Source organism: Silurus meridionalis, chromosome 14 (genome assembly GCF_014805685.1).
Source record: "Silurus meridionalis isolate SWU-2019-XX chromosome 14, ASM1480568v1, whole genome shotgun sequence".
NCBI classification, from domain to species: domain Eukaryota; kingdom Metazoa; phylum Chordata; class Actinopteri; order Siluriformes; family Siluridae; genus Silurus; species Silurus meridionalis.
Genome location: NC_060897.1, coordinates 15,582,788 through 15,726,966, shown reverse-complemented (window position 1 = coordinate 15,726,966; position 144,179 = coordinate 15,582,788). Strand labels below are relative to the sequence as shown.

Here is a 144,179-nt window from a genome sequence, read left to right as displayed (position 1 = left end):
CCAACCCAAGTTCAGTCTAAACAGTGATACATTTTAATAGTAAAATAAAATTTAACTCTATAAACTGTACATATTTGAAGTACTAACAGGCATTTTTAGTTTTGTATTCACATACACAAATGCAGCACATTTTTGCACAAGACAGAAAAGCATACAAATCAGCTGATTTGTGATTCTGTCACTGTTACCCGTATGACACAACTATATGTTTTTAGCTTTCCAGGCATTTTTTTCTGTTTTAGTTGCTGATAAGAAACGTTGTGATAGAAGAGTGTCTGCAAGAGTGAAAGGGAAAGTTTATAGGACTGTGATGAGACCTGTGATGTTGTATGGTTTAGAGACAGTGGCATTGAGTAAAAGACAGGAGGTGGAGCTGGAGGTAGCAGAGCTGAAGATGGTAAGGTTTTCGTTGGGGACAGCGCATGTAGGACGTTTTGGTGACAAGGTGAGGGAGGCGAGATTGAGATGGTTTGGACATGTGCAGAGGAGGGACATGGGGTATATCGATAGGAGACTGCTGAGGATGGAGCCACCAGAAAGAAGGAAAAGAGGAAGGCCAAGGAGGAGGTTTATGGATGTGGTGAGGGAAGACATGCAGGTAGTTGAATTGAAAGAGGCAGATGTAGAGGACAGGGGGGGTATGGAAACAGATGATCCACTGTGGGGACCCCTAATGGAAGAAGCTGAAAAAAGAAGGAGTTGCTGATAAGAAAGGTGAGTGGAACATGTCCCCCTTGTGGCTGAAACTGGAATTTATAAATAACAAGAAGCTTTACATATCAAGAACAAACCAGCATTCAATGATACAATACCACTTGGATTGTTTCTATATTTTTTGTTATTTATAAATTTGGAGTTTTCTGCAAATGAATCCTTTCTCCTGCCTTGATGATCCAGTGACACTCCAGAAGATTCAAATAGATCTAGATGAAGAAAAGATGGTAGATGGTATTCAGCTATTTAAAATTACAGCCATTTTTTTATATTTTAATAACCTTAAAAAGGGCATGCTTAACAGCAAACAGTTATTTCTTATTATCATATTTGTTGTGATATTATTTTCATCCTAGAACTGTTAAAGCACACAGCACATTTATTCATATAACTCAGGATTATTTTACTGGTTTAAATATTTGAAAAATTAATACTTGTAATATTTAATTTAATAATTGTCGATGTTTAAGAAATTTGTGTAGCATGCTTAATCTTTTTTTTTCTTTTAGGTACAAACAAAAACTGAAGCTACAATTAATACATTTTGTTGTCTGCCTTGCCAGACAATGCACATATATAAAAATATATATATTTATTTAACTTGCATTCAACCATGCACTAAAATCATTTTAAAACAATTTAGTGGTAATTATCAGTGGCGGGTCTTTTCACACCTAAGCCTTCATTGGTGTCCTACCTGAATCAATCTACCTCTTAATACCACCATTATGACACCATGGCTAAATAACCATAGATTGTATACAAAAATGCAGTATAACAGAGCTCTGCATCATAGACTAGTATATCATGCAGTAAGAATAAATGCTATTACTAAAGCAAGAAACCCAATTAACACAATTCATCAAGTCTCTTTTCACTGCAGCCACAGCTGCAGCACCTGCATACATCATCTCTAGCAGAAGCATCAATATTAACCTGATAAAAAGACCCTGTGCATTGTTGTGCATTACACTTTACCTGGGGATTTAAAATGAAGGCAAACTGTGTGTTTTTGTGCACATTATACAGAAAATATCTGATAGGTCACTGATAAGTCACAGCTTTAACAGCAACATGTACTTAATGCTACAAGCACCCACATTGCTGATTGTGAAGGCCTCAAGGAAGATTTTAACCCTGGCAGCACATGATGTGACGGCTGAAATATAGTTGGATAGAAACTCTAATGTAAACAAACTCTACAGGAAGCATCACAAGCAAGAAAAATGGTATTAAAGGAAGATAATAGACTACTGGGAATAACTTCATACATACTCATGGACAAAAATATATTAAAACATGAACCAGTGATTCTGATCATTGATTGTAGGATTCTGATTTTAAGTCAGAAAATAATCATATGACTGGTCATTTATTTAGTTTAATTGCAATTTATAAAATGTCTTAAAATAATTCAGTCATTTAAAAAAGATAAGAATTAGAACTATATTTGATCTCAGTTTGAAATAGTAAACAATTTCCCTGTTCTCAAAGTCAGTTTTAATGCTAATGTTTACTGATTTATAATATAACTAATACAGATTTCTTCTTCCCACCTCTAATACTTTCACCAGCCACTGCATCTTTATTTTTGTATCCTGCAACTAAAATCCACATAAGTTTAGAACATGAAAAATATGTGACACATGAAAAATATGTGACGTAGATCAAAGGCGTTACTAAAATTAGAGATAATGTATATATATATATATATATATATATATATATATATATATATATATATATATATATATATATATATATATATATTATATGTTTTAACCAATTACTGCTTATTATTTGTGCAACTACTGAAATGTTTTGTTACTTACCTAAAACTGTTAAAGAAAAACTGAAAATAAAGTTTTAAAAAAGTTGCACCTCTGCTGATTTGGCTGACACATTATTCATTCTCTGCTGGTTTGGTTGTTATGTGCATAATGAGTTCATGGATCAAGCCAAAGTAAAATATTATTTAAATAACCTATATTATTGTACTAACTTTACAGTTACTTGTGATACTGTAAGGCCAGGAGTTTTTATCTCTCCTTTATCTTAAGCTTGACCCGGCAGTCTAGTGTAGTTTTTTATCCATATTAACACAGACATAGATATACACTACAAGACCCACAGTTCTTCTAGCACTATACTACACTAAATATTTTTCACTTGATGATCCTGTCAGTTATCATCCTGTCTAATGTTGACCTTTTCCCTGATCCATAATTTGTATTTTCATAAGTGGATGACTTGTGACTGTCTGTCCTGCTCTTAAGTGTTACGGCAGATGTAAGAAATATAGGCAGTGATTTAAGTTAAGGCAAGGCAGGTATTTAGGCCACTGCAAAAGCCATTAAAAATGTAGCTTTTCTTGCTGCATTATATTATTCACTAAAATCAAGGCTTCTTATCATGGTGTACCAAAACAGAGGATATATGTGTGAATATTTGGATATATAGAAATAATATATGTAATAATTTACAGCTCACATGTTGACATATTAAAAATGTTTAATCAGCATTAACAAAAAGGACATGAAATGCCAGGCTATTCTGGGGTTTCTGTTTGTTAGTTAGTTTGTTTTGTGGCTTTAATTACCAACAGTAATATCAAATCAAATCAAATCAAATTTTATGTCACATACACCTACATACAAAGTAGGACATGCAGTGAAATGCTTTGTATGACTGTCCAGCATTAAAGCAGAAAAAGGAATAGAATTAAGGATAAAAATAAAACAGAAAAAAGGTAGAAAAATAAAAGGTAGAAACTATATAAAATTTATGAAAATATATGTATATACATGAATAAGTAATTTGTACTTCCAATATCTGTAATGTAATGTATTATCAAAAAATGTATTCCCAGTATTATGAAAATGTTCATTTTGGTCCAAAGGTCCAGTAAGTCCAGTCTGAGCATCTTTATTTTAAATCCAATTTTTTTACAGATGTTAAAAAAAAGTCTCCTTCAAGCCTATATATGACTTTCCTTATGTGAAAAAGCTTGGAGTTTATGATTCTTAATGCTAAGATACAGGAAGCAAATGGCCAGCAATGAAATGAGCCATGGCATGTAATTTTCTGCTATTGGAAAGAATTTAAAAGCAAATAAATTATAAATTGACCCCTTCAATAGAAATAATTAAGAGTCTACTCAGTTGATGGTTGATGGTTTCTTGTAGTCCCTTGATTGCTTCATTTGTTTCTAAACCTTTAAGGATTCATATTTATTATATTCTCTGTATATTATGCACAGAATAAGTTTCTGAACTGTGCCTTTTTTTTCACTTTTTTTGGATCTGAGTATTATGATCACTTGGATCATTTGGAATGTCAGGTTTAATCTAAAGAAATTTGTAGTACACTGAGCGAACCATGCAGGAATCAGGGCCTTTTTGTACATAAACCTCTCATTTTAAATAATTGGCCAATTGCCTTCATGAATGAACAGTGAAAGAGCACATAACTGGTCCAGAAACCCAAGAGCAGCCAATTACTTTTAGTTTACCAAAATGACAGTACTATACTTGAATTCTTTTAGTTTTTTACATAAAATTATAACATAGTGCATGGTTTACATTTTTGACATAAAAATGACATAAAAGTGTTCAGTACTTGTACATGTAAATATTTGTAATCAGGTCAAGAGCGATATAAATAGATGTTACAAAAATCAATGAATGAATCAGAAAAAGAAGTTTCTATGTCCCTGCTGGTGTGGTGTAATCTTGTGTTGTGTTAAATTGTGAATTTCTCTTCTCTGAGGCAATTACTTGATAGTTTCCTAGAATAGAAGTACAAATCAAGAAGCCCATTTGTAGGTAAATTATTAGACTGTCATGGCATATCCATTGCATTCTGGGACCACAGGTAAATTGGAAAAGCGGCTCATATCTCATATTTATGCACATTACCTGAGTGCTCCCATGTTGCCTGATCTCATGAAGTGTGCCCTACAAATGCAGAGTGTGATGACTCCTGCAGCTGCGAGGCCTGTAATTCCCATCATATGGTCACAGAGGACGGTATGATGGACAGGTAGGGGTGTGTATATGTATGTGTGTGTGTGTGTGTGTGTGTGTGTGTGTGTGTGTGTGTGTGGGGTGAAAAAGGATAAGGGTGTATGTAGCCTCAGTAGACCATGCAGTCTGAGACACGTCTGAGAAAATGCAGCCCATTAGAAGGATAAATAATTGAGTTCATTGCATGGTGATCAGTATTATGCAAATACTCCCAAATTGAACCTGGCAAGACCATTGTTATATTTCAGATCTAACAAAGTAAAATGAACAAAGCCAAAACAACAAAACTGTCATGAATGTTCAAAATATGTATGAATTGCATGTATGAATGTATCAGTTACAATCCCAAATGTGTGCCTGAAGTTAAAGTATATTATTTACAATGCTTGAAGGCAAATCTTTTGCGATCCATGACTGCCTCAACAAGGGCATCACCAAGTATTGAGTTTCCTTAGTTAAGATGCTTTCTTTTTTCCAGCCACCTTCAGTTGCAGGATTCTGGGTCTTTTCTGCCTTTAGTTTATTTTAATTTGTTTCCCTTTTTAAACTCTTGGGCTGCATTTATGGAATGTTTTGGGTCATTATTTTTATGTACTGTAAAGCACCATCCTATTAGTGTTACAACATTTGTCTATATCATTTGACTATATGCAAGCAGAAAGAACTCATCCCGATACTTTTAACAGTAGTCACATCATCATGAACACCAGAGAGTCTATTGAAACGGATGAATGCATACATTGATTCCATTGCAGATCATGTGCTTTGGATCATTTCTTATTGCTTTGGACTTATTTCTTTCCTTTTCCATACTGTATATCATGTCTGATTGACAGGACCACACAAATTTGTGTATCTATTAATATGTATATTTGCATGTCTTTAGACAACCATATACAATATACCATATAAAATATACCATAAAGCATATACTAAGAAAATGTGGCAATCATCAAAGAATCAACTTTCACTAAGAATAAAAACAACAACATTTGTGAACAGTATCACAAGAATAATGTTTAGCAACTAAAAGCCTGTTTCCTTTAATCCTAATTTGCAAGTATGTTACGCTTAATGCTTGTTAGTTTTATTATTCTTATCTCTTGTACAAACTGTTTGGCCAGATGATGGGTTAATAGGATAAAAAGACCAACAAATTCAAATTCTGTGGTGAAACTGTCTGTCTGACAGGTGTGCTTTAACAGACAAGTTGAGTGGTAATGATATTGAGGCATTAATTCATCTGTCTTCATCACAATTAATCATTCTTTCAACAGAGAATATAGCTTCTACAGTTCCTTGGGCTCAGCTACATTACTCAAGTTTATGTGTTCTCAACCAGATGCCATGGGGCACCTTCTGGCAAGTACTCTCTCTCTGGAAACTTAGTAAACTAGATAACTCTCTTTCAAAACAACACTGTCTTTCTGAAATCAGGAAAATATTAATTACACTTGAAAACAATATTTATTTATGGCTTTGTTACAATCAAGCTATCAGAATGTACTTTGAGGCTAAGACAGACTGCACGCTTCACTGCATGTGGTCTGCATAGGTAAATTGGAGCAGCAGCTCTATAAATTAAAGCATATTTCTTTTAGAATGGCATCTAGACATTTGGTTGCATCCCTAACATGTAAGGAAATATGAATGTACTTTATTTTTTTATTCTATTTTGTATTTAATAGGTAAGCCAGAGATGAGAGTGGCAAAGAACAATTTTTCTTCCAACATTAGGAAGAACCCTTTACAGGAACTTAACCTAACAGGAAAACTATCCTCCTCTGGATGATGCCAAATAGTGCATTACAATGTTTATGACTACAGCAGTTGCTTATGGAGTGCAAGTCATGGTATAAAGGGTTACTGACCATATAACAGTGACCCCTTAATGTTATAAATTGTAGAAATAATGGGAATTAAAACAAAGTAATGAAAAAAAAACTGTATATGCTGTATAAAGTGAGTTGACATAATGTTTATATAGGCTTGTGACATTTGTATGACATTGTTGTGTCATATTGTTTAAATTGTACTCGTAAATGTCTTTGTCTTTCAATTAAAAGGGCTAAAGACATTCTGAGAAGTAAAGAAAGCAGGGTAAATGTAAGTAAGGTAATCTTAGGTCCACCACTGACCTCTTTGTTTAGTCCTGAACATGAACTGGATGAATATATTTTAATAGGTTATAGAAAACCATAAATATGCTATAATAAAACAGTATATATTTGTGTTTATTTGTGTATTTGATAGGAGAAGAGAGATAAAGTTGGTGGCAACAATTACGAAGGTTTGTGCCTTGCTCTTCAGCCAAAGCCTGAAAGGCTAGATAAGGTATGCAGTGGTCAAAAGGCTGCCACTGTTTTTACCATTTACACAAAAAAAACCCAAAAAACAAAAACAAATTGCTTTTCATTTTCTGAAGCCAAAAGGCACATTTTGTTCAAGTCTGTCTTCGTTTTCAAAAGTAAAAGCCTCCAAAAATGCTGGCCCGGCTCACTTCAGCTCTTAGAGTCACTTTCGTGTTGTATCTATTACATCCTCAAATGCTTTCTTTGGCCCTCAAGAGAGCACCAATAACTAGAGTTTTGACTACTGTTAATTCTCCATAGTAAACATACAAAATGAAACCTTTTTTTATTTCCTAACTGTTACATGAACACTTCTGAAATACAGAATGCTGTGCATTTTGTCACACACTTCAATATGCAGTGTTTATGATTTGAGCTGCAAATGGCTGGGGACGAAGTCACACAACACAAAGATTTACTGCGTTTTCTAAATATTCCTTTTGGCTCGCTCTTGGTGCAAGACTTCACTTCTATGAGTTTTCCAGACTCCTGGTAAACTACATTGGAAGTCATGACTCCTTGCTTCATTAATTTAATCTCAGCTAAGTATCAAAAAGATATACAGCCGCTGTATCTGAAGATGTTCCTTCTCAGCTTTTAACATGACAGTGGACATCTCGCAACTGCAAGGTGAGAATTAGTAGTGTGGCAAGAATTTGAGGTTTAATTATACATATTTTGGCTTACATTTATTTTACAATTATTTGTTTCTTTTCTACACTAGTATTACCAACATTATCATTTATAGTACATATAAAGTAATCAAACAGTCATTCTTGGGGTGAATTTTCTCAAAATGTCTATTTTTTGTGTATTTAATTTAAGGAAGGTTATCCCACTAGCATGCTTTGTAAGGGTACCAAAGGATTATTTATCACTCCCGGTAGTCTTGGCAAATAAATGAACCCTATTACATGTAATTAGATGAGTCATTAGTGCAATTATCATCAGTTTAGATGTACACCCATGTCACTTTTCATGTCTTATCCATTAAAATATTGTGTTGTGGCACATTATGAACTTGTCATAACTTTCAAGCTGTAAATCATAATTAGAAGTGGCACATAAACTTGGTTAACACAGTGTTCCATGGCAGGAGCCTGGCCTTCAGATAGTTACTAAAGAAATAATATTATTCGTTTTTCCATCCATACAGTACGGCATTGGAATTCGACTCCATCTAGTGGAACATAGTTAGATGTATAATAAGTAGTAATGCAAGCACCATAATCACACAACCAGCTATTTTCTACAATCATATATATATATTTATATATATATATATATATATATATATATATATATATATATATATATATATATATATATATATATATATATATATATATATATGATACACACACACACACACACACACACACACACACACACACACAACACACACACACCATATTCTATCATTTAAAAAGCAAAGCCTCAACTTGTTGAGACATTATCATATCTGAGTTTTAAGATTATATTTAACACCTAGTCTGTCCTGTTAAGTCGTGTTGCAATGGGACATGAATTGTCATCTGCACTACCAGCAGGTAAAAATAAAAATAATATTCAGAGGAAAAAGTAGTCTCATGTTACAATAGTACATGCAGCAGCTGGTGTCAGACAGTAATTTTCAGTCAGCTAATTACAGTGGGATGATGAATAAAACAAGACTGAGCATTAACTCCAACAGTTACAGTGTGTGTGTGTGTGTGTGTGTGTGTGTGTGTGTGCATGTGCGTGTGCATGTGTGCTTGGGGTACATGTATGGATAGTGGGGATATGAGTAGGCATATTTGAATGAAGCCTACAAGTGCCTCTGTGTGTGTGTGTGTGTGTGTGTGTGTGTGTGTGTGTGTGTGTGTGTGTGTGTGTGTGTGTGAGGTGAAAAGGTGTAATTGGGAGAGTGTGGGTCTGGGTATATGAGTGGATGTATGCTTGTATAGGCTCCATGTTATAGTGTGTGTGTGTGTGTGTGTGCGTGTGCGTGTGCATGTGTGCTTGTGTGTGTGTGTGTGTGTGTGTGTGTTGGTTTTGTGGTTTATGTGGACATTTGACCTGATTACGCATCGACATTATGGGGACATTTGGGATTATGGGGACAGGACAGGTGTCCTCATAATTCCCGCACTGTGGCTATATATATCTATACTAGAGGAGCTGAAATTCAAAATTTCAGTCCATGTCCATTTATACCACAAACACCCGAAACTGACTTAACACAGTGTAACTTTGGAATTTCGTAGTGCGCCCTGTAGCCCGGAGCCGGTACTGCAATCCGTTCACACATGTGTGAAAATTTGAGCCTTCTGATTGGCTAGCGCTGATTGCCATTTTTTCGTTCTGTGATTGGCTGAGACCTACGTCAATTATCCTACGTGTTCCTTTTAAGGCGGAGTTTCATTAGACTCGGTTTGCCAACACATTGAACAGCCATTATCCAGCCCTTTAAAAGCCAGGTATGATTATAAAGTTCATAAACTTAATGAGTAGACTATTGATATATTCCAAGAGCTCGGTTCCTTGTTGTAAATTAATGTTGTAAGAAATATTTCATTGGAATCTGAGATTGGGGTGAATTTAGCCTTAAGAATGCATAAATTAAAGCTGGCTAGTTAGCAACATTATCAATGGTTAGTTTTAAAACCTGAGTTGAATAACTAATTACTGATAAATCTTGTACCGAATGCGCACTGTATAAATTTGGGTTTAGTGCGTTTGGCCGAATTAAAATGAAGGGGAAATGTCTGTATGTTAGCATGGATGCTAGCTAATAATAGTCAGTGCTGATAGCCGCTAGCTGATAGCCGCTAGCTGATAGCCGCGCGCATCCTCGCGGCTCTTTAAACGCGTTCGCTCCGGCCACAGAGCGCGTGCAGTGTTGTAAGGTGAGCTGCTGGGCATACAGCACCCGGACTGCTTATAAACTACTGAGAACTGCTTTTAATTATTTTATTTATTATAAGGCTGTATGCTATTTAATGTCGCTAGAACATCACTTCCGGTTAGCGCGTGCAGTGTTGTAAGGTGAGCTGTTGTACACACAGCACCCGGACTGCTTACAAACTACTCAGAACTGCTTTTAATTGTTATTATTTTGTTTATTATAAGGCTGTATGCTATTTAATGTCACTAGAACATCACTTCCGGTTAGCGCGTGCGACCGGAAACAGCTGAGTGCGTGCGGCGCGGGAGTTACATGGCTGAGTTTGGAGCGGTGGTGAGGGTCTGAGTGTGAGATAGAGATGATGGTACAGTGTGTAAACACTGCTGTATCACTGTGAGGGTGTAAATAACCCCTGATACTCTTCACTCATAACTCAGTAATACTGTAGTCAGAAGTAAAGCAGAATGAACACATCAGAAGTCTGATATCTTTGAGTGTCAGTGTGATGGAGAGTTTAAATCCCAGCTCTCCTCAGCATTGTCCCATGCTCTATCACTGGACATGTTTTACATAAACACCACTTATATTAACAATTTAAGGTTTTAGTTTAAATAAACACTCATTTCTGTGGGGAAGAACGGCATCATTTTAACATGGCTGAGATGAAGCGCAGAAGAAGAAAAGAACATCCAAAGCAGGAGACGGAGTATTACACATCTGCTGGGAAAGACAAACCTGGAAATATATAAATTCAGATAAAGGTAAGGGTCCATTCACACATGCCATCCTATGTTCCTTTTGACCTAGACTGCTTTCATTAACAGACAGGGCATTAGGATAAAACTGGTGTGAAGTTCACGACTGGATTAATATTTCATTTTTTCTTATTCAGGGTGTGGAGTATTCAGTTCAGTCCCTTTTGATGAGGGAGACCTCTTTAACCTCGCAACAGCAGACACTCTGGCAATCATCGAACACAGTAAACAGGTAATATATATTTTTTTACAGTTGTGAAATTATATTGAGCTCTTATTATATCTTATAAATCTGTATGTACTGTGTATGCCTGAGACCTGTTTCATTGTATATCAGGGCTTTAGTGATTTACATGTGTTTTGTGTTTATTGGCGTGTGTATGTAACAGACATGGTTTAGCAGTACACTGGGTATATGGGGACGTTGTTGTAATGTGATAGTCAATGTACATAAGCAGCTGTGTGTATAGTGTCTGACAGAAACCTGGTCTCGAGGGACTTCACTTTATAAAGTTATTGTATGAGCACCATTAACTTTATTAAATTAATTTCTCTTAAATTTGCATCTTATAGATGTAGACTTACTGACTATTGTACTTCCTTATCCCTCAGAGGTAAGGGTTTGTTACAGAAGCACCAAATAGCAGATGTGACCTGGGTGATTGTATATCATGAGAACAAAAGTGACCCAAATATTATAGTATAGTTAAGGCAGCAATGTTCTTGCTGGGTGTAAATAATATACCATATATACAGTGTGCTTTGCTAATGTACTGTATATACAGTGCACTTAAAATCACCCCAAAAGCCTGACATAGACCTTATAGAGTATCTGTAAAATGCAATAGTAAAGGAAGTGGCAGATTGTTGTTGCTCTAATAAAAATAAAAAGGAATATTTGTTGATTCAATCTTGGTGGAAACTACTGGAATTTTCACAGAAACAGTTTTATGCATAGTCATTTGTAGAACTAGCAGTTCTGCAAAACCTAGTATGTCGGACTAAATACTAAGACCTTGTTTGCGATTGTTAATAATACAATTGCTGGTGATCCAAATGCTTTTTTTAAATATTTCTAAACATACCAATCTGTTTTAAATTAAATGTTTTGTGTAAAACTTAGTTTTATGTATCTTTTGAAATTAATGTCTTGGTTTGATATGGTTGCTAATGCAGTAAAATTAATTGCATTAAAATGTGACTTAAGTATCAAATACATTCTAGGGCTACTTAATGTTTATAACAAATGTGAGAAAGATTTCTTGTTTCTGTTTTTAGAATGTAGCTGAAAACATTAGAGGTTACTGCAGTAGATGAGTTGGAGGCTGCTGATCCAGGAGAAGAGTGAGAAAAGGTAATTTATAAAAATCATATTCTGATTATTTATTCCCAAAATGTTGCAGGTACTTTGCATTGTTTTAGTATGTTTTTATCAGTACGTATTGTCTCTCTTAGTCACTGGGAGAGATTGACTGGATGGGTGAACACTATCTGTGAACCATGTCTTGAGATCAAAATGACTGAGATTTTGTGTGCAGTTTTAGGTGCTGGGGTTAGGATTGAGTTAGTCTGTGTGTATGTAGTGTGTATGGCTGAGACCTGTTTTATGAGAACACTGTGTCTAATAAGGACATGCATAGACCATCATGTAAGAGTCCTCTACCAAAGGAGTATTAGTGTGTCCGTGTGTTTGACAAATACATGGTATATCAGGGCTTTAGTGATGTACATGTTTAGTGTTTATCTGAGTGTATATGGAACAGACATGGTTTAGCAGTACACTGGGTATATGGGGACGTTGTCAATGTACATAAGCAGCTGTGTGTATAGTGTCTGACAGAAACCTGGTCTCGAGGGACTTCACTTTATAAAGTTATTTTATGAGCACCATTAACTTTATTAAATTAATTTCTCTTAAATTTGCATCTTATAGATGTAGACTTACTGACTATTGTACTTCCTTATCCCTCAGAGGTAAGGGTTTGTTACAGAAGCGCCACATAGCAGATTTGTTGTACCTTGTAGTAATGTGATAGTCAATGTACATCATCAGCTGTGTGTATAGTGTCTGACAGAAACCTGGTCTCGAGGGACTTCACTTTATAAAGTTATTGTATGAGCACCATAAACTTTATTAAATTAATTTCTTTCAAATTTGCATCTTATAGATGTAGACTTACTGACTATTGTACTTCCTTATCCCTCAGAGGTAAGGGTTTGTTACAGAAGCACCACATAGCAGATGTGACCTGGGTGATTGTATATCATGAGAACAAAAGTGACCCAAATAGATTATAGTTAATGCATCATGCGTATTATTATATTGCTGGGTGTCAATTATATGGGTGCAAATTAATAGAGAGCCAAAAGATTATGAAAAGTAAAAAAATATTTATATATTGTTAATTATGTCCAAATGATAGTCCAAATGTGTTAACCTGGTTAAGAAGATGCTACAGCCAGGCTTACATTGTCTGATTTTTGGAATAACTCCAATATTTTACTGCTGTCTGTACATCAGATAGTCAGTGGAATGCGAGCGTAAATTTGAAACGTTAGTGAAGCTAAATGTATGTTTAAAATCAAAAATGCTTTGAGAATCTAATTGGTTTGTGTCCAGCCTAAAGGGAGGTAATAGCCATTAAAATATCCCTGGACAGGTCCATATAAAAGCATTTAGTTTTGTCTATTTTAGATTACCATTGTAAAGGGCCAATCTAAGCCTAAGAAACAGGATTCAAAAGAACTTTGTGAAAAGACAAAAAAGTAAGGTTGCCTGATAGACATTATTTTTGTCATAAGAAATTCTGTTAAATAATTATAAACTGAGTATTTGTTTTGGTTATGTTTTTAAATATGTACTGAACAGTATCTTACAATAACAAAAACAGTTCTTGAACAAAAAGAAAATATGACAAAGGTTTATATTGATAATTTGTATATCATATTACTGTTCAGTAGAATATACAAAAACCTTGTTATTTTATCACCTCAGCTTTGAAATTAAAGGTATGCATTTAAATTGTAAAATTGAGTCCTTGATATGTCCTGTGTAGAATTAGGCTAGTATTAAGGCATCAAGATAAATTGGTGAAAATCTTTAATGTTATGATTATTCAAATCGATGAGCTTTTAGTTACAAACGAAACATACAGTAGTATTAATTTTTGCATCTGCTTTTAAGATAAACTCAACATTGATGCTAGTGATGGAAGTGACTCTGAGAGTGGGGCTGATGCTGCAATTTGGATGCTTCCTGAAGACACCAGCACAGATCAGTAGGTTTTCTAACCTGTTCTAACCATGTTTAATATGCGCCATAATATGTCAGTCCACACTGCTAATGTACTCAATGATGATTTCTTTTTTACAGGGATGTGAAGCAATCGGACACCAGAAGAGGAAAATGGTTTGCGTTGCATTTTTTTAGGTTATGATTTTTCAGGATTTTTCAGGACACTTTTTTCAATATATTAATTAGCAATAAGAATTTATATTACAAAAGGTAACATTATTCACATTTATTTGCTATTTATAGTCCTAAACAAACCTCTGCCATCATACCTCTTTCACTTACTGTCTGTGGTTATGTTTGCATACACTCATTGATACAATTGAGTTCTTCGATGTCCCATCTACATTTATGGCAATAGCAAACTCCCATTCCCAGAGCGACGTAGAAAAAGCTTTGGAGTTCCCATCAAGAAATGTACACACCAGGCATAACGTTATGATCTTATAACGTTATGACTAGTGATTGAATAACACTAGCTCTTTATTATGGCAGCTGATCGTGGGTGGGATTTATTAGGATTGTAATTAGCTTTACAATTTTCCTCATTTTAAATTGGTTTAAGTGTCTTTATGTAATTCATTTGTATATCTAGCTCTCTGCAAGCTTTATATAACACTGAGCATTTTGGAGATTTCACTATGCACTAAACATTCAAATATCTAAACATCTTGGTTATCAAATTTCATTTATAATGGGTTTTTGGTTAGTTTGTTTATGAATATTTTGCAGAGACTAAAAACTCTAAAAGAAGTCCCGAAAACTACAAGGAAAGGACTTGTTCTTTTAAGTCACTGATGTCTTGATAGTGCACCATGCTGTCAAGTCTGTGTTTGTGTGTGTCAGAGGGCCAATAAAACATGCCTGTCCCTTCAATACTGTGTGATGTCTTGTTTGTGTATTGTTAAAACCAATGTCCTGATAAAGCCCGTATGTCCTTACAAACACTATTTTTGTCAGAAGGCGGGACATTCCGAGCAGGTCCTCATATACAACCATAATGTCAGGTCTTTATATAAATTGTTTAAATTTGTGTAAAGTAATTCTGAAGTGAAATTTGTTTTCCTCAGAGCTGATTAGATTTTTTGACATTTGTAGCATCACTGTAGCACAAGGGGAAGGGTGGGTACCTTTAAACCATGGTACAACTTGTTTACCAGGCAAAGTCCACCTAATACATAAAACCAGTATGTGTGTGTGTGTGTGTGTGTGTGTGTGTGTGTGTGAGAGACTAATGAAAACAGTACCGTCTGAGGTCCATTAGTACTTTCCGGTTTAATTGTTGCACCTGGGGAATAATTAATTAATCAATCATGCAATAGCCCAGCAACTCTTGATACATGTCAGCCTGCTCAGGTCAGGAGGGAAGGTTGTGTCAGCCATATGTAAATTGGAATTAATTTGGTGGTCTTCAGCTCAGCATGCTGCTATTTTGAATGAAAACAATCCCCAGAGCTTTGCCTCAGTAAGAAGAGGCCCCATGGTCACATCCCACCGTCGCACATAATCATTTCAGCTCATTACCCCCCTCAACACAGTAAACCACAATATAAATAGAGCTCATTGCGCACAGTGTAGCCTTTAATGACACACTCTCTCAAAACACCTACAATTAACCCCCTATGACTGCGCTCTATGTTCCACTAAGATATTGCTTGCATTTGTCACCCTTTCTCCTCCACTTCATCTCTCTTTCCACTTCACATTTATTTGGAAGCACCATTTCATGTGTTTTGACTCTGGATTTATTTGGTGCCCTATACACTTTTAGTATGTGTGCCGTGTGCGACAGTCACGTCACCATACCACATGCTCATAGGCTTTTTTTGTCCCACTGCAAAAAAGAAACAAACAAAATCTCAGAGTTTTGTTTGGGCAGTCTGGAATACCACAATGTGTATGAAAAATAAATAAAAAAAAACTTTAAAACGATAAAAACTGATTTACAAAGTTTCCTGAACCATCTGCAGTAGACCCCATATGTGGCAAGTGTCCAGCTCATGCACTGCAGATCAGTACAAATCTTTTGGTTTGACTTTTTTTTTTTACATTTCTCTTCATCTCCCTCCACTCCCCTTATCACTAATTTACTCTTTACTCCTTCAGAGGTTTTTATAATGTGTGACTGCTACATATTAGACAAGCAGTCCTATATACACAATGGGTTTTTTAGAGAAGTTATCATGGACACCTTCCTATTAGTGTATTGTAATGTATGTAGTGTATGAGTAATGTATAAAATTTTAATAATTCTTCATCCGTATTTGCATGCATGCCAAGTTATTAAAACAATAATAAATACTTTCATTGTGCTGGACTTATACTTAATATTTACACTGCTGAATAACGTAATCCTAGACGTGAGTCAAAAGTACTTTAAGTTCTGCCTCAGAGAATTTCTTCTTTTTTGGCTAATTAGTAGTCGTTTTGATTTTTGCTCTGTGAACTTGCCCTTTTTATGACATTTTGTGGGTGTCATCAAATGCAAAAAAGCTTTGCATATGAAACTACTGTGAAAGGTTTTACTCCAGAATCATTTAGTTGGAATAAAACCGTAATTAATATAAACAGTTTGCAGCAATGGCTTTGGAGTACTTGCTATGAACAGCTTTTCACTGCGCCCATCAGTGAACAGTTGTTAACTTTAACAATTATTAAACTACAACAAATAGACATTATGTGCCACCTAGGGAGTTTTTCCTTGTCACTGTCGCCAATGGCTCACTTATTATGGATATGCATACAGGTACTGATTTATGACTATTTTAATTCTAATCTATTTATGCATTTATGACAATGCACTATACAAATTAACTAGATTTGAACATATTGAGCAGCATTGAAGGTTAATCTCAAATACTAGAAATACTTGCTTACTAGTACACATTTTGACTATGTATCTGTGATATAACCTATCACATGATTTTAGCATGTATTATTGCTTGCATTTTAAAAAAAATGCCTTACTGTGTGTTGTTTGTTTATCTGGGAAGCTTGAGCTTATATTAGCTCATATCTAAAGTAAATTATTTTTCATTGTACAGCAATCCATCCAGTAGCACAAGTACAGTACAAGCAAACTTTTTTGACTAATAGTCCATGGTTTTACCATCTATTCAATTCAATTCATTTTAATTTGTATAGCGCTTTTAACAATGAACATTGTCTCAAAGCAGCTTTACACAGATAATGTGGTGATAAAAAAAATGAATATGTTCTTTATAAGTAAGTTTGTCCCTGTTGAGCAAGCCGGTGGTGACTGTGGCAAGGAAAAACTACAGTCCAAATCCATCCTAAAAACTCCTCTTCTTTCGCCGGAATTTCATGGAATCACCCAAGGCGTTGATAAGAAACCGTCCCAAGCTGCACAGAGAACACTATCCAGAGGCAGGCCCACGGAGGGAAGAGGGGCAGGATCATTAAACTGGATCCTTTAGGATCCTGCTCATCTCGACAGAGAGAGAGAGAGAGAGAAAAGAGGGTGACAGGAAGAGAAAAATATGGATTATTATGTGTCTTTATTGTTGTATGAAAGTTAATGTCACTGTGCAGTTTGGACTCTGGCAAGACTCGCTATGGCACCGACATGAGGGATCTCTGGGATAAGAGACGACCCACCACACCACCGTCAGAAAACCTGAGTGAACGTGTGAGAGTGAGGGGACGACAACATACAAATATCCCAGTTTACCAAACACTCTATATCCATGATTCCACCAGATCTGCTCCTTTACCTAAGAAAAATCTACTGATAAAAGACTTATAATAATTAAATTAAATAAATTTGTTTTCAACCTCGACTTGAACACTAAGACTGTGTCTGTGTCTCGAACACTGATCGAAAGGTTGTTCCATAACTGTGGGGCTTTATAAGAGAAAGATTTGCCCTCTGCTGTAGTCTTCATTATTTGAGGTACCAACAAATATCCTGCACCTTTTTATCTAAGTAGGCGTGGAGGATCATACTGGTACAGAAGTTCAGTCAAATACTGCAGTGCAAGAATTTTGCCTTTGCTAATTGACACACCTCTATAATATTACTCTTAGTAACCTCTGACTGTCGAAGGGGTATATCATTAGCCTCTGTGTGGAAAACTATCTTAGAGAACCTGTGCTTTCCTAAAAACCTAAGCTGACCTGCTATGTCCGGTGCCCTGGTTCCTGGTATACACATGACCTGTGCTGCTGGTGCCTCTCAAGGTGTAGCTAATTTCACATGCCTCAGAATAGAGTCTCCCATAATCAGAGCTCTTTCAGGTTTCTCAGCGGGTGCTTCACTGAGGAGAGCAAACCTGTTGGACACGTAAAGCGGAGCGGATTTGTGCTCCTGTGGGCAAGCCTTAGCGTTAGCTTTGGCTTTGCGAGTATGCTGCCAAGTCGTCACTCACTCGCCCCGCTGCAAGGGCTCTAACGCTGGAGTCAGGGGAATGCTAACTCCACCTAGGGCATCCAGACTTTCCCCTGAAGGACTTGGACTGCTCTCACACTCACTACTTCTCTCTAGACCCTGGATACGCTTCTCTAATGCCAAGATCTTCTCCATCAAAGAGCAAATTAACTTACACTACTCACAGATAAAAATTATCGCTAACAACAGAGAAAGACTGACTAAACATGTCACACTTCACACACTGAATAAGCTGGATGCTCACCATGGCAGAGAAATTACGTACCTTAATGGGGTGACTGTAGTGTGTTTGTAGTTCTGATAGGAAAGGTCTCCACTCACTGTTTTAAACCCTCGAACAGGGAATAAAGTGCTCATAGTCTCCTTTAGAATTAGCTCTGTTTCTTTAACCAATCAGATTTCATATTCACATCTCTGTTTCATTTTATTAAAAAAGTGTTATTAAGGCCCTCATTTTGTAAGTGACCACAATAGTCTGATAATGGCAGTATCACAATGAGTCTGATTGTGCTTTGATTTTGCTGATTTTGTTTTTATCTTGGTCTTCGTTAGTTTTTGTCAACCTGATTTCACCGTGGCAGGCTTGACCACAATATCTCACAGACAGAGGTGGAAAGTACATTTGAACAAATTACATTTACTGTTATTGAGTATTTTTTTTTTTTGTACTCCTACTTTTTAAAGTAGTTTTTAAAATCTAAATTAAGTCAAATTACATTTCTTAAGTATGTTTAGATTTTTAATTGGGTCTAAGTCAGCTATGTTGGAGGAGACATATCCTAAAGAACTTCCTCTTTTACCTTTTGTGCACCTACTACAGTTTGAGGAAGAACCACATATGGCTGGAAAAGTCAGGTGTTCTCATACTTTTGTCTATATAGTGTATATTAATATGACAACTTTCATTTGTTGCCATTTTAAATACTAAAGACATCAGCAGAGGTGATGCACTCTTTGTTTAACATTTTTTGTAGACAATTTACAGGAAAGAAAATGCAAAAGTCGTTCATGAAAAGCGGTAACAACTGTTTTTGCCGAGTTTCTCCTTAAAAATACATCTTAAAAACGTACTTCTAATTATATCTGCAACAAAAAATTGTTTTTCTCCTTTGTCAGCCATCGTGGAATAAAAAAAAACTGCTACTAAATCCACACAAAAATGTATGTGAGCTTGTGCAGTTTGCGAAAAATGCGGTTTGCAAGCTCTGTCTAGTGGGCACTATTTACCATCAAAACAAAGAAAATGACAATGACGAAGTTACTGGATGCCTGTTAGATGGCCCTCTTGTGGGTAACTCAAAATCTGATTTGCTAAAGCAACAGCCTTCAAGCAACATGTGCTTTATGCTACAGGTGCTGGCACTGCTAAATCTAAAGGCATCACACAGATTACTTTGATTTAAAAACACATCATCTGATGACTCAAATCTGATTGGATAGAAACTCAAACAGAAACATACACTACTTGAAGCAGTGTAAGCGAAAGAAAAGCTATGAAATGAAGAGAATAGACTACTAGCAATAATTTATCTTCATGGAAAAACTTAAGTCACTGATTCGGATAGTGTTCTGATAGGCGAGCAGAGAAGGCCTCGTTGGCCCTAATGGCCCACCACTGATATATTCAGATAATGGCTTTATGGAATTTATAAAAGTTTTTATTAATGTTATTGAACTGTTTCTTTGGTCACTTGCTGCTCATAGAACCTGCCTGTGTTCACCTAGAAAATCTTCATTTAGAAGAGAAAAAAAGCACCCCATGTGCTCCCTTTTTGCAGATCCATCAACCCTGTTACAGTCAGTAAACCTCCAGCAAACCCAGTGAACATGTATATCACTCTTTGTTTATTTTTCAAGAATAATTTAACACCCCTTATGATCCCAGCTTGTCAGTGTACAAAGCAAAACACTATTAAGTAGTAAATGTGTTAAAACCTCCAATTATAGGCTGTCCATTGGAAACTGTCTGAACTAGGCCAAAGGACTAAGTGCATCTCTAGGCTTGTTTCCTAGTAATAATGAGTTCCCTGTGTCAGTAAAGCAGTGTGAAAACAAATTCAGCCAGCTGATTAATGAAAGGGAATAACAGTCTGTGGACTGTCTGCATAGATGGAACTGTGGCTTGCCCTCTTAGATTCCATTAACCTGAGTAAACACTTCCTCTCCTAGGACTCCCTTTATTCTTCTACAACACTCTTCTATGTGAGCATGTGTACACACTGGTAATTTACCCAGGTCAACACATTAAAAGGTATGATTAAAGTAATGAAGGGGGTATTACAACTTTATCATTTGTATGAAATCAATAGATCTCTCTTGTGCTCAGTAGAATCACAGTGCATGAGATTAAGCTTCTGTAGCAGTGTAGTTTTCTCTAATTGAATTCAACAATTTGTATAACATTTAACAAATACTTAAGGCCATTTTTTCTCTTTTGGCTCATTTGTCAAGAATATATTATGTATGTATTAAAACAAAAACAATGTGCTCAATAGTAGCCATAAGAAATTACATATGACAAAATCACAACCAAATGAATGTGCTAATTAAATATACATTCCATTATATCCAACCATGTAGGAAACAGTGTCCTTCTGTGTCTCAATATTCTTGTATAAATTTGGGTTTATTTAGGACAGAATACTAGCTAGTCAGTGTGAAACTTATTGGCAGTTTGGTGCTGACAGTTTTATAAGAGATGACAGACAAGGCATGTTAGCGATCCCTGTCCTGTTCCCTCTGAGAATTCGTTCACTGGTCTGTTTAATCAAGCTGTGTCCAAATCTTCCCAAGGTGAGAGATCAACAGTTTCTGAACAATTTGATAGAAATAAGTATAGGTATGCATTTGCTAAAAAAATTTTTAATGAATATAAATAATGCATTTCCTATGACAAACAGGGTTAGAAACAGTGTGAATTATTTTTTATTAAAATCTTTTTTAAAAGTAAAAATTTTAAAGTAAATTGTACTATGATATTTTACTTTCGGATTTATCAAATACAATCTTGTACAGGTATACCTTGTAATATATAATACCCTATTTAATTTTAAGCAACTGATATTGATCATGTTAACTGTTTTATATAATAGGTCAAATTTTCCTCATGTCTAATCTCTTCTACTGAAACAGCCATTTAAACGACACTGATGGATTTAAACTTAAATAAGCCAAAATATTTTGCACAAACTTTTGGAGTCTATTGACAAGGTGAGTGCATATTGTCCTCACTCAAATTGCTGTCACTAATATAAATTTGTAGTAAAGATTGTTGTAGTAGCTTACAAAAAAAAAAGAAATCTATGTTCACTAGTGGTCTCAGACATTTGAAACCCATTGGATGAATGTCAGTGCTTGGTAATGACTCCAATTAGTCACAGTCATTAAATAGTGAAAAAATTTGCTTTTCTTGGCTATTTAGTGAGCTGGTGTAAAAAAATCCCCAGCCTGCATCCTGGCTTACTTGAAAACCATACTGAGATGTACATAGTAACTGACCTTAAGCTATTTTTTAAAGGCACTGTTGCTCTGCTAAGCACCCAAGATTTAAAGGTGAGGAAAGTATGAAGTCAATAGCTTTAGGCTATATGTTGGCTAAACTTTGCCTACAATTCTGAATGAACTACAGTGTAGACATCTGTCATCACACTATAATTTGCAGCTATACACTCTCAAGTTAGTTTGGCTGATCTAGCTGTAGTCAGTCATCATTCTGTTCAGGTTCTCTATAATAAATGTGTGCATATAGGGACTTTTGCAATTTGTATTTAGAAACATGAAAGGGTCAGATTAGGTCTTTATATAAACTATATGGATAAAGGATTGTGGACAGCTAAACATAATATTTGTTTTTTGAAAATCCCATTCCATATTTAGTTCCCTTTTGCAGCTATTATAACCTGCACTCTTCTGAGAAGATGTTACACTAGATTTTCCATTCTACCAGGCATAATATTATGACATTATAACATTATGACTGGTGAGTAAATTTCTCTTCATCATGGCTTCTTTTATTGGGTGGGATATATGGAACATCAAGTAAACATTTTGTTCTCAAAGTTGACGTGTTAGAAGCATGAAAAATGGGAAAGCATAAAGTGATGAGGGCCAAATTGTGAAGGCTAGACGAGTGGGTCAGAGCATCTCCAAAAGTGCAGCTCTTGTGTGGAGTTTTCTGGTCTGCAGTGGTCAGTATCTATCAAAAGCGGTCTAAGGAAGGAACCGGTGACAGGGTCATGGGTGGCCAAGGTTTACTACACATAGGGAGTGAAGGCTGGCCCGTGTGATCCGATCCAACAGAAGAGCTCCTGTAGATTCAATTGCTAAAGGAGTCAACGCTGTTAATGTTTGATGGGTCAAGACTGTTTTGGAAGCAAAAGGGGGACCAACATAATATTAGGCAGTGTAATAATAATAATCAGTGGCCTTAAAGTTATAAATGGTCGGCGTATATAGAATATGTCAGATGCCAAACAGGTTAAGGCTAAAACAAATTTTCTCTAAAACACCTGAAGCGAGCAAATCACATTGTTTTAAATTGCTGCAAATTCTAGGCAGTGAAATACACTCAGAGGAAAATGCTATCAGCACAGCTTTTGCACAGATATTAAACTGAACAAATGAGGCATCAGGCTAAACAGTAGAGGTTTTGGTAGAAGCCACATGCCAGGTTGGCATCAAATATGGCTGTAGTCACCACAGCGCAAGCCTTTTGGAGGTAGGAGAGGCCTTAGCACAGGCCTTGATCAAGGACGGAACCCCCTAGCACAGGCCTCAGGCTTGACAAGACTCTTTTGCTGTTCTCAAGCAGGACAGTCTGCATTCTCTGTTTGTGTTCTGTCATCTTATTATTTCAGCTACTATGGTTCTATATGCTACATAGATAGCATTTACCTTCCTATAATCCATACAATTAGGCTATCCAATAAGCCTTGGGGACTAATTAACAAGACAGTGGAACTCGAAACAGCAAAAGCATTACTGCTCTACTTTTGTTTTTGAGCTTGGTTAAATTCTACCAGCTGGAGATGCTTGTAGACACTGTTGATATGGAGCATTGTCTAACATAGCTAAATAAATATATAAATCACTTAGAGCTTCAAGAAGAGGAAAGAGTTTTCCATGAACTATGTTGTTTCTTAAGGTAGCAGAGGCTTGATGGCATCTTCCACAAATGATTTCAGATTGCACATCAGCAAAATGCAATAGCACAGTACTTTACTGCAACTCAGTACCTTAAAATTGAAGAGAAATGAAGGAAATGAAAGGTGAAGCCGCCTCAATATAAAAAAAAAACATTGAGATATACAGTTTTGTAATCATACACATGCACAACAAACAAGTCTCTCTCTTATTTTCTCTATCTTTATCTCATTCCATGCTACAAACAGCACTCTTCCTGTCTGATGAGATGTTAATGCTGGATACACTTGCTGCATCTGAGGATTGCCTCACAAAGACAGCTTGCCTTTTGATAGATTAATGCAGTGCAAGAAACTTTGCTTTGGTCTCATTTAAGAAATGTCCGAGTATTGGTTTATATTGCAACTATTTGGTATCACTCAGAAGAGGGTCCTCTCAAGATTTATTTGACATGGTTCATGCCTCGGAAAGTTTTTTTACTTGCTTAATTCTTGTTTACATGCTGCATAATTAAAATTAATTTGATGCAAATTCAGACCTGCAATAATAAAGCAATTTCAGACAAGACTTACCAAACACTGAAGCATAATACAAAATACATAAGTATGAGGCTAGATTTTTACTGCAAATGCTGCCAATAAAGTTTACTAGATTTTATTTCAGCATGCTTTCCACTTAAATTCAGCCATGCCTTTATGTGCAGCACCAGGTTCTGTGCTTACACTGATGAGAACAGCACTGATACCCTGAATGTTTTTGCAACCATGAGATATTCTAAAGGTTTCTAGCAACTGGACCCCAAATGGCACCGACATAGAAATGTCATCAAATTACAGTTTCACTGCTAATTCAGTCCCAAATGCTTAGGAGCTGGGTCCCACTAAATAGAAATAATTCCTAGAAACACTTTCCAATATAGCCATTGCAGTGCAACAAAGCATCATGTGTTACATTTTCCTTTTTTTTATCACTGCTGAATTCATTTTTGGTGTTTCTTGGACAACACTTATCACAACCACCTTCTCCTGAGCCAAGAAATGATGGACATCTGTGGAAACAAGCATCCCTCTTGCCAAATCACACCTCATGGCCACATTGAGTTTAGTTTAGTTTTTCTTGAACATGTCCTGGCAGCACGTGTTATAACAACACCTCATAATAGGGAATGTAGAAAGGGATGTTAGGTACTACAAAGTCAACAAATAAATATACTATAGTAATTGATCATTTGGATTTTTACACAAAGAAGGCTTAGAACTGAGCATAAAAGTGCAACTTTCTTGCCTCCATTAAAAATAATTAACTGAGTTAATATAGTGGAAATATATATTAACCTAGTTAAGTATATAAGTAACATAATAAGTATGGGAAATAATAAGAGTGGTCTCCTAAATTATATCATTTTATATATACCAATTTGCCTAGAACCACTCAGCAACTGAACATGGTTTTTATTTCTTAGATCTAACAAGCAAAAGTCATCATTTCAGAGTCATCTGACCAATCTGCCCTGGAATCGAGACATTTGGGGAAGAGTTCCACTTTATGCTAATGTTTATTTAATCCATCATGTGTGTAACACTCCCGCAGATAATGTAACAAAGTATTTTGATCCCTGAAGCACAGTTAGACCACAGAAATTACTGTTGGAACTTTATCAGTTATAACTCCAGGCAACAAGGCAGACAAGGTGTGTCTACATTTTAAATGCCTATTGCCATTTTTCCCAAATATTTGATATTTATGTTTGATTTTTAATTTATATTTTAATTTATTTAATTTCTTGAACACTTGTATTTCTACTAATAGTGTTTTATATGTAAAAATGTTCCCATTCAACATTTAGTCCCCATTTGCTTTTATAATGACCTCCAAACTTTTGGGTAGATGATCTACATTTACACTTTGTGTGACATGCAGAGAATGTCTGGTCTCTATGAAGATGCAAGCAACAATCATGTTTTTACCTACAAAATCATTATATATTCGTTATAAATGTTGGAAAGATCTGAAATCTCACCAAGCTCCATAATCCTCTCATGAACTTTATAAACTTTATTTGATGTAATTAGTTTAAAGACAAGAACCATAAGCATTTATAAATGACTACATAATGCAAGTAAGATATACGTTTAGTTATGCAAAATTAAAATAAAAAAGTAAATTTTGTACTGACAGGACATTCCAAAATCATAGAGCATGTATACTCCTTATAAAAAAAATACCTGATGAAATCTACCATTACTGACACAGTTATCATTAACATTAACACAGACATTATCATTAACATTAATTAATTAACATTAGCCTGCAATTTTCACAAATTTTGCGTTCTACTTTTTTGTATTTTTGTCACTTTCTCTTTCAAGACTAGAACTTTTGTTTAAGAAAATCGATTAAAACATAAGATCCTAAATGAATGAATGTTTAATGCAGTATGTAGGTGGCATAAATCGAAAGGCCCTGAGATATTTTTCAAAGGTTATGCACCTTTATAAGTAGGATTTTGCTTTGAATGTATTTTTCCATCACTGAAAACGTCATGTTCACTTTATTTTATAACCTGCATTCTCGGTTTTCCATTGGTGTCTTATAGCTTACATTAAGATTTTGTTTTCTTTTCTGACCATAGTATTTTATTTATTTTAACATTTTATTTTTCACTGTGCATTTTAATATCCTTTAGAGACTGGCTAGTTTTTTGGCAGCCAAAAGCAATTTAAGCGAGAAGTTTCATGTGCAGCTGATTTACTTGCGTAAGTTTTATTTTCTATGTTTCATGCATTTCCCCTCTATTGAGTGTTTACAGCGATTATCTGTAAATCATAACAAAGGGAGGTATTCTTTCAGATATTGTTGCATTTCATTTATTAGCAGATGAACATAAACTTTGGGGGGAAAAATTATATTAGATATATTATATATATGAAATGTTATAATATATTTAAATATATTATATATATTATATAATATATTTAAATATAATATATATCTAATATAATTTTTCCCCAAAGTTTATGTTCATGCCCTTTTAATTGGTAAATTGCAGCACATATATATATATATATATATATATATATATATATATATATATATATATATATATATATATATATATATATATATATATATATATATATATATATATATATATATATATATATATATATGAAATGTTAACCCAGCCATTATGGATGCATAATGTGCACTCTTAGTGCCGGTCCCAAGCCCGGGTAAATGGGGAGGGTTGCGTTAGGAAGGGCATCCAGTGTAAAACGTGCCAAATCAAATATGCGGATCACAAATGAGAATTTCATACCGGATCAGTCGAGGCCTGGTTAACAACGACCGCCACAGGTATCGTTAGCTGACAGGGTACCGTGGAAATTGGGCTACTGTTGGCGAAGGAGGAGAAGGAGAGGAGGAAGACGCTACAGAGACGGCAGGAAAGGAGCAGTGTAGGAGAGTGGAGGTTCGGGTTGGTACTTTAAATGTTGGTACTATGACGGTAAAGGGAGAGAGGTAGCTGATATGATGGAGAGGAGAAAGGTAGTTATGCTGTGTGTTCAGGAGACCAAGTGGAAAGGGAGTCAGGCCAGGAACATTGGAGGTGGATTTAAACTGTTTTATCATGGTGTGGATGGAAAGAGAAATGGTGTAGGGGTGATTCTGAAGGAAGAGTACAGTAAGAGTGTAGTGGAGGTGAAGAGAGTTTCTGATAGGGTGATGATCGTGAAGGTGGAAGTTGAAGGATGATGATAAATGTCATCAGTGCCTATGCTCCACAAGTTGGCTGTGAGATGGAGGAGAAGGAAAGATTCTGGAGTGAATTAGATGAAGTGGTGGATGGTGTACCTAGGAAAGAACGATTGGTGATTGGGGCAGACTTTAATGGGCATGTAGGTGAAGGGAACAGAGGTGATGAGGAGGTGATGGGTAGGTATGGTTTTAAGGAGAGGAATGTGGAAGGGCAGATGGTGGTAGATTTTGCTAAAAGGATGGAAATGGCAGTGGTGAACACTTATTTTAAGAAGAAGGAGGATCATAGGGTGACGATAAGAGTGGAGGAAGGTGCACACAGGTGGACTATGTGCTATGCAGGAGATGCAACCTGAAGGAGATTGGAGACTGTAAGGTGTTGGCAGGGGACAGTGTAGCTAGACAGCATCGGATGGTGGTCTGTAGGATGGTTTTGGAGGCGAAGAAGAGGAGGAGAGTGAGGACTGAAAGAAGAATAAGATGGTGGAAACTGAAGGAGGAAGAGTTTAGTGTGAGGTTCAGGGAAGAGGTCAGACAGGGGCTTGGTGGTGGTGAAGAGGTGCCGGATGATTGGGCAACTACTGCAGGAGTGATGAGGGAGGCAGCTAGAAAAGTACTTGGTGTGACATCTGGAAATAGAAAGCAAGACAAGGAGACGTGGTGGTGGAATGAGGAAGTGCAAGAGAGCATAAGGAGAAAGAGGTTGGCAAAACAGAAGTGGGATAGACAGAGTGATGAGAAAAGTAGGCAGGAGTACAAGGAGATGCGGCAGCAGGTAAAGAGGGATGTGGCGAAAGCCAAGAAAAAGGCATATGAGGAGCTGTATGAGAGGTTGGACACTAAGGAAGGAGAAAAGGATTTATACCGATTGGCCAGGCAGAGGGACCGAGCTGGGAAGGATGTACTGCAAGTTAGAGCAGTAAAGGATGGAGAGGGAAATGTGTTGACTAGTGAGGAGAGTGTGTTGAGAAGGTGGAGGGAGTATTTTGAGCAGCTGATGAATGAGGAAAATCAGAGAGAGAGAAGGTTGGATGATGTGGAGTTGGTGAAGCAGGATGTAGATAGGATTAGTAAGGAGGAAGTGAGAGCAGCAATTAAGAGGATGAAGAGTGGAAAGTCGGTTGGACCAGATGACATACCGTAGAAGCGTGAGATGTTTAGGAGAGATGGCAGTGGAGTTTTTGACCAGATTGTTTAACAGGATTTTGGAAGGTGAGAAGATGCCTGAGGAATGAAGAAAAAGTGTGCTGGTACCTATCTTTAAGCATAAAGGAGATGTGCAGTCTTGCAGTAACTACAGGGGAATTAAGTTGATCAGTCACACCATGAAGTTATGGGAAAGAGTAGTGGAAGCCAGGCTGAGAGAAGAGGTGACCATCTGTGAGCAACAGTATGGTTTCATGCCGAGGAAGAGCACCACAGATGCCTTATTTGCTTTGAGAATGTTGATGGAGAAGTATAGAGAAGGACAGAAGGAATTGCATTGTGTATTTGTGGATTTAGAGAAGGCGTCGACAGGGTGCCAAGAGAGGAGTTGTGGTATTGTATGAGGAAGTCAGGTGTGTCAGAGAAGTATGTGAGGGTGGTGCAGGACATGTATGAGGACAGTGTGACGGCAGTGAAGTGTGCAGTAGGTACGACAGACTGGTTCAGGGTGAAGGTTGGACTGCATCAAGGATCGGCCCTGAGCCCTTTCCTGTTTGCAGTGGTGATGGACAGGTTGACGGACGAGGTCAGACAGGAGTCTCCTGGACTATGATGTTTGCAGATGATATTGTGATTTGTGGTGAGAGTAGGGAGCAGGTTGAGAAGAGCCTGAGAGGTGGAGATATGCGCTGGAGAGAAGGGGAATGAAACTCAGTAGGAGTAAGACAGAGTACATGTGTGTGAATGAGAGGGAGGGCAGTGGGTGATGCGGTTGCAGGAGAACAGCTGGAGAAGGTGGAGGAGTTCAGGTACCTGGGGTCAAAAGTGCAAAGTAATGGAGAGTGTGTTAGAGAAGTAAAGAAAAGAGTACAGGCAGGGTGGAGTGGGTGGAGAAGAGTGTCAGGAGTGATTTGTGATAGTAGGGTATCTGCAAGAATGAAAGGGAAAGTTTATAGGACTGTGGTGAGACCTGCGATGTTGTATGGATTAGAGACAGTGGCATTGAGTAAAAGACAGGAGGCGGAGCTCAAGGTAGCAGAGCTGAAGATGTTAAGGTTTTCGTTGGGAGTGACGAGGATGGACAAGATTAGAAATGAGTTTATTAGAAGGAAAGCGCATGTAGGATGTTTTGGTGACAATGTGAGGTAGGCGAGATTGAGATGGTTTGGACATGTGCAGAGGAGGGACATGAATTATATTGGTAGAAGAATGCTGAGGATGGAGCCACCAGGTAGGAGGAAAAGAGGAAGGCCAAGGAGGAGGTTCATGGATGTGGTGAGGGAAGACATGCAGGTAGTTGGTGTGAAAGAGGCAGATGTAGAGGACAGGGTGGTATGGAGACGGATGATCCGCTGTGGCGACCCCTAATGGGAGCAGCCGAAAGAAGAAGAAGAAGAAGAAGAAGATATATATGAAATGTTAAACTACTGTTTATTTATGCATTTATTCGCTTATTTGTTTTAATGTTTTCAAAATGGTAATATGTGCAAATACTGTCTGGCATGTACTATTCTAAAGAAAATGGAAAGTTATATGTTTTACTTAAATTGACAACTGCTAGATCTTATGCATACAGTATTTTTTAGGTTAATTTTTATTTATTGGTTGATGATTTAATCCAAAGTGCCATCAAAGAAATCAAAAAGGGGAAAACATTTTCCTCAAATAACTTACACTTTTTCAGAAACAACTGAAAAATGGTTGTACAAATATTAGTCATAAATAAATGTAAAAGGTTCTCCTGCTTTATTGAATGGCTTCTGGTTTAATTTGGTCTTATTTTCAATCTCAATTCTTACTAATGGTAGTATGCAAGCATTTAAAGTACCAATACCTTTTGAGAGTGACACTGGCCATCTACCAGACCTTGTCTCCTCTGTGCTTGTACAGGTTTTTATTACGCTGTGGTGAAATAAGGCTCCTGTTGGTAATGGAAGTCACTAGGATGAGATGCAGGCAGTGGGTAACTAATGCTTTGTGTACATGTGTGTGGTAAATATGTATGTGGTGGCCACTGAATCACCCAATCACACAGCTCTCTGGCTTTGTGCTTTGTCTTTTATGTTGCATCATGGTCTTGGAGGCATGATATTCCATCCCCCTGTATATGTATACGGATTGAATGCCAATTACATTGACTTAACACAGATGCATTAAGGAAAATTAAGGGAAAAGGGAATACTTGTGAGAACATGTAGAAAGGTATTGGTAAGTTCAAAACAGTCATACAGTAAAGCTTTGACATGGCAGGCTATTATCCTTGTTTTTATCCCCCACCTTACATTAATTGTTGTAGTCATATGTCTGTTCAATGGTTACATTTGGCTTGTTAAGGAACATTGTATTAGAAATACAAAAATAAAAAATACAAATAAAAAAGCTAGAATAAAATACACTGAATATTATTTAGATATTTATACTTGCTCATATATAATTTCTTGCTGTGTCAGAATATCCAACAGGATAAACTAATGAAAGATTTCCCCGCAAATGCCAGACCAATTTGTCTTTTATTTCATCAGTATTATCATCTCCAACAAACTGAATTTTTTAATCTTTATTTACTGTCAGCATTTTTACCAACAGTCTGGTTAGGATTTTCCCACCAAAGTTTCCCGAAATCCTCGCTTCTAGCCTCTATGTCAGCCACAGTAGCTCTCTATTCCATGTTACCATGATCTGTGTGCTGTTTTTATTAAGAAACTGAGCTCTGATCTGTTATAGATATCTTTTGCATGCACCCCTCTCCCTGGAGGGTGGCATAATAGACCTCACCTTTGTTTACTCACGCAGCATGATAGTGGCACCACACACTCCAGTGCTACCGGAGGTCAGCTTTTCAGCACCTCACTTTCACCATAGAAAGAAACTCTTTATTTAAGGGAACTTGCTTGTGTTAGCTTCAGGGCTGCCAAATAATCACAGATCCACTGGCCACAGAAGATTTGGTATTTATTTAAGGGTAGGAAAAAAGACAAGCGTTCATGAACAACCTCTGACATAAGAGCACACTTTATAGCTCACATAAGTCATGCAGGGATGCTTTTAACAAGCCTGACTGATGGACTGATTTGCACCAGAAGCTTGTGCTGCTTGAGCACGTACGTGAGTCATTATTTGATTTTCTAAGCACATATACATTATTATAACAATAACTATTTTATATTTTTTATGATGTATTTTATACAGTTAATGACATTCTTTTTAAAGCAGCAGCCATGGTCAACCAGCATTTGACATTTAGTGTAGTATTCATGAAATAATGCTTTCAGTTTAATATTGTATGACTAAAATAAATGAAAAATAAATGTGTGCACAGTGTAAGGGTAGCACATTAGAACTGGTCTCCAATCCACATTGTCTACATACAGCAGTCTCTGGTGTAAATTGCTAATAAGGTAAAATACTTACAATGTAGTGTTTTTTGCAAAATTGGTGACAAATGGCATTTGATCAAAGTCGATTAAAAAAAAAATTATAGCTTAAACAACCACTTTTAAGGTTTTGGGATTGACAACCACACAAGCTTATTGGATTGGCCTTAAGCAAAACAAGGCATTTTAGTTCAGTTTGTTGAGCCACAGATTTCGCAAGATTCCAGAAAGTTTCATATCATGGCAGGTCAAGCATACAGTTTGCCTTTCAGACAGAGCCACCATGTAGCCAGCAGACAGTCAAGAATTTCATATTTTATTGCACCGGGTCAAAAGGTGTTTTATTGCACCAGTAACACAATCCTGTCCAAACATAGCGAAAGGTAAACTTGGATTTCCAAAACCCTGGAGGAGGAAAGGGAGAGTATATGGAACATGTAGATGTTACCCATTATGGGTTTTTTCAGGATGAAGGAAAGCATGAGACATTTTAAAATAAGCTGCGCCACCAGCCAGCTTATTTTTCTTAGAAGCCAGGACACATATTCTTATCTCTGCCTACCTTCCACTGACATTTTCCATACATAAAGTTTTGTATCAAGTTGTGGCAGTTGGCAGCATGATGGTACAGTAGGTAATGTTGCTGCCTCACACCTCCAGGTTAAATCCTGAGCTCAAGTTACTGTTTCTGTGCAGTTATGCATATTCTCTCCATGTCTGTCTAGGTTTGCCTGGGGTTCTCCAGTTTCTTCTTACCTTCCAAATGCATGCCTGTATGTGGTTTGGCTAGTCTAAATTGTGAATGAGTATGACCTACTGTTGCTGGGATAGCCTCCAGGTTCATGACAAAATGAACCATGATAAAGTGACGGATGAATGAATAAATGAAATCTGGCAGATGCTGTAAATTAATGTGTATACAGTATGCCCTAGTATATGGACAAAAGTATTGAGACACCTGCCTTTTCTACTCATATGTGGTTCTTCCCCAAACTTTTACCACAAATTTAGAGACGCACGATTGTATAAAAGGTCTTTGGATGTGCAAATCATTCGTTTTTCCTTTTTCTTGAGCTGGGAGAGCTAGCATGACAATGCTCCTGTGCAAAAAGCAAACTCCATTAAGATATGGTTTATATTAGTTGGAGTGGAATATCTTGAGTGGCCTGTTATAAAGCTTTGACCTCAACCCTAAGTGAACACCTTTGGAATGAATTGGAACAAAATTGGAATTGACTGCACCCTAGGCTTCCTCACTTAGTACCTGACTCTACTAACTTTTGAGTGGCTGAGAGAGCACAAATCTTCAAACCAGCACATTCCAAAATTTAGTGGAACATCCTTCAAGAAGTTAAATTTTTTTTTTTTTAAAGCACATATGAATCTTATAATATTTATTGTATTCTATTTATTTTCTAAGTTTGTAACTATATAAATTGTCTTTTTTAATATTTGCATGGATTTCTTGTTTTGGAGTCCTATTTAAAATAAGCTATGATATCAGTGAATAACATAAGGAGCCTTGTGTGTGAACTAGAAAACCAAGATATGTTCCAAGAATGAAAATGTTTTGAAATTTAAATTAATAATTTTTTTTATCTGGCTAAAGAGTTATAAAGTTCACATTGGGGCTCTGTGAACATCTATGGATGCCTGTGGGTGTATCTAAAATGAGAGCAATCTTCCAAAGGTTGATGCAGACAACCATAAATTGATTAATTACTCTTCCAAATAAAGTAATTTGATACTTTGAATTGAAGATTGACCGGTGCTAATTTTTTAAATAATCTTAAAAAAGACTGGGTAGCTGTAAATCAGAAAGTTATAATTTAGCCATACATGAGAATATGCTGAAAAGAAAACAGTTCATGTTTGACCTTGCACCATGATACAGTTTACTCTATTGGTATTAATGTGTTTTAGACAGTATATACTGTATCTGATTTTAATGGGTGCAAAATATCCAGGATGCTTTGCAGTCTATACCCTACTGTAAAATGATTGAACGGAGTCTATGTAAGGCCATATGTTTATACCCTGGATTCTGTTCCATGGAGGAGAAAGGTAAAGTAATATATGAGTCTAACAAGGTACATAAAACAGACTCTGTATGTCTGGGAAATAAAACAGTTTTGGTAGAGGTTCCAGTAAGAAATTGGTGTCAATATTGCCCGCTTAAAGAGATAAATACCTGCCGTATAGGCCACAGCATAAATCAGAAACAAAATTTCAGCCTGACTGAGTGGCAATGCCTACTGCTCCATTGTGAGTAAGGAGATATAATGCAGGGCAGCTCTCAACTTGTATCATGGTCCCAGAGTCCAGATGTGTGTTTATAAAAAGCCATATGGGCACAGTTTCTTCAGGGAAGCACCAATGTCAAGGAATTCCACGCCATCATCAATGACATTGATGCCTAAGCAGAAAAGAAATCAGCCAGGTGGTAATACTTTAAAACATTTCATCATGATCAGAGGTGCCAACAGTACACACATCCTTCACTAAAGTAGAAGTACAGACACTCATGTTTTAAAAGACTCTTGTAAAAGTTAAATTACTGACTACACTTTTTTACTCAAGATAAAGTAAAGAAGTTTGGGCTCTGACAGTAAAAAGGAGCCATTACTACTACCTGTTTTAGTGTCATGCTGGTAACTGGCCCTCTGGTCATATTAATATTAGGGCTGTCAATTGATTAAAATTTTTATTCATGCAAATTTCATGAGTTAACTTACAATTAATCGCAACTTAATTGTACATTTGTATCTGTTCTAAATGTACCTGTAATTAATCCTTTTTTTTTTTTTTTTAGTTTTTTAATACTATAATAAACATGGGCATGGACAAATATTGATGCTTTATTGAAATGTATGTTTGTCATTAGTGTAACCATACTCAACATAGAGCATGAAGACAAAATATTCTTGTAAATGTTTTAAAGTAATTATGGTGTTTTAAATACAATCATCAGGACACCAAACATAACTGTTGCTATGATTCCACACAGACGGTGAATGAGGTGATACTGAAGAAACTGTACCTCCTCTAACTTTCATATGGATTACATAATCAGAGACTATTTGTTTTTGATGTGAACTGATTTATTAAAAAATGTCGAGCTTTCTATTCATGTATTTGTTATGTCTGTGAGGAAAGTTTTCATTTATTTATGTGTCTGTAAAGAGAGATGACAGACAGACAGAGCGCAGTCTGTCAGTTTTCTTTGTTTTAAAAAAAACACAGCATTTTGTTATTATTATGAGTGTAACAAATGAAACTAAACCCTTCACAGATTCGAACGATGTATTGCTCTTATCCGTACGATGAAAAAAGACAGAGTAATTTAAGTTTGTTTTGGCATTATGAGGAAAAAATGCCACAAAAACACACCGCCCCATTGTCGACCCCAGAGGTTTAATTGCCGAATGTGTGCTTCATGCTGGAGTTTGATGCTGATTTGAAACATGGCACATCAGTAAAACAAATCTTTACTGATTAAAAAAAAATTCAGTGGAGTTAAAAAATTTTTTTTATATATATAATCAAAGAAGAAGGTTTTAATTTCGCCTCTTTTATATTGATTTATTTATATTTTTTTATAAAAATGGTCAAACAGAAATGTGCACTGCACTAATTAATATATTAATACAAAACTAATTTCCAATTTTGTTACCCAATGAATGTATGCAGGCTAAACAACCAACATATAGAACACAAGCAGAGAAAAGATGATGATGATCAGGTAAACAGAAACGTCTCTTTTCTCAGTCATGTTTCATATCGCTGACTCCCTCTGTCTCATCCACGTAAACCCCATACTTCCGTTTGCCTTCTGCCTTCTCATTGTTAGCTTCATAATCTAGCCTACGTCTGTAGTGTGTGAGAGCCAGGAAATGATACACCAGTGGTAGATTGAAATAGAAATGCCGGGCTGGGCTGAAAACGGCATGGAATAATAAGAAAAAATATTGATCATGTTACCAAATAGATTAGTATTTGTACTTTGTTACTTCCCATCTCTGATAATGATATACATTCTCTTTTGTAACTATTTGTATGTATTGTGGCACTGGAGAATCTTTCTTTTTAAAGCTGTACAAAAAAATATATACCAGGATATATACAGCTGTTTACAGCTATAGTGGAAGGTGAAAAGCCCAGTGATATAAGAGTTAAAGTAATTTTTGTAATATTTACTAATCGTTATCTAAAATCTGATGGGAAAGTAGTATTGTTATTTGTTCTTTTGCTCTATATCTTCTCTTGTGCTTCATGTGTTTCTTGTCATTTTTTCCAGGTTGATTTATCATTTCATTTTCTTCATGACTTGATAGTGACAAAATAAATTATAAGGAAGTTTACTTTGACTTAAACGAAATCTTTAAAATGGTTTTGGCCCCAACAAATGTAATTTTGCTGAAAATAAAATGTGCTACAAATTTTTGTAGAAGATCAATTTGAAAACAACTGCACCAGTTTTGTAATAATCTGCCTACTCAAGTAATGTACATTGTAGCTTGTGTTACATGCTGTCTGGACAATCAGATGACATCAGACAGATGTCAACCAGGTTGTGGGTTTTTTTTTTTGGCACAACTGGCTTCTCATGTAATGAATATATGTACTGTCAATTGAAAAGGATTATAAAATGTTCGCATATTTTAAGTAGGCAAAATTGAAATTCTGGGCTGCCCAAAGACTGGGTTAGGTCTGCCACAACAGGAAATATTTTGGTTGTTTCTCTTAGACCTTTCCATTAGTGAAACTGAGTTTTGTTTTCCTATTAGCGGTTACTGGCTATGTAAAAGTAAAAGGGTATAAGTGCAACTAAAGGAGGCTTTAGAGGTCTGTTTGTAGCAGGGCATCATATTCGGCTGTAAATTTCAGGAATGCCTTATAGGCCTTCATCCTTTACGCTTTTCCCACAAACCTCTCAGTATTTCTACCTGTCATATGGCACCACACCTCACTTTTTCCAGTCGGTCCTAATTAATGGGATCATAACGTAAAATACGCATGGGATATTTACAGAGGTTCTTTTGAACTTAATCGAGATCCTTTTAAAGCATACTTAATCCCTCTTAATTCTTTTTGGTTGTTTTTCTTTTAAACAAGATTTTATTTCTAAATATTTTGAGTTTGACTTTAAAGAAATGCCACTAAATTGGCACTAAAACGTTTAAAATTTGCAATTCAAAAACAATAAGGATTTTTTGTAAACAGAGTTGTTTAGTGTGCCTTCTGGCCTGAGATAGTTGCCTTACAGAGTTAGTACTGAAACAGAGATTTCACCTAAACCCAAGAGTCTCCACTGAACTTCTTGCAAAGTCTGCATACTCAGCCAAGAGGCCCTGAATTAGAAGGTGGGGTCTTGGACATCCTGGAGTCTGAGAGTCTGGCCTAACTACAGCAGTTGTGTGCCAACATCAGTTCAACACCGCGGTTTTAATGGTATGTCTCAGCTAATTAGTGTAAATCCCCAAGACACTGGGTGATTACGTGTCATGCCTTCGTCAGTTAGTTGTATGTTTTAGCTATTATTTTCTCCACATTTAAATCTATTTTAATTATATTAGTTTTATCTGTTTGCCTTATTATTCATGTAATAAGGGAATTCGGGTAGTTGGTTTGAAAGAGGCAGATGTAGAGGACAGAGTAATATGGAGACGGATGATCCGCTGTGGCGACCCCTAATAGGAGCAGCCGAAACAAGAAGAAGAAGAGTTTTATCTGTTTGCCTACATTTTTTCAGCTGAATTTTACATATGAAATATAGAAATAAAAGATTACATCAAATATCCCCAGCATTCAAAGCTGATTTCATTAACTGATGAAGAATATCATTTAACACTTAAGGAAGTTGAGCTTAAAGTTATTCTGTAAATATGCACAGTAAGTAAGCTTAAAGCACTGATGAATGATTTAGTACATATGAAAATGGCAGCAATGAACAGCTCTGGTGTTTTAACCAGCTCACATAGTATAGTTCATACAAAGAGCAGACTAATCCCATCACGCTCTGGCTCTGAGGGTGGTAATGCTGGTAACACAGCAGAGGCAGGTCTGCTTCTCATCCACATGTGGGACTATGACAATTTAAAACACATTGCTAATCTTCAATATTTCTGCATCCATATGGCAAGATACTTGAGATAAAGTGTTTTTCTGAACTGCTCATGATTGGTTCTTATAAGAAGGGTAATTGGACAGGCCTGGAACCCCATAGATTCTTTGTTTTAGAGACCTGGCAAGGCAAACCATTTGGGATGAAAACATTGACAAGGTCTCCCTGCTTAACCACCACTGCCTCTGCTGAAAATACAAATGACATAAACCTTATTAACTGTATCTATTTTTTGTTTTGTACTCTTTTGATTTCTCATGTAATTTGGTTAACTTACTTCAGACCAAAAACAAAACTTAAGTATAACTTAACACTTTAGTAACATCCAAAAAAAAACATATTCTTTGGGAATCCAATGCATGCAACATTTACAAAAACCTTAAAGCATAGAAACAAACATGCCTAGCTATAATATCATGTTTATAAAACAATACCTGTACAGACTTTATTTTTTTTCTTCATAATACAATTTTTTAAATCTTAGTTGTTTTTTCTCTGTAAATATCATGTCATTTATTTGTTTTGTTTTCAACATTTAAAGACTTTTCCAGAATGAGTTTCAACAATCTTATTTATAGAACTGAGCACTGGGTTTAAAAACCTTGGTCAAGGGCAAGGCACTGGCAGCTTGGTGGTGCTGGGATTTGATCTGATGACATTCATAAGTCCAACACCTTAGCCATTTTTAGGCAAACGGCAGCAGCATAAGAAGCATAAAATACACAATAACATGACAACCACATGTGCAACATGTGCAGAATGACAACAATACCCTTAAAATACACGAGTGGATCAGAGTATTTGTTATATAAATATATGTTAAAAAAAAGAGACTTTTTGATTAATGTATGAGCAATGTAATCAATCAATCAAACAATCAATCAATCAATCAATCATGGGTATTATGGTGGTCTTATTATATACTTGGATCCAGATCATAAATATTTTTATGAAATATATAATCAGGTTTTAATGCATCTGTTATTTTAACCAAACACACACACGCATGCACACACACACACACACACACACACACACACACACACACGTTAGTTTTTTTCCGCTCTCAAGCACTCCACTAAACCATTAGCATGCTGACTACTGGTGTTCAGCCCAGGCCTGGCTAATGAACTTCGAGCAGGACCCTGAGACCCTGGAGATTAATTATGGCTGAGATATTCCAGCAGGAGAAGCTAAATGGTAGGCAGTACACAATTTACAGAGGTCACCTAACTTTGGAACAGAAACTACCCATTCTCTCATTGGCCCTTATGATCAGTAATGCTGTCAACACACAAGGAAGTGAAGGACCCTGCAGGTCAGACAAGGACCAACACCAGGGCCAATGCCTCTTTTCCTGCTGCCATAAACTACAGCTTGAGTTTGTGCTTAATTCTTAAATTAAGTTTACTCTTTCCATTTGTCATTTACATTGCCTTAGCCAAAATGCTATTTATGTCAATTTATGTTAAAAAATAATCTAGTAATTACATGTATACTGATATTATTCTTCTGGGTCTCAAATTAAGACAGGATATTCTATTTGTCCATCCAATTCAGACCAAACATACAAACTATTAAGCCAATGTTGTTGTTTTTGTTGTTTTGTTGTTGATGTTTTTTAATGACTCTTATGAAAGAAGCAGCCTAATATTAAATACTGTATAAAACATGCATTAAACCTTGCAATCCACACAATATGTTGCTTAAAATTTGATCATGGGACTGGATAAAATGTGAAAGGGTATGTTGCTGTTTAGCTTGGCCCTAAAAAAACATCACAGCAATGCAGACTACTAGCTATGGGCAGGAGGCCTTGGCAAGGTCACACTAGCCTTTCATAATTCTCTGCACTGGTGCTGGCTCTCTTCCTAGAAACTGTTTGGAGCTGCACCAGGGAGGTGCATGTCCAGTGCATTCAGGCTCACTACATTGTTTGGCAGAGAGTAAGTTTCTCCAGCTTGAAACATACACACAGCTGAGGTCAAAGGATAGCTCCAAACTGGTGGTTCATTGGAGCAGCACAGGGTATTGTCACAACGCTATGTGCTAATATTTTAAACTTCAACAGCTGGAGTCAGGTGTGCATGGATCTTTCTTGGTTCTTTCAGCTCTTTTATGGAGCTATAGGAGCTGCATTGTCTTCTTGCTCACTTCTGTTAGCATGGTTTTATCACCACTGTTGTGAGTGAACTATTTAAGATTTAGATCCCTAATTTGTCTGTGGTAAATAATCAACAAAAAAAACACAATTGTAATTTTAAATATACAAACTGCAGCCATTGATGACCATTCACAAAAATTAATTAGGCTGCTGGCAGACACCACAAATACAAGGTGTTTATAGGCCCTCTGCGCTTGAAGAGGCGATCGTGCAGAGCCTGCTGATAAAAAAGCACTGCACAACAGTGAAGGTAGGATTGGCTGGCTCTAAAGAGATTTACACCCGCTAATTTTCAGGGCCACCTGCTTTGACAGCTTTATAACTGCATGACAATGTGTCCAGAAACTAGGGTCAAACGGAAAAGGCCTGTGACTGTATAGGAAACATTCAGTGGAAGGGTGAATGAATAAAAACCATGTGCTAAATTAAGCTTGGTGTGCAATATAACATTTTAATTTTTATATGATTTTAATGCACTGCAAGAAGGCAAAGAACCACTGAGAGACAGGGAGGCAGATTATGTGTGTGAATGGTATGCATCTGTGCCACATTTGTTCTAATAATAATGCTGAAGCTGGGGGTGTTATTTCCTCTTGCTGTTTTTTATTACATTTATCATTTTAATGCTCTCCTCTCCTGTTTGTAAAATGTATCTTAATTAAAATGGACATATTCACCATGAAAGTTAAATGGCACACATTATTTTATTTATTTAGCTCAGAAAGAAAAATAAAAATTTCAGTACATTTTTTTGATTGTTATTTCACTGTATTGTATTGGATGCAACTGCAAATGTATGTCACTATGGTTACAACTGTATATGAGCCAACACTCTATATTTTTGCATTCAGAAGAGCATTCAGATAAACCATGGTTTGAAACCCAATAAGTTTTCTTAATCTTTGTTTTGAGGTCTTACACCATCATTCTATGTTTCTCTAACGATTTCAAAGCATGACCGATGTAATTGAGCTCTTGCTTTTAAGAAGAAATATCAGCACATCTTCTCTCCTTCATGACTAGAGTTGAAACGGAAAAAACTTCACACTGACAGTAACAGCAGAATGAGCAGTAGCAGAGCATTTGGACCAACACCTTACCCCCCAACCCCAATGACCAAGAAGCACAGTGCACAAAGGCACACTTCATGCGGTGTTCACTTGGCCCCTGAGACCATTTCTGGTTTTGTGTGTTTGGAAATTAGCGTTTAAGGTGGCAACAAGACGCCACCTCCAACCTCACTCTCCCCAACCCATTTAGAACTCCTCGGCTCTCCCATTCCCTCCCCACCTTCAAACTGGCCAGAATCGTGTTATTTACACCCTTGACATTTACAGAAATTTCCCTGTCTGTCCCTCTATTTCCTACTTTCCTCTTCTCACAGTGAAACCTCTCTTAACCCTAACATCATAATCCAAGCAGGAGTCTCTCCTCTACTTAACTGACATATATTTTAAAAATGAGTTGATCCAGTAAAAAAAAAAAAGATTTGGGTTCAATCAGTACACCTCATTTACTGCGCACGCTGTTATTTTTTCTTATAAAACGTTTGCTAATTCTTTCCATCATGGGACCACCACTGAAGTTGATGGAAAATTATGCTCTGCCCCAAGTTGAAAAACTCACTGTCTACTTCATATGGAGATCAAATCGAAGATGTCTACCAAGGCTAGAGCGGCAAATTGTCCCGTCATGTTGGCAACATGGGGCGGTCAGGGAACTGATTGCATCCCGCTCATCTTTGTTTTCTCAATGAGCAAATGTCTCTATCCTCCTGCAGCCACTTCACTCTCCATTTGGCTTGTAATGGAGCGTTCTACACCTCAGTTATGCTCCACTAAGAACTTGTCCCTTCAATTCACCAAGGCTAATTTGAGTCCCAGCCATGAGCTGACAGTATTCATTATGAGCTAATATGGACAAAATCAAATTAAAGCTTTTTTTTTTTTCTTTTTCTTATTTTTTATGTGATTTAAACATAACCTAATTGATGTTGTACAAGGCGTTAAGCTGCAAAGGTGCTGTGAATTAAGACCAGTTAACTAGCACAGTTTATATTTAAACACACACATTTTTTTAGAATAGGTTGTCTTCTACAGTCTAATAATTTATCAATTGTTTTGTGTCAGCATGTAGCTGTGCAGATCAGAATGGCAGACCCACAGTTATACACTGACACAGACATGCATAGTTTCCCTAAACTTACCAAAATAGCTTTTGATGTTTACAAAGGCACAAGGCAGCACTGAAGGACAAGCATGTTTTCCCATTTTCTTTCTGATGCATCTTTCTCTGAAGATGATAAAGACCCGCAGGCCGGAAACGCTCGGTCTGACTTTAACTAAGCCAAACCCAATGCCGTTGAAAGCTTTGCTGACGTTTGCCAGAGGTCTTCCTCTACCAACATCCCACAGTGGACTGGCATTGAGTCATCAACTCTTTGAAACCCTTGACTGTTCAGCCAGCTCCAGACAAACTTAAGCACTCACAGAGTAATAGTATTGGCCTGATAAAGAAAGAAAAACAGACCTTTCTGATTCTTCATCCTATTAGAAGCCTAAAAGGTGTGTGGGCAGCTCATTGACTGGACAAACTGGCGCTACTTGTTATCTAGCTATTATCTTATGTGCCTCTCATCTCCTTGAATGGGGGATATCATCTAAGCTGAATGGATGTCGTCCCTTGGTACTTATCTCTGTGCACTATGTGCAGGCTGTCTAATGAATGAACAGAGCTGCTTATCTTTGTTTTGGTTTAATTTAGAAACTTCAGAAACACAGCAGAAGCATAATGTTACAGCATAATGTCTAGTTATTACTATGTCCTTTGTGTGAAAAACAACGACTAAATAAATAACTGCCAACTATTATTTGATATAATTAGAATAATTAAAATTCATAATGCCTCAAAATAGCCAAAGAGTGTTTTATTATATATTTATTATATATTTGTTCATATAAAATGTTATTTTATTGTACGCTAATATTCTGATGTCCTGTACTACTCATTATAAAAATAAAATAAAATAAAAAACCTCTGTGGAGATTCCATATATTATATTGCCAAGCTGTACTGCTTGAATTTATATGACATAGGGAGTTAGACATTTTTGTCCTCTGAGAATAGACAGAAAGGAAGTGTATAACCTCAAAACACTAAATTTGGAATGGCATCAAAGACCAAACATTGAATGCAAGATGTTTCCAAAGTGATACTACTAAGACAATGTGGCATGATTACCATAACGTTGTGAAATATTTTTTTATGTAGTATATGCTTCACATTGAAGGGAGCTTTATATGTGGATTTTTAAAAAAGCGTTGAGCAGATGTTTACCCAGAATTTTGTTTTGGTCCGGCTAGGTAAATATCCCAAAATTGGTGGAGGTATAAGAATTTTACACAGACAAAGAAATCAATCTAAACAAGCTGTCTGCATTTTTGTGACAGACATAAACCCACAATGCAGAGGAAACCGGCTGAAGAAACAGCCTAGCAGCCTAGCAGTATAATATAAAGAGAGGGTCAGCTGGAGTGAAATTGCCTTTAAAGAGCACCTTGGGTATGATTCCGTTTCATTCATGGTCAGGGAAAATACTGCAATCCCTAGTAATCAGCCATGCTATGTGGTTAACCTTATTTTATAGGAGCCCATGATGACAGGCTGCAGCTATACTGACAAGACCTTCATATGACAAGCTCACTCTTGAGAATGAGAATGAACAGTCCAAATACTAGAAAGAAAAACTATTTTTTTTGTTTTAGATCAGCAGGATTATGATAGTTCTGGTGCCAGGAGTTAAATATATCTAATGATGTTTTAACAAGAGCAAAAAAATTATGTAATAGTTACTAACTCCATGTCTGTAATGCATTGGAATTCAGTCATATTTCAGTCATATACTCAAAATATTGCACAGGGTTCATGAAAAAAATATATAAGTATTGAAACCCCTGTAAATATACTATTAAAAGATTCTTCAAAACATTTTATGTCACATAGACTTGTGGGTTAGTGGGCCAATTGCATAACATCACAGATAACAGATACTAACGATGGAGTTCAGAAAATCTACGAGACACACAACCCCATTAGACATGAGAGTGATCTGTACCGGGACCACTCCCTGGTGACCTGCCTCCCAGGCTTAGTTGAAGGGTCAATTCCATAAATAGGACCCCCACTGCACAATCTTAACCTTAAAGGAAACACTGAGGAAGCGACAAGCTGGCATGACTCTTTCTATGGTTGGATCGCCCACAAATTCTTATGTGTTTAGTGGTGGGTTTGACTGTCTGATGAAATTATCCTTGTGCTATATATATATATATATATATATATATATATATATATATATATATATATATATATATATATATATATCTATATCACTTGGACAAACAATCCTTTTGGTGAAAGCATGAGAAGCTTGATGTTGCAAAACACATCTGGACACCAATCAGCTGGGTACCACATGGATTTGGGCCCAAATGTGGGTGGACATGAGAAATGTGGGCCTTAAGGAACCTGACATGACATCCTCCTCAGGAAAAGAGCTTGAGACCCACGCACAAGATAACACGGTGCTGGAGCCGACTAGACTCAGCTTGTTTTATTAAGGTGCATGTTTAATTCATGGGCACATAACCATAGGAGAACATATATGTCAAAATATGCCCATCATCATCACCCTGTTCCAGAGATCCACTTGAGGCCACCACTTAAGAAGACAGAGGAAATTCACAGCGACACTAATGAGCCAGCAGGAACATGGGGCTGGTTTGTGTGGAAATCCCTCACCACACATAATACCATGATTTTTAAAATATCTAAATTCAGAGAATATGTATCTAAAAATGTCAATTCAAGACAGACCCAAGTTCAGGCACTGTCAAAAAACCCTTAGGGGTGTATGTGATCTCTGACTCTTTGGTCCTAAGGAACAGATTTTTTTGTTGTTTGTTTAGCTCCATTCCAGATTTGCAACATCCTGCTTCTTACAAGCTCCTTGTGTAAACCTGGTCACACCCTCAAGTTTAACTTATCAACTTCATTGCACAAGTTTATTGACAGTACTTATATCATGTGTACTTATTATGGCTTAAAAAAAAACTTTTTGAGCTTGCTGTTTGTATATCGGGGATGCATTTATCCTAGCCTAGAGAGGTAAAGGATTTCAGCTTTGCCCCCATGGGACTTGCCACCACAGCAGGGTGTCACCTCTGACCTCCTGAGGCTAGCAGGAAGTAAAGGAAGTTTGGGAAAAGTTTTGGGCCTTAGGGGCCTCACTCCTAGACAAGGGACCTGCCATGCAGGACCTGTGTGTGGTTTTGATATCCGTTGTGTTGCTCTACAGGAAGCAGAGGTGCACAGAAAGGGGAATCATCTGCTGATCATCTGCAATGCTAAAAAAAAACGCTGAAATGGGCCTCCATCTAAATGTCAGGAATGCATATAGGATGATATTCATTAGACAAAATCCCAGATAAATTATGTCACAGTTAGATAAGAAAATTATCCCTTTTAATTTTTTTTTAATTAATAGGATTCTAGAACCATATAATGTAAATTGGGATGTACATTTATTAGGTTGCCAATTTTGACACTCAGGTGAGTCTAATCTCTACCAATAGAGGTAGATTTTTCATTCTTTCAAAGACAAAAATGTTTTTCCTTTGTGAATATTCAAGGTACATACAAGACACTTGTAAGATGTCAGCAATTACATGACAAATTTTTATATCTATGGGTACAACCGTAGACTTAAATGAGAGTATTGCTTGCTGATCTGCACAATGACTATATGACTTTCCAAAGGTCATATGGGGACCATCTCTCACAGGAACCTTCAGATGGCTTCTTTTACATGTTTTACAAAATATGAAACAGATTTCACAATAAAAATGTTTTTGTCATACTGTAATGTGCATGCAGTAATACAATGGTCCATCACAGAAGATTATGGAAATGTTTGTGACAGCACAGCTAATTCAATCAAGACGTAGCACCTACATCCAAACAGTCACTAAGGATCTTGTTGTCTGGAGTGTTTGGGGAAGACTGTTGAACAAGTGTACAACAGGAAGGAAAGAGCAAGAGGCTATAGACTACATGGTGATCCTATGCTTGAACAGAACTAGACCATTTAGGTTCTTCCACCTAAAACCTAGCAAGCACAGACAATTCGTTCATGTTGTTCAGCAGACGCCCTACAGTGCCTGGCCTCCACACATCTTGTAAAAACACTTTTTTTTGCCCGCTCAGCTATTGACTAAGTCATGGTGCTGCAACAAGCTCTGACATTGACAAATGACCCTGTTCACAGAATATGAATTTAACGTCTACAAAAAAATAAAATATCTTTATTTTGTGAATCATTTTTAGGAAATAGCAATTTGTACACTTTTAAGTGGACAGTTTTCAAAGACAACATATATAAAAATGTTATAAGTATAAGCTAAAAGGGAGAATATTTTATTATATAATCCATGCAATCAAATTTTTTAAACGCAACAGACATATCAGTGTTCACATTACTTTATTAACTTGTGCTCCAAAACCCAGTGCTAGAGATGTTGAAAAGACTACTATCTTAATCCTATTTATGCAGTTTATTTTTTAGTTTCTCATCCCTTACCAGGCATGAGGACTTTGTTTGTTAGAGCAACACAAACTATTTCCACTAGTCTGGCAAGAAGGTAATGTAGCTCCTGCTCATATTTGTATGTGTTTTTAACATATAGGATCTGTATCTGAATAATGTGTTCATATTTAAAGACACAACACAAGAGGTTTGTTAAATGAAGTGCGATGCACAGTAAAACTTTGCCAACAGAGTTAAATCAGTATAGTGATATACTGTAAGCACCATCATCACTTCCAGGCACGGTCATTTCCAAACAGTCTACTGGACATGAACAGCCTATTGAACTGAATCTTGCAAACAGTACCCCCCGATACCTGTAAATGGTTTGTACAGAAAAAGTGCTAAAAACCTGAAGGTATCCATGAAATCCTCACCCGAAGGAAGCTAATGGACACCAATTTCCTGACTTTCCAGCATGGCACTGATATGTTCCATATCACCACCACCATGCCACGTCAGATTCCTCCTCATACTGCTTTCACCCTTTGGTTCCCTGCCAAAGTTAACATTGGATCATAGGCAACCTGCATGCCTGTTTCCATGGCAACTATTTGAGGGGGCACGGTACTAGAGCAGCAAGCAAGGAACAAAGGGTATGATTCAGAGCAAGCCCATGAGCTTTGGATGCAGGTAGAACTTTCTGCTGAACTTGATATCCTAAGTAAAAATGTTGCTGCAGGACATATCGCAGTCCATTAAGGGCCAGAATATTAACATGTTCTGTCACTCAAGGGAAGGCTGCAGAAACAAAGATACAGTTTATGATGGTTGGATGAGTTATTAATACAGACAAAATTCACTGGGTATGCTGTACATGTAAGTGCTAAATGTCATTTATATATATTGTGTATATATATATATATATATATATATATATATATATATATACACACACACACACACACACACACATTCTTTAGCTTTTTATGTTGTTTAATGCCAAAATAAATCCCAGCAAATATAGATAATAAAACCGTGGGAAGAAAAAAAGTGTATTTTATTGGATGTGTACTTCTTTGAATCCAGATTATAAAGTTGCCTAGTCAGGTATTTTTTTCAACTGAAAAATAAGCACATTTGAAAATCATTTAACCACTGAACCGTGACTGGATATAGCCTTTTCCTCCAGTTAAGACCCAGGCTGTGGGTACTAACTGGAAAAGGGCTGGAAAAGTGGGAGCTACCTGATCTATAACTTATCGTATTTGTGCCAAATAAAACCTGAATAAATCAAACCAATATTTCAGTCTGGCCTCCGCTGCAAATAAATCACCAGATTTGCAAAATGAAAACAAAGCCAAGAAACCTTGCCCTGGGACCGGAGGCTGCGTGCTACATCTGATTAAAAAGGATTAAACTGTAGGTTTTGTAGGGGCAAGAGCAAAGTTTCATTCCTTTCCGTTCATTTGTTTACTGTTCCATCTCCTTCCAAGAAATTCCCCTTCTAACGATCCCCACTATGCCCCATTAAATAATTTGATGCAAAATAAAATTTAAATGTTATTATATTTTATGTTACAATTTTGGTCATTCTTCTTAAAGCAATGCTCCATAATAAGCAGTCTACACTAAGAAGGCATTCAAAGTTATTTCCAGTATAAAATGATAGAAAATAAATGCTGGAATATCCTTGCATTTTTCTAAATAAATTAGCATTAAAATATTGCACTTGTAGCCAGCATCCCTATAAAAGAGCATTTATCATTGTCTCTTTTTCTTTCCATATTAAAGCCAGAAAGACGTTTTAATCATGTTTACGGTGAGTAAAATCCTTTCTTCTTTCTTTTTTAATTTCTTTTTTTATTCAGTCTGTTTCCTTGTCACATAAACAACACTGTCTGCAGAACAAAATATGTTTAAAAAAAATAATTCAAGGAAAACACTATGATATGAGGAATGCCACATTGCTTGAGAACATTTTTATTTGGAGCAACTTCGCCTGTGGTAACACAGAGACATGCTAAGCTTTTTTAGACGTTTAAAACTGTGTATCTAGAAGACCGCAGGATTGTCAGGTGAGACGAGATGGAATCATAGGAAGAGTCATGCACACTGGTCTATGGGTTTTATAGGTCTACTGGGGGTGGTCCAGGGCTTGGCAGTGATGGAACTGAGGGCGCTTTGCATACCAGTGGGAGCACACATGGCTATACATATTCATCAGGTGGGTGCAGACCCACACGAGTGTAATGTTGACTTAGTTACACTATTAATAAACTGCTTCATTGTGGTCAGTGTGGACACACACATAGACATGCATGCTCCCATGAGATGGCTGGACCTACCTCGGTGGAATCCTAAATATATGACAAAGATCATTAGCATAATAATTTTGCATTCATTTTCCAGTCATTGGATACATACATTTTTTTTTTACATAAATTTGTTTTAATAACAACACTAAAGCACAAATTTACATCATTTTATTTATGTCTGTACTTTGCAAGTCACTAAAAGCTGAAACCAAATTCCTTGTGTGTGTCAACACACTTGGCCAAAAAACCTGATTCTGATTCTGATACTGCATCTCACAAAAGTGAGTATACCTTTCAATGTGAATGTCAATCTGCAGCTTGTATAGCAGTACAGTTTTACTTTCCTAACTCAATATACAGCCATAATTGTTTATATAAATGCCATTAAAAGTACATCCTAAGTAAAAACAGCTTGTGTATCTTGTTTTAGCAGTTAGAATGTGGTGCTTTAAGTACAATTCTCTCATACTGACCACTGGATGTTTAACATGGCACCTCATGGCAATGAACTCTCTGTGGATTTGAGAATAAGAATTGTTGCTCTCCACAAACATGGCCTGGTCTATAAGAAGATTGGTAACACCCAGAAAATGAGTTATAGTACAGTGGCCAGGTACATACAGAGGATTTCCAAGCCGGGTTCCACTCAGAACAGACCTTGCAAGGGTCGATCAAAGAAGTTGAGTGCTCGTGCTGCATGTCAGGTGCAGAAGCTGCTTCAAATACAGTCGCATGAGTGCTGCCAGCATTGCTTTAGAGGTTGCAAAAGCTGAAGGTCCGCTTGTCAGTCAGACCATGCGCACACTGCAACAAGTTGGTTTTCATGCCCGTCATCCCAAAAGGAGGCCTATTCTGAAGCAGTCTCACAAGAAACCCCACAAATAGTTTGCTGAAGACAACCTTAGAGCATGAATCACTGTGACCATGTCCTGTGGTCAGATGAGACTGAGATAAACTTGTTTGGTTTAGATGGTGTCCAGCAGGTGTGATGACGCCTTGGTGAGAAGTGCAATGAAAGTTGTGTCTTGCCTACAGTCAACCATGGTGGTGGTAGCATTATGGTCTGGGGCTGTATGAGTGTTGCCGGTACTGCTGAGCTGCGGTTCTTTGAGGGAAACAAGGATTCCAAAATGTACTGTGACATTCTGAAGCAGAACATAAAGCCTTCCCTTCAGAAACTGGGTCAAACAGCGATTTTCAACATAATAAGGACCCCAAACACACCACCAAGATGACATCTTGCCTTGCTGAGGAAGCTGAAGGTAAAGGTGATGGACTGGCTAAGTATGTCTCCAGTCTTGAACAAAATTAAGCACCTGTGGGGCATCTTCAAGTGGAACGTGGAGAGGCGGCATCTGTCTAACATCCAGCAGCTTCGTGGTGTCATTATTAAGGAGTGGAAGAGGATTTCAGCAACAGTGTTTTACTGTATATGTGTTTGCTGAACTGAATTACTGCACATGGTACAGAATATATATATCCCAGACTGGGTCACCACAAAGATTTTACTGGGTGAGATGGAAACCTGACAGATGTGGATGTCGTTACTCTAAGACGCCAATGAGCAGATATTTAATACATGTCTTATATTGTTAAACATAGTGTCACACCATAGTGTTTCAACAGACTGGATTAAAATGTGAATCTAAATCCACATTCAAGTGGATTAAATCCACATGTTCTAAATCAGAGTAAAGTTCATAGTTAGCAAGTGACAATTTACCTGTAAACAAAAGCATTGCAAAGCATTATATCATAATGAAAAATAATTAACAGTACAGAATAACAAAATAAAACCTACTACAAAATATTTGTACAGGAATGTGCAATCAGAGACTCAATGTCACTGATTGGATGTTCATAATTATCGCAATTTTTCTCAACATCAGACAATAAATCTAGCTGTCCCTCTATACTATTCCAATGTAACTTTTTTTTATTAGGAAAAGAATGCCACATTAACTTTCTAACAATTTTGTATATATATATATTTTATATAATTCCATATATTTATTCTCTATCTACATGAGTAATATGAGTAATCATTTTCCTAAAAATAAATGACTACTTGTTGCACTCATTAAATATATTTTGCAAAGCTTGTTATCTCTAAACATTTGACAGGCATTGTAAAGTGGCAGATATTTCAGTCTTTAATGCCGAGCTTATTCTGCAGCCAGGCATGAGCTTTGTAAAGAATCCGAGCATGAGTTACAATCTGTTGTAATTGGTCACTGGCCTTGGTTGTGATACCATAATTGCACTCATTTTGGTAATAGCAGGGAATAGCTGAATAGCTGTGGCACAGTTTGCAAAAGCACAGGAAATGTTTAACCCTGGTGCAGTTGTCACTTTTTGTTTTTGCCTGTTTGCAGAAAACCACTTCTGTTTTTTAAAGAGATGTCTGACACCGAGCTGTCTGTCATATCAGACATTGTTAACTATGGTGTTTAATGATGTGTATGTGTTAATAGTTTTAAATGCATGAGGCAAAAATTGTTTTTCGCATTAATGAACAGCTTTTATAATAGGTCGCTACAGTGATGCAATAGGCACTTTTGACACCTTATAGCCCCAGGGTCCCCAGTTTAATTCTAAACTTGTATGTTTGGTCTTTGGCCATGTAGGTTATCTTCTGTTTCTTTCGGTTCACTTTCCGTCTACCTCCCAGAAACATGCTTGGAGGTGGATTGGTCAGTTTAAATTGCCTGTACATGTGACTAATTGTGACTAATTGTTCACACGTGTGCATAGTACTCTTCTCTGTGATGGACTGGCATCCCATCTATGGTGCATTCCTTTCACGTGGCCAGTGTTCCCCACCATGACACGCCCCTAACTCTGACCAGGACAAAACAATTACTGAATGAATGAATGAGTGAATGAATTAATTTATTTATTCATAGGAAATGATATATATATATATATATATATATATATATATATATATATATATATATAATTTATTTATTTTTTTTTTTTTTTTTAACCTCATAAAATGACCCCAGGTTTTCTGTGCATTTTGTGCATTTATTCTGTGCATTGCAGTTTCCCTGTGAATCGAAATGAACAGACACTCGGGAAAGCAGTGCAAGGAAGAAAAACATCATGAAATAAAGAGAATAGACTATTGGGAATATTTTAATACATATTCATGGAAAAATAAATCTATTAAAAAGGAAGTCAGTGATTCTGACGTCTTTAAGCCAACAGAAAAGGCCACCCACTGGTACATACATATACAGTACATGTAAAATTATTAAACAAGCACCACATGCTAGGTTAACCAGCCTGATAACTGTGCTCACAGATTGTATTTGTAATTATGCGCTTAAATGTGTTTCTGATGTGTTTTCAGTGTAAGTTTTCAGCTGTAGGTAGAAGTAAATGTAAATAAAGAGCAAGCCTAAACTGGAATTATGTGGGAGCTTGTTTAAGCATGTTGTGGGACTACTATTACTTCTTTATAGCCAGGTTAAAACCTTGCAAAATAATTGTTATCCATATACATCAAAAACTTTATCAAGAACACTTGTACTCTTACTCATTCAAGCAAGCCTATAATCAGTCAGTCATTAGGTAGCGGCGCAATGCATACATTCATGCAGATACAGGCCTTAAGCTTCAGATCCTGTTGACATTAACTCTCAGAAGATGGAAAAATGTGTGAGCGATTTTGACTGTGACATAATTATTGGTGCCAGAGAGGCTCATTTGAGTATTTCTACAACTGTTGATCATTTGGAATTTTCATCCAGAATAGAGCAATACAGAAAAAACACCCTGTTAGCAGAAGTTTGTAAGTGAGGTCAACAAAAAGCCAGGCTAGTCCAAGCTAATAGAAATCTTAGAGTAATTTAGATACGTTGTACTAATGTGATTAACAGAAAAACATTTCAGAATGCATGTGTCAGACCTTAAGGCAGATGGGCTAGAATAGCAGAACATCATGTCAGGTTCCACTTCTGTCAGCAAAGAACAGAATGATTAGGCTGCATTGGGCACAGCTTCATAAAAACTGAACAGCTGAAGACTGGAAAAACATAACTTAGTCTGATGACTCTTGATTTTTGCTGAGGAACACAGATGGGAGAACAGACAAGCATTAATCCACTTGCCTTGTATTAAGCCTACAGGCTGGTGGAAGTAGTGTAATGGTGTCGGAAATTCTTTATTGGCATAATTTGTGTTCAGTATTTCTTGAATGCCAATTTGAGAATTGTTGCTCAACACAGTCTCATGGCAGTTCGTGATATAGTCACAAACTTTAATCTATTGATTCGTGTTCATGGACACAAAGGTCTCTATATCAACATAGAATATAAAGTAATACAAATAAAATCTCCTGCTTAAATGTTGAGTTATAGTGCTTGAATATTAAAAAAATCAATAACAAATGAAAAAAAACAATACCACTTTTGTGGAATCCAGCAGCAAAAAAGAAAACATTGGCAGAGGCGATTGGTACGAATCAATAGATTACATGTCGTAACTATTTCACGAAATGCCGTGAGACTGGGTTGTGTTGCTAAATGACTGCATTGCTTCATGCTGACAATTTACCATCTTCTAGTAACACCTCCAGCATTTTATTGCACCATGTCACAAAGTAAGAATCTTACTGCGAATGTAAGGTTATCTGTTTGTTAAGTTCTGCAGCATCTTTTTGTCAGCCATGAGATATTATTTTACAGCAAAATTGTAGCTGTAAAAGTGGCCACCGGCAGCAACCTGCTCCTTTCTCACCTGCACCATTGCCTGTTCTGTTCCTTGTCAGTCACCTCATAAAATTGACAGTGCTATATTATGGCCTGCTAATTGCTCTGTTCTGTACTGACTAATTGACCATAACTGTCGGAGTTGCCTTTACTATTCTGAATAATGCTTTATAAACACAGTAGCACCGAGACAGATGTTAGCCTTGTGTTGTGTATGATTCATTCTGGTCAAACAATAAGATCAGTAGTTTTATTTAATATGTTCTGGGTTTTAAATGATGTAAGGGGTGATTTTTGTAACCATCTTTGCCCTGGGCTATGTAAATAAATTATAAAAAAAAATAATAATAAAACAATCAAATATTATTAACATTGCATTGTGAACTTGGCTCTAACATAAAGTCTAACGGTTCACTCTGCATGTAAAATAATGGAAATTCATACATGACAGTCAGGTTTAAAAAAGAGATACTAGCCAGAGGATGAAGAATCAAGACTCAAAACTATAGGAGCTGCATCACATGCTATTGAATACTGTGTAGTATAGTGTAGTATAGTATATTATAATATAGTATCAGACAATATGATTGTGCTTAAACCACAAACTAGAGGAGAACTCTAACTCTATGACCTTCTATCACTTTAAAGCAATTTTAGGATGTTACAATAGCTATAACAGGACAAACCTTAAATACATAATACAAGCAGGGCAATGAATCTTAAATTCGGTATATTGTAGTATACAAATACATAGGCATAGGCGTTCTTATGGAATATGAAAAAGTGGCAGAGAAGGAACACCTTTGTGTTTACTAGTATTTCTCAACTCTAAATACTAACTGTGCTATCTCCTCCAAGTTATTCTGGATTCAGTTGAAACCTAAGAAATAATATCCCGTTGCCTTTGCACTGTGCTTCCCCAGAGACTTGGCTCTCCATGGAGGAAACAAAACAGAAATACATCCCCTCGGCCTGGATTCTGCATTTTGTACAGTCATAAAGAATCTCTCTATGACTGTCATCTTTTATAGCATGTGTGGCTTTAATAGACTTTTTTTTTCATGTTACAGGTATAAATCATCGTTCCAGTATTCGAGATGCACCTAGCAACAGAAATCAAACATACTCAGAATCTTTAAACTTATAAAACTAGTGTAAAGTGTGTTAAAGACAGTTACGGCCTTCCCAGGTCACTGGATCTGCTTATTCAGTACAGAGAAGTTGCATAAAACTGCTGCTCTTGCAATATGTGTGGCCGTGGGCAGTAAATAATAGTACTGACCAGTTAGAGGGCAAAAGGCCTGTTGGAAGCAACATTAATTAATTTGTCAAGAATAATAAAAAAATGGAGTATGTGGTAAAACTCATGCAGAAGCAATTTTTTATAAATTTTACAGAGTCTGTAATTAATCACTGTAACACACAGAAAACTGTTGTGTGAAACCAGCTTGAAATCCTCAACATTTGTGTCACAAACAGTTCAACAGGACTGGAAATATTGCTTTCCGCAGATGCATTCCATGCTCCATGAAGAAGCCCACTACCATGAGACATTCAAAGAGTCTTTTCATCCGTGACAGAATGAATCAAACGTGTGCAGAAAAATGTTAAAAAAGCTGCTGACATAAAATCAGCTAGAAAAATATTTAGACATGCACACTTGGCCCAAGCACATTGAGTATTGTAAATACAAGTTCTTATCCTTGCATGTCTGTAACAGAAGGGGGGCAATATGGCAGATCAGCCGCCACCCCGCACAAACCTGCTGGATAGTGATAGCTAAGTGGTTAAAATATTGGTCTTCTGATCAGAAGGTCATAAGTTCAAATCCCAGAACCACCAAACTGCCACTGTTGGGCCCTTGAGCAAGGCCCTTAACCCTCAACTGCTCAGTTGTATGAAAGAGAATTGCAAGTTGCTCTGGATAAGGGCGTCTGCCAAATCCGGTAAATGTAATTCGAAAAATTTTAACTAGTGGAGAACTTACTCCTCATCTTAGAGTTTGCAACAGGACAAATCTCATTTTGTACCTTGAGAATAAATAGGTTATTTGCTAAAAAAAAAAAAAAGTAGTGAGCAGCACCTGGTGCCATTAGTAAGAGCCACATGAGCTTTTGGAGTAAGAATTAGCCTTGTTTCCATGAGTGTAGTCCACTCAGGCATGGTTCCATTCAGTTACTTTCTTCACCTTTATTTAAGTTGATTGGTTGATGAAACACATTCCCCTGTGGTTTTTACAGTGCCCCAGAATTGTTGTTAAAAAGAGAAATAGCATGTGTCTCACTCAATTCTAATCCTTTGGGCCTTAAAAATAGAATGGCACTGTGGACAAGATGAAACCGTTTGTCACACAAACACTACTGGTATACGTTCTGCATGTGGTTCAACAGAGAGTGGCTCATTTCCTGCTAGACTATATAAAACGCCGAGGTATGCCACAGTGTAATTCTAAGCCATGAGCTTGTGCTATGTGACTTACATTAAAAACAAAATTCCCAATACTGTGAGACACTATTACCTAAGCACTCCAGTCCTGCCTCAAAAGAGACAGACTTATGGAACTTCACATTTATTCAAGAAAATATATGACATGTCTCAAAGTAAATAATATAAAGGTTTATGAAACACTAAGCAGAGAGAAAAAAGCAAATGACACTAAATTGAAAACAGCACTTTTAGGCTAAGTTATTAAAATGTTTTTCCACCAAAATTGTACAGTAGGTGTAGTACGTTTGGTTTTCCAGACTTATTAACTTTGATATTAGTTATTTTGGGCTCAACCTTAGCCATATGTAGAAAGTGCTATAATTGCACACTGTTGTTGTTATTGTTATAGAGATTTTTCGCAGCAGCCGGGATTTCTACTGATTGTATGTATGTAGTTTTATAATTTATAGATTTATATTATGTCAATGATGCAAAATGACAATGCAGCATGACAATGCCTCTATGCACAAAGTGAGCTCCATGAAGATATAGTTTACATGGGTTGGAGTGGAAAGATCTTCATTGGTCTGCTATAGAGCTCCTTACTCTATATCGGTACTTGATTTTTCGAATGCCCTTGTAACTAAACGAGCACAAATCTCCACTGCTAAATCTTCCAAGGAAAGTATAAGTTATTATAACAGCAACTGGGAGCAAACTGTGGAATGGAACGTTCAAAAGACACATATGAATCTTATAGTCAGGTGTCCAAAAACCTTTGTCCATGTAGTTTAGTTTCTAATGGTCCGTAAATATAAATCAGAATGTCTTTGGTGGGGCCAATTATAAGGTATGCCTGCACTTTTGGCAAGGCTAAAGGTCTCATAGGATTCATTGCACTCCATACCAGACAACACAACTGCCTCTGGGTCTCAGCCAAGCTTAAAATATGGTATGAGAATGTTCCTAACTAAACAAAAATTAAAGGAAAGCCCACTCTAATGTATAATAGACAGTCTCAACCTATATAACATCTAGGTATTCTAATTCCACATTCTGACATTTGTCATGTAAAATAGCAATGGTATCTTAAATGCACATACGTACACTGACAGTGCCTAGTTTTGTCACACAACATAAACCCATTTAGCCATTTCAGGAGAGGGTCATTTTGGAGAGACTAACACTCAAGGTGAAACACACACACAGGATGCTTTGGCATAGACTTAATATAGTCTGTTCATTTAATTTAAACTGTTTCCTAAAACTTTATATTCTGGTTTCGCGCCACTTACTTCTGGTTTTGCAGTGCATACTTCCGGTTCACGTCACGATTTTCCGGTTTTGCTGTGCACACTTCCTGCTATTCTGACGCTCCTGCTATCTTGACGCTCTATACTGGGTTCCCCGCCACCCAGTATTTAAGGACACCAAAGACATTAACTTACTGTCAGATTATTTCACCAGCTCTACCCAACACCTGTTCTTGATCCCTGTTCTTCTGCTGGGATACCCTTGATTCTGGTTTAAACTCTGCACTGTCTTTTGTTTTTGTTTTTTAACAGCCCTATATTGCTTTGTTTACTGTGCCTGATTTTTTAACTGTTTCAGACCCTGGACTGTTTATCAGACTGTGTTTTTGCCTTTACCCCCATAGCTCTCTCTGTTGGTTTTAAACCTAAAAACTGTTTTTAAACTTTGTTTTCTCTGCTTGCTTCCTCCATTAAATAACTATATTTTACTCTAGTCTGCATCCTGCATTTGGGTCCTTCCAGTCACCATTACTGACAAGTATAATCTGGCCAAAGTATGGACCCTGCAGATATACCAAAGTGTTGGGCTTGCCCCACCTCGATCTGGCAAGTCATGGACACACCCAAGGTTATTGAATTCTGGAAGCTCAGACCCCAGCAGAGAACGGAGTACTTTAGAGCATGTCATGCCCAATATATTGCGTGCCAATCGGTTATGGGCAACCTACTGTGGGTGTCGCCCAGCTCCAGGGGGGTCGCCCAGCATGGCATTCTCGCTAAGAGTGTCACCCAGCCTTCCTGCCTGGCTGGGGATATTGCTCATCTCTCCTGACCTACCAAGATCATCTCTCTGTCTGTATGCCCTGCCGAGCACACTGCATTACAGTGAATGTCTCTCAGCTTGCTCCCGAGCCCCTCCAACATCCAGCCTGTGGGTTTTGCCAACGTTGTGGCCTCTGCAGAGGGCGTTGCACTGCCTTAGGCCTCAGCAGAGAGCTTTGCTCTGCTGCAGACCTTCGCAGAGGGTGTCGCTTCACCTAAGACCTTACGGCAGCCAGAAAGCCTAGGTGCCTTTTAGTGACTGTTCTCTGAGGGCACTCCTGAGGAGGCTCGCTCTATGCTTTGTCTGGGCTTTCCCGACCTCCAAGGTGTTCCTCATACCTCGGCTCAAGAATGTGAATGCCTGTTCAGTAGTTCCCTCCGCCAGACCCCCTTCACCTGTCCATGGCAGGTCGCGAGGGCTTGCCTTTTCTGTCTGCCATTTTTTACTCCCCAGACAGCAGGCAAAATGGCACCGTCTGGGTCTGTCAGGATCTTCTGGTTTTGTGGCACGCACTTCTGTGTCGGCGACCATTTTTCCAGTGCCACCCAGTATTTAAGCACACCAAAGACATTAACCCATGCCAGATTATTTTACTGGCTCTTCATGTCCCTGAGAGTATTCTTGCCACCCTGCCTGCTCTGGTTCCTGTTCCCAACCCCTGTTCTTGATCCCTGTTCTGTCTGGCTACCCTGAATACTGGTTTGGATTCTGGACTGTTTTTTGTTTTTTGTTTTTGCTCTGTTTGCTGTGCCTGATTTTTGGACTGTTGTGGATTCAGTTTTGTCTTAGCCTGCAATGCTTAGTTTGCCTGTGTTCAGTCCCTGGACTGTTTATTTGACTGTGTTTTTGAAATTGCCTCCATTGCGCTGTCTGTTGACTATAAACCTTAAACAGTTTTTGAAGTTTTTCTCTGCTTGCTCCCTTCATTAAATAATTTTATTATACTCTAATCTGCATCTGTAATTTGTTTCCTACTTTCAGTCTCATTTCCACTGACACAAGGAGCTTTTCTTTTGTGTAGCCATGATGCAAAGATTGTTTGGTCATACTCTCAAAAGATCAGAACTTTGTAACCACAGCAAATTAGTAAATAGTGAATGAAAAAGAGTGACATCTCAAACTTTTAACGTCAACAGCCATCAGAATCGCAGTATAAAATTTGATTTGATTGATTTGATTTGAGTTACAGGTATACTCATTGCATCACAAGGGCATTAGTAAAATCAGGTACTAATGGGGAGGATTAGGGTGCAGTCTTCGATCCAATATATCCCAAAGATGTTCAGTAGGGTAGAGATCAGAGCTCTATAGCAGGCCACTCAAGATCTTCCAATCCAACCTATGTAAACCATATCTTCATGGAGATCATTTTTGGATAGGGGCATTGTAATACTGGAACAGGTTAACATTTGGGATCATCAACATTTGAAGAGTTTACATTTTTAAAACAATTTTTAATAAAATGTCTGCTTGGTTAAATAATATATAAAATAAAATAGAATTAAATTAAATTAATGCGAAACACTTTATATTGATTAAATTGTGTGATCAAATAAATTTCCACGAATTAAATTGATTAAATAAAATTAAATAAATGGATAAATCTAATTAAATTGTTTACATTTCTTAGACCCCATTTGAGTAATGCTATCCCCTACACCCTGCGATCCACTACACATTTCTTTTTTGAACCATCCCTAACTCACATAGACCTGTCTGTCTATGCATAATCTTTGCACAGTATATCGTATATTGTATATTACTATATATACCAACCATTATTACCTAATGCACCTTCTGTACATTAATCGCCCTCATCCCTGTATATATGGACCTCATACCCTATTTATCTTACTGTTATTCATTGTAAATAGGCCACTTATGCACTTCTGGTTAGATGCCAACTGCATTCAATTGGCTCTGTACATGTACCTTGCACAATGACAAAAAAAGTTAAATTTAATCTAATCTAATACAGGTGTGTGTGTGTGTGTGTGTGTGTGTGTGTGTGTGTGTGTGTGTGTGTGTGTGTGTGTGTGCTTGAGTGTGTGTGTGTATTTTACATTAATATTTTATTAAAATTATGATCTACTTAACTGTTCTATGTATTTCAGCATACTTCAACAAATGTCCTCATTTCTTTCATCCTTCATTTATTCACTCCCTCTATACTATATATATATAATGGCAATAACTAGCATTCAGGAGTTAATGCTAGTGCTATGGATTTTTTTGTGTTTTCATGCATGCGCAAAACAAATCTTATTTCCCATACAAAGTGAGTAGCATATTGATAAAATATGCTAGAAATATGATGCCATTACAGGATTCAGAAAAGCTAGTTCATGTTTGTGTTACATTTAGATTAGACTACTTTTAACGCTTTACTGTCTGTGTGTAAGAGTAAGTGCATAAATAAGCTTCAGTTAGTTCAGAATGCAGCAGCAAGAGTCCTCACTAAATCTAAAAAAATATGACCACATCACCCCTGGCTCCCTACACTGGCTCCCAAATAAATCTTGCATTAACTATAAAATACTACTACTGACGTACAAAGCACTTTACGGCCTCGCACTGCAGTATCTGAGTGAACTACTTTACAAATATGATCCTCCACGCCTACTCAGATCAAAAGGTGCAGGCTATTTGTTGGTACCTCAAATAATGGAGACTACAGCAGAGGGGCAGATCTTTCTCTTATAAAGCCCCACAGTTATGGAACAGCCTTCCAATCAGTGTTTGGGACTCAGACACAGTCTGAGGATGAAAACATATTTATTTAGTCAAGACTTTAATCAGTAGATTTTTCTTAGGTAAAGGAGCAGATCTGAAAGGTTCATGCATATAGGGTGTTCGGGAACTGGAATATTTGTATGCTGTCGTCCCCTCACTCTCACACGTTCACTCAGGTTTGTTGGTTGGGTGGGTCATCTCTTATCCCAGAGATCTTTCTTGTCTGTTTTCTGGATCTCCCTTTTATTTATGCTGCCATAGCGAGACTTGCCGGAGTCCCCAACTACACAGTGTCCTTAACTTTTATACAACAATATATGTTTATACACATAATAACCCATATTATTCTCTTTGTGTCACCCCTCTCTCTCTCTCTCTCTCTCTCTCTCTCTCTCTCTCTCTCTCTCTCTCGCTCTCTCTCTCTCTCTCTCTCTCTCTCATGGTGGTTCCATAAAATTCCAGAGTAAGAAAAGGAGCTTTGAGGATGTATTTGGACTATAGTTAATGTCAACAGTCTGCTACATTGACTCAGGACTACAGTTTGCTTCTGATCACCATCACTGTACCCTGCAACATCGTATATCTGCAATAAATGGACATTCGGTGCAACCCAGATGAGGATGGGTTCCCTCTTGAGTCTGGTTTCTCTCAAGGTTTCTTCCTTATGCCATTTTGGGAAGTTTTTCCTTGCCACGGTCGCCACCGGCTCGCTCATCAGGGACAAACTTACACTTATAAAGAACATCTTATTCATTTTTACCACCACATTATCCGTGTGAAACTGCTTTGAGACAATGTTAATTGTTACAAATAAAAATTAATTGAATTTAATTGCCACAGTGTCACTGCGCTAACTCTAGTTTATTTTTTTAATACCCCTGGCATGTTTTGTATGGTCTCAAGTTTAAAGTGCGAGGTGGAGACTAAACAAACTTTCGGTTTGCCACATCATATGTTTCTGAAGGAACTCAGATTTCCGCATGTAAAAAGTATTCGAAAAATGTATACAAATATGTGTAGGATTACATCTCTAATATATACACATACAGTATACATAAACACAAATTATATAGTATATACAACCCCAATTCCAATAAAGATTGTTTTGGATTTGATGACTTCAACACATCTTCGCAGGGCCATGTTTACCAGTGTATACAACTGAAAACTGGTCACAAGCTGGAGGGTCCCTTTCCTGTTGAGCCTAGAGCACCTATGGATTTCAAAAAGATATTTCAAATTTAATTCTTCTGACCACAAAACCGTTTTCCACTTTGCCTCAGTGCATATTGAAATACAGTAACTTTGGCCCAAAGAAGATGGCAGCGTTTCTGGACCATGTCTATTTAACCTGCATTTTTGGAGGCATGGCAAAATGTGTTCACAGACAATGATTTCTGGTGGTGTTTCTGAGCCCATGCAGTATTTTTCATTACAAAATCATACCTGTTTTAAATGCAGTGCTGCCTGAGCACAGAGCGATGTGAGTCTCTGAATCTTCTAATGATATTATCTACTGTAACTGATGATATATTAAAGGTTTTTACAATTGTATGTTGAGAAACATTATTCTGAAATTGTTCCACAATTTACAACCTTCACAGAGTGGTGAACCTCTGCCCATCTTTACTTCTGAGACTTCTCTAAGATGACATTTCCTCAGTTTAATATTTGATATGTTTTCTATATACTACTGTGAATAAAATATGGATTTATGAGATTTGAGAATTTATTGCATTCTAATTGTTATGTGTGTGTGTGTGTGTGTGTGTGTGTGTGTGTGTGTGTGTGTGTGTGTGTACATATGTACATGCGCTGATTTATTCCCTGACCACTGCTCAAAAGTTATTTCACGTAACTGTAGGGTATCAAAAGTAGCATGTACACACTCTCACTGGGGAACTATTTATGAAAGTTTTATTCAGGTTGTTTTTTATAGACTTGACAGGAGGTTTGTCTGGACTGCAGTGGCTCTTGGAAACGTGTGCATGAGTGGTGTTTGCCATGACGTGAATCATCAGTTTGTTGGTTTCACATTACTGAATGCGGATTTAGCTGGAAGCTGAGACTTGTGTGTATTCCCTTAATGTATTTCTCAACCTAAGGATCTGTGTGTGTGCAGCATGTGTGTGCACGTGTGTGTGTGCGTGTGCGTGTACATGTGCATTTATGACGCAAAGTTTTATTTACTATTCCCAAATTTTGTTTAGCAGTCCACTAAAGACTTATTATATTTTGATAGTTTTCCACAAATGATGCAGCCTGCACTTGAGTGTGTGTAATCCAAACTGAGTTTATAGTCACCGAGAGCAAAGCTTTAGTAATCACACACAATCTTGTGTAATCACAAATAACTTAAATCCACATGTGCACATTAAAAATCTCTCTGATATGACTAAAACCTTACTCTCCAACACTTAAAAATGTTCACTCGAGCTATTAGCAAGCAGCACATTTAGCGGAATTATGTGTGGTTGGCCACACAGAATTAATTTGCTTCAGGGACAATTTAATTTAAGAAAAAGGCAAAGAAAGGCCAGCGTTCTGATAGCAAATCACGGAAAACTTTGCAGCGGCTACATTAGGGGTGTAAGCAAGTGGGTTCATTTCAGCGTTTTAGAGTAAATAAGAGGTCTTATCTAGTGCTGCAAGTTTAAATGTGACTGATAAAATAAATTGAATTTATCATGATGGCTGCTAAACACCATGATCAGCAGAATATAAAAACGCTCTTATGTGGTTTTACAATTACCATGACGTCATGGATATTATGCTTCATTTGGCTTTGTGACCAAACACAGATGAGAATTCAATGTGTGTGTGTGTGTGTGTGTGTGTGTGTGTGTGTGTGTGTGTGTGTGTGCATAATAACAGATCTTTAAACGCAGCCATTGTAACTGTGTTAAACGTTTTACAGCTTTGCTTAGTGGTTTTGTTTTTGTCTGGTTTCTTTGGTTATATGGTCCTCCAGGAATCAACTTGTTCATGTAATACCTCTAGCCATAAGACATAGTTGAGGCATTATGAAACCTAGCTCTTCACCACCATCTGTAGCTTTCACTAATTCTCTTGTCTTGCCAGAACTTACTGTAAAGACCAAAGTGTTTTTTGTTTTTTTTCAGACCATTGTGGGTAAATTGTGAGGAACAGTGTGAAAGCCCAGTTTTAGCATGTGGTTTTAAAATACCTCCAGCACACCATGTTTTTGGAATCACTTCCAGCTGCTTCTCAGCCACTAATGGCACCTTAGGCCCACTCTGCTGTTTCAACATAGGCCAACTCACCCTGCAATCCCCCCAACCCCACCATCCCAGCATCTCACCTCATCCCCCAAACTCCAACTTCTGTTACAAATCGGTGAGGTTTACAACTACTGTGTAACAAATGGCTTTGACTCTCAAAGAGCTGTTCTGTAAGGAACACAGACCTGCATCAGTGCAAACTTGGGTGTGTTTCTGTGAATTTGGTATTTTTGCACTCCTTCGGTTTCAGGACCCATTGAAGAGGTACACTTTTAAAAACTGAAATACTTTACCTATTCAAAATACCTTTTGTAATACTCAGGTACATGTGTAAGATGTATCTTTGATAGATAGCAAACTGCATAGCTAGAAACATTGTATGAATTAACGTGTCCAACAGTATCTAGATAATGAACCGCAACAGCACCTTCTTACCTATTTCACATTATCTAAATCTTTATATCTCTTTATATCTTGACTTCAGCATAAAGTATTGGATAAAAACACTCTTCTGGATAGTCAATTGTGAACATGTAAAACTGTTATTCTGGAAGAAAAAAAACACTGTAGTTTTCAGCAACTGATTTAATCTTCTCGATCCAATTAAGAAATCTTGAATAGCTAACTACTAGCATTTTTGTTTCACACACTAAATCAGATAGAGTTTGTGTTCCAAAAGCTTACACATGTAATGTAGCTAGGTTAGTAAGAGGTCAGAAGACCGGAACGGAGATGAGAGAGAGGAACTAGATGACAGGCCCTTGGTTTCATAAGAGATGATTACAGGGGCTTTCTCACACTTCCACTAATGCATAACGTTGAGACATGCCACACATGAGTCAGCACATCAGCGCTTTTAGCCACCTACGCAGATGAGATCAAAACATAGGTTGGTTAAAGGGGTCAGAAGACAGACACCTGTGAACAACTAACAATGCAGCAACTGTTACACATGACACATGAGTTTCTTCTTTTTTTTTTTATTTTTTAAAAGCTTTATATGGGATATACAGTATATATAAATAAATAACTGAACGAATGTTCTATCGACAGCTGAGTCCAAATTTTTTATTTTTGGCTCTAACAGAAGAACTTATGTAAGACAAAGAACAGAAGATGTTAGCAGACTACCTCACACCCACAGTCAAATATGGAGGTTGGAGCTTAATGGTTTGGGGCTGTTTTGGAGCAGGGAAGGTTGGAGACTTATTCCAGGTGAAAGAAATACTGAATGTACATGGCTACCATTCATACTTCAACACCTTTAAATTCCAGTTAGAGGGTGGCTAATTAGAACCAACTTTACCGTACAAGAAGACAATGACTCAAATTATATTTCCAAGCTCTATAAATGTTATTTAGAGAGCAAAAAGTTGTCTGTTGTCTGGAGTATTATATAAATTGTTGAACTGCTCTGGTATGAACTGGATGCCAAGGTCAGAAAGAAATATCCAACTAGAGACAAACATCTTTTTTACAGTTTTACAAAAAGCATGGCAAAATATTTCAGGTGACTTATGGAAGAAACTAACTGTCACGTTGTTAAAGTCTGTAAAGCTGTTATTTTTGCTGAGGGAGGGATATATTTCTATAAAAATAAAGTACTGTAAATGTAAATAAATGTAGTATCTGTACATTCATATATTTGTTCGGTCAGAGTGAATATTTATGCCATTAAAAATTGCATTTAAACGATAGGATGGAAAAGACTAGGTGTTTCCAAACTTTTGACAGATATATATACAATATATATATATACATACAATCTTCAACCCACAACCACTCTTTTCCCTTCTGGATCAAAGGAGATCGAAAGTAAGGCAGCTGTGTGTATATATAGATACACACTTTGGGATAGTTGTCCACACATTTTATTCTAGTCAATGGTTATGGCTCCAGAATACACTCTGAAAGATAATCTATTTAATGTTGGCCACAATGCATGAGAATTTGCAAACTGTCATATATAAGGCATAGCCAGACTGCAGTGGTTAAATGATTTGAGTTTTTTTTTCCCAGTCACACAAGCAGATGGACATCTAACATCTTTCAGTTGTTATTATTTCCAAAGTAATACTTTTATCATTAAGTTTGCAGTCAACCTTTCTCTGCTTTCCCTGTAACATGGATAGATACTCAGACAGACACACTCGTGGTGCTAGAGCGCTTCCATTAGTCCAGTTATGGAATTACAGGTGCATTTAGCCAAACTGTTTAATTTATGGGGAAAAAAACTAGTAGTTTAGAAAATAAAATTTAGCTGCTGTGCTTGGTTTCATCAACTTGCAGTAAATTCAGTTTTGCTGATCTAAATAAATGTTTTTATTTTTTTTTATACCATGCGCAGAACCCACGATCCACACAGTGACTTACAGTGCATTACATTACATACATTTTCTCATATTAGCACAAATTAGAATAAATATGTCCGAGTCCTTAATGCTACTCTCATTACAGTTCATAATAATTAATTATATAATTAATAATTTCAAGTCCAAAATATAAATCAAATTCACAAGTAGTCAGGAACAGATATTTAACAAAAATAAAAACTCAAGTACATGTATTTTTTATATGGATTATTGTTTTAATTGTATGATGTGTTTGTATAAGTAAAATTATAAAATGATGTTAAAATAAAAAAATAGGTATATACCTTGTTTAAGTATTTTTGTTTTGAATGTAAACACAGGACAATGAAATATAATAAAGTGGCCAAATACATAAATTGAACAATTAGATATGAGCAGTAAAAATTACAAATTAAGAAATATTTAATATAGCAATATAGTTAAACATTTAGTTTTGTATTTAAAAGAATAAGCAAGTTGCAGAGGGTGGAGTCCAGCACTGCTTAGTAATTTCACTAGTCAGAGACATCTGCTTTAACTCATCATGTTTAGTGCAAACTGTGCCTGACTCTGGCCTTTTAGAAATGGACTTTGCTACCCCTGGTGTATGCTTAGCTGAGGATTTCAAAACAATGAAACAAAACAGTTATGGGTTGAGTTGAGGATTGTGGGTGTTGGAAACTGAAAAATTGTCTCAAATTTAAAATTGGCTAAAAATACATACATACATGCATATCTATCTATCTATCTATCTATCTATCTATCTATCTATCTATCTATCTATCTATATATATATATATATATATATATATATATATATATATATATATATATATATATATATATATATATATATATATATATATAGGCACAAACAGCCATGTCCTTCTGTGTAATGCTTGTGAATGTTTTTCCAGTCACAGAATTGAGGGTGAATGAAATGAGAGCACTATGACAACACTTAACCTGGTGTGTAAGGGGTTCCTCTTGTGCTTGTTCCAGACTGTAATGGATTGTGCTGTGTGATTGTCTTTTTATACATTACAAGGTTTTTTAATGTCCACAAGCTACCAATGAAAAAACTCTGGCCATTTGCTTGTTCAGGTCAACAATTCCCTCTGACAAAAACTAAGAGAAAGTGAAAAATAACAATTGCAGTCTGTCCAGCTAGTTTGCTTGCCAAGGTCAATTGGAACAGATGCTGAATGAGGGCTAGGCTGCGTCTGCCAAAAGTCTAGGGTATTTCACAGTAATTTTCGTTTAGGAGGTGAAACAGGACTAGCTTGACTCGGCAGATATTAGAAACCATTTGGCTTGGCAGATATTAACACACATTAATATTAATGGTAATATTAATATGAGGACTGACACAGCTGAGAAAACACTTCGGGAGAAGTAATGATTGCTTTACGCTGTATTTTGCTGAAAAAATATTGTCACCCAACCTGTTTTTTTTTTATCTTTTCTTTTCTTTTTTTATTTAGATATTTTTTCAAAAGACTTAATATAGAAGATAAACTGTAGCTAAATTCATCACATGGAACATTTCAAATTGGCACAGAGCCATGAAGTAAAGTTTTACAAACAAATCGTCTCTAGGTTACGTATGTAACCCTAGTTCTCTGAGGGAATGAGATGCTGCGTTGAAATGGTTTGGGAACGCTTTGTGTTGTCCAGTCTCTGAATCACGTGTGAAATCCGGCCAATAGGCAAGTCGTGTCGGCAGGCGACATCATGTAAACCAGGAAGCTACAAAATGGGTGAGCGATAGTAGCGATATTAGCTTTTGTAGAAAGAGAAGGTAAGCGCAGTATGGCTTGTTGATTCCGCCTCTCGTTTCCTCAGGGAACTAGGGTTACACACGTAACCTAGAGTTCCCTTTCAGAAACTCGAGCTGCGTCAAAAGGGGTAGGAAGACCAGAGGACACATAACATGAGGAAATGGCATCAATAATCCATCTGTTGAGAGTCTGCTTAGTGGCCAGAAAACCTTTTCTATAAGGGCCATACAAACAGTTGCTCCAACTTGATCCACTGCGAGCACTGGATGCAATCGATTTTGCTTCTCCTGGTCAGGGGCTAGGAAAGGAGGAGGGCAGCATGCCTGCAGTACGACAGGTCGTGAGGGAGCTGCAGGCACCTTAGGTACATACCCAAGTTTACGGTAGAGAAAGGCACTGGCCATGCCAGTGGCAAACTCCAGGAGAGACGGGGCCACAGAAAGAGCCTGTAGGTCCCTGACCCTCTTAAGGGAGGAAATTGCCAGAAGGAAGGCGGTCTTTACCGACAGATACCTAAGGGCCACCTCGGCCAAAGGCTAGAAGGGTGGTTCAGATAAAGTCGCCAGCACAACGGCTAAGTCCCACACAGGCACTCTGGGTCGTATCCCGGGCCTCAGCCTCAGAGTGCCACGTAGAAAACGTGTCACGAGAGGGTGTTTCCCCAGCGTCTGCTGTACTGCCGGGGTACAATAAGCCATGATAGCAGACACGTAAACCTTCAGGGTTGACAGGGCCAACTCTGTGGCAAACTGTTCCTGCAAAAACTCCAGAACTAAACCAACTGGGCAGTTGACTGGGTCTAACTGGTGGTGCTCACACCATGTGGTGAATAGATGCCATCTAGCATACAAACTCCTTGTAGAGGGAGCTCTGGAATGGAGGATGGTCTTCAATTCACTTTACCTCTGTAGAGAAACCAGCTGCTAGAAAATGTGCCCCCTCAGGAGCCACAGCCATAGCTTCCATAAATCCGAGCGGGGATGAACCAGGGTGGGATGAATTTCCCAAAGAGGTCCTTCGAGGAGGAACACCAGGTCTGTGAACCAAGGTCTGCCTGGCCAGCAAGGTGCCACCAGGAGAAGACGGGCTCTTTCCTGGTGATCTCTCTCCATAACTCTCATGAGCAGCACAATGGGGGAAAGGCATACAGACGTAGCCTCGGCCATGTCTGCACCATGGCGTCCAGCCCAAACAGAGGGGACAGTGCAAAGTCTCCTTAGTTGCAAACAGATTCACCTAGGCTCTGTAATATCTCTGCCATATCTGCTCCACCACCTTGGGGTGGAGCCTCCATTTCCATTCCCCAGGCCTCGAAAGGGTGTCTGCTCTCCAATTTGTATGGCCCGGGATGTAAACTGCTTTCAATGAGAGGAATTTTCCCTGGGACCACAGAAGGATCTGCCATGCCAGCCTTTACAAGGGGCGAAATCAGAGACCCCCTGGTGGTTGATGTACAAGACCACTGATGTGTTGTCTGTATGGACCAGCACGTGGCGACCTCTGAGGTCTTAGAGAAAGTGTTTTAGTGTCAAAAACACAGCCATCATCTCCAGGCAGTTTATGTGCCATGAGAGATGTAGCTCATTCATGACCGTTCCCTACCCCGTGAGGAATGTGTTAGCGTTACGTAATGACAAGGAGCTCCCAGGACGGGGCATGGAGACAGGAATGTAGGTTCTTTCCATATTTCTAAGGCTCAAAAGGGCTCTCCATTAGACCTTGATAATACGGAGTGGATTGCCCTTCCAGGAGAACCCTCCAGTGGTGGCTCAGAGGCAGAGGGTTCTCCTGGAAGGGCAATCCACTCCGTATTGTCAAGGTCTGGAAGGGCTCTAGCCCCGCATTCATGCACTTTGTGAAGGTGAATTGGAGGACCCAATATTGCTAAGTTTTGCCTCTGACAGCAAACCTCAGAAACCTCCTGTGAGTGGGAAGGATGGCTGTGATAAACTTGATCTGAGACACGATCTCAGATCAAGTTTATCCAAGTTTAACAAGTTTATTTCCTTGGTGGCTTAAAGCGACCCTTGAAACCCTTGTCCAACTCTCGTAGCAGGTCGGCCTGGTATGACTGCAACACACTCATCGTGTGGAGGCAACCCGTGGCCTGACCTACTGCCGCTTAAACCCTACTAGAGCCAAAGTGGCTTTCAACGGCTTAGTAGGCAATATTGGAGCTTTCAGCGATGCAACACCTGGGGAGAGATAGCCAGCTAGCGTCTCTCCAACCCTAGGCATCTCCCATAGCAACACTCCTCAAACCCTACTATGTTCACATATATCGAGGTTTGTGGGGAAAAGACGGTGTGCAGGTCGGGAAAAACGGTAGGCCCCAGCTATCTCTAGCTTGGACACAGCTCACGTCACTACCTCCAGGAGCTCCTCAAACAGCACAGGCTGTAAGGAGTCCGTGGGCTCACTAGCATCCGAACATTCTCCTTCGGAGGAGGAAGAAATACGGAGCTCTGTGTTGCACATGCAGGGGAGGCTGGAGGTGACTCATCTGTCTCCATGCCTCCTGCTAGGTTGGACTTTCGGGTCAGGAAACTCTGTACAACAATGGTACTGAATCACAGAGAAAATTATGAATTTGCAAATGATTTTTCAAAAAGACAAAGCTCTAAAATATTATACACTTTATGCACTTTAAACATATTTACACAATAGATTTGATTCAGGCCAAGGTTTGTATGTACTGTGTTGTTTCATATCATGCACTACATGCTGTTTCCTTTTTGTTAAATTTAAAAAAGCAATTATTCTCTGTATAGGTTACACTTTACATACATAACTTTTGGTGTCCTCATACACTCAGAAACTCTGCACCTTCCCCACTATTGGCCAGGATTTGTCCAAGTAGACATCTCGGGTTAGAGATAAAGCCTCAAGTCCATCTCTTTTCCATCTTGTTTTTGTATATCTTGATAAATTCTTATCCGAAGATTTACCTAAGAAAATGTATTGTAGTCAATTCGCCAACATGCATGTTTTGGTAGCTGGGAGGAAACCAGGGAACTCAGAAAGGTACATGTAAAATCCATTTAGAGAATAATCTGAGTTTAGAATTGAACTGGGGCCCCTGCCAGCATACCGACTCCTTCAAATATGGTGTAATTTGCTTAAAAAAAACACTTAAAATTGGTCATTGTTGTGTCTCTTTTATTTAAGCAGAAACAGTACCCATATTGTACCTACATTTTGCTATATGGCCTTAAACGCAATTTGTAGTTGGTTTACCAACTATAAGTAACAGTAAGAAGAAGGTTTACATCCAAATAGCCATTTTTGCACAATTTAGAACTCCTTGAGGATTTAGGTGATACGCTTATGACAGACACAGTAAAGACCTGAAATATCCTTTTTGACATCAAACAGACACACAAATATGGAGGTTGTTCACCTGTGAAGCTTTTACTCTTGGAGGAAATGCAAAATGTCTACACCCAGTAGCACACTGTGGAAACACTCGTCATACTACCAGGTCACTCTCTAAATAAACAATTTGTCAGTGGCATGTTCTCAAGAACCTACAGGTTTCTGCAGACTTTAAGGGAGTTACATGGTGTTTAAAGTGAGGTACAAGCCCCACAGCACTGTTCTCAGATTAATAAAAGGGATGGAGTGTCTGAATCACACTCCCAAATGACCCATAATGAACAAGATATATTATGAGCTGATCTGGTTTGCCCTATGAAATGTTTTTTTTTTTTTTTTTTTTTTACTTTCAATAGTGGTCAAATTAAAAACCTATTTAACATAGGACAAGTGTTGGTATCAGCAATAACATTAATCATATATTGCAATACACAAATCAGTGGTTATGATTCAGAAACTCTGTAATAGAAGACTGTGTGTAGCTTATTCTACATATGCATGTGTACCTGGGGGAATGTTATCTGGTACCTCGTGTCTGGTTTTATAGCTATGTTGGAGTGATTTTCAGCATTTACAGCCCCTCCCGCTTGTATGTGTGTGTCCTTGGTGAGTAACATGCTCCAGGATTTCATAAATCTCTTCAAACATCTGCCCGACGGTGTTTTCAAAGTGCGTTTAGTCATACAGAACAAGTCCTGGTGAAAGTAAATAAGCCTACTGGTGAGCTCTCAAGACCCCACATGCTCTTTGCTGGGAAACAAAACCGTTCTGGTCAATGACGTTTTTTCTGGACCAAAATGTTGTAGAAAATGTGGAAAAGCAATATACAATATGACAAAAGGTTCTGGACACCTGACCATAAGATTCATATGTGCTTTTTGAACATGTATTTTCTTTGCTAAATTTTAGCAGCCATTTTTTAGACTGAAAAGGAACAGTATACAGATGTGAAGAAAATGTGCCGGTAAAATAGTGGAACCTGGTGCTATATGCTTTAGTTTATCACATAACAGACAGATTTATAAAATAGCATATATGAGAGTTCTTTTTATTTTGTCTGATTGTCTACTGAATCAGTATGTAGGTTTTGTTGTATTTAGAGTAAATGGCAAATCATATAAAAAAAGAAACACCTATTATACACACGATAACTGGCCATAAGATTTGCATGTGCTTTCAGAACATCCCATTTCACATTCAGTCCCCATTTGCTGTTATTTCATAATAACAAGCACTCTTTTGTAAAAATATTCCTTCCAGGCACAAAGGCGTTAACTCGATGTTCTAGTTCATCCCAAAGGTGTTCAGTAAGGTTGATGTCAGAGTTCTACAACAGGCCACTTAAGATCTTTTTATTTCAAGCCATGTAAAAAATACAGTATCTTTATGGAGTTTGCTGTGTGCACAGTGGTATTGTCATGCTGGAACAGCTTTGGATCTGAAGGTAAAATGTAATGCTACAGTTTCAGGGGAAGTCAGGTATACCAGACTTTTGTCCATGTAGCTATCATAGATATTTTTAGATGACAATATCTATAATTTTATGATCTAGAATAGATTGTTGCCCTTGGATGCTATTTTAATGTATTATTTTATTCTGTTCTCTTGTTCTATTTTTCTCTATTCTCTTTTATTCTATTATTTTGTAATGTGAGGTAAAGGGTTTCACTGTTTTACATCACATGTAGTTAATAAATATGTGACAGATTTAGAACTTTGCACCTAGTAACATCATTTCCGATTGAAAATTCTAGGATCAAATATTAATTGATATAGTAAAACACTTTAATAAACTTCATGCTGGACTATCATATGTTTCTGTTTAAATTTTCTCTCTTGCTTAAATATAATATAAAAATAAAATCAATTAAATGTATTAAATTAAAAATAAAAATAATAGTTATTTTTGACAACAAACTGTGACCCAAGTGTGTGGATGTTGTGCCACACTATCAGGAACGGCTTCTTAGCTGCCACTGTGGTGAATAAGGGCATGGCAGTTGTAAAAAATACACCTCATTGGCAAGGAATTTAGATTTCTTATCATGTAGTTATCTGTAGGTTGAAGAGCCTGGAGTTCTTTCATACAACAAAATATGCTCAAGAATGTCAGTCCCTGTTATAGTTCAAAAAGAAATTCGATTTTCAGGTCACTTTGAAATAAAAAGACTTCTGTTGTCAGATTTATGAGTAATATTTTTTCAAAGATCATCTGAATAAAATGGGATTTAGAACACAGCTGATCACCTTTATGTAGTACTGCAGAAGTACTCATACAAACTGAAATTTGTATTCTGAGAGAAAAATGCACTAAGCTTTGAAAGAGATTGGGAAAAAGACAGGTTGTAAAGCATGTTTTAAAAATAATAATAATATCAAAAATAAATAAATAAATAAAATGATCCAAGTCCAATTCTATTGCCTACTTACTTTCACACAGTATGTTGTTTTGTTTGATAAATCCTGTGTAGTGTTTCACTGCACATTCACAACTGTTATCATTTAAGGGTGGTTAAAGGCCATCTGAAGCCCTTATCCAATGCATCCTCAGTGCAGGTTCCAGAACAACAGCCCAGGAGGTTTCACCTCATCTGCCTGATAGCACTCTGCAAATTAGTGTAGGCCTTAACAGAAACAAATGAGAGTATTTCGACCCTTTCCGGTGGCTTGTAGATAAGCATGAGTGGTATTAATATGGGAGTTGTGGAGAGTCTGTGTGCTGTGATAGCTGTGTCACAGCTGTGAACACTGCAATGTTTAAACAGATAATCTTCTAAATTCAAAATGAAGCTGTAGTAGGATTATCTAGTGGCAAAATGTGGTCAAAGTCACAAATGCATCCCCTTTTAGTTTGTCACTGTTACTAGTGCTGAGATCAGACCCAAATAATGCATCGAAAGCATTTCATGAAACTGTCCAGCTCCACTTGCATTACTTGATATGACCTCATCCTTGTTATCATGCCTGGTGTGTGTACACTCCCATACACTCTTTAGGTCAAGACCCTACCTAAGTTACTCTTCTGACAAACCGGAACCTTCAACACCATGCACTGTTTCTCAAGGCTCTTGCTGTACCAATCAGATACACATGCATACCCCCTTTGCTTATTTCCATCCTCCCTTCCTCTGATTATCAGAGAACAAACTGGCCCTGAGCAAACACCTGTATGAGCTCTGTAATCATCCAGTATTAGCCGGAAGATGTCGTTTCAATATACAGGTCATTTCTTATTCTATTTCCTCATACATAAAAATTGTTTTTGTTTAATTAGTTGTGTTCAACCTAATGAGATAAACCTAATCCTGTTTTGGATTGTGTCTTATAAGACTAATATTTAATATTCTGAATTATATGACAGACTTATACATGTGATACCCTCTTCTTCCTATATGGATAATTAATGATAGACATGCATTTAAAGAAAATCATGACATTTAGTTAAGATCATAAATTTAGGCTTTTACAGTATTTTAGTGTCATGGTAAAGGCTACAGCAATAACTATTTAAAGGGTAAAATAAAGATAATAAAAACATAAATAAAACGTGTTTTGTGTTTTAAAGGTAAAAGCCATGGCAAGTTAGAACTCTAAAGTCATGTGCAATACATTCTTTTTGCCATTAAAATTCAGCAGTCTGTGCATATTTTTGCCAGACAGTAAAACTAGAAATAAGAATCATATAGTGCCAATCTGTCTTAAATAGAATGTGTTGTTAGACCCAAAAGAGGGATTTATGACAGATAAATATTTATTCACCTTTTATTGAATATTCATCCATCGCAAAGAAAGAGTGCACCACTTGTATTTGATCATAAGTGCTCAAACTTGGTCACTGCTAAGCAGCAAATTGAACTACATCTTCCTCATAGGTTTTTCCTTTCTAAGACAAACATTGAGGATATCTATGTGCTTAAATTGTTCATACTGAATCAGATCTGTAATTCGGCATGCTTGTTTGAAACATTTCAATGTTTTGGCAGACAGTGCCCTCCAAAGGTGCAGCATGGAAAAATATAGCTCTCTTGAAAATGATATTTTTTAAAAGAAAACTGGGTGCTATACCATTTGCAAATAATGTTCCAGTGATTACATTAGTTAATATAAGGCATTACAGATCTCATCAAAAAATCTAAATAGTTGCTTTCAATATAAGTATTAAGGCGTTGCAGTTCTATTTAATGCGGTTTAAAGCATGGCATAATATATGGTCAGATGTTATCAAATTTGTCAGGCAGATCATTAATGAAAAGTAATTACTTGTGACCTAGCTGTTATCGACCTTTTCATAAACAAGCCTTGTGGTATGTAACTTAAGCTACCTTGCAATTAGCCGCTATTGCTTGTGCAAGCACAACATATACATTTCCATAACGTGGAGGTAAAAATCCATCATATGGGGCATTAGTACTATATAAATATAACTATGTTTCCAAAAAGTGAAAAAAAAAAACTAATTTTGAGGCTTGGATGAACTGATTTAGGTTTTTTTTGTATGCTTCATATTAAAGCCTGATTTCTGACCTGAATAACATGAGGTTTTTAAATTGCACCCTTGATTTGCCTGGAAAAATTTCACCAGCTGACAAAAGTTAAACATACAAGTTTCATTTAGGAAAATTAGTGACTGGACATGAGGGCTCTGCCTGAGATGACTGCTAATCACATTTTAATTGCCCCTGGCAGGAAATGACATGCATTGTCATTTCTGGGCCTTGTGAGGCAGTGTTGATGGGTCTTGTGGGTTCTTTGCCAGACACAACCATCAGGCATAAACATGCCAGTGCAAATGACAAGTTAAAGAAACTGCTAAAATCATTTTTTCTTATTGTTTTTCATTAATTTTATATGCCTAATGGTTTAAAAGATGTATTCAATAAATCTGCTCCCAAATGTTTTTCCTCCAAATAGTGATTTAAGCATTATTGAATAATAATCATATTTAGCCAAAGCCAAGTGCAGTAATATATATCAGGAAAGCAGACTGCATTCAATTTTATTCTTATTCATGTTTGTGCAAATGTTGCACTCTTCGACCCTGCAAGAAAATAATATTCTGGTGATCATTCATCCTTGTTAGGCATGCACCACGCTAGTCCAAACTTTTTTAAGGCTCAAAATAAGTCTAGACATTATTTTCAGCACTTGCAATGTAAAAGATGAAATATGTTCCAAAGATCTGAATCACAGGTTTGAGTACATTATGTTCTTGACACCTTGGTCATGTTTGACAGAAAGAAAAAAAGTCTCAGTTCAATATGGCAAAACTATTCAGTGTACTACGGGTTTTCGTGCCACTTGGAACATTTAGCTACGCTCACTCATTTACTCCACATTTAAGTACTTTAAATGAGTGTGGGGGGTGTGGGGGGTGGATTTAATAATTTTTTAATACACTTTTTATTTATTTATTTAATTTTTTGTCATGACCACAGTTTGAAGACACGGTCAGAAGCAGTAGATATTGTTTCATTATGACTTTCCATTCAGTAGTCAGTGATGTATTCAAATCTTTCTTGTATTTCTTAAAATATTTGTGGACAGGTTGATTGGAGGTGATGATATGCATACTCATTATTGATTTAAATAGATAGGAAAAATAGCAGTGATTGAATTGCTTGTCCCGCTGAACTGTTCTGTGATCGTAGAAATGTGTCATAAGTACATTGATGCCATCGATGTCTGTATTTTAGCTGGTCAGATACCTGCTAGCGTTCAGTTACACATCAGCTGCAGCATGTTGCATGAAGTTTAGCTGTTCTTTGGAAGTGGATTACGCTGTAAAGGTGTATGATTTCCAAACTTCCAATATGTTGTTCCTGCATGTTAGTGGGGTGGCTCGAAGCAGGTGTGATTACTAGGACAATTCTGTTTATGCTGTGTATTAGCAGTTTGTAATTCTGTTTGGCATTATGTTAAATTTGTATATTTTAGTGTCCATATTGTCATTGACAACAATATTTACAAATTCTCAAATTCTCAAATCTAATGTCAAACATAAGAAAAATAAATAATAAGACTGGAAGAATAAAGTTGTTATAAATAGTAAAGAGTATTCTCTAGTCAGTAATTTTTGATAATGGAATTGTTTTTACACTTTCTCCAGATGCTTTCCAATGACAATTTGCTGTTTTAACCTCCTCAGTGGCATTTCACCCATGCTGTCTGGAAAAAAATCTGTCAAAACTTTAAATATAGTTGGAGACTCGTAACAACTAAGTCCACAGCTGGTGCTTGCCAAAATGCCACTGAATGTTGTGAGTATCCACCCAGCAGGGCATACAGATTCACAATGGTTAAAAAAAGGGGGAAAAAGAAAATAAGCAATGGCATTTTGTGGAAAAGATTGTTTTGAAAAACAACTCTTGATTGAATAAAACTAACCCTGCTGCAAAGATTAATTCAGGACAGGGTGCACACATTCACAGGGCCTCCAGTTTTGACAAGACATAATAGAAGGGCCATGACTACATCAGCACTTCATAAAAAACATGTCTTGTGGTCAGTCTCAACAAGAATCTAATCCTGATGGACATCAAAACATGAGTAAGGAATGGCAAATCATGGACTCATACTGGACGCCAGTGTTACTCATGAAACAGCAGCAAATGAGATCGGTATGGTCTTATAAATGGAAGCCATTACTTGACACTACCCTGTTCCATATTATCCTCTGAGAAACACTGGAAACACTTATGGTGCTTTCAAAAACCTTATCGTTTTACTACAACATCCTGATTAAAATTAATGGCTTGCATCTGAGGAAATTTAAGCTACTGAAATGTGTTCGGTGTGAAGTCAGATAAACGTTTATCCAGATTGAATAATATGTAATTATATTCATTTATAGGCAGAAAATATTTTACGTAACAAATGGATTGAGAAAAAACTGCTCTATATGTATGCAAAATGTTTTGAACAATTGATCATTCCACCCATAAAGTTTCCACTACGATTATGACATTGGGTAGATGCCCATATCCAGACTGACTTTGCACTGTTAGTGAGTGACAAAGTGGCAATTATCTTATTTATATAAGTAAACAGTTGAGGCTTAAGAGCCTTGCTCAAGGGCCCAACAGTGGGATCATAAAGGTGCTTTGATTTGAACTCAAAAATTTCAAACCAGCAGCCCAACAGCTTAAACAGCTCCAAATGGTCCATTTGTAAACTGCACACTTCTGTAAATCTGTACATTTATTTAACATTTTTACTCTGTATATTTTGCATTATTTCCCTGTCTGGTTTACCATTCTGTTACATTATGTTTAGAACGAACGAACGAATGAACGAATAAACGAACGAACGAACGAACGAACGAACGAAAGAAAGAAAGAACTTTTTGTGAAATGGCATGGCTTTTGTGATTTTCCCCATTCTGTCAGGTAAAGAGTAATGACTTTAACAACATGTTATGCCAACAAATGCTGCATAAAACTATAGCTACTAGTACAATGAAATATACATTATATGGACAAATGTATGTAAGATTTGTATAGTGTGTTTTTTGAACATTAATTCAGCATGTATTTAAAAATTGCTGTTATAATAAACTCCAATCTTCTAGGGAGATATTTCAGTAGATTTTAAAGTTAATTTGTGGATATTAGTGCTTATTCAGCCTCAAGGATGTTAGTAAAGTCAGGCAGTGATGTAGGATGAGGCGACTTGGGGTTGAATTAGGAGTTCAATAGGATTGAGTGCTTTATAGCAGGGCACTCAAGATCTTCCACTCAAACACATGTAAACCCTATCGACCTTGAGCTGTGCACAGGGGGAAAGTGAAGGGGAAATGTAATGCTTCTGAATCTGAAGACATTATGTACTACTGTGTGTGTCCAATCTTTTTTAAGTTTGGGGAAGAAGCACATATGGCTGAAAAAATCAGGTGTTCCAATACTTTTTGTCAATATAATTGATGTGATTGACATGTCCTCAAATAGATGTTGAGATAATGTAAGTGGAACAATCTGTAAATTAATATTGCTGTATGTTAAAGTTTGCTTTTCTTAAAGAGCATAATATAAAAGTAATATAGCTTACTTTTGCCATCAATTCAACAGATTTCCACTTGAGGAAATCCTGCCCCAAACATCAGGGAACCATTAAATCATTGTGTCTAATTCAAAATTCTACTGTCACCAAATCACACCACAGCTATTTGTCCTTTTTTTTTTTTTAACTACAGCAGTCTTTATTTAATCACCTTTCTTATTACCTATAGCTTTATGTCTGCTTTCTTTTTTTTATTTCTTTAATTGATGCCATTAATATGAGAAGTATTATACTAACTTTTTGTGTTTACATACAAGAGATGTATACTTACTATTGCTATATGGTAGACATACCCAATCTTCTTCTTCTTCTCATTTCGGCTGCTCCCACTAGGGGTCGCCACAGCAGATCAACCGTCTCCACACTACTCTGTCCTCTACATCTGCCTCTTTCAAACCAACTACCTGCATGTCTTCCCTCACCACATCCATGAACCTCCTCCTTGGTCTTCCTCTTTTCCTTCTACCTAGTGGCTCCATCCTCAGCATTTTCCCCATGATGTACCCAATGTCCCTCCTCTGCACATGTCCAAACCATCTCAATCTCGCCTCCCTCGCTTCGTCCCCAAAACGTCCTACTTACACTGTCCTTCTAATAAGCTCGTTTCTAAGGTAGATGTACCCAATATCTAACAAAAAGGCCCATTTCAACCAACCTGACACATTAGGTTGATAATGAATAATTAATTGTTAAATACATCACAAACATTTGAAATATATTTTATTTGAGGAACACATTGATTTTAGCACTGCACTTGAGGAAGGACACAGGGCAAAAGTGCAACAGAACACATGGTAATGGTAAAGTGTAAGGCAACTGGTCAAGATTATACTACAAAGATTTTCCTAACAATTTTTAACAAAGAGAACTAAGAAAAATCAAAGCAACATCAGAATGATTTCTGTTATTGAACCCAAGATTAAGGCTGCGTCTGGTCCTAGGGAAACAGAAGGTGCGTATTTATCCAAATTTAATCCAAGTATTACATTAACGTGATTTCCAATAAATCCCTGAGTATAAATGGAAATTTTACTAGTACCCTGATCAGCATACCTGATCAGCATTCCTGATATGATAGGAAAAGTTTCGGCAATAAAAAACAAAAAACAAACATGTAACAAACTAATAATAATGGAGAAATGCAGCAAATGTGCATAATGACAAAATGTCAGATTGTATGCACTTTCATTAGATTGCCTGCAGAAAGGCACACCGTTCTAGTGCAAACTATTTCTTCTTTAGATTGTCACTCTCGTTTCACCTTTATGCTAATACTGCAGCAGCATATCACTTATTATATTGCACTTCAAATGTGCAGGCAAGCAGAACTTTTTTTCCTCCCACAGGCACCCAATATAAAAATGCTGCGTAAATGTCATGATTGTAAAGAAATACAACTTCAAGATAGAATAATGATGTATGGACTGGAGGAAGGGTGATGATGGGAACCGATGATATGGGCTTTATCTTTGCATTCGCTCTTGCTTAAGAAAAATTGAGAACTTCCAGGTCTCAATGTGCTGTGATAAAAGTATCTCATTAGGGAACAACTCCTCCACATATAGAGGGACATCCATGTCTTTTCGCTCCATGTAAGACACCATGGTATCTTTCACACTGGTAAAAGGAAAATACATTTAAAACAAATTACTTTTTAAGACCAATTGCACTGACAGTATACTATACAGAATATTGCTGAGCAAAATATTTCCTTCCAAGGCAACTACAAGGTTGCACTCACCTCCAGTTTGGCTTGTAGGTGCCTGTGGCATTTGAGTTCTTCAATACTAGCAGCAGAAACTCGTGCATTTCCAGCAAGAACGATTCTGCACTGGTCTTTGTGAAAAAGCCAGTAAGTAATCTTTTTTCCACCTCTCCTAGAGCTTTCTTATACTCCTCACTTATCTCTACAAATGGGTCCTGAGAAATACAAACATCAATAAACACCTGACTAGAAACTTGAAAACATTTAAAATGTTTTCTTTAATTAAACCAACTATATAATACTATAAGACTATATATGGCATAAAATGTTCTATTTCTGTAATTGTAAATCATAAAACCAGTTGTACAGAGATTCCTTTACCCTCTTAAGGCGTATCATTGTCTCGGATTTGAGGGAGGTGAGGAGCTGCCACAATGCCACACAGTGTTTCAGGCAGCACCTACTCAGAGCCTGTAGTTTGAGACAATATTGATCATTGATGAAACATCTGCCATATGCATTTGGTTCAAATTCTATCAAAAAGTTAATTGTGCAACGAGGCAATTTATGTACAATTTTTCACAACATATCAGCAAGGGGAAAATCAATACTGTATTAAAAAAGTTTTAGTGACCTTAAGTACATGCAGGGCTATGTGGTCAGCCATTTGTAGTTCATCCTTTAGATAGTCACCCATCTGCATGTTAGGTTCTCCTCCAGTCATGGCCAGGAATCCCAGGGCCACTTCCACAGTGGATAATGCCTCACATACATCACTGTACGACTGCAACTCCACAGACAGTGTCGACTGGCTTAATGAGGATAAAGACTCCTGCAGCAGACACACAGTCAGGTATAAAAATCAGTATGCAATCATAATATACTTAAACAATGAAAGAGAACAAAATTAAATTAATGCAGATATCGTTCAAGGGTTCTGTCTAGCCACTCACTTTGAATTTGAGAATGGGGCAAAACAATAAAAATACTCTAATATTTTGAGTTTCACATATAACAATCTTCAGAGTTTACACAGAATTGTAGGCTATTGAGCAGAAGTTGTCCAGGCAGAAACACTGATGAGTGGACAGGAAGGCTATGGTAACTCAATAACCACTCATTACAGGCAGAACAACTCAAAACGCACAACATGCCAAACACTGAGAAAGAATGGTTTTAAGAGGCACATCAGGTTCCACTCCTAGGGACAGGCTTACTAACACTTTACAGTAAAAGTCTAAACAATGTTGCTGGGAACATCATAAACTGATATATATAATTGCATGAATAAGCGTATTTCTCTGAGCATCTGATGTGTGTAGACAATAGGTGGTTATAATTATTGGTTACATCAGAAATCTAACCAGCTATTTGAACAGCAACACCTCCATGATCGGTATATTAATACATAAACGAATATCTTTTAAACTTACTTGCTGAACTTTAGCTTTCACATCCTGGAAAATATTTTCATAATTCCGGTCATGTCTGTTCACAAGGGTCGGAATTCCCTAGAAATCCAAAACATAGTTTTGTTATATTCCAGTGAATTTATTGAATTAGTGTACTTTTGTGTCTCTTCTGCAGACCCACATTGAGACTGATGAATGGTTTTCCCTGCAGGAAGCGTGTGAGGAGCTGCTGCTGGATCTTGGGCAGGTCATATTCAGACAGAGTCTCACGGCCACGCTCCATGTTGTACTGGCAGTTGGAAAGGATAAGAGGGAGCAGATCTCGTTCTACCTCGTATTTAATCACGTGGAGCTCTGTCAGGTCTGCTGGACTCACTGTGAAACTGTGTATTATAAAAAAATTTGATAAGATTAATTTTGACACCTTTGTAAAAAATTCATAGAAGTTAGGAAAAACACCTTTGTAAATTAGCTTAAACTAACAATTAACTAAAGAAAGTTTGTTGAAATTTGAAAAATTACAAAAGCACACACTCCAATTAGCCGGCTTCATTAAAAAATGTAACTGTAGCATGTTCACATTTATATTAATTTTTTTAATCCAAGTTCACATAAACGTTTAGGATCACTTCATCAGTATTCCAAAATGTCCTGTTTCAATATAGCATAAATATAAGGAAGCACAAGGGGCAAATATTTTTTATAAATTACACACAAATCTGCTGAAGTCTATGGAACTGCTACCTGTTAAAATAATTAAAATGTGAAAAAATAAAAATAAAAAGGGAAAATAAAATAAAGATTTTAAAAAATAAATTGTATGTACATAAATATTCTCAGCCTTTGCCATGACACTCAAAATCGAACTCAGTTGCATCCTGTTTCCACTAATCATCCTTGAGATGTTTCTACGACTTGATACCTGAGGTAAATTCAGTTTGCTTAGTTTGGGAAAATGGGAAGCACTGCCTCCTACAGGTAAATTACGGAACAGCAGTGTATGAAACAGCGAGTTCAGCAAAATTATGATATCGGACCGTGTGAAATAGATTATATAGGTATTTTTTCAGAACCAGTATATGGCGCATCCCTAGTGCCTAGAGTCTACAGTTTCCAGACTTTATGCAGTCATTATTCTGACAATAATTAATTTAAACTTGCCAATAATTGTACTATATATATATATATATATATATATATATATATATATATATATATATATACACTAATTGTACGATATATAAAATGTTTTTTGTTGATAGGTGTGTGCTTTGCTTCTCATTAATAATACAATATAAGCTTGCCTATTACTGACAACAAAACATTTTCTGAGGCTTGGTTTATAGAAAGCACTAATTAAGGGGTGCCCAATAGGACGATCATAATCAACCAGTAGATCGCAAAAGTAGCATGGGAAGATGGCATCCCATTTAAAAAAGTCTGAGATCTCTTCTCTTCAAACACATGGGTTACCATGCATGCACGGTCCAACGCACATGAGCTACTGCAATCTTATTTATGAGTCAGCCTTTTCCCAAATGAAGATCATTATGTCCAAATATTGTTCCATGACTACTGATCATTTCAAAGTCTGCTTGAGGCAGAGTACCAGCAGCAGCTACTGTCCAAACTATGCAACCCTGGATGACTCCATTAAGTGCAAATCATTAGAGTATGGCAGTGACCATAAGACCACACACACACACAGACAGACAGACAGACAGACAGACAGACAGACAGACAGACAGACAGACAGACAGACAGACAGATAGAGCTATACACACAGCATATATAAAGTATATTTACATGTTTATATATAACACATATATAACAAGTATACTTTGTTAATTATATTTTTTTAATACATTTCATTATTTCAACATAAAAATAATCTATCGTGCTATCCGCAAGAGACCGGGAAAATCAGCTAAACTAATTAGCTATGTGGCAAATGCAATTCCTTAATAAACCCGGGGGGTGCGAGATTCGAACCGTGATAACGTGGGGGATTACTGTGTATTATAAAGTATGTTTCTTATTAGTGAATCAATACTCAACATAGAGCCTGAAGACATTTTTTATTGTAGGTAGATCATTTTAAAAGTGGCTCATAAGCTGAAAAATATGAGCACTCCTGCACTAAATCATTTATTGCAGTTTATATACTGTACGTGGTTTATATACTGTATGCATATATTAGGGGTGTAACGTACACGTATTAAATGCAATCCGTTTTACATGCCGAACGTAATGTAGTTAAAATTTAAGTTCCCTCAGGAATGTATGAAGTGGCGGATGACTTTTGTTTAGTCTTCGCCTCACACAGAGTGTGCACTTTTTTTTATTAACCTTGAAAACATACACAACAAAGACAGTGGTTTAAAAAAAAGAAACAAATGAATAAATAAAGAATGGAAGGAATGTGGACATTTGTTAAAATATAATTAACATATTAAACAGTTAGTATATCTTGAGAAAATGTAATATTACATGTAAAACACACACACACACACACACACACACACACACACACACACACACACACACACACACACACACACACAAACACACACACTTGTATTACCAAAATGAGGTCTAACAAATTTATTTTTTTATTTAATTATTTAATTACATTTATTTAATTATTTAATTTAATACATTTGATTTGTGCGAATTTAATTGATTAATAATATTATTATTATAATGTTATCAATATAATAAAAAAGTGTATAGTATTCATTTGATTTATTAGCATTAATTTTTGTTAAATATTATTTTATATATTATTTAACCAAGCAGGCATTTTATTTAAAATTGTTTTGTGTTAAAAATGTAAACTGTTGATGTTCACAATTGATAATACTACTTTAATAATAAAAAAAATGACAAGCAATTTTTTGTTTTGCACTGCTTCTCCCTAACCATAACGAAATTGAAATATTTTATTCAATTTAGCTTAATCTCATGTCTCTTACAGCTCAACAGCAGTGAGAAAGATGGCTAATGCTTGCTTTGCTAAGTCAGCATCTTTGTGTAATGCTACTAATAGGACAGCTGTAAGCAAAGTGACTTGTATTCTAATTCTCATCTTCCATGCAAGAGTCAAAAGAAACAGACAAAAGACACCAGAATGTGTAGTATTTACCTTGTCTCTTCTTCAGTATGCTTGTCGACTGCATAGATTAAATCATTATGCAGAGCAATTAGATAGCTGACTAGAGCAGTGGAGCACAGACCCAAACCATGTCTTCGTGGCAGCAGCACTTGCAGGTCAGCACTAAGGTCTAGGTCTTTTTGGCAGTATTCAGCTGGAAGCTTGATCTCTCCTAGCAATCAAAACACATTTTATTCATTTGAATAAGAAAAACAAGCAATAAAAATGTGTTTCTATTAAAAATGTGTGGGTTGTTTGGGTTTTTTTTGTTTTTTAAATGGATAAGGCTTACCATTGGAAGCTAAAGATCCTCTCAGTTGGTTCCATGTGGACAGGAAGATATTAATACGTTTTTCATATGAAGTCATTAGAGATGCTGTAGGGGAAAACAATAAACAAGAAAATGATACAATTATTTAGTCCAGTTGCAGACTTTTTTTAAGCTGATTAGCAAAATTAACAAATTAAACCGCTTGCGAGTACCTGCTTTCAAATTCTGCAGGAACTGTGCTAGAGTGCCGACTTGAAACTCCATCACATTCTGGAACTTCTTCACCAGGTCCCTCTGGAGAGCAAGAATGTCTGGGAGGAATTTCACCAACCTCAACTCGGCCTCCTATACAACAGCATTCATCAACATATTACCAATCATTATTCTACTGAAACTATTAGTTAGACTAAAGCAAGAAGGAACACTATTAATAACTACTGATAATATTACAAACAGTAACTAATGATTTCTTTCAATGCATTTTACACTAGAAATTGGCCTACCTTCTGTAGGAACCTCCAGAGGACAGGAAATGTGTCCCTGCCTCCGTTCTGCTCCAAAATGTGGCCTAAGTTGAGAAGGGAAACACGCTGCCTGCAGCTCCACACAGATGAGCCATGAATCAGAGAACCTTGAGGTAAAGTGTGCAGGAACAGACGCGGCTCTCCAAACATCACCTTCATCACTGGGTTAGATGACACCCTTTCATCATCTCTGATGAAAGTGTTTATTTTTGCCAGTTGAGACTCCAATACCTGTGGTGGAAACAAAATGACGAATACATCAAAAAGCAAACATCACACTACGTACAACTTCAATATATCAATAATATTGCATTCTCCTAACTTTTTTATGTATGAAACCAATCAGAATACAATTCTATGACAAAATCAAGACATATTTGCAGACCTCACTTATTTGAGTGTAAACAAACTAGTCTTGTGCCAAAACGTCAAATGTCACACAGAAAGTGATACGAAGAGGAAGGATATGGAAATTAAGGAAAACAATATGCTAGGACAGCCAGCTACCTTCAGCTGGTTTGCGATATCTGTGGCCATGGTGGTCTCCCAGTTATTTCTGGCATCTTTAGTTGAGAGCACATTATCATAAAGTGCAGGCCCTATAAAAAAAAAAAAGACAAACATAAAAATGCAAGAACAATATCAATGTGTATTGAAGAGTATTAAATGGTAGTGGTGAAAGGTTCCTACACTGATTGGGTTGATGGGGTTCTAGAAGACTGCAGATGGTCAGGTGGACGGTGCAAACTGTGTCATCTGCCCCCTTCCCTAAAGCTTTGATTAGTTGCTCGATATCCTTCAACAGGTGGACTTTAAAAAACAATCCAGGGTTCTCCACAGGGGGTTTAATAATCGCGGTCAGACCCTAGAAAATACAGCAAATTATGTGACAATTACAAACAGAGGCAGAAATTCAGGGTCCTAAAGACAAGATAAATTTAATATTTCAAATCATGCACATAAACCATATATTTCCTCCAGACCAGTAGCAACATTAAACAGCAATCAAACTCATATAGAAGTTCATATCCCACACCTCCTTTGAGGCTCCCAAAAGCATGGCCATATGTGTAAGCATCCTGAGCAGGGTGAATGGGGCAGGAGACATGTTCTTTGTGTCCTGCATATCTGGCTGATCCCTGCGATGTGGATCCCCCAGGATGTGCCCTGTCTGTGTGCGGTCTCCTCTGCAATCAAAAACAAAGATCATGCTTCTACACTACCCACAAGGCACAAATAAATATCAATATAAAAAATAATTACACTAAATATATATGATGTTTCCTGAGACAAATTATATTTGGTAATTTCGACAATAAAAGTACAGTAAGTTGCTATATAAAAATAGGTAGAGAAAATTTTTATTATGATTTATAGACAAGCTATTTGCTAATACAGAAAGAATGTGTTGAATAATTAAAAATAAAGATTAAAGTGTATACTATGTACTAATTAGTGAATAGTAAATGCTTTTACAGATTTGGCCAAGTCTAATACATACTGATTTAATTAAATTTAATTTAGTGTTTTCACTTCTTTTATACAACACACGTTGTTTTATTGTAATTGAAAATGATTTAAAAATCACTGAAATTCTAAATGAAAAGCAGAAATACTTACTGTAGTCCAACTGTACGAAAGCCTGCAACAGGTCTGTGGTCAATGCCTCCTATTTCTGCATTGCAGTCTAGACAGCGACTCTTCTCCATTGGCTGACCACACTATATCAATATGAAGATAAAATGCAGTTAGATTTGGATTAATAGATTGATAACCTGTTGAGCAAATACAAAATAACATTTGTTCATGGCATACCTCGCCAACAGTGCATGGGTGACCATTTGGACAAACTGAGGAAACAAACGCAAAAAAAAATTACATCAATAAATATAACAAATGCAATAAAGTTTTAACACCAACTTTATAAAAACGACATTCAAACCAAATTCAAACAGTATACATAACAATATTTGCTAAAACTGCTTGTTAAAACTATAGTAAAGAAGCCCAATGAAGGTATTTCCAAAATGCAGATCTGTTTAAATCCCAAGGGTTTATACTTACAATACCACTGCAGTTGCCCCATGGCCTGCTGGGCAACAACAAGCATGTCATCTGGCATTGTGGGTATAAAGGCCCTCTGTACAAAAGAAAAATCGAGAAGAACAAATTTGTTTATTCCAATATTCTTCCCATTACAACCTGGATTAACTGTAATAAGAGCATCCAATAGACACACCTGCATGTTGGCAGGAAAGAAAGCAAGCTGTATGAGGGGCTGTATGACTGCTTGTTTTGCACAAAGAAGCACAGCAGCCAAGTGAACAGTGAGCTCCAGAATCACATATTCATCACCCGATAAATTGGGATTTACATGCTGGCCTGGCAACCGGTTATGTATTAGAGCCTGAGCAAAGACCCTAGATTCTGGAGTGGCGAAGACTTTAGAGTTGTTGCTGAAGTCTTCAAGTGCTTCCAATTGCTAAAATGTAAACAAAATTTTCGTCAGGCCATCAGTTTGAATATACAATACATGACCAAAAATGTGAACATACCAATCAAATAAATTATATATACAAAAAAATATATTTATTTTTTTTTCAGCCATATGTGGTCCTTACCTAAACCACATTGATGGCATACAAGATATCTTAAAACATACAAGATATCTAAAACCATGCTATAAATAATTGTCCTGCTGGAACAGGTTTTCAAAAAAATTTGTTATGGGTTAAAGTGGAAGATCTTGAGTGGCCTGCTATGGAACTCTGGCAGCAGGGAGATAATCAGGGCTCAGTGCTCAGACCACTCGAGTTTGTCTACACCACCCGCTGCATACTGTAAATTTAGTGAGCTCATTCAGAGCACACTAAGCTCTTGAATGGTAATCTTAATGCTTCAGCATACAAAACCAACAACTGTGTGCAACACAACTGATTGCAAAGGTCAGGAAAAACGTAATGCATGGGTTTTATGCTCAAATATCCACATACTTTTGGCCACATAATGTATCATAAATAAAGTGAGAAAATAATTAATGTGTAGAGGTGTCAATGCACTCACCTCAGGTTTAGGATGGATTTTGGGATTCTTAGCTCTGTACAATGTGGTGACTTCTCTAAACAAAGCTAAGAGAATGTACACATTCTTCTTCGCAGGTGAGCATCTGCAAATCTGTACATATCACAACTCAATTATTAAATATACACGATTCATTATGCACATAGGTATTTTCAAAGGTATTCATTCTTTACCTCACAGGTTTTGTCTATTTTTTCCATTTTGCCATCTAACATGGCCTTGGCAACTGCATCTCTTATAGCCTTGTACTCCATACCACAGGCCAGATACTGATCAATCTGGCCACTGTTTTTTCCCTAAAAGATAAGATTAAACATTAAAAGGTTTTAAATGCCATGCTGTGAAATACACCTAACTGATTTTGATTTAAAATGTTTTTGATGTACTTATTAACAAACACAAATTAAACACCTACCATCTCAATAACCTCCTGTGGAAACATCCATCTGAGCTGATCTTCTTGTAGAAGCTTCTGGATATATTCTACTCCACAAAGACTGCAGATTTTTCTGATGAGGTAGACCCTGTACCAGTCATTCCTACTGTGTTTGCACAGATCTTGCACTGCATTCAAGAAGGTCTCTTCTCCTGGTAGGTTTTCCTTTTGAGCATCTAAAAATTATAAACAAGTTAGTTTTATAACAATCAGAAATGCCTTCAGAAAAAGTGCAATTGTAAAATATTTAAATTTCTTTAGCGGTCATTTTTTATCAAACCTTTAACTGTTAAATGTACTCATTGTTATTGTACTCAAAACATGGTGCAAATTAGCAACCATTTGTAACTTCTAAAATTGCTGGGCATGTGAACAGCCTCTTGTTTCACTCAAACGGAAATTAATCAAAAACATTAATTGTCCACTGAGGCCCTGACTAGGATAAAGTTGTTATTGAATTGAATAAATGAGAAGTCCAGAGGGGTGTAATATGTTTTTGGAATAAAGTATTTTTTTCTGTAATAAAGATACAAAACACAAAATGTACTGCAGTAAAAAGCTTCTAATGGCTACCTGCAGTGGAGCTTCGGTTGACTAGTAGGTCTGCTGCCATATCTAGACATAAGCGAGTTCTGGCCACCTGTTGTAGGTGCTCTATGGTCACAGTTTTAGTTACAACATCTCTAGTTTTCAGGAATTCAGTCAGAAAGTTCTTTTCCTCTAGCAGACAGGCCTGCTGCTCAGCCACAGTATGCCACTGGGTCCGCTCAAACATAGAGTCCTGCACATATAATGTTAAGAAAGGACAATGTAAACATTTCATATTTACAACAGTAGAAAATCTGAGAGATAATCACTAAAAAATTTTTTTCTAAAAGACCTTTAAAAAATATATATATATACGCCCACCTCAAGGCAGTTTATGTACAGACAATAAAGCTCCATTTTATCATCTTCCTCCAGGATGTTACTCTGCTCTACTCCTGTGAGATGTTGCTGAAGGTAACCTTTCACATTAGCAAAACTGAAGGGTAGAAACAGCAAAATGAAATCAGAAAGAAAACTAAAATGTTTTCATGACCCTGATTATTAAGAACAGCCTAATGATCCTCACACTCTTACCTGTATTTGAGCAGCAGCTTAAGCACTACAGAGCGTACTACAGGGTTTTTGTCCACAGAGTCATCAAAAGGTGACAGAGCCTTGGTCAAAAATCTTCGATCGCAGCCTTATAAATAGAGTAGAGAATTTATATTCCAGTAAATGTTTAAGGCAAACTATTTGCCTGGTCCAAACAACAAAAAATCTTATTAAACAGACATAGATATAAACATGATCCTACCTCGGACAATGGATACAGACCCTGCCTCAACCATGAGGAAGGATAGTAGATGAAGGATGATGGCTTTATTGGGTGGCAAGTTGTCTCTAAAGCAGATGGTGGAGACGAGGTCAATGAAGAAGGCATGGCACTGCTTTCTGAAGTGGCCATTTTGATTTATCAGAGTCCTAAACAGTCAAAAAGAGTTAAAGTCAAGTCAAAAACAGACAGAGTTTAAACAACAATGTAAGTTTGTTTACAAAGGGGGTAGTTGATTGTGGAAAATTTTAATGTGTTTAGCTTACTGAATGGCTTCGGATGGCTTGAGGTCAAAATCATCATCTACTGCATGCATGCAGAGTGGACAGTACATCTGTCCTGGGACCAGCCACTGCCTGATGCATGCTAGACAGTAGATGTGCTCACAAGAAAGACTTAGAGGATCACGTGGATCTCCCATGCATACTGGACATGGCTGGAAACCAAACCTGGATGCACAGCAAAAGAATGACTTTATTTCTCAGGCACGCCAAATTTCTCTCTCTTAATATTGCAATCAGTCAAATATTAAAACAAGTAAAGGCACATTTGTACCGAAAAATCCGCTCATTTGCGCCCTCTTTGCAGGTTTTGAGAATGGTAATTACTGCCTCAAACGGCTCTTTCATTTTGAGGTCAGAGTTCTTCTCCAAAACCTTAAATGAATACAGATGAAAAGATTATTTCCAAACTACTACCAGAAGAAAGAGGGTTAGTAGGTTTAAACATTGACTTACTTGAGCCAGCTGTCGTGTGTGCTCAAGCACCAATGGCTTGAGATTCTTCTCCACGTGCTCTATACCTAGAAGTATGTGCTCCACAAATATGGAAAGGGCATGGATACGTCGCCACCCATGTCTAAACAAACAGCACATACACACAATGAATTGTTAATAGAATAGAATAGCCTTTTTAGTCACATATACATTAGAGCACAGTAAAATTCTTTTCGTTGCAAATCCCTACTTGTCTCAGCAATGATCCAGCGCCCCGGTGCACAGAGGGGTAAGGGCCTTGCTCAAGGGCCCAAGAGTGGTAGATTGGCAAACCCTTCCAATCAGAGCATTAACCACTGAGCTACGACGCTCCCAAAATGTGTTAAACTACTTTCATTAACAGCGCATTCACTTGCATTAATAAGTAAATTACATGTACTTACTGAACACGTGCAATCAGGGTTTTGCTTCGTTCTCCATAGTGTCGGATGCTCTCTTCTGAGCAGACCAACTCAATTGGGACTTGTAACTTCTTCACTTGTCGCAGCCAAGTGACACAATTTGTAATAGCATCCAGGCCTTGGGGCTCCAGATACTCAACACAGGCCATGGCAGCATGCACATCTAGCACCTGAGAAAGCGATAGATTGAAGAATGTAAAATACTGAGTATAATGTTTACATTCTATACAACAGCTTAGACACCAGTGCCTCGTAGTATATTATAATTGCAAAATATCAAAGAAAAACAGTGCTTCAAATCAAGTTCAGCTTACCATTTCCATGCTATCTCTGGAGTGTGTGTTGCCAAAGAGCACCTGAGCAATCTGGGGCTCGATGGTGATCATTCTTGAGGAGTTCTGCAGGCGGTTCTTAAACTCATGGTAAGCAGCATGGATCCAGGTTAAAGAGGTTACATCATTTTGTTCTGCCATCTGACGGCTTCTCAATTCATTAACGCAGCATGTCAGAGCATCTGCTAGGAGCTGAGGTGTGGGCATGCATACACAAACATTTCTTTGTGGATGTTTTCTTTAAAAAAACTGAATATATATTGTAAAAATATGAGTTTTAAATTCTGACCTTAAGTTCAATGTCTGTAGATAAGTTCGTTGTCAAACATGTGAAATCCTGGAGATATCTTTGGAAAAACTCCACCTTCATTTCTTGTTCAACTTCTGCTATATACCGGCCCAGTGGAGTCTTCCAAAAGAACTCTTCAAACTGTTTCAGAGTGTGGCCTTACAATAATAAGACAAAAATTAAAATTGCTTTTTTTTGTCCATTGACTTTACCATTGACTTGCAATCATAGGATCTAATTTAGATGTAGAAAAATCTGCAAACAGTGTACTAATTATTGTTTAATACATATACATGCAGTGCATTCCGACAAAGTGCACATTTTTTTCTATTTTGTTATGTTGCAAAAAAATATTTAGACCTTTTACTCAGTTAAAGCAACTTTGGCAGCAATTACAGCTTTGTGACTTTTTAGCTCTGACACAACAAGCTTTGCACACCTGGATTGGAAGATTTTCTGCCATTCTTCATGGCAAATCCTCTCAAGGTTGGTCAGGTTGCATGGGGACTGTCGGTGGGCAGCCATTTTCAGGTTCAGATATGTTTAATAGGGTTCAAATCAGCGCTCCAGCTGTGCGACTCTAGGACATTTACAGAGTTGTCCCTAAGCCACTGCCGTGTTGTTTTTACGTGTTGTATGCTTAGGGTTGTTGTCATCTAGAAAGGTGAACCTTCGGCCCAGTCTGACATCCTGAGTGCTGTGAAACAGGTTTTTTTTTATTCTATCTCTGTACTTTGCTCCATTCAGCTTTTCCTCAACCCTGACCAGTCTCCCAGTTCCTGCTGCAGAAAAACACCCTACCACGATCATGCACTGAGGAGTATCTTCCGTTTAGCCACTCTGCCATAAAGCCCAGATCGGTGGAGTTCTGCAGTGATGGGAACTTTTTCCCATCTCCACACAGGATCTCCAGAGCGACAATCGGGGTCTTGGTTGCTTCTTGTACTATAGCGATTCTTCCCGATTGTTATGCCACACTGCTTCCATTTGAGAATTATGAAACCCACTGTGCTCTTGGGATTCTTCAGTACAGCAGAAATGTTTTGTAGCGTTCCCCTATATCTGTACATTGCAACAATCCTGTCTCTGAGCTCTGCAGGCAGTTCCTTTTTTGCTCTGATATGCATCGTCAGCTATAGGGCCTTCTATAGAGAGGTGTGTGTCTTTCCAAATCATGTCCCATCAAGAAACTTCCACAGGTAGACTCCAATCAAGGTGAAGAAACATCTCAAGTAAGTGATCAAGATACACAGAGCTATATTTCAGGTGTTTGTTTCAATCAATTTAGACATTTCTAGAAATACGTTTTTTACTTTGTCATTATGGGGACTGTAGATTAATGAGAAGACAAATCAATTTGAACAATTCGAGTATGAGGCTGCAACATAACAAAATTGAAAAAAGTGATGGGGGTCTAAATACTTTCTGAATGCACTGTGTGTGTGTATGTATGTATGTATGTATATATATATATATATATATATATATATATATATATATATATATATATATATATATATATATATATATATATAAAATCAACAGTTTTCTATATATAGCAGTGTCATTATATGTGCTGATCTTTCTGTCACCTTCTCTGTGCAGAGCATGTACCCAGAGTTCCTCTAAATGATCTTTAATTATCCAGCTGAATGGCATGGAGCAGCCTGTACTCCGATTAACCACAATAGAGTTCTGGACAAGAATCGTCTTTGTTGCTGAGCTGGAAAAGCCACAGATATTGAAAATTACGTTCAAAAAATATCTTTCTGTAGATGCAGAGCAATAAATATATATAAGGTACTTACTTGGAATCCACTATTGTGTATGGAACATTTAATAACTTGACATTTCCAAAGATGTCCAACCACATTTTTTTCACTGATTCACCCGAGTTTTTATCTAGCAAGATGTCGAGATTGTGGTCACGGTCAATAACTGAGATCAACTGTGCCAGGAAGGGAATAACTGCAGCTTGCACCCGCTTCCATAAGGTATTTCTGAAAATGTAAATACAGTATAAATAAATGCCATGTAAAAATATATATATATTAATACAGTGACTGAAAACTGTTATACAACTGTTTTTTTTTTAATCAGGCAAGCTGTTCCATTAACAAACTATATTTACTTCAGTGCACAATTGCTTTTTTAACATACCTGAATGTCCCACCCTCTTGTAGGGAATCAATATTGGAGGCTTCTTTTAAAACCCAACTCTTTGCAGAGAAAGAGTGTTCATCAAGGTTCATCAACAGAGAATGAAGACGGCGCTTTAAGGTTTTCAAAAATGTGGCTGTTGATTAAAAAAAAAACAAATCGGTGGTTAACTAAATGGTAGAAGTTATTCACACACGCACACACTTTATATATAAAATTACATTCACACCTTGAAGTTCCTCGCCATCAGACAAGAGGGTTAGCAGAATTTCTACTCTTCTAGTGCTACGGCAACCTTCATCTCCCTGGTCTCTTAGCATCCCCACTGCATTTTGAACACAGCTACGCACCAGCGCTGTGGTATCTAGAACATTCTCCCAGCTCTTGAGGCACCACAAAAAACAAATAGTAAAGTGACTACTTTTTGTCTGCATAAGTTCACATGTCTACACGATGATGAAATAAATAAATATAACATTATTTCTATTTTTCAAATTCACCATATTGTTTTCCTGCTCCATTTTTTCAGCTTCTTCTACAGTACAGATGTCCTCGGTCTCCATAGCTGTGACAAACAAAAACACAGTTTTAACCGTTACATAAATTGTTGCTGTGTATATTCGAGAAATCAGTAGACTAAGGAGGAATTTGTTACCATTGGTCTGATCTTCCTTTTCCTCAAACAGCTGACTGATGGTGAGGCACTGCAATGTTTTAATATCAGAGATGATATCTTTTGATGTTCTAAGGTCATCAATGTGGACTGATTTCCAGGGACCTTAACAAAAAAGTACATCGGAATTTTTTTTTATTAGTCCAACCCCCCGACACCTGACCATCACATACCCCTCCCCATAGTGCTTCCTAAATATTCCTTAAAAACTATAGGCATTAACATGTAACTGCTGAAGAGGAAACCTAAAGTTGGTCAAAGACCAAATTATATGTATACTTGATCACAATTATGTTTGTTGAACATCCCATTCCAGATTTTATGCTTAGGCTAAGCCCATTCGTTATAGTTCAGGGAAATACAAGGCATTCTATCAATTGTGTGCAACAAATCTTGCAACAGCAATGTATATGAATGAGATGGTCAGTTGTCCACATATCTTTGACCATACATCCATCAGTTGAATATTAGACATATAATCAAAACATTTGTCATACCTCCATGAAATCCAACATAAGAAGTTCCACCTTCCACTCTTGGTAGCTTGGTAATGAAGTAGACAAACACCTTGCTGTCCTGCTCCTTTCTGGATTTGTTGATTTCACCAATAGAGGAGTACCTAAAACAAAAGAATACATTTGTCATTACTGATTTCACAAAGTCCCACTTCAGAAATAGAAGAGTGGATAGAAAGCCAGATGAAAGACTTACTTTGCTGAGGCAATGAGGTTGGAGCTTTGTAAAGCTTCATCAAAATCAGTCTGAATAATAAGTATCTTGTTCCCAGAGGTGCTGTCTAAAAAGTTCCTGGGATGACAAAATGGTAATGATTATAATGTTTCAGGACAGGTGTGTAAGGGGGAGAGGGTATAGTATCATTTTCTTTTTAATATACAGTGGAACCCCTTTGTATGAGCATGATTCGTTCTTGAAAATTGCTCGTGTGTCCATTTGCTCGTATGTTTCGAACTGATTTTCCCCATAGGAATGAATGTAAAAGTGATTTAATCCGTTCCGAGATGTCATCCGATCGCTTATTTCTGCACTTAAAAACTATTTGTAGCCTATTTTTAAAAACAAATACACCGCAAATTACCGTAATATAAATATATTTTAACACTTACTCGTGTGATTGTGGTTGATTGTGAGTGTGAGACGTGCACCATGCTCATAACCTTCTCGGTTTCCATGGTAATTCTATTTACTTTCGTTTTCACAGCACCATCACTGATTTACTTGGGAGACATTTTTCAAGATTTCTAGTGAAATAAAAATATAAAACTAAAAAAAAAAGTTACTGTGGGAGAGCGTATGAATACGGGAGCCACATTTATTTTTATTTTTTTTGTGTCGGTCTGCTTAGTGCCCCGCGCAGCACATCTCAGGCGCACACACACACACACACACACACACACACACACACACACACACACACACACGCTCCCCTCCTTAAATGCACCCTTCGATCGCTGGGAAAGAGAGAACAATCATTAGGTCACATTAACTTCAGGTGAGGCAATCCCCTGCCTATCTGCTCCAGGACCCGCCCTCCATTCACAAACCGCCGCGCTGCCACAGTTACGTTTTTGCTGCACTGAACAACTAGAGCGACCGAGTGATACGTCATCAACTAAGCGACTGATGCGACCCTCCGCCGAAAACGGGGAACTGGCAGCGTTGGTTTGCTCGTGCCTTCGAAATTTGCTCGTGAAACAGGGTAAAATTTTGCAAGCGAGTTTGCTCGTATCTCCGTTTGCTCGTACAATGGGTTGTTCGTACAACGGGGTTTCACTGTATAAAATACAGGAGTATGCAAATTTATGTATACCTGATTTTCTTGAGAAAAGAATGCTCAGTGTCAAACTGTTGCAAAGCAAAAAGTTCGATGTTTGGAACCAACTCCTTTAGTTGTTCAATGTCTGCTGCTGTCAGAAGTCTGGAAAATGTAGTCACCTAAAGAATTGTAAATCAGAATTTAAACGAGGTTCATTATTATCATCATCATAAAAAGCAAGGGTTATTATTATTAATTAGTATTATTTGTTTTCATTTTTGCTATTGCATCAAATTGGCTAGACTTTAGACTTTTTTTTATAGTCATTAGCCTATTTTTTTAATTCCCAAAGTGTGAATATTATAGCAAAAATTATACATAAGTTAGGCTTTTTATTCATTTACATAAAGGTTTTTTGTTATTGAATTTTTTTTTATTACATATTTAGCTCAATTTTCCAACTTTATTTTTTATTATTTTTGGCATACAGTTATTAAGTGCTTTCCAAGAGATGGCAAAACCTAAAACACAAATATTTTAAATCCTAAAATGCCTTTTGAGGTTTAATCACAAAAAGCTCTAATAGGTTTCCATTTAAAAAACGGTTAACTTGGGCTAAGATCATCTACTATCTTAGTATGCAGTCTTTACATTGATAAAATTACTGCTTATGTTCTGTCTGTTTGTGACAGTTTAAAAGGCTAATTAAGATTCAAATCTATACTTAAAAAAATCTATAAAAACGGGTATAAACAAATTACTGTTAATTACTGCAAAATCTTTTTCAGAGAAACACACAGAAGTACTGCAAATATATTTAAATTTACTCATTACTTAAACAAATAATCCACAATAGATTCACCTCAGTGAAAGACGCATGGTTCCACTCTTCCTGTTGGATGTGAGAGACAACAAAGTCAGCTATACTGCTGTGCTTCTGTTCTTCAAAGTACACCCTTGCTAGGTGTTCACTTTCCACTCTGGAAAGGACTGAACTATCTAGACGGACCACTGCGTCCGGTGTTGCACAGTTCAGCAGGATTAGCTTGGCCTCATCCAACAGCTGCCGCTGAGGGTCAGCAAGTTCCATCTCTTCTCTCTGGCGCTCCATAACTTGCAAGATGACTGATGCACAGGTGTCAGAGTGGTATCCAATGAAAACATCAGCTGGACAGTACTGTGCTATCTGAAAAGCAGGTGTATGCTGAATGTTGGATTTAATGAAACGGCCAACCCATTTTTCAAGTGTCTTTACCAGCTGTTTTTGCTCATTCTTTAGCACAGTATTAATGTCCAGGTAGTGCTTCTCCAATCTGTTAATCAGAGGAATAGGAAATTGTTTGTAGACAACTTCCTTCTCTTCGATCACTATGAGCCTGAAGTCTTTGTGCACTCGACATTTGACACGGTGGGTTCCAAGCCCCAAATCCACATACTTCTGTCCTCCAAGGCAAACATAGTATTGATTGAGTGCATCATATAAGCTCTCGTACAGGTTTTGCAAATTCAGAAGCACAATGGTTTGGCCCGTCTCCATGCAAACCTTTACACGGTTAATGTTGCGGCAAATCTGGGTGTACTGTTGGTCTTTAGGGAAGCTTGAGCCGAAGATGATTTCAGGTTGGTACAGTTCAGAAAAGAATGTTTGCTGAAGAATCTGTAGCGCCGCATAATTTTTGGTTAGAATTAGCAAGTAGCGACACTCCTCATCTTGAGTAACTGAGGTAATATTTTGCCTCACAAGATCGATGGTGTCGATGCTTTCAAGGTTAGGTTTCAAACCTAGCCTTTTAGTAAAAACAAGGACAGAATTCACAGTGTCTTTACCACTAAAGTTTCTCAACACAGCCTTCACAATCTGATCTGGACTTGGCTTTTGATCTGATGCTTTGGCAAAAGCAAACATCATCTTGATCAAGCTGTAATAGTCACGCAGGCCAAAAAATCCTTTCCCTTCTTTTTCGCAGATTATGAGGTAAGCACGAGCAAAAGGCTGAAAGAAATCCCTAACCTTCTCAAGGATCATTGCATCAGAAGAGCAAATGCCTTTGGCACTCTCAATCAACTCTTTCTCATCAGGATCACCACGGGAAACAAATATTCCTCTGTTCATCTTTGCTGGATCTAAAGCCCAATTAGATATACCAATGAACCCAACCTTTTTGTGAGGCAGGGGCTGATCTTCTATGCACCCTTCCTCAAGAAGAGGATGGAGGGTTTTCAGAGGCATTTTAGGAGAATCCTCAGCTAGACCAATTTCATCCAACACCACCACTGAGATGTACTCATTTAAATTCTTGCCTTCCTGAAAACGGGCACACTGCTTGAATGTGTTGATGATGCCTTCTGGTGTGGAATGAGGACTGCACTGAAATGACACTAGATGAATCTGTTTTAATCTTCTGAACAAGTCAGAATGAGCTGCCTGACCTTGCATTGCATCTGCAACCAGGGTTTTAGACAGAGATTTGGAGCTTCCAGGCTTTCCAACTAAGAAGAGAGGAATTCTCAGCTCAATGCAAATGACCATCATGAAAACATTTTCCTTCAAAGCATTATTTCTTGCAATAGTTTCACCTAGTGGAACTCCACTAAGAAGAAGATCTTGCATAACTGAAATTTCTTGCATTAACTTGACTGGGGTGTATGTCGTTGGAAAGCATTTACAGATGTTGATCCTATAGTCCTCTTTGTCCTCCAAGCAGGCATGATAACACACACCGATAGCCATCAACAGTGACCACAAAATAGGGTCTCTTTCATCAGGGTCTCTTAGGCTTTGTTCATTTTTTTGTGCTCTTGGATTACTTTCATAGGTGGCAAGTTCTGACAGCAGCGTTACATGATTTTGGTAAAACCATGTAAAAACTTGCATGCAGCGTTCAACATCTCTCAGGCTTACAAAACTACATTCATCGTTTCTTGTCCTCATATACTTCTGTGAAGCTGATAAGACATCTGTGATGATCGAGATGTAGTCCCCGTGGAAACATTGATTTTCAACCACCCTTTGGACAATTTGCTGAATGTACATTTTCTCAGTGTTGTCATCAAGTTGTCCAAAGTCCCAAACCAAAGGAATCATGCTCGGAGGCAAGGCTTGCACCCTGTACACAAGCTGACGGAGGGGAATGGACCCAAGCTTTTCATCCGTTTCTTCAGCACGTACTCTGTATCCCAAACCAGCTGACTCCAATCTCTTGATCATTACATCTGTGTGTTTCCTGTATGGGTTGCATGCAGCAATAATTTGCAAGCCAGTGTATGGCATCATGGATTCACCCTCTACTGTTTTATCACATAGTACTTCTTTAATGCAGCTGATGGCCTCTGTTGTGTTTGCCTCATCGAAGAACAACACTGAGTCAAAACCATAATCTTCTTTATTGGTGAATGCAATGGACTCTGCCTCTCTTACTTTGGTATAAATCATATCTGAGCTTGTTCCGCCATGGACTTTGACTAACTTCATATTCTCTGTGGCAACTCCACTCCTCCGTAGCTCACAAAGGAATTTAATTAGCCTGGTTTTCCCACATCCTGTCTCACCCATGATGATGACTGGAATTCCACACCTGAAGCGCATGTGAATAGCCAGGATCTTCAGTATGTTGTCAGTTGTTAGCTCATAAGTTTCATCAGGGTCAAGAGGCCACTGTATTCCCAGAACATTGCAAATTCGTTCAATTTTTTCTCCTCTTGGGAGACTATCAAAGTCAATATTAAAAGGAACCCGCTGGAGCTTAAGACCCTCATAGAGATTCTTAGTCATTATGTTCTTTTTGATCACTCTCTCTGTTGATGGATCAATAGCATCTACTCCATTCTGATCATTCGGCCTTAGATGAAAGCCAATAAATGTCATAGACACATGGTCATCATTGAAGAAAATGTAAGGATGAGGCTCTGATTCCCATCTCTTTCTGATCCTGAATGGTGCAAGGTCTTCCTCACTAACACCTGTAATGTCCATTTGTTGCCTTCCTGGGCTCTGGTCAGAGATGCTCAAAGAGGGTGTAGCAAAGTCCTTAGCCATGAGTATCATGAAATCAACCACAAAGTTTTTAAACCCCAGCAAAGTGTCTCCTGTAAAGGATGCATCACAGAACACAGATGTCTCACAGTCTCGTAACTGCAGGTTCAAGAACCATGTAAAATTCCTCAACTCGGCCCAGGAAGGGTCTATGACACCACAGTACAGAAATAGCAACTGTAGGCATTCCACATGGGTTCCTTCAATTCCTCTGTACATAAATCCATCCAAGTTGTTCCCATTGTGAAATTGTTTTAAATATTGGTATGGACGCTGATAAGCCTCACTTCTGAATTCTTTATTATCCATTAGGGGGTCATCGCTCATTGGTGTGTATGGGTCTTCTGACATCCTCACTTCCAGCTCAAGGACCTCTTTTGGAGTTCGGCAGTAGACATTAGGGAACACATCCTGAAAGGCTGACTGGGAACTTAAACCCTGTCATAAAACAGAAAAAAGAGTACAATTCCTGTTACTAGGACAGTAGGAATATGTTGTGATCAGCAAACTAATCAATTATTTTAACTGCCTTACGGCTCTTGGGTTGTTTCTAGGTACAGCTGCATTAGACTGGAGAAGCTCAACGATGTATAGGTGTCTGTTGCTGCATTTCCACATTCGTCCCTCTGAATCCATGAGGTACCCCAAGACCAGCAATCGGAAAAGAAATTCATTGAGGCCTTTCTGCACCTATAATTTAGCGTGTAGTTAACACCACAATACAAACATATTTGTTTTGTTTTTTTTTGTCTAATTTTGAAAAACTATTACCGAAGAAGTAATATCAAAATGAAAGATGGTTAGGTCCCTCTTGGGGGTGTTAAGCATCGACTGTAGAACAGCATTTTCATCCACTCTTGGTTCTATTAACCTGATACACTTCAGCTGTGAGGGTTTCTTGGTGATCAACTTCAGTCTTTCATACAACCGACGTATATAAAGAGATTTGCCTAGAAACACAATGTTCAGGTATAATTATTCACATTAAATGTAACATAAAACAGTATTTGTGTTTTTTTAAACATATTTAAATTCATACCCACCGACACCCGCTCTCCTCGAAGATACAACTCCCACAAACATTTTGTTTTTAAAAACAGCAGCAGCACTGGAATAGTCCTTTGAGACTGTGTAGTGCTTTGCAAGGTATTCCTTAATTCTGCTAAAGGGTTCTTGAGGAACCATGTGCAGCCGAAACTGACTGAAGACTGAAGGAAGATATGCATGTTCTCGATCAGTACTACAGATCAACACCAGCCTGTAGTCATTCCTGCTCTGAGCCTTGTGACGTTGGAAAAACTGTTCCACTTTGTAGCTTACTTCATAGGTTAGTTGATCTACATATAGCATGGTGTATATCTTCTGTCCTCTGTAACCAACAGTCAGACATCTCCTTAAGAATAGCTCTACCTGCTCATACGAAGTAGAAGAATCGCAGAGGAGTACTTCATCATATGTGGGCAAAGGCTCATTTTCACTGCTCATGTAAATGGAGATACAAGAAGTCTGGATCTCTGCAAGTGGGCAGATAATGAGATTTGGTTTTCCAATGACCAGTCCCCTTGGTAGCTCTCTTTGAACATTTCTTTGATGCTTTTTAACAACACCCTCACCCTCATCAGCATCATCATCATCAGAATCCAGCTCAGATTCACAGAGGCTATCAGACAAAATTTCTAAAAGTCTTCCAAGACTTCTGACGTCAAGAGTATTGGGAAGAAAATGTTTCATGTTCCTCATGTATGAATTCCAAATCATGTCAAACCTACTAGTATCATTTACTGGACCAAAAGCAGAGGCACCTTCAATATCCGTTTCATAATCAATCTGATTCGGGACGTCAGCAAAGGTTTGAAAATCAATGTCTTCATTTTGCTCAGAGGGCTTTCTAAGCATCTCATACTGAAGAACATGCCAACTTTTCCTCAAGTCCATGATAGTGCAGTTGGGTTTAATGAAAGAGAGCATCATCAGAGCTTGATCGTCTTCATTTGTGAAGTTTTTCTGAGTCAGCTGACTACAGAGATAGACTATCTGCTCTGCTGTAAAATAGTTGAGGTAGTAATTCTTAGATCTTTGCTTGTCCATGTAATCTTTCCAAAAACTAAGGCAACGCTCCATTTTCTTACAGACTTCTAGAAGCTGCTCTGCCACGTCACCCTTCATCATGACCACACTGACATTATCTGGCAAGTTGAAGTCTATGACAATGCAGGTTTCTTTATTATTACAGTTGATAATGGCCTCCCAAAATCTAAACAAAGGATTTCCAGCCACAAATAAATCGATAAATGCAGAGCCCAATCGTTGTACACTGGCAAAAACCTGTTACAGGGGAAAAAAAAAAAAAAAGTTACACACCCTAATAAAATAGTGACATTTTTTTTTACTCAAATTCAGTTTACAATTTATAAGCAAAAAGCTAAGAAAAAAAATTGTGAACACCTGACCATTACAAACACATGCTTTTTGCCAATCCAAATTTCAATCCCAACTCATTGCTGTTGTTGAGTGCTCTTGTTCTTTGCACTAGATTGAACAATGTGGCTATGAGGTATGCGTTTACTTTCAGCACAAAGACGGTTAGTGAAGGTCAGGGCTCTGTACAGTCCACTTTGGTTCTTTCACACCAAATTTAGCAAACCATATCTTGCATTGTGCACAACGGCACTGTAATGCTAAGAGTAGCTTTAGAGGAACTTAATTATGATGTGATGATTAAATGTACACAAACTTCTGGCCACAGTGTATTTTAGAAAATCTTTTCTCAAATTTGGGACCAACCTCTGCAAATCGATCAACTTCATTCTGGCCTTGCTCTCCTTTGCCAGACATAAGCATCAGCTTATTCTGGAGGTCTTTGAGGTCTTCAAGAGAGTAACATCGCATTTCATGTCCCTCATCATGCTCCTCTGGAATCCTTAGCTTCAAGACTTTATCTAGACTCAACTTTTAAAAAAAAAAAAAAAAAATAAATAAACAATTTTGATTTTTTTACTTGCTGATCTTGTAAAATACAACCAGAGAGTTTGTGAATGCTTTTTAATATTTCAGCAAATTAGAACTGGAGCAAGAACTAAATAACAACAGCTCAATTAATCAAATATTAAAATGTTTGATATTTATTCATTGGGTAAAATATTCAAATAAAAATATTTTTGAAAGAAAAAAAAAAGTAAACATCTGGGAATATGAAATAATTCAAAGTGGTTATAAAAGTTTGGCATTTTAAATCAAGTGAATGGAACTACACCAGAACTACACTTGGCTTAAAGTAACTGTGGCACGTCTCTGTCAAACACTATCCTTCCAAAACAAATCAATGCTCACTAGGCTGGGAAACAAAACAAGTTCAAAAGAGTGAAATGGTTTGATTTGATTTGATTTGAGTTACACTTCCACCAATCCACTGTGAGGAAGATAACATACAAATGGAGAAAATTTAGTTCCACTGTTTCAGGTTAATATCCAAAGACCTAAATGCCTACGTGGCAGAAGAAAATGGAGAATGCCTCTATTCTACAGAAAGAACACTACTGCGTGTGTGAAGTTTACTCAAGGACACATGGTTTAGCCAGAGGCCGAATTGAGGAATGTTCTATGGCAGTAAAAAAAATGGTTTAAGTGAAAAACTTTACACTTAACAAAAGAACATCAATTGAAAAATCAGCCATATGTGAGAGCAGTAACATGGTTTGGGGCTTGTTTGCTGCCTTGGATCCAAAAATTCTCGCCATTATTAATAGAGCTATCAAATCTAGAATTGTACTGGAGGAGAATTTTAGAGTAGAACCAAAATTCATATTCTTGTTTTCTTTAACTATGACTATAGGAACGTTACATATACATAAATTAAACTACTTTTATGTTTAACAAACCTTCTTTTGGTTATCTGCTTGGATGATGTAGATTCCTTTTGTATTGATAGCTGTAGCCAATGACAAAGACGACAGCTCTACAGATCCATGGCTATCCTTAACTGTCTTCAACCATTCAAGATGTCTTGCAGTGTCACGCTGAAACCAAAAGACAACATGCAGTAAAATGTCTATTTTCCATTTCATATAAAGATACAAATAATAATAATAGTAATAAAGTCCTACCAGTTTCTTTGGAAGATTCGAATCATTATCAAGTGCTTTCCAAAGCTTCTTCAGTACCTCCTTAAATACTTTGAAGCTGGTATCTGACTTTAGCTCATACAACATTGAGGAGTAGCCAAGAACAGCATCATGAAAACAGGCCACTCTGTCTACATCCAAATCATTTTCACCCGCAGAAATAGAGGCCAGGTCCACAAACACTTTCAACTCATTGATATCTATATAATAGAAAATTACAAACAAAACATATTTGAGATATATCACATATTCACATATAAACATATTAAATGTTTTGAGTTCCTTTGCTATTTGGACATTATAACTGTTCTCGTTCTGTTAGGAATCTAATATTCAAAAAATGAACTCCTTCATCTGTAAATAAAAAGGTTGTATACATGAAATACCCTTGTGACTAATTCAACTTAGTGAATGACACACTCACAGCATAACAAAGAGATAAGATGACTACACATTTTACTATTCACCATTTCTGCTTTATTCAAAATGTGCAGGCTTTTTATTAGTACTTAATATTTAATAAGAAATAAAGCAGGGAGGAAAGCTTTTTTGAAAAGCTCCTAAGATACACAATACTAGTCAAAAGTTTGGACACACTTTCTTCTCCAGTGGTTATTCTTTATTCTTATTATTTTCAACATGTATGGAAGTCTGGACCAACATGAAAAAAAATGTATGGAATTGTGTAGTAAAAAAAAGTATTAATATCCCACAATACAGTGGATATAAAAAAGACCCTTATATATTTCAGGTTTTTTAAATATATAGACAGAAATAAAATAACTGTTAAAAAAAAAAAAAAAAAAAAAAAAATTTGACTTTCCAAAAAAAAAAAAAAAAAGAAATTGAGAAAAAATATTGAATATTTGAGAACATTTTAAATGTAAGAAAAAAACTCCAACACCCTGATTGGGGGTAGCTCAGTGGTTAAGGCATTGGGCTTTGGATCAGAAGATCACAGGTTCAAATCCCACCACCACCAAGCTGCCACTGCTGGGCCCTTGAGCAAAGCCCTAAAACCCTCCCATGCTCAGTTGTAAGTCACTCTGGATAAGGGCGTCTGCCAAAATGCCGTAAATGTAAATGATTGCATAAGTCTAAACACCTCTTCTAACTAATACTTTGTGGAAGCACCTTTTGCCATTATCAAGGCATCAAGTCTTTGTGAACAAATCTCTTGACTTTACATATCTAGAGTTCCTGATGGAAGTACAAGTTCCTTCAAATTGCAAAAGCTACTTCTGTTTAAGGCTCTTTTTATGTCAGTCTATTGCAATTCCTCCCCCCATACTTTACAGTGGAAACCACAAATTCAGGAACCATCCATTCCCCTTTTGTATGTCTTACGAAGACAGGCCAGTTAAAAAAATATATAACCCAAGCAAGTATTTTCTGCTTGTTCTTCTGAAGTAATGTTTTTTTGGCGCAATAAAGGACTGACACACAGTTTCCTTTGAACAGTGGATGTTAAAATATGCCTGCCACTTGAACTCCACAAAGCATTTTATGTAAATCTGTGGTCTTCCTTTTCTGTGACAGACATCATGAGACCCTATTTTATCATAGTGGTTGGTGGTCTTGGAGTCTGCACAATTCTGAAAGTTTTTTAAATGACTGACCTTCATTTCTTAAAGTAGTAATGGACTGTCTTTTCTCTTCACTGAATTAAATGCTTCTTGCTGTAATATGGATTTGTACAGTAGTTGCAGTAGCACTAATAGGGCTATTGACTCTACTCACTCTTTCCTCTGCATAATACAACTGATTGTCTAAAGCACATTAAGAAGGCAAGAAATGTCACACGTCTGATGAGAGAATGACATAAATGTGCGAAACGGGCATCAAAGCTAAATGTAGCTACAATATAAAATATAAAACATATTCTGGGTTGCATAACTTTTTTGTTTGCTACATAATGCCATACATTCTGTGTTTAATAGTTTGGATGTTTTCAGTATTAATGAATAATGTTGAAAAATAAAGAAAAACACAAAAAGGGATGTGTCCAAATGGAGAGCTAAATAGTACACCAGTATTAGCATACACCACCTACTTAACTTTTAGTGCTTCAATTCAATAGTTAACATATATATATATATATATATATATCACCTTGGAATGTTACTTTTGATGACACATGTATTTAACAGGTAGCTCAGCTTTCCTTTACAAATATACTGTTAATTGTTTACCTTCAAGAGCTTCTTTGACCCACATTACAAAGTTCTTCCTTAGGCCTAACTCCTGGAGACAAAGTCTACGAGGCTCTGTTATGTCCACAAGTACAGTTTTGGCGTGCATTAGCTCGTTGTCAATACTATCAAGAGGCTCCTTCTTAAAGTCCAAGTGTGTCTAAATGAAAGAATATGCAAAGCAAAAGTAATGTTTAAATCAACAACTAAAAGAACAAGCAAGTTAGTAAAAATTACAGAAACTTACAACTATAAGCAGCTTCTCCAAGACTTGGAAGTCTCCTTGAAGGCCAAGTGTCTGCTTCACCATCATGACTACTTGAGCTGACTCTACTGCCAAGTGAAGTTCATGATACTGTTCTATCTGTTGAATCCTCCTTTGAATCCACCGCTTGTCATCTGTAGAATCCAGCTTGGACATAATTGTAGCATCTTCTGTTAGTTCAACATACCTTCCTGTGTAGGCTTTAAATGTCACATCAACTTCCTCAAAGGTTATGCTGCCATCTTTTAAGCTCTTGTATATCTTCTGGTATTTACTGTAACACGGCAGGAATACCTCTTCATAAATCGAATTAGCTGTAGCCCACAATTCTTCCTCATCATCTGACTCAAATTCATCATTAGCCCTTTGAGCATAGTCTTTAGCTTGGCTCTCCCAGCAAATCTTAAAAATAAAGCTCTCTTTATATATGTGTAGATTTTCAGCCATGATTCGAACATCATCATCAAGATCAAAGTATGTGACTTTTCCAGCCACTGCAGATGCAATCTGATCTAATGTATGAACCTCCATGAACTTGTTCAGTTCCATCTCCTCAATGTCAACCTGCTGTTTTTCTTCTAGATCCCCCAAATCAACTGAAATGAGAGAAAGGATTTAGTAGCATAACACCACTTTAAACAAATGAACAGCAAATCACTACTACACCAATGAGCACATCTTGCATACCTGATATATGTTCCTGAATATTCTGGCACATTGAAATGAGCCCTTTAACAAGCTCGCTGTCATGATATATGTCTTTCACCTCATTCTGTCTCAACTGAAGGAGCTGCCTAATTGCATTGGTATCTTTGCATTTCTCATTTTCACAAAGACAGTCTGTCAGGGGGAAAGTAAATCAAGTCATTAGCAGGTCAATAACAATAATGTGGACTAAAATTCAAGTAATAAATCATCTTTGTAAAATTCCCAAATAATGTAATAATATCAAAATCAAAGATATTTAACAGTGTTGAGATCAAGAAAACCGATATGCATGATTACCTATTTTTACCAACTCGGTGTAAGTATTCTTCTTCGCCAATATGTGATTGAGAATCTTAATCTTAATGTGTCCTCTGATGAGTTGATCTGAAATGTTTGTAAATAATGACGTCGCTACAGCAAGTCTTTCTTTAGCCTCGTCAGAGAGCTGATCAATCAGTTTTGCATCAGCACCTACAGTAAGAGTTAAATAGGCGTAAATACATTTGAAGAGAGAAAACAGAACATGTCATGTCCCTGCTAAAAAAGAAAAAAAAAAAAGAAATAAATCCACTACCATGAAGTTGGAAAATATTTTTGGCTGCTGGCCAGTTAAGAAGGTGCTGGAAAACCACTTCTTCCTTTTCTTGGTATGAGCCACTCTCTGTTTTTGGCCAGGACTTCTGAATAATTGCAGAGATGAGCTTTCCAAACTTCCAGTTTATTCTGCATTTCTCAAATAGTCGTGCTTCAGTCTTGGCCTTAAGGAAAAAATGTTTTATATAAATTAAACGTTGTCACCTTTGTTGCTTTAAGCTAAAGTATAACAGCTGGACCAGAGCAATGCCTGAATTTAAAAATGTTGATGCTGAGGTACGATGAAGTACAGTATATAAGACTGAGCAAATGTACAGACCCTAACTCTATAATAGAAATGTTTTGATATTTGATCCATGCTTTTACATGCATCATTACAACTGGTATTTTTTAAAAATACAAATAATTATGCTAATATGCATTGTGTAATAAAGTCCAATTAAATATTCAGCTAACTCATTACATGTGTTTATGCACTCTTTCTCCTTTCTCATTTTATTCTAACAATTCAATTGTATTATTTTTTTGTTGCAGTCACTAAATTTGGAACAGAAATTATATCTTTGCTGTACTATGGAACAATTGCCTAGTTGTCATACAGTCAGTTCCCATTTAGTCCTCAACATATCTCAGTTATATACTGCAACAACATCTGAACTTGCAAGGGCGCAGGTGAGAATTGCCATCTTGCTGCTGGATTATCTGCAAATTAATTGAAATTTACTAGAGAAACATAAAATACCTGGCACATGGAGGTGACAGCTTGTAAAGCACACTTCTCAATACTTCTTGCCACATAAGGATGGGTATCACTAAGTTCTTCAAATCTACCGCAGTATACTTCAATCTGGTCTATAGGGGATTCCTAAAAAAAAATGCATTGTGTAAGCAAGGATTTGTTTTGCCAGGATGATTCAATATACATAGATATAGAAATTCCAAACCTGTTGAAATTTCCCTTCAAAATCTCTAGCAAATGTGTCCCTCCACTCCTTGGTAAAGTCTTCATTTTCAAAGCTTATAGAAATAATGTTGTTCCACATCTATGATGAAGTAGCAAAAAAATTGTGTGATATTCACAATTTAAAATAAAAAAAAAACAGTACTAAAAACTATGCAATTCAATATTTTCTAACCTCAATCTCTGATGTGAGGTAAGCATTTAAAGTAAATTGATGCAACAGGTTTCGCTTAAAGGTCTGTCCTATCCAAGATCTGATCGTTTTCAGAGCCACTGACAGAAGTTCACGGATCTTCGATGTGTTCTCTGAGGATTTCAAAGCATCATTCTCTTGAATCCCCTACAAAAATACATAACCATTAAAAACAATTATAGCTTTGGTTTATAAACAATTAGTTCTTACACAAAATACATACATGCTTCCTCAGTGTCTACAAATAAATGCATCTTCCATATGAGTAAAACATTTTTTTCATTTCGAGTGTTTACATCAATAAGCAATTCCAAGACTGAAAATCACCTAAGGAATAAATATATTCTATCGGTTTTACACATCTGTAGAAGCTAATTTCCACAAAATCTCGTTTTTATTAAAAAAAAATTTTAATCATGCCTCAGTCTTGCACATTTTTTTTCTCTCGAAATGATGACCTAATATTAGAAATAAAAAAACAGCCAATTTTGCACTTTACAAAAAAAAGGGGGGTAAAGAACTAGAGCATGAGAGACTCGGCTGTGTATAACTTTCTCTAATGTAAACATAAAGTTAGCAAAATCAACATTAATACCACACAGAGAACATAACCAAGGTAGCTTTCTACTGTAATAGCATGCAGATATGCGAAAAATAAAATAAATTGAATGTAAAGGAAAAAAATGTGTTTTTTTTAGTCCATCTCATTCTTTTTAAAGTCTGGTTTTCTGTTCTGTTAACTCAGCAATCAAATCAGGAAAATAAACATATATGACACTATTTACCCAAACACTCAAGCTACAAATGAAAAATGTAATTGGCCACAGATTTACTGACATACCTGCTCAGGGAAAGACTGGGAAAACTCTAAAACTGAAACCACAAGGTTCAAGCAAGCAATTGGAATGTTTGCATAATCATCGCTATAGGAAGACTTCACTTGGCATATCTTCTCCAGAAGCTTCACAGCTGTCGTTAGGCAGTTCCTTCCATAGTCAGTAGAGAAGCAGCTATGGATTAAAAGATTAATTAACCAAACTGTGAGTGTAAACTTATGAGTTAATATCTTCCAATTCTAGTTGTATTCCTTAGCGGTAACAACGCAGTTCAATATTTGTAGTATTTCAATACAATGTGTTTCATTAAAGATTAATTAATTAATTAATGTTATTTTGTTTAACAGTCAATGCCCTAAACTTCACCTACCGATATTTTTGTTCAAGAAGCTGGCCTTGAATGAACGTCAACGTTTCAGACAAAGACTGTGGAGGAACATACATAAACATCACATATTCATCACATATATACATATACATCAATACTTATTCAATACTTATTTTACCCGCTGTGTATATTTTAGATAGATAGATAGATAGATAGATAGATAGATAGATAGATAGATAGATAGATAGATAGATAGATAGATAGATAGATAGATAGATAGATAGATAGATAGATAGATAGATAGATTGATTGATTGATTGATTGATTGATTGATTGATTGATTTCCATAAGTATTGGGTCAACTGATTTTTCCTGCTATATGTGGTTATTTTCCAAACTATTACTACAAAGCTGGAGGAATCAACCCAAAACCTATTCCAGCATGGCAATGCCTCTGAGCACAAAGTGAGCTCCTTGAGGATATTGTTTACATGCTGTGGAGAGAAAGATCTTGAGTGGCCTGCTATAGAGCTCTGATCTCATCCCTACTGAACACCTTTGGGATGAATTGAAACGTTGACTGCACCCCAGGTCTCCTCACCTACATCAGTACCTGCCTTTCGTAGTACCCTTGTGGCTGATAACCACAAATATTCATAAGCCCACTCCAAAATCTAGTGAAGCATCTCCCCAGAAGAGTGGAGGGAATTACCAGAGCAAATTGGCCCTAAAAGCAGAATGCAATGCTCAAAAATCACATACTATACTTATGACCAGGTGACCCAATTTGGTAAATTTACTGCTGGTAAAAAGTAAACAGTTTATAAAACATAAACCATTTAAGGACATGCTGTTGTGTTGCACGCACAATCTTTAGTTAACTTTGATACTAACTGTGGAAAGGCTGTAGGAGTGCTCAGCTGGAACTTTAAGAATGAAAATGTGCAACATGTCCAGAAGCTCCACATTGGTGATAGTGCCACATTCCATCAACTCATCAACAGATATCAAGAACATCCACGATCGAGCCAGCAGTTTGTCCACTTCCATGAGATGCACATTTGCTTTTATGATATTCAGAATGGATCTGAAAAATATTGACAATACCGATACAGTACTGTAAGTGCACATTCCCAAACTCCCAAAAGGCTTAACATTTAAAAAAAAAAAAAAAAATAATAATTTAATAATAATAATAATAATAATAGTAATAAAAGCTATAAACAGCAATCTGCAGGGTCAAAGCATTTCGCATAAATTGAGCCCACAGTGCCCAGTTCTTACTTAGATGCATGGAAGAATAAAGCATCTCTGTAGATGATGGTCATTGTTCATCTACAGACTCTTTATTGTTTTATGCATCTAAGTATATTATTATTATTATTATTATTATTATTATTATTATTATTATTATTATCATTATCATTATTATTATTATTATTATTATTATTATTTTGTTAAGCCTTTCAGCCAGATGTTTCTGAAGTAATTAAGTGCTGATGAAGTGCTAATAATCCAGTTACAGGTTAGCAGAACAATGTACAACAATCTTCAGATTAACAAAGTTTGGTTTCTTAGTTAAACAAGCTCCATTCCTGTACTGAAAAAAGAACTGAATATGTTTTTTACATTTGGTTCAAATCCATATACGTGTAACAACCATACATTTCAGATCTTTGAATGAACTAGCTCTGCGTCCTTTAGAATTACTTATGATACTTATGAGACATGATAGCTATATTAATTATTACATGTATATTAATATATTATTATTTATAAAATATGATGGCCATATTAATTCCAAATGTCAGGAATTTTCCTAATTATTGATATTTACATTTTAACAAATATAAATAGTTCCCCCAGTGGTAAATTTTAGTCAGAATGCATCATATTTTAGTGGTTAGTGAATGGAACTACCATTTAGGTTTTGTGTGGATAGCGCAATGATACTCTCAAAAATATACACACAGATTTTACAGAACTAAAAAGGAGGCATCTGATTTTAGTGTTTCCCCTTAATGTATAACCACAACACATTTAGCATTTTTCAGGTTTTGTGCAAATCCAAAAATCCAAATTTGTCTTTGCAAAGACAATGAATGTCAGTTCAGTTAAACACAACTAAGATATTGTGTGTAAAGCGAGCTTTATGAAAATGAAAAGGCTCACCACAGACATCACAAAAACTCTAAAATATTTTTTCATTTAAAAAAAAAAAAAAACACAACACAAATGATCTTTGTGGAAAAGTACCTTCTGTCTTGTGAATTTAATGGATTTGTACTGTACAGATTCAGTCCTTGTAATCCAGCCCAGGTCTGGTCAATTCTTGGGCTCACAGTGTGCAAAACAGGTCCAAATGGGTTTGAAGTCCCCTTGAGAAGATGCAGAAGTGGAATCGCAACAATCCATCGAGTCATCCCTTCTGACTTCAACGTGTTCATAAGCTTTGTCAATATGTCAGGCAAGCTAGACAGTTTAAAAGGTGAATTAATGGTCTATTACCAGGGCATTTAACTAAAATTGAAGGAGCTAATCAAGTAAAAAAAAAAACTCTTATAATGAAGTGTGAAAACAGTTACATGTTAATTACCTGTTAATAAGCTAGTTGATTATTAACTTGTTTATATTAAAGCAATACAAAAGTTTTTGACCAGCCCCATAGAAAGATTAGATAATCAAACTATTAAAATACATGCAATTTATATTATATAAATTAGGGTGAAACTATACAAGACTGAAAGTGTACCAACTTTTTAAAGCAAGAAAACGACTCTTTGATGTTGGTCCATAAGGGGAGAAACTCATCTTTTGGCAGATTTGGCAGGCACAGGGCAGAGCAAAGACGATTACGTTCCCCCTGATCTAGCTTAAGGTCATACTGCTTCCACAAATACAGCATAATGAGAGCAGGCTTCAGAGGTTCGTTAATGTATTCACTTTTTTTTGAAGCACCATCTTTCTGCAGTTCTGGGATGACATGTTCAACCATAAAGTTCTTAATGAGGTTGCTTACCTAGCAAAAAGCAGAACAACAGTATCAAATCATATTATTCAATCAAAGAAATAATCTACTCAGAGGTAATCTCCACATTACATCAATAATACTTACATCCTTTTCAGTGTAATCCAGAGCAAACCACTTTTGCTGGGTCTTTTCATATACAAAGGGGTTACCATAAATCTGATGGAACTGCTTGAGCTGAGTGCAAAAGTTTCTAAGATTGATGTCATTCCAGCTTCTGAGAAAATCAAAGATTGTCTTGAGCATAATTCTCCCTGCAATCTCTCTTCCTTCAATCATGCTTTTCCTCTGTTCAGGCCAAAATTTATCCTTCAATCTTGTAAGTACATTCTTAGATGGTTCTGCACAGATTATGTCATCATACTGATGCCACTCTCCTGCAATACAGAAAGAAAGCAGACTGGGTCCAAATGTTGAACAGAAAAAAAAAATGGAGGTACTTTAAATACAGCGTTTGATGGTTGACTGAAGTATAGGGGTGAATTTTTATGTGTACAAATTCATACTAGACATGGCTTTGAAACCATTTTTCTGGCATTCTTAAAAGATATGTCTAATGCAGTTCTGTTTCTGTTACAACAAATGTTTCAACACACATCAACACTACCAGAACCAGAACAAGTAAAAAGTGAATGAACCAGATGGTTACGATGAGGGTTGCAAAGGGGCAGAACATTTTAGGTAAATTTCCCTAAAATCTCTGGAAAATAATGGAACATAATCTGGGGAATTTTGGAAATATTCCAAATTGGAAATTTACTAGGTATTTATGGGAATTATAGGAACTGTATTATATACAAACGTAAATATAAAAACATTTTGTTTGGTCATAAGCTGAAACGTGCAAACTAATACATAGTTAAATTGATTATTTTCATTTTGATTTAATTGTTAATAGAAGAGTTATAGATATTTCTTTATATATTTCACAATATTACTTTTTTATTCTGCATTTTCGAATCAAATAATTGCAGGCTTGCACATAAAATAATTCTTTCAAAAACATTTAAAATTATAATGTGCCCTAACTTTTGACCAGTACTGTACTTCTGTATGATAACAGAAAACTGGCTAGCAGAAGGTAAAAGAAAGAGAATCACAGCTTGAGCTAGTTAGCCTCATAAATTAAACAGCGCTAGCTTACATTTGGCATAAGATTTACACACTGGCCAGTTATTGTAAAAAAACATTTTGGTATTTGCTAGTTAAACTTTATTAGCGTAGATAAAAAAAATTTACATAAGTAATATCAAAACAGATTTAAATAGATGTAATCTATGGACTCAAACTGATCTGAACTGTGGCTTCAATATTCCTGTGGTAGTTTTCTGGAAGATGGGGGTGAACTCCCCACCAGTTGGTCTTTTTTAGACAGTTTTATTAATTACCTTACCTATTTTTATTAGTTTTTTACAATTGTGTAATTTTGTTGCAAAATAGCTTACACACAGCACCCTTCAAGCTATAAACATGAATTTATGTCATATTTATGTAATGTACACAAATATTTGCCAAGATGGGCATTATTTTGTATGGCAGATTCAGCAAATTATCTGCGTTATGTTTTGGAGGAATGCACAGTGCATGTAGGGTTATGGCCAGCAGCAAGTATGCTGTGTGCATGTGATTGATAAATGTAAGATATTTTTTAAAGGCTAACCTGCAATTTTGTAAATTCACAGTTTACTACCTTGAATTCCCATTAAATCTCATATTTTCCTGTTAATTTTCATGGAAAGTTTCCAGTCTACAAAATTCCCGGAATTTTTCAGCCCCGTTACAATATGGTGGATTCTAGGTTAAATGATAGTCATCAGTTTGAGAAAGAACTTTTGTTTTAATTCTATTAAAACAAAACATTAGAAAAGGTGCAGGATCACATTTTTATCTGTTTCTAAATCATACACAAAGTCACCTGTCAATTTTTTCCATACTTTCTCAGTGGCATGATTTACATGGTTCCATTAGAATCATCAGGATTAAATAGATACTTAAGTGTAGTATAAACCAATTTCGCAAGTGGCTCATGGAATACTGTACTTACCTTCGACATTAAGCAGGTGTGGTTTAACAAAAAGACATCTGTTTGTGGTTTCGTTTGAATCCAGTTTGTAGATATACTCATACTCATATTTCTGCTTTTTTTTCTTGTACACCACATACTTGTAGGGTATAGACACAGATTCTGCTTTATCTTTGCTGGACACCAGGCACCCATGTACAAGTAATCCATGCTCTTCAAGATCCCTAGGACATAAATGTGTTATTTCTTTATCACATTAAAATGAGAACTATGGAAATATGAGCCAGTCACTAGAAAAGATCTTAGCTTTACCGTGTTACAGACAATTCAACCAGGTTTTTTCTCCAGTCACTAATTTGTGGGCCAGCCCTTATAAATATTTGGTCTTCATTTTGGTCAAACTTAAAATCATTGGACAAGACAGCATGAAAGTAGATGGTAAGTCTTTCGCTTGAGGTAAGCTGCTGAGTTGAGGTGGGAATTCTGCAATTCAACAGAAGAAGAAATTATTAGAAAAACTACTGAAAATAATACAGTTGACTTCTCCAAATAAAGCTGAGTTACACTAGACAGTGAACAGGACAAAGATTTATTGAACACACCAAAACAATGTTTTTTGAACATAAATATAAATTAAAAAAAAGACAGGAATATTATACCAGAATAATCCAACTTAAACTTTAAATAACTTAAAATATTTTGCTCTCCATAAAAATATATCCTGTCAAAATTTTACAAAATCTATAAAAATTGTGCTTTTAAGTAAACGTTAAAATAACAACAAATCAAAACAATTCGATTTTTTTGCTCTTATGCCAGTTAAAAAAAATATGAAATTAAACTTTAAATAACTTAAAATATGTTGCTCTCCTTAAAAATATCTCCTGTCAAACTCAAGACATCGCACACCTTCATCATGCAACTCTTCAGAAACTCTTCCTTTAGTAAACTGCAGGGCTGATTTGGCTCTGATTTCTCCTCTGCCACAATAAAACTTCCACAGCAGCTTCACTTTGCGATTTTGCTCTGGTGAAAAACGCCTGCAGATTCTTCTTTAACTATACTACTTTCTGTATCTTCTGCTCTGCATTCAGGCTTTTCAGCTTCTCCTGATTTTTTGTCTTGTAGTGCCGTCTTAGATTAAATTCCTTAATTACAGCCACAGTAGCTTCACAAATAAGACACACAGGTTTACCGGCAGTGTCACAAAAAAAATTTACTCAGCCTCCAAAAAGTTTTGAAAGGCTCTGTTTTCAGAATCAACTTTTTTCTTTACCATTGTGGGGGCTTCGCAATAACTTTACAATAGGGTTAAATACATCAACAGAAGCTTGACTTGATTGACACTGGAATGTTCCCAGGTGGCCTAGTGTTTGGCAATGCAGCTGAAACGCTGCATTATGGGATCTGTAGTTTGTGTGTTATCAGCGCTTCATATCGCTGGGCCATTAATAACAATAATAATAGATTTATATAAAATGATCTTGCAGGCCGTATATAATTTACCGTCAGGCCAGATGTGGCCCGCGGGCCTTTAGTTTGACACATATGGTTTAAATGTTAAATTAAAATTTAAGGGTATTTAACTCAAATTTAAAGAACTGGTTATGTAAAAATTTCTTCCTTTTAAAAAAAGGTAACAATAGATACCCGTTAATTACCTGTTATAATCTAGTTGATTATTAATTTATTCATATCAAGACAATACAAAGTTGTTGACCAGCCCCAAAGAAATATAGGAGACATGATTTTGTAAAAAATATTTTAAACACTTGAGATAACTAAATACTGATAATTAAAATCCATACAATTTATACCTGATATAATCTGATTTAATCTGTGATAAAAAAAAAAAAAGACTTACAGTGTACTCACTTTTTTAGGCTAGAAAACGACTCTTTGATGTTGGACCATAAGGGGAGAAACTCATCTTTTGGCAGATTTGGCAGGCACAGGGCAGAGCAAAGACGATTACGTTCCCCCTGATCTAGCTTAAGGTCATACTGATTCCACAAATACAGCATAATGAGAGCAGGCTTCAGAGGTTCCTTAATGTAGTCACTTTTTTTTGAAGCACCATCTTTCTGCAGTTCTGGGATGACATGTTCAACCATAAAGTTCTTAATGAGGTTGCTTACCTAGCAAAAAGCAGAACAACAGTATCAAATCATATTATTCAATCAAAGAAATAATCTACTCAGAGGTAATCTCCACATTACATCAATAATACTTACATCCTTTTCAGTGTAATCCAGAGCAATCCACTTTTGCTGTGTTTTTTCATAAACAGATGGATTTCCGTAGAGCTGATAGAACTGATTTAGCTGAGTAACAAAGTTTTTGAGATTGATGTCATTCCAGCTTCTGAGAAAATCAAAGATCATCTCAAGCATAATTCTCCCTGCAATCTCTCTTCCTTTAATCACACTTTTCCTCTGTTCAGGCCATATGGAACTGAAAGCATCCCTGAATCTTTTAAGTACACTCTTAGATGGTTCTGCACAGATTATGTCGTCATATTGATGCCACTCTCCTGTAATGCAGATAGAAAGCAGACCAGATCCAAATGTTGACCAGAGTGTGATGTGCATAAATGTAAACAAATAGACTGCTGTAACTATTAAATAAAAAAAAGAACATTATGGTGGCAATTAAATAGTTACTGGGACTAGTTCAAACCTTCCAAGCTCTATTAACCACCCAGTAAAAAACTTTGCAGATAGTAAGTCCATTCTGCCTATCAAATATTGTGCAAATACATTAACAGACATGCATACAAGATCACATTCAAATAAAAAATAGTACCCATTTGTGACATCATATAATCAACTGTGGACTTTGTCTTTAGATGGATAGACATTGGATAAAGCTTTAGATGGTAGATTGAAGGCATTCTCATGTGTCCAAATTCATACCAGATATGCATCTAAAAACTTTTCTGGCATTCTTAAAAGATATCACAGGTAGTTCTGTGCAGTGTGAATCAACCAGATGGTTATGATACAATTTGTATGTGTTTTAAATAAAGCTGCATGATAGCCATTCTAATTACAATGTTTGAGAAAGAGCTTGATTGTATATTACAGTACATCCTGAGACTATTCACAGTGCTTCAGTTTTTTCACAATTTAGGTGACAGCCTTTATTCTCAAATTGATCAAATTCATTATTTTCCTCAAAATTCTACAAACAATACGCCATAATGACAATGTGAAAGAAGTTTGCTTGAAATCTTTGTAAATTTGTTAAAAATAAAAAAATTATTGGTGGAGGCGATAAGCGGAGGCGGAGGGAAAACTCGTTTTTACTATCACTCCTGCACACTACGTATCCCTAAACTTTAACATTTTTACTTTTTCTTCTTTGCTTATCTTAATTTTCGTCACAATCTTCGCTTTCTGGCTTTGATTCGCCATCTAGCAGCGGCGTCTCAAGCTCCTATCTCAAGTTTTTGCTCGCGTATCAAAGCAAAAAAAAATCGACCGAGTGACCGCTCGTATCTCAAAAAACTCGTATGTTAGGGCACTCGTATGTCGAGGTACCACTGTACTTGTGATTTTTTTTATTTTTAATACATTTGCGTAGATTTTAAACAAACCTCTTTCACGTTGTCATTATGGTGTAACAACAAAATGTGGAAAAAAAAAACACTGAATACTTTCTGAATGCACTGTACTGTATATTATAATAATACATTAAAATAAAGGATGAGGAAATATTGTTCTGTTTATAATGCATACAGACTGGTCATCTCTAAAACGTCTTTGATAATTTCTCAGTAGTCTTATTTACATAGTTACATTAGAAGCATCAAGACTAGCCCTACTAGCTACTTTAGTGTAGTATACACCAGTTTGGCAGGTATAGTGGCTCATGGAATATTCTACTTACCCTCGACATTAAGCTGATGTGATTTAACAAAAAGACATCTGTTTGTGGTTTCATTCGAATCCAGTTTGTAGATATACTCATACTCATATTTCTCCTTTTTTGTCTTGTACACCACATACTTGTAGGGTATAGACACAGCTCCTGCTTTATACTTTGTGGACACCAGTGTCCCTTGTACAAGTAATCCATGCTCTCCAAGATCCCTAAAAATCATAAGTAAATTATTTCCTTATTACTATACAAATGGAAACTATTAATTTTAATTGACTTTTATTTGTATAGCGCTTTTAAAAATGGACATTGTCCCATAGCAGCTAGAAATAAAGAGGCTTTGATCTAAGATAATAACAGCAGGTCAATAGAAAGAAAATCAGATTTACCGTGTCACAAACAACTCAACCAGATTTGTATCCCAGTCACTGATATGACAGCCAGCCCTTATATATATTTTGTCTTCACGTTGGTCAAACTTAAAATCTTTTGACAAGACAGCATGAAAGTAGATGGTAAGTCTTTCACTAGAGGTAAGCTGCTGAGTTGAGGTGGGAATCCTGCAATTTAAAAGAAGAAGAAATGATTAGAAAATGTTGATTAGGTAGTTAGTATTAGTCAGTGAGCTGCACTAATGCTAATCAGAACAATACATGAAAGTTATGGTCATAGGTTGGAATCTACTTTAAAAAAAACATATCAGTTGCACACAATTCTGACATTGAACTTGAGTCCAGTTTTTTCTGGTTTTGTCTAAAGCGGTACTAATTGTAACACCAACACCTGACCGCTTGAAATAACCAGTACAGTTAAACTATTTAACAGGCAAATTGGGCAAAATACTTTAGTTTTACCTATACACTAAAGACATTTATGTTTGAGACCAAATGATAAATATAACACAACAAATCAGAATTTCAGAATATAGTATCAGTATTTTCAGATATTTACATGTAAATGTTTTAAATAATTGATAATATGGAACCATCAGGAAGATCACCCTATTTTAGGTCTGCAAAAGTGTCAAATAGTCCTAAAGTAAACATAATTTATATTAATTATAAGTTAATAATGCAATTTTGGGGTGCATATCCCTTTGCTTGGAATAACTGCATCAAGCCAGTGACCCACTGACAACAGTTGCATTCTTCTTTTCCAGGCTTGTTGCTCAACTCTATTCATTGATGCTTGTTTTGAAATGCATCCCACTGATGAAGTCCTTTATTGTATTGGCAGTGTATTTTAGGTCATTGTCTTGTTGGTTTTTCTTCATATCTCTTTCCTTTTATTAACTGCTTTTGTTTTCCTTGGCCTGACCTGTTCTATGCCTGATTGTTAGTACATCACTGGTTTCTTCTGCAATGTCTCTGATTGAGTTTCCCTCTTTTCTCAGCTTCAGAATGGCTTTTTTATTCCACCCATGGACAACTCTCTGGTCACAAATATAGCCTTCACAGACAAAATCCAGTTCTCTGGCCCAAAATTATTAATTATATAAACAATAAATCTAAAAAGAACCTATCAACACCTGTCAATCAAATTTTAATATTTTTGATATGTTAAAAAAAAGTTTAGTTTTAAACAAAAGGGTGCCACAGTGTTTAACACAGATAGATGTAAATATAAGGAAATGAAAGCTGACATATGAGCTTTCATCTTGTATTCATCTTTTGTTCTCAGTCCCAAATGTAAAAAAAAAAAAAAATAATAATAATAATAATAATAATCAAAAAAAAAAAAAAAAAAGAGTTGTCCTTACTGTTCCAATACTTTTGGAGGGAACTGTATACTTTGGGCGGTACAACTATACAATGAACCCAAAATAAAAAATATAAATAAAATATATACATTTTACACAATCAGTTAATTATAACATGCCTCCTGCACAGACATTAGAGATGGTGCTTAAGCCCCATCTTGAAACTGCTACACAGGGCAAGTCTGGCAATGACAACAACTATAAAAACTACAAAAACAGCTATGAAAGTTGAGTCTGGATATGCATAACTTTCCCCACGTAAATTTGAGACACAATTTTATAACTTTAATTGCCGGCTATGAATGCAACTCCTATTATATTTTCAAGCCAAATTCTAAATACCTCTCTGGAGGAGCATCTTTTCTATCTGCTTCTTCACTTTTGTTTTCCTTTTTAGACTTATCTCCTTTCCCGTGAGAAGACTGCAGAGGCTGATTATGTTCCTTCTGTGGATCAACACTGGACCCTCGACTGTTCATCTAAACATGAAAAGAAACAGCTTTAATTACATTTGTTCGAAAATATATGGTTTGAAAATGTACATTTCGAACCATATGTCATACTAAATGTACTAGCTGATATGAAGCAGGATCAGAGCATTACCTCAGTTTTGCTCTGTGACCCAAATACCATTCCAGAAGATTTATTTTCTTTCTGGTTTAGGCCAGTCATGGCTTTTGAAGACTCGTCAACATTGGCATTCTGATCCAGAATGGGTTGTGTCTCATTAGATGCATCATTCTTGATTTGCTTCTTGCTAGATGGATCATTCTGTTTTTGTTCCTTGCTAAATGGATTCTTTTGACTTTGTGTATTTTTAGGTGCATTTTTCTCACTTTGTGCCTTGTTCGATTTATCTTTCTGATTTTGTGTCATAGATTCAGTTTTCTGGCTTTGTGTCTTGCTGGATTTGTCGGTCTGATTTTGTGTCGTAGATTCAGTTTTCTGGCTTTGTGTCTTGCTGGATTTGTCGGTCTGATTTTGTGTCGTAGATTCAGTTTTCTGGCTTTGTGTCTTGCTGGATTTGTCGGTCTGATTTTGTGTCTTAGATTCATTTTTCTGGCTTTGTGTCTTAGTAGCTTCCTCTTTCTTGCTTTGAGTCTTGGTAGATTCACTGTTCTCTCTTTGTGCCTTGTTATATTCATCTTTCTTGCTTTGTGTCTTGGTTGTTTTATCTTTCTGGCCTTCATTACTGACTTTTATTTGATCATCCGTCTTTTCTGTGTTTTCCTGTGTTTCTGAAGCTGATAAATGTGGTTCAGGACAACCCTTGTTTCCCTGTTCTTCTGAAGCCAAGTTCTTCTTAACATCTGCCTCAGGCAGTCCCTCAAGTCCAATGAGGGATGATCCAGAAGACATATTGGTCTGACTTTCAGCCTGAGAAGATATGTTGGTGTTTAAATCAGGAGTCTCATCCATAGGACACACTGATTCCTCACTGTCAGAAGACATGGCTTCCTCTGGTGTCATCCCTATGTCTTTATCAGCCAGCGAGATGTCAGAGAGATCTGATGTCAGTGATATAGGACCCCCCTCTTTTTCTGATCCTTTCCTTTTCTTCTTCTTCTTCTTCTTTCGCTGGAAGATTAAAATAAATAGATTTTGAAAGCATTTCATTGAAGGATTTAAAAAAAAACATGGACATATTTGACATTCACTCTAATAAATACAATAAAAATATATTTTTTTAAAGACGCCCACTGTGGAACATGTCTTAGTACCTTTTTTTTGACATTCGGGCTGTTATCATTTGGCCTTTTAGGAGATCCAGCTGTTAGATTAATGTCCAGGACTGAAGAGTCGTCATTAGTTTTTGTCTCCATTTCTGCATTGGTTGTCTGTGGATTGACTGCAGGCTGTGTAGACTCGTGTGGTGGTTTGTCAGATAAAATGCCTGATAAAATGATAAAGTCTAAGATCAAGTGGCTGACCAGATTTAAATATAGCACTTTATAAAATATTTTTAAATGCTCTATTTCACAATGTTGTAAATCATTCTAATTGTGTGTATGCAAAGCTCACATTCTACACCATCTAGGGATAATGCTCAAGGTTAAGATCGGAGAAAAACATAATTAATCCAAGAAAATTAAGAGCATCATGGATAAACAGAGACTTTCAGAAATCACATTAAATTTACCGTAAATTATTAAAATTATGATTCTAATAACAGATCATGTAATAGAAAATAATCCCACAACAGAAACTACAATCTCAATTTCAAAAGTGGTAACTTTGTAAATTGTAGATAAAAACAAAATGCAATGAATCACAAATCTCATAAACCCTTATTTTATTTCAAATAGAACATAAAAAGGCATAACAAATGTTTACAAATGTTTAAGCATTAAATAAGGTAATTTTGAATTTGATGGTCCCAGCAAATCAGTAACAGAATACCACATGTCTTCTCTGTGCCAATGCTCATTTTAAATTGACTGATTCAAGAGAGAAGTGTTCTGTTGTCAGACAAATCCAAATTGTTTTATTGTTTTTGGAAACCATCCTCCGGAAAAAAATGGGCCATTTTGTTATCAGTGATCAGTTAAAAAGCCTGAATCTCTGATGGTATGGTGGTGCAATAGTGCTTATGAAATGGGCTGCCATCACATCTGGAAAGACTCCATCAATGTTAAAATGTATATACAAATTTTAGAGCAACACATGCTTCCATCCAGACTACATCTTTTTCAGGGAAGGCCTGGAATATTTCAGCAAGACAATGCTAAACCTCATACTGCCTCTATTACAACAGCATGGCTTTATAGAAGGAGAGGCCAAGTGCTGAACAGACCTGCCTGCAATCCAGACCTTTCTCCAACTGAAAACATTTGGCACGACAAAAAAAAATAAATGACAAAAAAGACCCAGAACTGTTGAGCAGTTAAAATCTTGTATCAGACACTAATGGGACAACGTTCCTCTCCAAAAACTCTAGCAACCCGGTCTTCTCGTTTCCAAACATATGTACTGTTGTTGAATGTTTAAAGAAGAGATTTCTTCGATTAAAAAAAATACCACTTAAGTTCTATTTAAAAAAAACAATACTGTATTTTCCGGACTATAAGCCACTAATGTAAGCGGTAAGCGGCTTTTTTATGGATTTTTCCTGGGTTTTTCCCAGTTTCACAAACTTCAAGACAATAAACTGAGCCAAATAACATTAGACCAATGAAATTCTTTGTATTAAATCAGATGCGCTCCCACTGAATCGGGCCGCAGCACATCATAAATATGGATGATGTTCCTCTGACGTTTGACCTGCCTCTCACTCGGACTGTCAACAGGAAATGCGAATCATTCATCATGCTGAAAACAACCGGGCATGAAAAAACACACTTTACCTGTGTTCTGAGCTAACGCGTTGAGCCTGGGTCATGGGAGAGCTCGCTAACTCCAGTTGCAACAGAAATCATAGAAGCACAGACACATTTCCAAAACTCGTGCTTTTTTATTTTTCTTGGCAACAGCGTTACAGGTTAGTCAAAGATACTTAGAAATGAGCATCAGAAAATTATAAGGACATATTCCTCGGTCTTGCACACATGCAGTTATACCGGAAAAAGGCTATTCCCAAAATGCCGCTCTGCTCTTAAAGGAGCAACAACATATTTCACCAGTTACACTGTGTAACAGACACTGTCTTTCATTAAAGCCTGTGTAAAGTTCATTAGTTTCAGTGTAGACACCTGCGGCTTATAGACAGGTGCGGTTTATTTATGTTCAAAATACAAATCTTTGTCAAATTCAGTGGGTGCGGCTTATATTTGGGTGAAATTACGGTAGGTGTGAAATTTATAAATCATTTCATTCTTTTTTTGTTTATTTTTGTTTTACTCTTTTGGAATTGGTGGTCTATTTGTTAGAGAAAAATGTGTGTCTGTGTATCTACCTTCGTTTTTCTCTGACAGTGGTGTTATCAGTTGAGATCCACACTGACTGCAGAACTTTGCAGTCTCCTCCACAGCAACATATTCGCATTTTGGGCACTCCATCCTAAAATAAAAATGTCTTATGTGTAAAACCAGGGATATACACAGAGCATTACATCTTCAGGCTTTAATGTATAAATTCTTAAAGTCTCTGAAACTGTTTGAAATGAATGAAGCACCATTTATACAGAATATTTCCTTAATAATTATGTTTTCATAGTGGTGTAGAATGCTGTTTTAACACTCCAATATGCAATATCACTCTATAATATAATATAATATAAATATATATTATATATATATATATCATCTTCCAGAGATGTTCAGCTGGCTTTAGATCTGATTATTGTGAAGGCTTCAGCATTAGATTTTTGTTATTCAGTGCTGATTTCACTAAAATCATTCAAGCCCTGTGAATTGGTATGTTTCTCTGGAAAAGGAAACCACTCCAATCACCAGAGAAATGTTTCCTCATAGCTCACTGCTCTCAGTTTTCAGGATCTTTGTTGCGGACACTTCAGTCATTGGTATCTAATCATATCCAGAAAGACCCAGGGTGGGTGCAGGTTTTCATTCTGACTAACGGAAACTAATAAGCACAATTAGGGCCATGACAAAATCACTGCAATAGTTGGACTTTTTTCAAGAACTTGAAACATGAGCACACTGTCTCACAAGACAGTAAGAACGATGCGGAAGGGATAAAGAGAGTCCAAAGGTTACATGCTTAGAATTGTGAAATTATTAAAGTTTTCTAAATAAAATGTTCAGAGATGAATTTCAGACATTTTTTTGGGGAAATGATATGAAGGGATTTTCTACTTTTACAGATCTGCCTCTGACTATGTGACCATTTACTAATGTTTTATGTCCATTCGTGTGTATGTCGACTCTCTAATGACTCATAATTCTTTCCTGTTTTATGGGAGTTGTGAAATGGTATGTGTAAACTTTTGTGTTGTAGCTTTTAGTCTTTGTGGCAGTTTAATGCCTAGCACTGTCTCTGAATATAGTAGATTTCTTCTGTCAAAATAAAGTCAGCTGTGATGACACACACTGATGTAGCCTGCCACAGGCCCTCTTCGTTCCTCATGTGCTTTCCTCTATATTTCTAACAAAATACAGCAGCTGAATAAAAAGCATTATGCTTATTAGTGGTATAAAAATCAATTGTTAGATTTATGACTGGTGGATCAGGGGCCCTTTAGAAAATGAATGGCATCACAGAATCAAGAAAGTACCAGGATAACTACAGATTGCCTCTGGCAGAATTCTGAGAGCTTTCACAAACATGTGGCATACATGCTTTCGAAACAAGTAAAACACGGTTGTTGAATGGCTCGTTCTATAGTTCTGAAACCTCTCCAAACCCTGTGGAATAATTTGAAAGCTGCATCAACATGCAAAAGCCTGAGAACATAGAAAGGCTTAAAACGTTCTTCGTGGATTAAAAACAACGATCATTCTTCAAAGCGTCAGCAACGGATTTTCATAAAATATCACTTTGATGACCTTCACTTCCTTGAATTTCCATTTACAGCCATCAACATCCTCAAGTAGATCCCACACCTTTGCCTTTACTTGCAGCGCAATAGCAAAGTCTGACTTTCTCTCCAAAACCTTGTTCTTCTTACACCACTTTTCCAGGTTTAAACTTTATACTTTCACACTATTTAATCACATTTCCTTCATTGTGTTCGTTTTCAATGAGGTATGTGCCATACTTCTTGGCTTGAACTACCATGTAAGCACACTGAGGCCATTTTAGTTTTGCTTTAGTACACCGTCATGCCTTCATTTCACATGTAATATACAGGTTACAATGGTGTCCAATTTATCTCACACAATATAAATGTCAGCACAATTACTACATTAGCCTGGATATTTGTTAGTATAGCATGCTTGAAGCAACATGCAGCTTATTTCATTAGAGCTGAGAGTTCAACATAAGCACCCGGAAAAAACAAAAACAAAAAAAACCCACAACGCCTGTCAAACGCCATGGCAGTGACAGTAGGCTGGCTTGCACTTTCTGTCTTCTCTGATCAGCTCGGTAAAGGGTTTGTACGGCTTGCTTGCGAGCTGACATTATTTCACTGGGGTGCAGGTAAAGATGCCATAGCCGTACAGTGTGTAGCTGCTCCTCTTCGTCCCTCTTAGCCATCATTTTGCTAAGTACTTCCGGGAACAAATAAAACCATGAGCACGCAGCGAGACGCTCCAACGCACCGTCGCTTACCTCTACTGGTGGATCGCTGTCGGGGATGAAGACCGGGTGTCCCAATGATCTGGGTTCAAGCGCGATCGTCTTGCTGCGTTCATCTGCTGATTCACCAAGCAGAGTAAGAGGCGCTTTCGTTTCAGTGCAAGCGATTGTTTTTCAGGACGCCTGAAGTTTCGTTTCATAGGAAATGGGCGTGTCAAGAGTCTCACGAGTTCAGGACCTAGAGCTCTTGATAAGCCCTGCTACCTGAGGAGGACCTGAGTAGCCTGGAGTTTCTCCTGCACTGTAAACAGATCTATAAGCAAACAAAGGTGAGGGATCAAATGAGCAGATGATCGGTCTGCTGCGACGTTTGTTTGTCTTGGTTTATGTTTCACTCTTATTGCTGATCAGTACTGGAGATCTTCTATCTCTACCTCTTCAATTCAGTTTTGTTTGTGTAGCGCTTGTAGCAATGGACATTGTACCATAAGCAGCTTTATCGAAATGAAAAGGGTATACGTTTAGACCTAATGAGCAAGCAAGTGGTGACAGTAGCACGAAAAAACCTGAGATGGTATGAGGAACCCAAAAAAGGGAACCAGTAATTATCTGGGTGGCACCAGATGTCCATTCATTTTTCTATCATGGTTGAGGTGTACTGTTCAGTGATCATGCAAAGTTCGGTCCTAAGCCATTGAAGTAGACTGTTTATATTAATTACAGTACAAAACCAAACTTCTTGAGATGCTCAGTATCTTCATGGCGCCTTATGCTGTTTACAGTATGTGGAACCATCCTCAGGGCTGCATTTCTCCAACTGAAAAGAAATCCATCCAGAGGTGAGGTCAGGATGGGTCAGACAGATCCGAAAAGAAGAACAGGACAAGGATGACTGGTCACTGGTACAGAGAGAGAGAGAGGGAGAGGGAGAGAGGAGGGGAGGGGACAATAGAGAAACAGAAACAAGGATTATTAAGTATTCTTAATATTTCATAAAAAAAATTAAAGGCTGTACTGTGTGATCATTGTGGATGTAACATTTTTGCAAGCTTCTTGGGGTGAGATTTCTAAGGGGTGTTGCTCACTACCTTGTATGTACCTTTTTATAGCGTTTGCTGCGTTTGGCATGTTAGGAAGTGATGGAAAATGAAATATGGGGTCACTGGGTTTGGGAAAGGGTAGTAGTATATTCAGTGTAAAGTGGAATAAAATTTGAATTTGAATCAATGCAAATCTTGACTCTAGAAACAAGATTTTTTTAAAATCTTAGTCACTTGGATAATTGATTTACAAGATATAATACAAAATACAATATGAAGAGACATCGAAAAGCTCTAATACTATCCATCAGGATACTGAATGCCATTATCAGTCAGTCCAGTAAATATACAGGGAATGTGATGCAGGAAAACACCCTGAATGGGTTTCTAGTGAAGAAGTCATTTCCTGGTTTCCTTTTCTCAAAAAATGCAAGCTGCTCTAAATTTGCAGAAAAGAAATATTAGTTTTAATAAAGCTTTATGTACATACACAAGTGGTGTTCCTTGCCTACATCCCAAAAAACTATTTAGCAAAAAATATTAATTGATGTACATAATCAATTTTAATTAATAAAATAAATCAATTCAATTATTGCTAATTATTTGAAAGTAAAGATTCACTATATATATTGAATATAATAAACTATATATATATATATATATATATATATATATATATATATATATATATATATATATATATATATATATATACTTATACTTCTTCGGCTCCTCCCATTAGGGGTCACCACATTGGATAATCTGACATACCCCCTGTCCTTTACATCTGCCTCTTTCTAAACAACTACCTGCATGTCTTCCCTCATCACATCCATGAACCTCCTCCTTGGCCTTTGTCTTTTCCTCCTTCCCGGCAGCTCCATCCTCAGCATTCTCCTACCGATATACCCCATGTCCCTCCTCTGCACATGTTCAAATCTTCTCAATCTCGCCTCTCTCACCTTGTCTCAAAAACGTTCTACATGCGCTGTCCCTCTAATAAACCCATTTCTAATTCTGTCCATCGTTGTCACTCCCTTTTTTTTTTCATTTGAGTCTTTTACTCAATGCCACTGCCTCTAAACCATACAACATTGCAGGTCTCACCACAGTCCTATAAACTTTCACTTTCACTCTCGCAGATACTCTTCTATCACAAATCACTCCTGCCACTCTTCTCCACCCACTCCACCCTGCCTGCATTCTTTTCTTCACTTCTCTAACACACTCTCCATTAATTTGCACTGTTGATCCCAGGTACCTGAACTCCTCCACCTCTTCCACCTCTTCTCCCTGCAACCGCAACACTCCACTGCCCTCCCTCTCATTCATACACATGTAGTCTGTCTCTCCTGGCTCTTCACAACCTGCTCCCTACTCTCACCACAAATTACTATATCATCCGCAAACATCATAGTCCAGGGAGACTCCTGTCTGACCTCGTCTGTCAACTTGTCCATCACCACTGCAAACAGGAAAGGGCTCCGAGCCTATCCTTGATGCAGTCCAGCCTTTACCTTGAACCAGTCTGTCATTCCTACTACACACTTTACTGCTGTCACACTGTCCTCATACATGTCCTGCACCACCCTCGCATACTTCTCTGACACACCTGACTTCCTCATACAGTACCACAACTCCTCTCTCAGCACGCTGTCATACACTTTCTCTAAATCCACAAACACACAAAGCAACTCCTTCTGACCTTCTCTATACTTCTCCATCAACATTCTCAAAGCAAATAATGCATCTGTGGTGCTCTTCCTCAGCATGAAACGATATTGTTGCTCACAGATGGTCACCTCTTCTCACAGCCTGGCTTCCACTACTCTTTCCCATAACTTCATGGTGTGACTGATCAACTTTATTCCCCTGTAGTTACTGCGGGTCTGCACATCTCCCTTATTCTTAAAGATCCAATATCTTGTTGAACAATCACTGCCATTTCTCCTAAACATCTCCATGCTTCTACCGGTATGTCATCTGGTCTAACCAACTTTCCACTCTTCACCCTCTTAATCACTGCTCTCACTTCCTTCTTACTAATTCTGTCCACTTCCTGCTTCACCATCTCCACACCATCCAAACTTCTCTCTATCTCATTTTCCTTGTTCATCAGCTGCTTAAAATACTCCCTCCATCTTCTCAACACACTCTCCTCACTAGTCAACACATTTCCATCTCCATCCTTTATTGCTCTAACTTGCAGCACATCCTTTCCAGCTTGGTCTCTCTGCCTGGCCAATCAGTATAAATCCTTTTTTTCCTTTATTAGTGTCCAACTTCTCATACAGCTCCTTATATGCCTTTTCCTTTGCTTTTGCCACATCCCTCTTCACCTACTGCCGCATCTCCTTGTACTCCTGCCTACTTTTCTCATAACTCTGTTGATCCCAATTCTGTTTCGCCAACCTCTTTCTCCTCATGCTCTCCTGCACTTCCTCATTCCACCACCACGTCTCTTTGTCTTTTTTTCTCTATCTGCCTCCCTTATCACTTCTGCAGTAGTTGCCCAATCATCCAGCACCTCTTCACCATCACCAAGCCCCTGCCTGACCTCTTCCCTGAACCTCACACTACAGTCTTCCTTCTTCAGTTTCCAACATCTTATTCTTCTTTCAGTCCTCACTCTCCTCCTCTTCTTCTTCACCTCCTAAACCATCCTACAGACCACTATCTGTCCCCTCCCAACACCTTACAGTCTCCAATATCCTTCAGGTTTCATCTCCCACATAGAACACGGTCCACCTGTGTGCGCCTTCCTCCACTCTTATACGTCACCCTATGACCCCCCACCCCACCCCCTCTTCTGAAAATAAGTGTTCACCACTTCCATTTTCATTCTTTAACAAAATCTACCACCATCTGCCATTCCAAATTCCTCTCATTAAGGCCATACCTATGCATCACCTCCTCATCACCTATGTTCCCTTCACTGACATGCCCCAATCACCAATTGTTCATTCCTAGGTTCACACTCTACCACTTCATCTAATTTACTCCAGAATGTTTCTTTCTCCTCCATCTCACAACCCACTTGTGGAGCACAGGCACGGATAACATTTATCATCAACCCTTCAACTTCCAGCTTCACGTTCATCACTCTATCATAAACTTTCTTCACCTCCTCTACACTCTTACTAATCTCTTCCATCAGAATCACCACTTTACCATTTCTCTTTCCATCCACACCATGATAGAACAGTTTAAAGCCACCTCCAATGTTCCTGGGCATACTCCCTTTCCACTTGGTCTCCTAAACATTCACGTCTACCTTTCTCATCTCCATCATATCAGCTACCTCTCTCCCTTTACCAGTCATAGTAAACAGTACCAACATTTGAAGTACCAACCCCAACCTCCACTTCTCTACAATTGTCCTTTCCCAGCTCTCTGTAGTCTTCTTTCTCCTCTCCTTCTTCAGCTACTGTGTCTCCACTATATATAAACCAGCCATTAGGGTTGCACAAGCCAGTGCACTCTTAGATAAATGGGGAAGGTTGCTTTAGGAAGGGCATCCAGCGAAAACATGTGCCAAATCAAATATACAGATCAAAAATCAGAAATTCATACTGGATCGGTCGAGGCCGGGTTACCAACGACCGCCACAGGTATGGTTAGCCAACAGGGTACAGGTGGAAATTGGGCTACTCATACCTGTGGCGGTCGTTGGTAACCCGGTTTATATATAGTGAATATAATAAATGATATATATAATGTAAATATGAATTAAATATTGTGTAAATTGATAAGTAAAGTGGGGAAACTGAAGGGATTTGCTGATAAGTGAATTTTATTTGATTAAATGAATTGTGTTGTTGAATTGAATGTTAGAGGGAAAAGAATTAAAAATTATAAATGTAATCGTGACTATCTCATTTCATCTTACCATGGACACACATTCACACACTTTTTCACAAACTCCCCAAAACTGTGCCCTCCCTAGTTACCATTATCTTAGAAAACTCCCTGAATTTGGGTCTTCCCCCAAGTATCCTAATTACCATTAACATTCGAATGTTCCTCCCCCATGAGTCATTAAGTTTGCCCGGTCATTCCGATTACCATTATCTTCAAGATTGAGGGTGCGACCAAAAGAATTTGAGACGTATACCACTGTTTCTTACTTCCTTATTTTCACTTCACTCTCTGTTTCCCTGACCCTTGAACAGTACTTGCCCCGTGCAATTTGATCATGCGTGAGTACTTTGCTCTTTACCTTATTTTATAGATTATACTATATTGTAATTTTGTTAGCATTTTTAGTATTCTCCATAAGCTTTTAGTGTTCTTAAATATGTTTTTAAATTCATTACTTTCATGGTTTTAGTAAGCTGCCTAGGCTTTGATTAGTTTTAAGTATATTCTTTATTTCTTTTAGCTAGGCGAAAGTTCTACAACCCATCCAACTCCCTGGCTTACTGTGTCTCCTGCTGCCACCTTCACTTTGAAGCAGAGATACCATTATTTTAAGTTTATCTCAAGTTGTTGCTGATTATTCACTTTTTCTGGAGACTTTGGTGTCAACTACACCTGCTCCTCTGTGAAATTTCACTAAGCAATCACCTGGAAATCTCCTGTACTATTTGCTATTTGTTGGTGAGCTATGCCTAGTTCTAATCAAAGTCACAGTAGATGTTATCTTTTTAAAGGCGTTGGAACTTATGGGGATTTTCATGTGTACTACTGAAAAATTATAATGACTTTCTACAGGATAATTGATAATTAGCCTGAATTACATACAAGCTTGTTTTTTATATTTTAAACAGAGATGGCCACCAAGCTGTCTGTCATTCCACTGCTTCTCCCAGAGGATGAGCTACTGTGCTCCATCTGCCAGACGCTCCTAAGCAATCCTGTGACTACACCATGCGGACACAACTTTTGCATGAGGTGCATCAGGGAACACTGGAAATGGACCAATTTAACTGTTTACTGCCCCCACTGTCGCACAAAGCTCCCCTCAAAGCCGGATCTGAAGACCAACACCGTTCTCAGTGCAATCATGGAGCATGTTAAGAAGGTGTGGACAGAGTCTAAGGATTTTTCAGTTCCAGAGGAGAAATCGATCAGCTGTGACATCTGTGAGGAGGGAAGGGAGCTGTCTGCAGTTAAGACCTGTGTGACATGCTTGGCTAACTTTTGCACTGTTCATGCAATACCCCATAAGAATAGCCAGGCACTTGCTAAACACTGCCTTTGTACACCCGTGTCTGACATCCAGGATCTGCTGTGTAAGAGGCATAACAAAGTGCTTGAAGTGTTCTGCATGAACCATGGGGCTGCCATTTGTTGGCAGTGTACAGCAAAACACCACAAATGCAACACGCGCTCTGTGGAAGTAATGAGGACAGAATGGAAGGTGAGCATAAGTGGTGTTGATGAACCAAACGATTTAGAATTTGGCTTAAGTACCAGGTACTATATAGGAGCATCTGGTTTAGGTTTAGACATTGAGACAAAAAAAATTCAGTCAAGCACTCGAATATAATGCCTCAAACCTTCAACATGAGCATGCGGTGCATTTACAGAATCCTTAGTAACCACTTTAGAAACAGGATCACAGTGTTTTAAAGTAGGCTGCTACTTGTTTATATTTTGGTATAATTTTTTTTACCTTGTTGGTTATTTTAGAATTGTTAGGTTGTATCAAAGACAGTAAATACGATAAATGCATTCAAAAACCCAACAGCATTAATTTGCAAACCGTGCTGGGATGTCCTATAGTGAAATGAAAGGGAATTTACATAAAAACATATTTTTTTATATATATAAAGATTCCATGAATTCTGGTTACTTGCATTTGCAAGATACATTTTAATACATTTTACATTCTTGAATTGTGCATTATTTGTTCTTTACAACTTTTATATCCCCTTCATTCAGGCTGCAATTGAGCCAGTGGCAACGGAAGCACAGGACAGAGAGGATGCTACTAGTGAACTCTTAGAAGCCTTGAATACTATGTCAGAGGGTATAATGGTAAGATCATAGTGGGTATGATGACAGTATTTATAATTATTTTCTTAATTTTCTTTAAAAGTTGGGAAAAAGTTCTTGAAAGGCTCTTCAAATGTCGGCAGTATTTAAGTCTGGTTTAGATCTACATCAGATAGGAAAAGTGGTAGGGAATTACTGTAGCTCAGTGGTTAAATACTGGATGTCTAATTGTAAGATCGTGAGGTCAAGTCCACTACCAAGCTTACCACTGGGCCCTTAAGCAAGGCCCCTTAACCCTTAACCTCCAATAGTCTGTTGTATAAATTAAATAGCTGAAAGTCACTCTGGATAAAGGCATCTGCCAAATGATGTAAAAAGGCTGTTAGAGAACACTTGCACCATATAGTTATAGTCATTATATTCACACATACTAACTGGGACTCAGGACTAAGGCTTTGCTGACGTATCTAATCTAAATTAAATGTACATTATCAATTATGGGTTTTAACACCTCAAAAATTGGGAATGATCAAGGATAAACCCTTGTACATCTCAAAGACATACTTTAGCCTAAGTGTGGTCGTATCTGTACAAAATGCAGAGGTTGTCCTAAAAATACTTATGTAAATCTTTAATCACTTATAATGCCAATTGCTATGAGTCATTTCAGTAGTTTATATTTATTTATAAATGTTCAACATAATTGTTATCCTCAGGGTGCTTCAGAAAGTATGATTGAAGATGTACAGCTCTGTTTTGAAGAGCTGATAAACACCATTAACCATGCCCAAAACAGAGCCATATCCTTCATAGAAGCAGAGAAAGAGGGAGCTCTCCAAAAATTAGGACAGCAGAAGAAACGGTTGGATGATCACATGCATTCCATTTCACTGATCAAGGATAAGATTGATGAGTACATAAACAATGATTCCTACTTCAATTTTCTCCTGGTTAGTATGTGACAACAGTATATGTTATGAGCTCCAGAACCCCAAAATTAAAAATCTGTACAAAATTATTTCCCCTTATAGCCTTTACCACTACTACCTCCAGAGGTTGGTCAGCTGCAGGACATTCAGCTGGATGGACAAGCTGTAGAGAGGATGAAATCGGATCTTCGCCAACTTAACTATAGTCTGGAAACTAATCTCAGCACCATGCTGCAGAGAAGAGAAGAAATACAAGAGAAAGGTACGACAGCTGTAGGGTCTTAAACAGTTGCAGATTGTCAGACAGGAATTTACAATTAAAATATTCTTAAAAAACATTTGGCTATGTTTGTTCTCTAGGGGACAAAATTGGCCAATTATCAATGGGTCATTGACTTTGCCACTAGCAAAATTGGAATTGGTTAAGGGGCTGCACGTTTAACAGGAATTCTACAGTGACTCAAAATAATTACACTTTACATCTGTGGGAAGCAGAAAAGCATCTCAGAACACACAACACATTAACCCTTGAAGTGAGTAGGCTACAACAAACAAAGATCTTGTCCGGTTCCTCTCCTGTCTATTTGTAGTATACTACAGTTAAATGCCTAATACGGTTATCCTAAGTAATGTTTAAGCACCAGTCATGAAGCTGGTCCTGATTTTTCAGAAGGTTTTCCAATTGAACTGTAGCTGACTGACAAAGGTGAGAGTCACTAAGTGCTTCTCATTTTACACTTGTTCAAATTCATTAGACTGAAAGTCAGCTCACAGAGGTAGCTACTGCCAAAGTTTTCGCAGCATAAATCTAAATAAAATTCACCTACAGTATATAACATGAAAGGCCAAATCAAAGGTCAGCATGGGCCAACTAGTTTAAGCATCTCTACTATTGAGACTCTTGTGTATAAAAATCCAATAAGATCAGCAGTTGCTCAAATACCCAATCCAGTCCATCATCAGGCACCAATAATCACCACATTTAAAAATTTTACTTTTTCCCTTTTTTTTTTGGTTTTAGTGTGAGCAGTAACTGAAGCTCTTGACCTGTAATCTGTGTGATTTTTGCATTACACTGCTGCCATATGAAGGGCTGAACGGAGAACTTCTGTACAGTGCATTCAGAAAGTATTCAGTCTCCCTTCAATTATGTTTTTTTTATTTTATGTTGCAGACATTTCTAGAATTCTGTTTTCACTTTGATTATGGGGTATAGTGTAGAAAAAAGAAAAAAAATTATGTGAATATGTTGCAGCCTGATACTACAATCAAAATTGAAAAAAGTCAGGGGTGGTCTGAATACTTTCCGAATGCATTGTAAATAAATAAGCAAGTGTACCTATTAAAGTGAATAGTGAGTGTATCTGTACACATACATTAACTTTATAAATCTGCTAAAATGAGTTGGACACCCCTGGTCTAGATAGTGCTGTACTGTTTATTTTACTAAGTGGATCACTGGTTGTAGTTTTTTGTTTGTTTGTTTACAGATTTGGCATCAGGTGACTTCAGATTTGTCTTCGGCCAAAGCAAACGGCGCTCCAACCTTCTTAAATGTAGGTTTGAATATGGGGGTACAATAACTATGATTTAAATCTGATGTTAAAGCTCAATGGTAATGACTGAAAAGGGAATGTATGAGCATAAAACTCCAAACATATACCAGATTGATTATTGAGTTTCTGGAAAAGATTGTTTTTACATACGGATTACTTAAATATTTCTAAATATACAGTATACCCCTATTTCAGTGGGTAAATTTTTTCAAACTTTCACAGGATATAATTGATCATGCTATACCCTCTTTTTTGGAATATAGATTCCAGCAGATTGACCTTTGATCCAGTGACTGCGAGTGCCTCGATGCTTTTCTCTGAGGATAACCTGGCTGTTACAGTAGAGCCCAGTGGTCTTCTGACCTGGAAAGACTACCAGGTAAACAAAGAGATAGGCTTTAGGGTGCTGTGCTCTGAAGAGTTCACCATAGGGCAGCACTACTGGGAGATTCAGCCACCACAGGATGATGAAGATTGCAACTGGGCCGTGGGTGTGACGTATAAAAACAAAGACCCTTACCAGTGCTTGGGTCAAGACAGCAGCTCATGGTGTGTCAGGTGGCAGAACAACAGGGAAGACAAGGATGATGAGCAGATGGTTATCCTTATAGAAGGAACAACAAATGAAGAAGCAATATTACCAAAGTCACCGGCCAAAAAAGGTGCTGTAAAACTCAAGATGCCGAAATTAGAATCAAAGAATTGCAAATCTGCAGCATTTCTTAAAAAAGATAAGGGCCAGGAAGTTCTTCTACAGGACAAGCGCGAAAGAGATGGAAATCAAGCGCTAGTGGAGATGGCAGAAGAAGATGAGAAAGATTTAGAGTTAGCAGAGGAAAACAAAAGTACTGTAACAACTATGCAAAAGGATAAAAATATCCCCAAACACTGCAGCACTGGATTCTTTAGCTCTCATAACCAGGAGATGAACCTGATCTCCCAGAAGCCCCCTGGGAAGATTGGTGTGTTGTTGGACTATGACCGAGGGTGTCTGTCATTTTACATGGTGTCTGACTTTAAGGTCAAGCTCTGCTGCAAGTTTCAGGCTGTGTTTTCTGCTCCTCTCTGCCCCGCCATATGGCTCAGAGATCCAGAGAGCACAATGATTATTAGCAAATGACACAAAAACAATGTTGCAGCAGTTCTAGCTGCAAAGAGAATTATTCAAATGCAGTAATACTATAGTAGGAAGTTCACAGATATGGCGAGCACCACACATCAAAAGAAATAAACTTGTGTAATGGATAAAATGTTCTGAAGTTTTGTTGGTTTTTTTTAGCTTGGAAGACGTCTCTATTGTCAGCTTAATGTCTGTGTCAAGTCAAAAGTGGGTATACCTTTAGTTTTGCCAACACAGAAAGGTCAGACAGAAGGAATTGCTCTCAATTAAATCTGAATGTTTTACCTTAATTTCAAGAAAAAGTTGGAATAATGGAAAGTTAAACAATACTAACATTCGATGCGATGAAACATTTATAGCAGGCAACAATTAGAATAAATAATAAATAATACTTTGTGTATTTATTTCCTGTTACCACAAGGTGGTGCTATACAAGTGCGTTATAAAATAAAAAAGCCCTGTGTCTCTGGATGTTTGAATTGCACACAAATGGTGAGATGTAGTTTTGTAATACAGATGTATAGTACAGTCGATGTAGTGAGTATTTACTTCAATAAGATAAACTCGGACCAAAACGTGACAGCAAAGGACCAGGTATTTATGTAAAGCTGGTTTGGAACAATGTGCAAAATGCTATGCAAATAAAATTGATTTGAATTGAATTGAATGTTAGTTTTGGACAGAGAGGAGGTAGGGGAACCAGCACACAATGTATGTTGATTTGTGGCATTGTCCTATTACAATTAGGCATTATGTGTGTTTCTCTGAGCATTCAGGGGCTGCTGTAAATGTAGAATGTGGATTTCCTAGCAAAATGCAAATTGCAACAGCATGGACTTGAAGCTTGAACTTAAATGGGGTGAAAGGCTGGACTTTGAGGATCACCTGACAGCATCCTTTCCAGCAGACAACTCTCGTTTTTTTTTTCTGTCTGTCTCTTCTTTCCCTCATTTCGCCTCATTTTTTGGAGAGAAAGGCGACCCATGATAAGGCAAGAGAGATTAAGTGAATCCCATGGCAAGGATAAGATGCACTAAAGATGTAATGATTGCTCAGCAATGTCTCCAAAGGGTGGGATTATTCCAGAATTCCAAAATTCTGAAAATAAATTTTAAAATAAAAATTGTCTATTAAAGTGAAACACACACAAAAACCTTTTGAACAAGAAATGGAAATCCCATGGAAATAAAATATTCAAATGAGCAGTGTTCCCATAGTAACATGCTCTAACAAAGAATAATTTTAGGTGAGACTGGTCAGTAATTTAAAGACCTAAGGGGTGCATACACATTTGATCTTATTGTGTTGGAAATATCACTTTCTTTGCTTATAACTAATGTAACTGACATAAAAAAAAAGCCATATCATGCTTTCAGTCATGTGGTTATACTAAATGTCGTCATGGCTGTTCACATAGTTCACATATATGGAGTCTTTACAATCAAGGTGAGCAGAAACTACACAGTCTCACCAAAACTGGACAATTGTATACTGGTAAAAGACCAAACTGCCCAGTTTGGGTGAGCCTATCCTTTTATTTCATGCTGAGTAATTTTTATAATACATTATGCCTTTGGTTTTATGCAGTTGTCAGATTTTTTTTTCACCTACTCCAATTTCATCCTATTCAAAAGACATGTACAGTAGGCTGACTGCCATTAAAAAAAAAACACAAACACACACACACATACATGATGTTTTGTTCATGTATTAAGGTGATTTATGAAATAGCTGTTGATGGTTTCACTTAGGAAATAAGCTTAATATTCAATTCAATTTATTTTAATTTGAATAGTATATTAAAAAATAAATAAGATTGTCCTTTTTTTATAATTGTAAGTTTGTCCATAATGAGCAAACTGGTGTGTCAAGGATAAACTCTGAGATGGAACCAGACTCAAGAGGAAACCAATCCTCATCTGGGTGGCACCCAAGGTCCATTTTTTTTACAGCTAAATGATGGTGAGGTGTGCACAGATGGTGATCAAATTCAATCTGTAGTCCTGAGTCAGAGTAGAAGACTGTTGACATTAAGTCCATATCCATCCTCAAAGCTCCTATGTTTCTCCATAATTTCATGGATCCCCAGACAGTAGAAGTAAAACAGCTGCAACACAGTGCCCTCCAATCAAAGAGAACCTCATCCACAGGCAGGCCTGGATGAAGAGGGCAGATCCTAGGAGAGGAGAAGGGCAGGAACACTGGTACCTCAGGAGAATGTTTAACTCGACTGAGAGAGAGAGAGAGAGAGAGAGAGAGAGAGAGAGAGAAGAGGGGTTACATGGAGAGAAAGATATGAATTAATAAGTATTCTTAGTGTTGCTTAAAAGTTAAGGACACTGTGCAGTTTGGGACTCTGGCAAGACTCGCTCTAGCAGCACAACTAAAAGGGAAAGCCAGAAGGTAACACAGACGAGGGATCTCTGGGATAAGAGACGGCCCACCAGACCACTGTTAACAAACCTGAGTAAAAGTGTGAGAGTGAGGGGATGACAGCATACAAATATCCCAGTTCGCTAAACACTCTATATCCATGATCCCTCCAGATCTGCTACTGTAACTAAGAAAAATCTACTTATAAGCCTTGACTAAATAAATATGCTATTCTGCTTAGACTTGAACACTGAGACTGTGTCTGTGTCCCGAACATTAATTGGAAGGCTGTTCTATAACTGATGGACTTTGTAAGTGAAAGATTTGCCCCCTCCTGTAGTATTCATTATCTATGGTACCTACAAATAGCCTGCACTTTTTTATCTTAGTAGGCGTGGGGGATTATAATGGTACAGAAGTTCACTCAGATACTGTGGTGAGACCAATAAATGCTTTATATGTCAGTAGTAGTATTTTATGATCTATCCGAGATTTAATGGGGAGCCAGTGTAGACTGATTAAAATGGGTGATGTGCTCATGGTAAGGACTCTTGCTTTTTTTGCATCCTGTAATGACATCATATTTCTAATTTCAGCAATATGTCTAAGGTGAAAGAAGGTTATTCTGGTAATGTTATTCACTTGAGCCTCAAAGGACAGACTAGAGTCAATAATCACACCAAGGTCTTTGGTCCTAGTAAGAGTACAGTACTTCCGTCTTATCCCAGTTGAGCAGCAGAAAGTTATCAAGCATCCACTGTTTAATGTCTTTTACACACTCACCAACATTTTTAAGCTGATCTCTCTCATCTGGTTTTGCTCACACATAAAACTGTGTATCATCAGCATAGCAATAGAAGCCAATACCATGTTTATGTATAATTTTACCCAGAGGCATTTTACATTTACATTTTACATTTGCGCCATTTAGCAGACGCCCTTATCCAGAGCGACGCGCAAAAGTGCTTTGAGTCTCTAGTAATGAATAAATCAACACTGGTACGCAAGATTACAAACTTAATATAAATATAACCCTTGAATTCTACAAACTTGGAAGGGCTAATTTAAATGTTTCAGGAAGAGGTAGGTCTTCAGTCGTCGCTTGAAGATAGTCAGGGACTCTGCTGTACGGACATCTAGGGGAAGTTCATTCCACCACCTCTGTGCCAGAACAGAGAAGAGCCTTGAAGCGTACTTACCTCTCATTCTGAGAGAAGGTGGTACCAGTCGAGCAGTGCTGGAGGATCTCAGACAGCGTGGTGCAGTGCGAGATGTGATAAGGTCACTGAGGTAAGATGGTGCTGGTCCATTTTTGGCCTTGTAAGCAAGCATCAGTGTTTTGAATCTGATACGTGCAGCTACTGGAAGCCAGTGAAGGAAGCGCAGCAGTGGGGTGGTGTGGGAGAACTTGGGCTGATTGAACACAAGTCGTGCAGCTGCGTTTTGGATCATTTGCAGTGGACGAATAGCATTCAGGGGAAGACATGCCAGCAGAGAGTTGCAGTAGTCAAGTCTTGAAATGACAAGAGACTGAACAAGCACCTGGGTAGCCTGTATGGACAGAAATGGTCAAATCCTTAGGATTTTATAGAGAAGAAATCGACAAGAACGAGCGACATGTGGGAAGAAGGACAGTTCATTGTCCATAGTTACCCCAAGGTTACGAGCAGTGGCTGAAGGGGAGAGCAGAGAGTCATGAAGTGTTATTTGGAGATCTTGACCTGGAGATGAATCACCTAGGATGACCAGCAGTTCTATTTTGCTGGGGTTGAGTTTTAGTTGGTGAGCACTTATCCATGAAGATATGTCTGTCAAGCATGCTGATATACGAGCGTAAGTTGTGGTATCTGATGGAGGGAAAGAAAAGATAAGTTGAGTGTCATCTGCATAGCAGTGATAAGAAAACCCATGTGAGGATATGACTTCACCAATCGAGTGGGTATAGAGGGAGAAAAGGAGGGGACCAAGTACCGAGCCTTGTGGGACACCAGTGGTGAATCTGCACGGGGCAG

The 144,179-nt window shown here is 37.1% G+C and overlaps 2 protein-coding genes across 7 annotated transcripts; one reads left to right on the top strand and one right to left on the bottom strand.

Annotated features, from left to right (window-relative positions):
* Positions 1-80,503: 80,503 nt before the first annotated feature.
* Positions 80,504-129,375, bottom strand: rnf213a (ring finger protein 213a). Of its 4 annotated transcripts, XM_046866781.1 has the most exons (68): positions 129,243-129,375; positions 126,964-127,067; positions 124,793-124,965; positions 124,109-124,649; positions 123,675-124,051; positions 123,414-123,550; positions 121,702-121,872; positions 121,322-121,524; positions 119,665-119,963; positions 119,306-119,568; positions 114,636-114,851; positions 113,274-113,466; positions 112,422-112,477; positions 112,057-112,225; positions 111,198-111,362; positions 111,006-111,104; positions 110,804-110,926; positions 110,042-110,225; positions 109,765-109,938; positions 109,447-109,599; positions 108,742-109,355; positions 108,495-108,654; positions 106,285-106,502; positions 106,060-106,197; positions 104,966-105,130; positions 103,225-104,506; positions 102,953-103,131; positions 102,716-102,871; positions 99,011-102,619; positions 98,203-98,327; positions 97,086-97,181; positions 96,872-96,993; positions 96,357-96,479; positions 96,202-96,266; positions 95,931-96,084; positions 95,702-95,837; positions 95,350-95,541; positions 95,134-95,264; positions 93,542-93,699; positions 93,235-93,444; positions 92,903-93,090; positions 92,481-92,601; positions 92,299-92,399; positions 92,010-92,192; positions 91,726-91,892; positions 91,506-91,611; positions 91,293-91,407; positions 90,957-91,164; positions 90,363-90,559; positions 90,121-90,243; positions 89,930-90,040; positions 89,106-89,348; positions 88,931-89,006; positions 88,682-88,716; positions 88,487-88,587; positions 87,903-88,053; positions 87,557-87,731; positions 87,374-87,465; positions 86,846-87,097; positions 86,555-86,687; positions 86,364-86,447; positions 86,063-86,243; positions 83,099-83,300; positions 82,939-83,016; positions 82,140-82,337; positions 81,887-81,976; positions 81,542-81,720; positions 80,504-81,417 (listed from the first exon to the last, which is right to left on the bottom strand). In XM_046866781.1, exons 2-68 carry the CDS (start codon positions 127,064-127,066, stop codon positions 81,264-81,266), a joined length of 15,876 nt encoding a protein of 5,291 aa, XP_046722737.1. In that variant the 5' UTR covers position 127,067; positions 129,243-129,375; the 3' UTR covers positions 80,504-81,263. The 4 variants fall into 4 exon arrangements, with proteins under 4 accessions (XP_046722737.1, XP_046722734.1, XP_046722736.1 ...); XM_046866778.1 differs by having other exon boundaries at positions 123,675-124,649; XM_046866780.1 differs by lacking the exons at positions 119,306-119,568; positions 119,665-119,963; positions 121,322-121,524; positions 121,702-121,872 and adding exons at positions 115,136-115,398; positions 115,495-115,784; positions 117,452-117,654; positions 117,743-117,913 and having other exon boundaries at positions 123,675-124,649.
* A 26-nt stretch (positions 129,376-129,401) lies between these two features.
* LOC124397256 (E3 ubiquitin/ISG15 ligase TRIM25-like) lies at positions 129,402-139,924 on the top strand. Of its 3 annotated transcripts, none has more exons than XM_046866784.1 (7): positions 129,402-129,538; positions 135,019-135,611; positions 136,136-136,231; positions 136,906-137,139; positions 137,221-137,380; positions 138,609-138,674; positions 138,938-139,924. In XM_046866784.1, the coding sequence occupies exons 2-7, from the start codon at positions 135,021-135,023 to the stop codon at positions 139,792-139,794; spliced, it is 2,004 nt and encodes a 667-aa protein (XP_046722740.1). In that variant the 5' UTR covers positions 129,402-129,538; positions 135,019-135,020; the 3' UTR covers positions 139,795-139,924. The 3 variants fall into 3 exon arrangements, with proteins under 3 accessions (XP_046722740.1, XP_046722739.1, XP_046722741.1); XM_046866783.1 differs by lacking the exon at positions 129,402-129,538 and adding an exon at positions 134,406-134,448; XM_046866785.1 differs by lacking the exon at positions 129,402-129,538 and adding an exon at positions 134,555-134,848.
* Positions 139,925-144,179: the final 4,255 nt, after the last annotated feature.

Excerpts from the sequence above, each read along its gene's own strand:
- rnf213a (XM_046866778.1), bottom strand. The coding sequence starts at position 127,066 with ATGGAGTGCCCAAAATGCGAATATGTTGCTGTGGAGGAGACTGCAAAG. Across the intron at positions 124,650-124,792 it reads GCCCGAATGTCAAAAAAAAG|CGAAAGAAGAAGAAGAAGAA; the intron begins GTACTAAGACAT and ends TTAATCTTCCAG. Across the intron at positions 91,165-91,292 it reads TGTACATAAACTGCCTTGAG|GACTCTATGTTTGAGCGGAC; the intron begins GTGGGCGTATAT and ends TTATATGTGCAG.
- LOC124397256 (XM_046866783.1), top strand. Across the intron at positions 136,232-136,905 it reads CTATGTCAGAGGGTATAATG|GGTGCTTCAGAAAGTATGAT; the intron begins GTAAGATCATAG and ends TGTTATCCTCAG. Across the intron at positions 137,140-137,220 it reads CCTACTTCAATTTTCTCCTG|CCTTTACCACTACTACCTCC; the intron begins GTTAGTATGTGA and ends TTCCCCTTATAG.